The sequence below is a fragment of the Sceloporus occidentalis genome, unplaced genomic scaffold (genome assembly GCF_023333645.1).
Source record: "Sceloporus occidentalis isolate IW3139 unplaced genomic scaffold, rSceOcc1.0.p SCAF_18, whole genome shotgun sequence".
Classification (NCBI taxonomy): domain Eukaryota; kingdom Metazoa; phylum Chordata; class Lepidosauria; order Squamata; family Phrynosomatidae; genus Sceloporus; species Sceloporus occidentalis.
In genome coordinates, this window is record NW_028316998.1 from 582,666 (window position 1) to 726,844 (window position 144,179).

The 144,179-nt window shown below is 39.3% G+C and overlaps 3 protein-coding genes across 3 annotated transcripts in view; 2 read left to right on the forward strand and 1 right to left on the reverse strand.

Moving 5' to 3' along the window:
- KDSR (3-ketodihydrosphingosine reductase) overlaps positions 1 to 2,784 on the forward strand; it is an 11,332-nt gene extending 8,548 nt beyond the window's left edge. The window contains exons 7-10 of the mRNA XM_089482346.1: positions 767 to 850; positions 1,126 to 1,209; positions 1,631 to 1,732; positions 2,665 to 2,784. Of these exons, the coding sequence (XP_089338472.1) occupies positions 767 to 850; positions 1,126 to 1,209; positions 1,631 to 1,732; positions 2,665 to 2,784 (390 nt within the window). The remainder of the gene's footprint in view (positions 1 to 766; positions 851 to 1,125; positions 1,210 to 1,630; positions 1,733 to 2,664) is intronic.
- Positions 2,785 to 16,536: 13,752 nt separating this feature from the next.
- Positions 16,537 to 92,370, forward strand: LOC149302522 (apoptosis regulator Bcl-2-like). Its single transcript, XM_089482345.1, has 2 exons — positions 16,537 to 17,295; positions 92,236 to 92,370. Exons 1-2 carry the CDS (start codon positions 16,537 to 16,539, stop codon positions 92,368 to 92,370), a joined length of 894 nt encoding a protein of 297 aa, XP_089338471.1.
- A 21,397-nt stretch (positions 92,371 to 113,767) lies between these two features.
- LOC149302523 (cytochrome c oxidase subunit 4 isoform 1, mitochondrial-like) lies at positions 113,768 to 129,808 on the reverse strand. Its single transcript, XM_089482218.1, has 3 exons — positions 129,616 to 129,808; positions 128,773 to 128,907; positions 113,768 to 113,901 (listed from the first exon to the last, which is right to left on the reverse strand). Exons 1-3 carry the CDS (start codon positions 129,806 to 129,808, stop codon positions 113,768 to 113,770), a joined length of 462 nt encoding a protein of 153 aa, XP_089338344.1.
- Between the last annotated feature and the right edge of the window lie 14,371 nt (positions 129,809 to 144,179).

A 144,179-nucleotide genomic window follows, 5' to 3' on the forward strand; every position in this document is an offset into this window, starting at 1 on the left:
TTTAACCCCTTAAGGACAATGGGCGGTCCCAACACCCATTGAAAACCATGCATTTTGATCCCGGGCTTTATCATTAAGGGGTTAAAACATGATACAAGAAAGCCAAGGCTGGTCCTAGACCAAATTGCTTCCCAGGCAAGAATGCTCCAACCCCAAATGCAGGTTCCACATGAGTTAGTCAGTGGGCATCCTTTTTTACCTGTTTTATGCACACATTGTGATTTCTAGAACACTGTGAGAGCCTTTAAAAGAATGGACATTAGGAGAGGAAAGAGGACCATAGGAATTTAGGGCCAAAAAATCATTGGCTTTATTGAGTAGTAGAGTGCCAGGGAAGTTGTGACTTCATCTGCATCAGTTTAACATATATTCCAAGGTTCTGCAACAGCTTGACATAGATAACTTGCAGTGTATCAGTCAGATTTACAAATGCCATGGCGCACTGTTATCCTCTAAGTGCACAAACAATTTTAATCCTTTAAATTCTCTGGTATCCACAGTTTAGATAAATGTGGAGCCAGTAAATGGATCTGATCGGTGTTCTGTATGAGTCTGTCTTGTTAGCTCCCTACTGGAACCACACATTTTATCCTGCTAACAGGAGCCTCACTAGAAATGGTAGGTTTGGCCAGAGAAGCTGATATCCAGCATACGGCTTTACTATAAACTTTATTTACACAGGTTTTGATATAAAGGTACATGTATGATGTCTCGCCTTTTTTATATAATGTTTAGTATGTATTTTTCTCTATATAAATTTGTACAGGTGAAGCCTTATAACATTTACGTGACGGTTGCTTATCCTCCTGATACGGACACACCAGGATTTGCTGAAGAGAACAAATCAAAGGTAATGTTTTTGTGTATGGATGGTTGGAAGTTCAGTTTTAGAAAGATTACGTTTCAGGTAGCACTGTGACATCCATGAAGAAATGGCAAACAAGCAGTTGGTAATATGGGACATGAGAGATCAGGCATTAAAAAAAAAAAACAACAAACCTAGTTGCTATACTACTGGTGTACACAGTTCTGTATTTGGTGAGCAGATGGAGCACCACACGTATGTCTATCTTATACAGTTTTCTTTTATGAATCATTTTTTGTTGGTCTGTTTTTATTTTGAAGCCTTTGGAGACCAAGCTGATTTCAGAATCGTCAAGCCTTTGCCAAGCAGATCAGGTGGCCACAGCGATAGTTAAAGATGCCATAGTAAGTATTTGTGTATTTTACAGAAAACTAACCCAGTTTACCGTTATTATAATTTTATCCTATTGTTACAATTCTTTACTGGGTTGTTACATGGGTTGACATGGCTATTTGTCCTTCCAGGGTTCAGTAAAGTGAAAGTAAAATTCGGGATAGTTTTATGCCTATCCATGCATGTTTAATTCCCCTTACACTATTAACCTTTACCACTTGATGAGACGATTGTTTGTCTACTACCCTATCTGCAATGTAAAAAAACAACAAAAAAGCAGTGTCTGACTTGAAAGCAGCATTTGTTTACTTCCCTGGTGGAATTGTGACTTAAGTCAAAGTTTTCTGCTCATGCGTGCGCACCTATAGACTGTTATTTTTTCTCTTTAGTATTGCATTGTTGTATTTTAATATTGTTGTGGCTTTTTTATAGCAAGGTAATTTCAACAGCTCAATTGGCTCTGATGGTTATATGCTGTCATCTCTGACATGCGGTATGTCTCCGGTCACCACCATCACAGAGGGGCTTCAACAGGTAGGGCACCTTAATGACAAACCACATTATGATTATATGCATGGGCACTGGTTACTGAAAACTCCTGTCCTAAAGGGCAATCGGCTGTCACAATGCTACTTAAAATAGACTCTGTGTCCTTCTGTAGAGGTCATCGCTGACTGAATAGAGGATAATGATATCTCTCTCCAGACAGCAGTCTTGTCACAGATTTGTAACTCTGCCATACGTGTCCAACATTCTATCTATATTGAGAGAAGACTTTTATGGTTGTCACTAGTTAACTGATGTGAATGAAGGGTCAGGTAGAGAGGGTAAATTGTTTTATTTCTCCCTGCTACTGGATTCTGCAATCCATGGGGCCCTGAAACACAAATAACACAATTTCCTTCAAGATATTAGAGGAAAATATGATGTATTGGCTTTGTGCATACAACCTGCATTTTCATTAATCCAAATCACACTGGTTATGCAATAAAGTACACATGTAATGTGAAATAATGTAGAATCAGGCATTTTCTTGCATAGTGAAAAGGGGACAACTCATTCTGTCCATTGCCACTAATACAGGTTTAATTAGGCTTAACTATGTCCACCTTTGTAAGAATAGGGGAAGTGGAATACTTTCTGTATGCCTGGATGTATGCCCATAAAGGCCTCTGTCTCCAGAGGGGTGCATTGTCTTACTCTTGCATGGGTGCTGGTTGGTCTGATTTGCCCCATACATGTAAGAATTCAATGTATTTCCTTAGGCAGCCTAGGTTTCAACCTTTTTTTATGGCGTAAAATTGACAAATTAATTTTAAGGGCCCTTATTTGTGTATGGCTTGTACTTAAAAATACACATTTTGTTATATTAGTTAAATTTAGGTAGAAGCTATATCTTTTGTGTTAGTCTTGTTGTATAAAAACAAACTTAATTGACCCCAGCAAGTATTATATTTTTTTTTCAGGTTGTCACCATGGGCCTTTTCCGCACCATTGCTTTGTTCTACCTAGGAAGTTTTGATAGTATTGTTCGTCGATGCATGATGCAGAAACAAAACTGCCTAAAAGTGGAAAAAACAGACTGATAGCCTTGGGTGCTGAGAACTATTTAAACTGCTTGCAGCTCTGAAAACAAATAACCTAAATGTATAATTTTCCCATCGCCCAGTTACTCTACACTTTCAACATAGCTCTGCATCTGTGAAAAAAAAATGAAGTGAGTGTTTCTATGCAAACTGTACTGATAGCACTTTAAAGTATGATTTTGCGTTGATAAGACAGTAAGTATGGGATAAAAAGATGGATTTGTATACTTTTTTTTTTGTAAATTGTCATTAAAATGCCAATATAAAATTTAAAATACACACTTTAATTGTTTATTTTGAGGTAAACACACGATTTGCATATAAACAAAATATTTTGAGGAGGTGCTCCTCACCTGTGTACTCGCCACTAGTCACTCCGCAGCCCAGTCCATTACCGCTGCCACAAGTACATTATGACAGGGTCCTGTATTATGCAAACATTTCAAGATCTTCCCCATCAGGGAAGGCTTCTTTTTTGTGTGTATTTCCCCCTATTCTGAAAGGGTAATGTTGTCCAAAGATTATAACCAAGGAGAGCTTGAGTCTGATCGAAGTTCCGTATGTAGATGTTATATAGGTATCTTTCAGACAAAGTGGGACTAGCTGGAGACCAAGTCCCCAGCCTGTTCTCTTGTATACCATTAATCCCTCGTCTGATTTCCATTACCAAGGTAAAAAATATGGGTGCTTAAAACTGATTCTTGAAGTAGTAAAGTAGCATCCACAGCATTTTACAAATTGAGTAAATTTATGGTCACATTTCAAGTTCATATCATGTAGTTACCTTTAAAAACTGTGTTCTGGGTATTGATGACTGCTCAGTGCCTGTGCCTATTTCTAAATGTTTTGTATGCTACATTTACACCATAAAAGTAGTTCTGAATTCTTCAGTAACAGAAGAGGTAAACACGATGAAATGTGGAGCATAATTACAGCTCTACACTGAATGAGAGAAAATGTTTTGGAAGGATGCCCAGTAATGCCAAAGGGGCATTCATGCGACAATGTTAAAGCCTTAAAATTTGCGTGCATGTCTTACAGCTGAAGAGGACTATAAATTGTATTCCTAGTTTTATTTATCCAACTGGCATTAAGGGTGTAGTAGTTTAATATTTTGCGTGTGGCATTATAGCGAGTGTTGCATGTAAATCCTGTTAGCTGAACATGCACTCAACTAAATAAAAACTAAGAGTTTATACACTAACTTGCCGTTTTCTAAATTAACTATTTCAGCGCTGTCTGAATGTATTGTGAAAGGCAAAACTAACATGGCTGTGCAATACTTACAGTATAGTAAAGGAATGCTTTAATGTATAAACCAATTTTGATTTGCCTGCTGAATGCTGTTAATGTACTGGATTTGTTTTGAGTCACAAGACCCTCGACACACAACCTTGTCTGTCTAGTTAGTGCATCGGTGGAAGATATAAATTATACCTGTTATATGCTCTTATTTAAAGCAAATTATATACTACAATAACATTTTAAGTTGGAGTTTTTACTAGGGTCAGAACGAATACAGAAAATTGGAAATGGCTATAGCTGGCCAAAAAAAATTATATATTTAAAAAATTAAGTTTTAAAATGGTCATGAAGCCCAGAATGTTCCTTATAGTACTCTAGTGTCTATAAGAACACTTGAATTCTTAGTTAAAAATATAAGAGTATGTAGTGATGTGTTTTTAGAATGTTCAATGCATTATTTTTTTTTATATAAGATATTCGTGGATAATATTTTTTTGTAAAAGGTGTAATAAGAGATGTTTCTGTGGATGGAGCTGCCAACAAATAAATGCATGCCAGTCTAGGATAAAGGTAAATCTTATATGCAGTATTGACTCCAGGGAATTTCCCTCCACTTTGTTTTAATTGGAAACAGTATTTTTATATTGCATTCTTAATATAATGTGCAAGCATATAGATATACTTCTATTAGAAGTGTTGGTTTCAAATTAGAAGAAAAGTCCCTGGTGCCATGCCTGAGCTACACAAGGACTTTGTGGTGAAGTGAAGATGATCAGGTTGACCCAATATTATATCGTGTCTCCTGTTTCATTGACTGTCCGAGATATGTAGGAATTTCAACTGCTATAATATGAAGGCTGTAATTAAAAGAAACATGCCCTCTATAACAAGTAAATGTCTTGCACTGCTAACATACTATCTGTCACTATACCATGTGTATAGGTCAAAGGGCCACTTTCAATACCCAACTCTTAATACATTTTTGTACTTTAACTGCTACATAATTTTTCCTAGTAAACTTCGTCCTTGGCTTCTGTGCATTTAGTACTCTTGTGCACCCTTGGTAATTTTCATATACCAAAGAATATTTAAAATAGAGGCAGTATAGAACTATATGAGGAGACTGGTTTATATATTATATCGTAAACATGGTAAAGTCATAAAATCAGTTATAGTATGAAAACATACATTTTTATTTTTCTCCAAATCTTGTATGACCTATCAGGCTCAATCAGGAACCATTTGCCATCCTTAGAATTAAGATGTAGAACACATTCTTTGTTTGCAAAAGTCTCTACTCACTAAATTTTGAATAGCATAGGAGAGGATTTAATCATATGCTCAAGATGCTGACACCTTTTATTTGCAACTTTCAATGTTCATCATATTGTGAAATATTCAATATAGCATCTTCATTAGTTAAGCCAGTAACAAGTTTTGCCTGTTATTGTCAACCAAGTATCAGGTGTATGTTTTCTTTGCTTTTCTTCTGATGTGATATTTTTATACAGGTCTGCATCTAGAATGTGTTTCTGCTTTGCTTCTGTGTCAAACATATTTCAAGAGAACCTTATTTTTTAATTCTGGAAAATAAAGTCATATATGACGTGCCTACTTTTTGTTCTGTTTGTTTTTTGGGGGATTTTATATGACATAAATTGGATATGTTATTTACTTGAGGAGCAAATTAACTTCTAAACAGAAATTGGCGCTTTGGAACAACTTGAAATAATATCATTCGTGTTTGTCAATGCCCCCTTACTGTGGGAGATTACCTTTTTGATTTGCTTGATCTAATGACAATTTTGAATATAATGAAAATAGCAGAGATTCTTTTGTAAATGTCTTAATCCTTGGGAATCTCAAATGAAATATTGTGTGTGCAAATACAATCTACAAAATAGATTTTCACTTGGGCTGTATGGGCTGTATTAGCTGTGTAGGAAGTGAAATGGGCAGAATGTCATGAGAGTAAGGTATTGCCTTACACCATGACAAACTAACCAAGAGAAAATGAAGGCGCATAAAACATTCATAGTTTAAATGATGTATACTTCAGAGAACCAGAATTACTTGTATAACCTAGGGTTTCCAACTACACTCTGTCACCACTATACTATGTGTACAGGTCAAAGGGCCACTTTGAATACCTGATGTCTAATAGATTTGTGTATCTTGAAATTTCTTGTATAAAATTAAACTAACTGCTTCCAAATGGAAAAAGTGCATTGAGTTTCACCAAAACCTAAAGGAGAGGAAATACAACTCGTATGAATAGACCAAACCCTAAACAAAATGTTTTTAGCCCATGTGTACAGGTTTACTTTGTCTTCCAAAACAAATAATGCCTCCTGTATCATGTAGGGAGAAACTCTGACATTGCCATCTCTCTTTTTAGCATAGCTATAAGTTATTTACAAATAAAAAAAATAAATCTATGCATGTCTAACGTCTATCATGTACAATGATTTGATTAAACATTTTATTGTTCGTGACAAGATGACATTTCCCAGTAGATAAAACACAGGGGATTGGTCAAGTGGGCCATGAAGTGTCTGATCTCCTTAGAGTAGCGTACCTGAAGGCAGTCCACCCCGGGTGCCACTCATCTCTGGGTCAATGCAGCCCTTCATCTTTTTGAGGTTGATAAATGAGTACTGTTCATTGTGTAATAATAACTTATTATTACAACACGGGGGGGGGGGAGAGTAGTACCTATGAATAAGTCCAGACAGAGGCTTTTGGATTGTGCCCTGTGTCATCTTGAGTTGAATATTGTCATGGCCCTTACCTCCACTCCTATAGGTCGGTCCTCGGGAGTCCCTCTGCCTCGCCAGGCCCAGGATCCGTCTGGGCACCTCCTCGTATAAGCAGGGCAGATGGGGTGGAGCCACTCACCCCACCTCTGTTCCCTCTGCAACAGGGGCGGTCCCAAGCAGCTGGTGCTATAAATCCCCACAATGTTTGCAGCTCGCTGACAGACTATTCTGAAGCCAAGCCTTCAGTAGAACAGTAGTTCTCCCTGTGGTCCTGTACCCCTGTGTTGATTCCTAGTTTATTGACTTGGCTTACTCTCTGGACCTGTGATATTGTGTGCCTGACCACGGCTTTGTCTCTTCCCTTATTGGACTTTTTGCATTTGTTGGACTTGCAACTTATTGCTGCTCCTTGCCATTGGGTTTCAGATCAACCTAGTGGGACTTGCCCTTTCACAGATGTGTCCCGTGGCAAATACCTTTGATGTTTAATCTTATTACAAATAAAAGTTATTTATTATACCGATGGCTGGGCTAGCTTGTTGTCTCTTTTTTTACATCTGGTATAGTGATTTTCATGCCTGGTTGGGATTTCTTTATTTCTCTTTGTCAAAAATATTCTTTTAACAACCCCAATGTATTTATATGTTTCAGATATATCAACATTTTGCACAAAAAGTAAAAAATTAAAGAGAACATAAAGGATAGTATATACATAATTGCAAAGTGTTCAGAGTGGCGTCAAGGGGGCATTTAATAGAGCACTCTGCCTCCTGAAATGCCTTATACCTCCCTATATGCCACTCTGCCCCATAATATGCCTTTTAACCCCCTAAATGCCAGAGTGGCATATAGGGGTATAAGGCATTTCTGGAGGCAGAGTGCTCTATACAATGGCTTTTAACTCCCTTAATGCCACTCTGCCTCCTGGAATGCCTTATACCCCCCTATATGCCACTCTGCCCCATAATATGCATTTTAATCAGCTAAATGCCAGAATGGGATATAGGGGTATAAGGCATTTCTGGCGGCAGAGTGGCACATAGGGGGTCAAAAGGCATACCATGGGGCACAGTGGCATATAGAGAGTTAAAAGGCATATCATGGGCCACAGTGCCATATTGGTGTGGCTAGCCTGGGGGCAGATGTGCGTAACTGGGGGACAGGTTGGAAAATACAAGGAAATTAAAAAAAAAAAATAGTTTACATGAATTAACATTTACTGGTAAAACTTTTTTCCTTTAGGGTCGTCTTATATTCAGACTTTCTTTTTTTCCTAAGTTAATATTCAGATTTTGGGGGGTCGTCTTATAATCAGGGTCGTCTTATAATCGAGCAAATACGGTATTTGTATTTTAGTGATTAAAAAAAAATAAAATAAGAATTTTAAATCGCTTTCGTGCCGGAAGCTGTTACATCAGATCGGGCAGCAGAAAGCCGGCGATGCTGGCTTCTGCTGTCAGGAGGGAGTCCAGGCTGTCGAACGACAAATGGGCCTTAAGTAAATGGGGAAAATGTCTATCACGCATACTTTATTATTATTATTATTATTATTTATTGTTTTATATAGCGCCATCAAATTCCGTAGCGCTGTACAATGGGTAGACAGGACAAAAGAAGTAGTATGTAACGTAACAAATTGACTAACAGAGACAACAGATGAGGAGGGCCCTGCTCAAACGAGCTTACAGTCTAGAGGGAGTTGGGTGTATTACCAATAGACCAGCCACGCTAGTAAAAGTATTGCAGGAGAGGGACTAGGAAGGGTAAGCTAAAAGAATATGGAAGTATGGGAGGGCGTTAGTGTGCTATATTGTAAGCATCCTTAAAGAAGTGGGTCTTGAGGGATTTTTTGAAGGAATAAAGGCAGGGGGAGAGACGGATATACCGGGGAGGGCATTCCAGAGGATAGGGGCAGCCCTTGAGAAATCTTGTAAGCGGGCATGAGAGCTAGAAATCAGAGGAGAGGATAGAAGGAGATCATTGGATGAGCAGAGAGACCGGTCAGGAGTGTATATAGAGATGAGTGAGGAGATGTAGGGAGGGGAACCGCTGTGAAGGGCTTTGAAAGTAAGAGTGAGGATTTTTAAATGAATCCTGAAGCGCACAGGCAGCCAGTGAAGAGACTGATAGAGGGGAGAAACGTTAGTAAAGCGATGTGAGAGGAAGATAAGTCTGGCAGCAGCATTCATGGTGGATTGTAGAGGAGGGAGAATGGCTAAGATAGAGTTACAATAGTCAAGATGGGAGATAATCAGGGCATGGACAAGAGCCTTAGTGGCATGCTGTGTTAGGAAGGGACGGATGCGGGCAATGTTTTTAAGATGAAGGCGACAGTTTTTAGAGACAGACTGAATATGGGGTGTGAATGAAAGGTCGGAGTCAAGGGTGACACCAAGACAGCCTGCATGAGTAGATGGGGAGATGATGGCACCATTAACATTGAGGGAGATAGATGGGGGAATCTTAGCATTGGAGGGAGGGAAGATGAGTTCAGTTTTGGAGAGGTTGAGTTTCAAGAAACGTTCAGATATCCAGGTAGAGACAGATGCAAGGCAGTTAGTTACACGATCTAAGACAGAGGGAGAGAGAGATCAGGAGAGGATAGATAGATCTGGGTGTCATCAACGTACAGGTGGTATTGAAAGCCAAAGCATGAGATCAGTTTGCCAAGGGAGGACGTGTAAAGAGAGAACAGAAGGGGTCCTAAAACTGAGCCTTGGGGTACCCCAACTGAGAGAGTTTAATATATATATATTGAGATAATCTGCACATTCTGTTTTGGTTTTTCATGCATTTACATTGATTAAGTGACTCGTATGTTGTCAAGAATGTTTGAAAATTCACTGTGTGAGAAATGTTGCTGAGTTTGCTGCACCTTTATGGTTGATCTAGATCACAAATTCAATATTTGTTTACACTTAAGTACGCACTTTCCTTTTTGTATACACTTATATACAGTAACTAACGCTTGTCTCTTCCTCTGTAAATGTTGATTGGCCAGAGTGAAAAAAACCCACAAGTTATTGGAACCATCAATCATAGCCATAATCAGCAGTAAGATGCATGAAACAGGGAATTTTCGTAAAAAAAAAGTTTGTACAAATCCAGTCTAGTACTTAATACACATGAATATAAGTATGTGTGTTTAAATGGACTATGACCTTGAGAAATGATCTTTGGTGGCCAGATGCATCAGCCTCTTTCATCCTGAAACCTGATGTTCCTCCTCCAGACACACTTGCTGCGTGGGGAGGTTTTAGAATGGCTTGGCAACAAATTCAACCACCCATGTATTTCCTTCTCAGTTTACACCAAGATCAATACGTTTACACATTATCCTTCTCTTTTAACCTAGAGCGTTGGTATCATATAAATGATTACACATTCACACTGATCTCCCCTGCATATAACTCAATATGGACTCAGGAAAAAAGATCAGGTATGGAATGCAGGCAGTCATTTAGGGGAGCTCCCCTTATGCTGCGAACACCCACGTGAGACCTGCGGGTGCTGTGAAATCCAAGTAGTCACACAACCCCTGTGGTGTTCAGTTACAAACTGCCTTTTCCTCCCTCATTGACATGCTTCAAGCTGCCCGTGCTTGATTCTGAAATTGGAAACACATGTAAGAGTGAATACTAGCCTTGGAATGGATGTTATGACATTTACAGTGTGTGGGATATGTACAAAGAATAGCTTTGGTCCAAAAAGTAGCGATCAGTAGGATCATTCTACTGGTGGCTATAGCACTTACCCCAATTAGAACTAGGATATCCCCTTTACGTACAGTAAATTATTTTTGGATATTTACATGAAAGTCAAATGTCATTTCTAATTTTAAATACTAATCAGTTAGTAATGACAGATGTAACAGGTATTGAGCTGGACTGATCCTTGAAAAAATGGACGAAAATGATGAAGTATTTTGATTACATAAATAACTACAATTTAGTACAGTCAGACCACTACATCTTTCCTGTTCGAAGACATGACAATATTGCTTGTATGCATTGTAATTGCTTTTGTAAACATCAACAATTCCCAGTGATTTGTGCGCAAACATTGCTTTGTAATGCAATACACTGTAGGATGGGTATAGATGTGGAGTGTAGTACATTTTTTAGATCTATACTAATGCTGTTTTGTTAGCATAAAGTGAAAATCTTTGTTTAATATATACTAAGAGTCCTTGTCTTCGGTGACAAAAAAATGATGCACTTTCAAAAAAAACTTTCCCAATTATTAAAATTTTGTTCTAACATGGTTTTGGATTCCATTGATACCTAATTTTTTTTAAAGATGGAAATAGTTGTCATGCGTTTATTTATTAAAATATTTTGAGATTAGCCTGTAATTTTTATTCTGCAAGTTATGAGAAGAAATTAGATGGGATATTACAGCGTAGATGTTCTTGAGTATAGTTAATGAAAGCAGTAATGGAAGAAGTTTTAATGCATTGTGCAGGAGCTTCTTTCCTGCTCAGCCCCCTTTTGACCAGAATTGAAGTGCTAGACAGTGGAGGTAGAAAAAGAAGAAAAATAATGGGTCTGAAAACAAATTTTCTAAAACTCCGGTAAAAATGCAGTCAATCTCCATTACAATTTTATGTTCTACATAAATTAAAGTATGATCAGTTAGAACCTTGATTTCAAGAAATATTGTTATATGGTCAGGCCTCAGAGATCATGGTGGCCCAGGAGAACTTCAGCTCTTCTCCAACTGCCTTCATAACGGGAAACCACAAATAAATTCCCTCTATGTATTATTCTCTGCGACTTCTCCGGAAAGACAGCTCCGCTTATCTACCGCCTCCCAGTAAAAAGTATAGTAAATATACTAACATTACAAAGGGATAAATATAATTTACCATTTATATGTAATGGAAAAGTTATGTGACAAATTGTTTGTATGTACAATACTCTGCCTCTCAGCATCCTAGCCTGACGGGATAAATAGAAGCGGATGAAAAGTGGAACATGTTACTATGGGAGCTACAATTTGCCCCGTTCTATAATAATGCCCGCTGGAACACAGGGGCAGCTTCCTGAAATTGCACGTGCATAATTATTTACTTTAACAAAAAAATGCTCAAAAAATACAATAATAACACAACCTTATTTATTAACAAATTATAACGATAACAATAATATACTTATTTACCAACAATATAAAGAAAAGCTGTAAATGCTCAGTACTCGTTAAACTCATCCGCCAAAATGAAAGCATTATGTGAGCTATAAATTATAAACATTTGTGTAAGTGCCTCAGGCAAACTTCAAATAGAAATTGGACTAGGCCAAATGTGGATGGCAGATTTAATTTTCAAGGGATTATAAAATAGTTTGAGCAAGGCCTTCCAAATGTTTATTATTATTATTATTTCATGCACTGGTATGTGCTGCTGAGCTGCACGGTGGAATATGACGGTGCTATTTAAATCAATAAATAATAAATTGTTACTTTATGGGAAGCTTTTGAGCAGGGCCTTCTTTTAAGTAATGAGTTGCTTTGTCAGTTTTGTCAAACCCTTTGAATTTGCTGCAGCGTTTAATTTACTGTTGAGTGGATTGTTGGCGATATATAAATAAAAGATAATACAAATAATAATAATTATAATAATAATTATACTGTATTCCAAGTATTTTTTGTTAACTCCTTCAATCCCCTATAGACGTACCGGGACGTCCAAAAAACGCCCACTAAGAAACCCCTATGGACGTACCGGTACGCCTAGCCCTTCGTGCAGCGTCAGGGACACATCCCTGCCGCTGCACGGGAGACCAGGCTTTCGTTTGACAGCCTGGACTCCCCCCTGGCAGCAGAAGCCAGCGTCGCCCCAAATGAAACATAGGTCTACTAAAGCAAAATGTGAAAATTTCACGTTTGGAATCTATAATGCGCATGGTCCTGTTTGTGCCCTGTAATGTCCAGAAAACCACAAAAAAACTAGGCACGTGGGGTATTTCCGTAATCAGGAGAGGCGGCTGAACAATTTAGGATAGATTTCCCTGCCGTAACACATACCCTGTACATATTAGTACAGGAACTAATTTCTGTGGCCACCTTTGACAGTGATTGGTGACCAAATACCTGCATGTAGAATGCCCAAATACCCCTGATAGGATAGCCTGGATTGTCTGCTTTACAGAAATATATACCTTTGTGGGTGTTTTTGTTTTATTTGTTTAAAATTAGAGTTGCAGTCCCATCATACCTAATGTAAACATTTAACTGCTTTGTATAAAGTAATGTACACCTTTTAGTATGTTGCCTATATGCAGTAGCGTACCTAGCGGGGGCGGGGGGGCGGTCCGCACCGGGTGCCGCTTATCAGGGGGGTGCCAACTTGCCGGCACCCCTCCAGAGACGGACAGTAATGTCCGCCGCTGGAGGAGAAGGCTCGCAAGGGAGCGGTATCGGAGGTCTTTAACAGACCTCCGGCTCCCTTGAGTGATTTTAAGCCGGTTCCGTTGAACCGGCTTAAAATCACTCAAGGGAGCCGGAGGTCTGTTAAAGACCTCCGATACCGCTCCCTCGCGATCCATGCGGCAACTGCTGCTGTGCGCCGGGGATTGTTGTCAGATCCCGGCGCACAACACTGAAGCCGCGCCAACCGCCGTCCGTGCCCTCTGAACCAGAAGAAGACAGAAGAGGAGCGAAGAAGACAGAAGAAGAGGAAGAAAAGGAGCTTACTGCTGTAAGAAGAAAAGAGGAAAGGTAGGAAATCATTCAGTGAGAGTGACAGTGAGAGTGGATTGGTATGTGTGGAATCTGTGGATTGGTATGTGTGGAATCTGTGGATTGGTATGTGTGGAATCTGTGGATTGGTAAATGTGGATTGGTATGTGTGGAATCTGTGGATTGGTATGTGTGGATTGGTATGCGTGGAATCTGTGGATTGGTAACTGGATTGGTAAATGTGGATTGGTAAATGTGGAATCTGTGGATTGGTATGTGTGGAATCTGTGAATTGGTATGTGTGGAATCTGTGGATTGGTATGTGTGGATTGGTATGTGTGGAATCTGTGGATTGGTAAGTGTGGATTGGTAAATGTGTGAGAGTGATGGGTGTTATGCTGTACCATTTCCAGTGTCTTTTTCATTATATAATTATGCTCTAAAGTACATCATAACTCCCATCACTCTATACTGTTCCATACAGTGGCAGAGATGGGAGACAGAGGCCTTGCACCCCCACCGCAGGACTCCTGAAAGGTAAGTGAACTTCAAAGGGGGTAGAGGGTAGATAGGGAGAAGGGAGTGAGATGGGGGGATAGGGGGTAGATAGGGAGAAGGGAGTGAGAAGGGGTAGATAGGGCAGAAGGGGGTGAAATAAAGAGTCAGAATGAGAGAGTAAAAATGAATGGATTAATGTGTGGATGAATTGTTTGAATGAGTGAGAGAATTAATGAATTTGTGAGAATGCATCAGTGAATATGTGTAAATAATTTGTGTGAAAGAATAAATGATTGTGTGAATGAATTGTGTGAATGAAAGTGAATTAGTGAGTGACTGTAAAAGTGTTTGTGTTAATCATAGGTGTATAGTTGATTTGTCAAAAAGGCAAAGATGGTATAAGCAGGGTGTTTATGGGACAAAAATGGCACATGCAGGCTGTTTATGGGACAAAGATGGCACAGGTAGCGTGTTTATGGGACAAAGATGGCGTACACTCGGCTGTTTGGGAACAATGCTGACTCATGCTGGGCTGTTTGGGGGCAAAGATGGCACGTCCTATGTGTGTGTAATTTGGGTGCTGGTCAGGTTCTATGTGGGCAATGTGGACGCTGTTTTTTTGGAGGGTTATTAAAGAAAGCACTATTATATGTTCAGTAAATGTTATTTGAACGTATTTATTTTACTTATAAGTTATTAATTTATTTTTTCAGATTTCTTGTTGTTTACAGTTGACATACAGTTTACAAATTGGTGCAATAAATATTCTTAACATAATTTTGTAGATGTCTTTACATTTGGGGGGGAGGGTGCCACTTACAGGATCCGCCCCGGGTGCCATATACTCTAGGTACGCCCCTGCCTATATGTGCTGGGAAAATATGGAAAATCTATATACATTAGGTATTTCTGAAATCAGGACACCTGAATTGATAAATCTGGATGGAATTTTCTCTTTACCTAATTTTGTGAGGATTCAGAGGGAAAATGTTTTCAAATTTTTGCTAGTTTTTACTAAATTTCTAATTCTAAATTTTCAGCTAATCATCCAACTATGGTATTAAAAGAAAGCTCTATCTCTCCTTGAAAAAACAATATATAGTTTATATGGGTACACTATTCACAGGAAAAGAGAATCATCGCTGAACCGACATAGCGCAAAAATGGCAAAATTGCTCCGGGCTTTGAGGTACCAAAAACCCCGGGGATTGAAGGGGTTAAAAAAGAAGTTTGTGTATACATTCATGTGACCTGTAGAGGGCACTGTTTATTTAAATTTCAAACGGCATGCGCACTTCCAGTGCAAGAGAAGGAAATAATTTGGAGTCAGTCCGCCCCAGGAGAAGCAGAAGGCATTCCTGGCTTCACACAGGACAGCAAACAACGGATAGAGCAGCGTCCCGCCTCCTGCCAGCCGCTCTGTTCTACATGGACGTGAGACGAAGCCAGGAGCGGCAATAAAATGAAACTAAATGACACACACCCCCCTCGGCTTCCTTGCCCTTTTGTTTTACAACCTACTTGGTTATAGGTTACTGTGCAGAAATCATTCCTGTCTTGGAGGGTCAGTTGTTTTGTTTTGGTTTTCTTTTCGCCATCACTGATCAGCATATGTGTAGGTGTAGTGTGTGTGTAGGTGTAGTGTGTGACCCAGAATTGATGGCAGTGCACACACTGCTGCAGGATCTCAGATCAGAGCACAAGGATTGCAGTTTAGGTTCTCATGCTGTTTCTGGGTGGCCTCAAAAGCATTTGCTTTGCAGGGATGCTTGTGTGATGTCTGGACCCTCTTCCCCATGCATCTCATCCCCAGCAAGGATTTAAAGCCGTGGAAAACCAGCTTTCGTGGAAGTTTCATGGATTCAAATGAACAGGGAAGTTCAATGCCAGAGCCTTATTTGGGGAAGCAAGTGAGTATGTGCATGTCAACATGTATGCCTATCTAGTTTGTGTTTCTTCCTTAAAAAAATCCAACAATATCTATGAATGTATCAAAATATATGTTCATATGTTATCTACACGTTTGTGTGTATATATAGATGTTTATACTTGAGCGTATCCATATAAATGCGTTGTATAATATATTAAATATATACTGGAATATATATATATATATATATGCACACGTATGTGTATTTTTAAGGTTGTTGTGCTTCATTTGTATGAGTAATGCTCTTCATTTGTGTTCTGCCCGTCTGCATTCATAAAGTTGCGAGTGACACCCGTGGAAAGCCGACATGGGTGCGAAGTTTAAATCAACTGTGTTTTATTTATATTGCAGCATCAAGAAGGGAATGTCCCTGAAAATCTAATAGCGAGAACACCTTTCCGAGGGAAATTACAGTAAAGCTTGTGTGCTCCAGTGGAAGGAAGAGGAGGAGGAGGAATGCAGATAACGTAGAATGAAAGAGCATCAGTGAACCAGTGCACACAACAACTGAAGTATAACGGTTGTGCTCGTATTTTGGGGGTTCTTTTTCTTGTTATATTTCGGGTCAAGGTGAGCTGGGATTTTTTTCGTTTTGATATAATTTTTTTTTTACCAGTTTCCTACCAACCATAGCTGGAAACTATGGCTCATCCCAGGAGAGGAGGGTACGACCACCGGGACATAGTTGTTAAATACATTCATTATAAACTGTCACAGAGGGGCTATGAATGGGAAGATGGAAGTCAGCAGGTTACTGTTGATCTCCAGGATGTTTCTGCTGCTAATAATAACCATTCTAATGGTGAAGAGATGTCTGCCGTCCCTGGTGATTCGCATGGACAACCTCACGTTTCACCCCTGTCTGCTGCTGCTGCTTCTTCCTTAAATAATGTATCCCCAAACTCTTCAACCACACCTGTAGACAATACACCTGCTGCTGAAAGACACTCTGCATCTGCTGCTTCTACAGTTTCTCCAGCTCAGGGTGAATGGAACGGTCCCCAGAGAAATCGTAATGGTGATTCTGGCCGTATTCAAGCAGAGGATGATAATGATGAGGAAGATGCCCTTTTGCGTCCAGTTCCCCCAGCATTGCTTCAGACATTGAGCCGAGCAGGTGATGAGTTCTCTCGCCTGTACCAGCAAGATTTTAGACAGATATCAGGGCTTCTTCATCTTACTCCGTCAACAGTTCGCCTCCGCTTTGCTGCTGTGGTAGAGGAGCTCTTCCATGATGGCATCAACTGGGGTCGAATTGTGGCCTTCTTTGAATTTGGAGGTGTCATGTGTGTAGAGAGTGTGAACAGAGAAATGTCACCGCTTGTGGATTCTATAGTTGGTTGGATGACAGAGTACCTAAACAGACACCTGCAAAACTGGATTCAGGAACAGGGAGGATGGGTATGTGCAATTCGTCCTTATTTTTTATATTTATACGATTAAAGTGACATTATCTGTGGATACTGGTATCTACAAGCAATGAGTGACTGTCATTTTCAAAATGTTAAGGGATCTTAAATTTGGCAGAGTTCAAATGCTGTTACTATAGTAACTAAAGCCTGCACACACTAGCTTTGGAAAATTGGAAACTGAGTAGGTATCAAACTGATATTCAGTGTTATGGTAGAGAAGCTTCTCACAGCATCACCGTGAGACATTATTAATTATTGTTTTATATCTTTGAATGAAAACACAGTTCTTCTTCTATAAGTGTTTGGGGATTTATTTACGTAATAGTAAATGAAGTTAAATATTGCCCCGGACTACGTTGACTATTTACTATAAAGGGTCAATGCTGGTGAGTTTCTCCCACACAGGTGGTCCTGCGTTGTGCATCGTTACCGCTGCAAGGTAGAATTCTCAACCCAACTCCCCTATAAATCAATTGCTTGTTAAAAATATTGCCCGTGTCGTCCATTCATAGTTGTATTTATACATAAAAAGTGAATCATATTTGGGTATAATACTCAAAGCTTAACTCAGAACCGATGTGCTGGGTAACGTTACATCGATGTCATGTTGTTTTCCACCTGTGTCTAATAGGCACCCCTAAGTGTCATAAAATAAGTGCAAAAGTGAGCATTATCGGTGAGATTCTGCGGTATGTTGGGCTGAAACTTCTGCCAAACAATCCTTCGTTGTTTATTACACCTCTGATGTGAAGCATTTTTGAAAGATTGGGCTACAAACATGATTGAGCTGCAGAATTTGGGCTAAATATTAGTTTACAAAAATTTTCTTTTCCTGGTCGCATTTTGCCTTTTTTCCACTAGAAGCAAAGATTTTGATACTGTGTGGGTTTAAACATTTTTTGCATTGCTTTCATGTTAATGATCTGTATCTAGATTAGACCGATTTGCATATGTGGATCTCGGCACATGCTAGAAGCGTGAGAAATGCAGAGGGTTAAAAGGGTTAGGCAAATTATTGAAACAGATGTGTTTCAATAATTGTACGAGATGATAAACGGACTTTAAAATGCAAAGTCTTTTGCTAGATGGTTTGCTAGATGGTGTTAAAGCAATTTCACTTGCATCGGAAAAGACAAGGCTCCAAACGAATACATGCTAATGCATATGTAATTATGTAAATTAATGAATATATGTCTATAGAATTGTTTTATATGAATATATAATCTGGTGATTTGGGCTTTTTTACACCATCTGCATCTATGCATTTACAAACTTCTATTCTGTCTCATCATTTTATTATACTTCAGACTTTGTTGACGCATTCTGAATAAACTCTGATTGTAATAACTATCATCTAGAAATGTATGCATTTGTTAAGATACATGGGTATATGCACATCAAAAGCCTGTTTCCTGAATTAGAGCTATGTTAAAGTCTATAATTAAATCCTATACAGAATCCTTATTGCAATTCAAGCAGTGTGTACACGTTCATACATACAGCTGTTGTGATATGGCTAACAAAATGTTAACGCCTTTTGACTAATTAAAGTTCAATCCGGTGTCCCTGCGGTCTAATAGTTAATCGCAATCCAGCTCCCCGATTTAACTATACAATTTTTTTATAGCAAATCTGTAAGCGGTGTTTTGTATTCCTAGTTGGAGCCAAATACGTAAAGTGTGTCTCGCACAATAAAGTAAATGATTTGACTCAATGTTATGGTATTCAGTGGCTCTTGAAAATCACATGTTTTTCTTTTCCTTTTTGATAAGACTGTATATAGTAGATGCAAACACGATTTATCCCTTTGTCACAACTTAACTGAGATGATTGTTTTGCAGTAGTGTACACACCTGTACATATGAAGTTGGTAACACGTTTGGTTTTTGGTAGCGTAGATTAGATATCTGAAGCAAGGCTCATTTGCAATTCTTTCTGTTGATTTATGCATTGTTACCATCTAGAGTCAGATTAAAGCGATATCTGGCGCTAGGGTATGTAGCTCTTTTACCAAAATTCTAAATATCATATTTATTGAATTAAGTATGATAGTTGACCGTCATACTTCCGTGAGCTTGTAGTGCCTGTCGTAACGAAACGTCCACTGAGTTGGTGCTTAAGAGATGTTCATCTGCATCACGCACAGAGTTACATGAGACATCTACATCTTATTGTAACTGTTGTATACTTAGATTTTCAATGTTGTTCTTGCTATATTGTATCCTGACTATGTGTTACCTGCTTCAAGGGGAACTCCCACCCGATTACAATCTGGGAGGATTGGTAGCTGCCTTGAATGTTTGTCACTTAATCTTTCTCACTGTAGAATCAAGGGCTTGTTTTAGAAATGGGTTTATAACCCTTCCCAAATTATGGGGGTCGAAACAACAACAGGAACAACCCCCCCCCCCCCATGCAACCGACAATTTTATGTTGTTTTTCTGTTTAATGAAAAGCCTAAACCAGAAAAGCGGAAACATCCTTTATTTACCTGGTAGACCTAAGAGCAATGTTACTGATGCTATTATATGCGGACAACAAATAAGACATTCCAAGATACTGAGGGCATTTACAGTATGTAATGTATGTAGATTATTATTTTGTTTACTTTATTGTTATTTCTTTATTTTGTTTAAAAACCAGATGATGATTCAGAAGCCTAACTACATTGAGAAACAAAGTTTATTTACCATTACATATTATAGTTCTACAGTTTGTGAAAAACTTCAATATTTACTATGTATTTTGTCATCTTCCTGATTCCAAACTGATTGTATACCACAGGAAGAACCTCATTAGCACATTTCTAAAAACATCTTCTCTTTAACACTAGTTCAGTAGCAATGTAAGTCTGTATCATGAAATGTGGTTTGCAAACTGCAGCTTGCTTGCACCTAATTGTAAAATGAGAAATATATAGAAGAGCAAGTGGAAATACTTATTGTTAATTAAACCAAAAATCCTGGAAAATATGCATGCTTGCCAGTAAAGGCTGCCTGAAGTGCTCCCTCCTAATAGAAGGCAGAAAAGAGTTGGGCTAGCCCCACTAAGCCTATAAGAGCAAGAGAGTGACAAGGACCAAAAAATGCTCTCCTACCTGGAGATTGAAGCCTTTAACCCAGAGTCCCCAAGAATTGTCACTTTGCCTGGAAGACTCTGGGTGAAACCCTGCAAGTTCCCAGGTGTGAGAATATGCTATCGGGAGAGGTGTTACTCTCTTTACACAGCCCTTAGTGAACAACATTAGGATCAAAGGTAGATGCTCTCCACCATATGAAACCTCATTGTGTCTCTGGATACATGTTGGTGCAAATGTCAATTCTGGGATGAAAGGCCAAACCAGGATCAAACTTCTCAAAAATAGGACATTTTGCTTATGTCCCCAAAGTTGGGACTTTGCACAAGCAGTGTGCCACTCAAGTATTAAAATATTCAGTAGTTTATTACAAGAGAAGGGCTTGTGACATCTCTCAGCTGTAACACGTGGAATTCTGTCAGCTGCTATGTTCTTTCCCCTCAGGTCAAACCGGTAAATATGTACCTAACATATGGAAAGTGAGAAGGTTGCATTTGTTGTTTTCAGAGAATACTAAAACGTTAGGTCTAATACCACTGCATTACAAGGGAAAAAACCATGGATTTCCTATATTCTGGGTAATTCTTTGTTAGCTTTCTCTGTAGCCTTGTCATTGGCAGAAAATGAGTCAAATTGATTAAAAGTGCTGTTTTCAAAATGATAAACAGATGTGAAAGTGGCTGCCGTTAATGGGCTAGATAACATGATCAGCGCTCATTTGATTGAACACGATTCCACAGTTGAGTCAATATTACCTGATAGACCAAAACCAGATTATTGTAGAATACAATAAAAAAGCAGACACAATTTGATAGCTCAAGGCTTTTATCTTGAAATCAACAACATGAAACCTCATCAACACTGAACCACGAGCTAAAAGCAATGAGCTTTTCAACATGAAACAGAATTGCTTTGTGTTTTAAGCCTGCATTATAACTTTTATGGAACTAAGAGCTGGTTTCTTTTAGGTAAAATAAGGTTTGGGGAGTATAGAAGAGTCTACATTATTTTCAAGAAGACAGGCAAGTGCACCCCTAGCATAAATTACAGTTTTTGTCTGCATTAGCCGGATCAACGGTGTTCTGGTTTGAATTCACCAAGCTATTCTCTAGAGTGTTCAAATATGAATTTCATTGTTTGTTCAAATGTGCTATCTTATGCTCATTAAATATATCTTGCCTGGAAAGCACCACCACCTGTTTAATTTTGAAAGATAATTGTACATCTCTTCTGTTTAACCCTTTCAATCAGGAGAGCTAAAACAGGACCATGAGACTGCAGCTTCTCCTACACGTAGTTGCTTTTGTTTTTTGTGGGACTCTTTACTATGAGAGAGGCCTTACATAATTGCTAAAGACATAGAGCAGAACTAAGCTGGGCCTATAAAGCAGTCCACCTTTATCTTCTCTTTGTTGGTTCCTTCTATGTGAACCAGATTCCAAATCCCTAGACAAAGGGGATGCAATGATTTTAACTTTCTTAGTCAACAGAATAGGTAGCAATGATGATGGATATTCAGGAAAAGCCCATCGTCCTAATGGTAATTTGTTACAGAAGTAGTTTGGAAGCACAGCCCAGGCATTAACTGTCTCAAGGCAAGAACTTTGGGGTGGGGGGCATGAACTACAGTATGAAACCAGTGCTTTAAAAATAAAGTAACTTACCTTGTTTTCAAATTAGTTTCACCTATTTTCTGTAATGAAATAAGGTGTTAGTATGGAAAATCACCTTTTATGTTGGAAATTCTATTATTATTATTTGTTTTATATAGCGCGATCACATTCCTGATGTATGAACTATGTTTCTGCAAGTCTATATGTTTTGTTTATCTATTATACAGCTTTTGTAATATGATGGTGCCATAGATAATATTTCATGCATGCTTTTACCTGTGTACATTTTAAACTAATTTGGGGGGAAAAAATTAAATTATTATTTTTTTTTAATTATGTATGTGCAGCCTAGCTTTGAATTGCTAATGGCGATTAAAGTGCATATGATGCCTGGAGTGTCCCTTTAAAAATAGCTGCTGATTGTAGAGAATATTTGATGTTACTGTGAAAATTCAATGATTCCCAGAAATGTTGTAGGTGCATATTAATCCCTGGAGAATTGGTGAGATGCCAGGCTCAGATCATGTGTGGATTATGTATTTTTTTTTTTTTTACTGCTAGCATGATTGTGGAACCAAATCTTATGGCTGCAATGTTCTAGGTAGGATCACTTGATTCTAAAAAAAATGTTATAAAGAAAAATGGATCTCGCAGTACTAGACCAAGAAAAAATAGAATCTTTAGTCGATGTTGATACTTTTTTAGTGGTCTAACATAGAAAAACATTTAAAGTTATGTGAGCTTTTTCTATATAAAGGATTCTACGACATATGAAGCTGAACATTGTAAAGCTTCTTTTCTTATAGTATATGTATATGTGTGAATGTATGTGTATATACAAACCTGGGAACTCTCTGGGGTTTCACATTTTTGATTGAGGATGTTTATGTAGTATAATGAAAAAAAAGCTAAATGGCTTTGAAAATTAAAGTCTATTTACTACATGCCTCAGTGATTACTATCCTATCATCTTGTACTATTGTAATAGATTGATACTTTTAACTGGAATCATTCTCGTCTAACCTAACGGAGGGTTTGGGAAGCATAGTATTTGACCATATCTACCAAGCTCCTAATGTAGCTACCAGTTAAGAATGTGTTAATATCCGCCTGTCTCTCAGTCTTCACCACATGGTATCTTCTGATAAAACACCTCCTCAGTCACTATCAGCAGTAAATCTCTAGAAATACAGTATATTGCCAATACAAAGTCAGCAAGATATTGTCAACCAATGTACATTTCAGTTTTCTGCCTGACCAAAATGTACAGGTTCCACTTGAATTCATCAAAATCCATATATGACCATTTTATTTATAAATAATATATTTAGATGTATTTATTGATATCTGTAGGCATCCCCAGTAAAGCTGATAATAAGGCCAATCTGGCAAATATTTACTTTTAGTTAATCAAGTGTGTGATCACTTGGCCATCCTTGGCTCGTGTAGATTTTAATGGTGGATTCCATTGTGTTTTTAGATCTGTTTCAAAGCATTCTATCCCTTTATTTCATGAAAGCATCAATATCAATGTAATAGGAGAATAAGATATGAGTCGTGCGACTAAACATGGTGATGAGCAATAGAATGATTGTGAAGAGAAAGAAAACACAGACTCAATATTAATGACTCAGTTACTCCTGTGTTGAGGGCTGCTGTCACTCAATTACTTTCTGGTTTTTCTTTTGCTGCCAGTTGAATTATGTTAGAAAGCACAACTTGGCCACAAAGGGCAAGTTTTAGTCATATCTGATTCACTGAGCTGAGGTCACTGAACCATAGCAAGTCAATTGGTTTAACCTTTTGCTTCTGACACAATGAAGAGTGTGGCTATGTCATATCCAGTAAACTGTATGGAGGGTATTTAACCATTTTACGTGGTTATGTACGCCTCAGTAAAATATCTCAGACCTGTGTCTGAGTTTAGAAATTTTCAATCTGTGCATGTTACACCATTACTATTTTATATCTCTATCAAATCTTATTCGTTCATGTGATATATAGGACAGATTTCCATTGGTTATTCATTTATTACAAATGCACAGTATAAACACATGTTGTTGCAAAGAAAAGGGCCAATGGGAATCACAGAATGGCTGCACATAAGGAAGTAAGCAATGGGATTCATTGTGAGCATTCTTGGCAGTGTGGACTTCATATAAAAAGTTCATACAATGAGTGGATGTGTAGAAAGTGGTAATGATGATGTCACAGGGATACAGTAATTGCTTGTAACACATCTAAAGTCTGTGCCTGGACTGCTTTTCGTTCATCTGGGACAACAAATATATTTGTGTTGTTTGCAGGTGACTTCCTGTGTCTCAAAATTACACAGACAAATAATAGGTATACGATTAGCTACCAATAATCATGTGTATGATGTTAATATGGTCCCTGTAAGTCACCCTTACAGACTGCTAAGGTACGGGGGAGTGAATGTTTTTCTGGAAAGGATAGACAAATCTTATCATCATTTACTGTTTTGCTGGTCTTGCCTGGCTTCACATACATGAAATATTTATTGTTTTTTTTCTTTTAATCTACAAAACATGTTATCGAAGTCAGTTCTGCCTGCTCTGTTAGAGAGCATTAGGTAACAGATGGATACTTTTTTTTCCACTAAACCATTCCTATTAATGTTTGTTTTCCATGGTGAAATTTTGGTCAGAGGACTATCTAGTTTTACAGAGCACTGGGCATGCAATGTTCCTGAGTATTTATCATCTAAGAAGCTTAAGTTCCTTATGAATTTAATATACTTTAATAATCTAGGGATTGGAGGAAAACCAAGTGATGATTGTAGATCAAGATATGTCACATGAAAGGCGAGCAAGAAACATTAATTAAAATAAAAGCAAAGCATGTGGCTGTTTAGATCTTCCTCATTAAAAGCTAAATGCAAAGTACGGCCAAAACTTCAACGTGAGTATTTAGGATTAGACAAATGCTGGAACAACATCTTGAGCCTGGGAAGATTTCCACTGTGGACCATATGAGACAGGAAAACTATAGATAAAAAAAAGATCTGTTGCTGAGATTTAAATTTAGGAAAGGTGGCCAAGAACAAGAAGATTGTACAACATGATATGGATGTTATTTTGGATTTTTACTGCTGCTGGTTTGCATGACAATATGCCATCACATCTACACTAAATATTTTCCTTTACCTTTCAGAAGTGTATTTTAGTTAATATTTCTCAGCAAAAACTATGCCCAGGAATAGAGGTCTGAATCGGGTGAGATACAGGGGAATGTGGCATAGTAATGCATTTGTTGTCAGAGCCTCACAATCCTCATTCTACCCTTAAAATATATGTTCCATTATTAAGAGAGCAATAACTTAAAAGGGAGAATTAATGTGAACCAGAAGTTGATGGTGGCTCCCTGATGCACTGCTGCTCTTTGGGCAATTGCAAGGAAGATCTCTGATCTCCCAATCAGCCCATTTACGATGGCTTAGCCAGGACAGGCTCCATATTACCTTGTACCTGGCACTGCATGTCTTCTGAGGCAGGGTGCTGTGAAGTGAAGACCAGAATGGAGAAAAGGTCTGGAGGTTATTCTGGGAGACAGCTTGGGGCCCTGGGTCCAGCTGCCCCCAAACTAAACACACACTGCATCTAGACATAGAATACCAACACCTATTCAGTGTACTGTTTATTTTAATCATTAAACATGTTATTTTTGATGGACTTAATTTGGAAGTATTGGATTTGAAATAGTGAAAGATCTGCGTTGAACCATAAAATACGTACCATGACAATTGTTTATGAAAGTAACTTTCCACCTCATTTAAATCCCCTTATTTGCATTTGGCCCCACTAGCATGTTTTGGAAAATATTTAACGCTTACTATTGTTTACAGTGTCTCATCAGGTAACAAGGCATTTCCTTTAGAGCATTTTGCAGTGCAGCAGGATAACATATGTGACACCACAGTCTTCGCATACGGTTTTGTTCTAAGCCAGTAAGGGCACCTGGAAGATGCTAAAGCATTCACAGTACAAACTGCTCTGGTAAGCCGTACCACCTATGTGGATTGCTGCCATGTTTCCATGGATATGACTTTCACACTAGAAGAACATTAAGTCAAACTCTTGATTTGTTGAGGCACAGAGGAGAAAGTATATTGAGAAACACAATACCCCATGCTGTGCTCTGATGATTCTAGAGCTCTGCAGAGGAGTTTGTCTTAATATCAAAAGAAAAAGGGAAACCTGTAAGACAAAAACATGAATTATTGTTTTGCAGATGAAATATGTTTGCCAATCCCCAGTCATCAAGACTAGTTTGATTAATGTGAAATTGGTGTACTGAGCTTAGCAATGCCAGAGCTGGCCTTAGAGTCTCTGCCTCCAAGGCAAACTATGTCTTTATTGTCCCTTTCCTGCATGCATTTGCTTTCCGACATGGTGGCAGCTCGGTAGTCTTATTACAAAACATATAAGAACATGTACTATCCTGCAGTAGATAAAAGATGTTAGTTATGGTGCTTTCAGTAAGACATGATCCTTTCAGTTTGGGAGAACCACTTAGAGCTTTTTGTGCCAAATAGAAACTGAGTCCATTTCCTCAAGTACAGCTCTCTGTCCATCTGAAAACCCTGAATATTTCACCTGCAGAGGCATAAATCACTGAAGATCTGTAAGATACTAAGTATTCTGCTTTACAGAAAGTCTTTTGCACGTAATAAAATATGACATTTCCCAGCATTATCATGCATTCATAACTATGACTATAATGCAAGTTGGTGTTTCTAATGTACCATATGGAACTTTGAAGGATAATTGACTGGTCCGTAGTCAGGGGTTGTAGAGCCAAACATTTTAAAAGGTTGCATATGGACATAAGGGGCACTTTTGTTGTAGAAAGTGTGATTGTAACTGAGCTCTAGCTGCAAGAAAGAGATTTAGAGAGAGAATAATAAATTTTATTCAGACAAGTTCACTTATAGACACACTTTGTGTTGTCTCTATACATGTTATTGTGACCTTAATGGATGGAGAACATTGGAGAGAGAAGCACCGGTAAATTGGGGGGGGGGGCATTTCTGGTGGCAGAGTGCTCTGTGAAATGCCTTTTAACCCCCTTAATGCCCTTAATGTTGGTAACGTCTTGGTGAATCCCCCTTGTTGTGCAGATTTCGTTTTTACAGAGACATAATGTTGCCTATATATTGTTTGTGTTCTGTGGGGAACCAGCAATGTATATGCCAGTGTACTAACTGCTTACTGAAGCTAGCAGAGAAACCAGATAAATGTTTAGTTGAAGTCATTAAAAAGTAACAAAAAAAAAACTGCAAGACGTGAAAGTTATTTTGTTACTTTGGTACAGTTAAGTGTAATTTTCCACTGCTTATATATGTGTATAAACACACATTTTAAAACAAAACCCTTTCAGCCAAGTTCTAAATGTCACTTTTCAGGATCTTGAGTACAGTCCTTTTGGACAATGAGGCACAGGAACACCAATTGTGCAGCAAACTGTTTTATTACTAGTGCATATGAGAAACCCCAAAACAAAATCATAGAAATAAAGCCTAGCTCCCAACTCAAGCTCTCTCTCTGGCTGTATCTTGCTAGCCCATATGGATCAGCTTAAACACCCACTACTTTCAACCATCCTGCCAGAACCAGCTAAGCCAGGCTCTGGAAAACCTCTCCTAGGCAAAACACCCAGGTCCGGGCAGGTATACCACACTTGGCTCAGGGATCTACAGAGCCTCTTCTTGCCTTTGTAGCACAGGGGAACTTCTGGACCTCTCTTCTCCAACAGTCTCCCTGATTGTGAGGCTTCCAGGGGTTTAAATGTCAAGCACCTGTACCTCATGCAGGCTTTATAGGAATTTCGGACTGGATCCTACAATCATCGAGTCCCTTGACAAATCTGGCATGGTTTTCTGGGGATGGAAATAGGTTCATAGATAAGTACCGTATTTGCTCCATTATAAGACAAGGTTTTTTTCAGAGCAAATGCTCTAAAGAATACCCCTCGTCTTATAATCGGGGTTGTCTTATAATCAGACCTCAAATAGGTCTGACTATGAAACGACTAAGATCCAGATCCCCCGCAGCTGCAGAGGACCTGGATCCTCCTGTCTCCGACCCCCCCCCCCCACTTACCGGTACTTCTGAGTCCCCGGTGTGTAGCTGGGGCAGCGTGTAGATGTCTACGCGTGTGGGGAACTCTGATCTCTGACAGTCGGGGAAGGTCTGCGCGATGGACACAGACAACCCCCGCCACTAGCCATGCCTCCTTCCGGCTGCAGCATAAGTGCGTGGGATCTACACGCTGCCCCGGCTACATGACAGGGAAGACAGAAGCACCGGTAAGTTGGGGGGGGGCATTTCTGGAGGCAGAGTGCTCTGTGAAATGCCTTTTAACCCCCTTAATGCCACTCTGCCTCCAGAAATGCCTTTTTAACCCTCTATACACCACTCTGCCTCCTGAATGCCTTAAACCTCCCTATATGCCGCTCTTCCCCATAATATGCCTTTTAACCCTCTAAATGCCAGAGTGGCATATAGGGGTATAAGGCATTTCTGGAGGCAGAGTGGCACCTAGGGGGTCAAAAGTCATATCATGGGGCACAGTGGCATATAGGGTTAAGAGGCATATCATGGGGCACAGTGGCATTTAGAGGGTTAAAAGGCATATCAAGGGGCACAGTGGCATATAGGGGGTATAAGGCATTTCTGGGGCATATGTGCATAACTGGGGGGCAGGCTGGAAAATAGAAGAAAATAAAACCAAAATATTTTTCTCAATCATAGCTTTTATAAAAAAAAATAGTTTAGATGAATTAACATTTACTGGTAAAAGTTTTTTCCTATAGGGTCGTCTTATATTCAGGCTTTCTTTTTTTCCTAAATTAATATTCAGATTTGGGGGGTCGTCTTATAATCAGGGTCATCTTATAATCGAGCAAATACGGTATATCAAATTACTAAAATATGGTACAATTTTACACAGACTATTATGAAACTATTAAAATTATTCAACTAGATAATGCTGCTAATTATGATGCTGTAACATTTTTTTCTTTATTTAGGTTACTGTACATCATATGAATGAATTACACCTTATTGTGAAATCCCTAAGTAATATCTGTCTCATGAAATATGTCAGAATGGCAAGCTTGCTAAAAAGTGTGTCTAAGATGAGCTACATTTCTATAAATGTCATTTCCAAAAATGATTGTGTTTCCAGTATCTTTGCTATGTCCTGTGTTTTGGAATAACCCTAATATTTACAGTGGTTAACTAGTTGCAGTTTTATATTTAGGTTTTTTTCCAAACCAGCCTGTCATTTTTGCTTATATTTCGTATGAAACACATAGAAGAATTTTAATCAAAAGTAGCACATTGTTTGAGTCTGGGGTTAAATATTTACTTACTGATTTAAAAAAAAAAAGTGTTACTATTCTATTATTATATAACACAATCAAACCATTTATTGAAATGTGTATATTCTACAATTATTTTAACCCATTTGTGTGCATACATATATATCATCTATCTATCAATCTATCTGTCCCTTACCATTCAAACATTTAGAGTCACTTAACTGTTTTCATGGTAAACAAGAACATTTCTAGCTTTACTAACATAATTACAATTTTTTATGATTTGTCTTTTAAACTTAAATTTAGATTACCTAATACAATGTACCATTCGAACCAGGGCCACCTTTAATATTGATTGGACACTGGACAAGCTTTTGCCTGAACTCCCCCCCGACTCGCTTCCTGTCATGCAGTCACTCTGACACAAACCCCCACCACAAAAAAAGCAAAATTACTTGCTTCTGCAGATTATGAGGACACTGTCACGATCAGTGACGTCTTCATCGTGCCACATGTGCAAGACAGGAGAGGCGCATAATACTATGCCGAATGCATAGCAAATTATACATGCGGGTCCGGGGACTGGCCAAAAATGGACATGCAAGTCATGTAGTCCAGGCATAGATCAAAGAAACACAGCATTGCAGATATAGATCAGGTAAATAACCCTCAAACCCACCGGTGCAGGTATAGATCACCTGAAAATCACATGTAAACCTCAGCATTAAAGGTATAGATCAAATAATGCATGGAAACTCTAAATTGCAGACATAGATCACAGGTCACACACACCCCAAAACCCAGCCATGGCACCCCCTGGAACCCATTTCAGACATAGCACTTCTCCCAGCACCCAGATTGGACATAAAGGACTTGCCATGTTTTTCCCAAACAGCATGTCTGTTCAGTCTGTGTCCCCAAACGGCTTGTTAATTTATGCCATCTTTGCCCCAAACAGCCTGTATGTGCTATCTTTGCACTCAACCGACATTCCTGTGCCTCTTTGCCCCCCCCCTTACAGATCCACATCCTTGCGATCACACATATACATAAATACTTAGTCCTTCACGCATACTCATTAATTCACTCATTCACACATACTCATTCATACTCTCTCCCGCACACTGTTACCTTAATTGCAGATTTCACTGTGGTGCTCTCACACAGTGCAAGCAACTTCTCTTTTACTGCCCAATGGAAGCAAGAATGCAACAAGGTCATGTAACGTGACCCTGCCGCGTTCCTGCTTCCCCTGAACAACACAGAAGTAAGCTGTGGGTACTTGCAAAAGTGTCAGGCTCAGTTGCAGGTGAGACCCATGCGACTGTGATTGTGACAGGCTTAAGAGGCAGCTGCCATATCCCCCCAGGAATGACAGCCTTGATTGGAACAGTAGTGATGATTGTTGGTTAAAATTCCTCTGCATGCCTATGAAGATGTTCCATTAAATATAAGTCATTTCCAGTACAATAGTAATTTACACCATTAAAAAATGTCTACACCGTATTTCTGATCATTTAATATTAATGGACACAAATTCTAAATGACCCCAACAAGACTGTTTTATGATAGATATTGGTATGTCTCTGGATAGCTACCATATTTGTTTGAATATAAGATGACCCTGATTTTAAGAACCCACAAAATTTGAATATTAATTTAGGATAAAAAGCCTGAATATAAGACTACCCTGTAAGAAAAACGTTTTACTAATTAACATGTAAACAATTTTTTCATATTTAATAAAAACTATGATTGAGAAAAATGCATTTTGTTTGTATTTCCTTTTATTTGCCAACCTGCCCCCAGTTATGTTCATCTGCCCCCCAGAAATGCCTTATACCCCCCTATATGCCACTCTGCCTCCCAGATATGCCTCTTGACCCCCTATATGCCACTCTGCCTCCCAGATATGCCTTCTACCCCCTATATGTCACTCTGCCTCCCAGATATGCCTTTTATGCCCCTATAAGCCACTCTGCCTCCCAGATATGCCTTATACCCCCTATATGGCCACTCTGCCTCCCTGATTTTCTTTTTAACCCCTATATGCCACTCTGCCTCCGATATTACGTTTAACCCCCTATATGCCACTCTGCCTCCCTGATATTGTTTTTAACCCCTATATTCCACTCTGCCTCCAGAAAGCCCTCATACCCCCCATATGCCACTCTTACCCTCCCCGACTTACCAGTGCTTCCCCGGTGGCAGCCGGTGAAGACTAAGATCCACATCCCCCACAGCGCTGCAGTAGACCCTCCTCTCCGGCAGCCAGTGGAGGGAGGTGTGTGCAATGCACGCAGAAAACCCCGCTGCTTCTGCCGGTACTTCCGCCGGGGCTTCTATGAATGAGCACTGAAAGGTCATTTGACGCAGGATCTCCGTCATAGAAGCCCCGGCAGAAGTGCCGGCAGCAGCAGAGGTTGTCTGCGCGCATTGCACACACCTCCACTGGCTGCCGGAGAGGAGGGTCCCCTGCAGCGCTGTGGAGGATGTGGATCTTAGTCTTTTAGTCAGACCTCTATTTGAGGTCTGATTAGAAGACGACATCTTATATAAGACAATGTTTATTTTTCAGAGCATTTGCTCTTAAAAAAACCTTGTCTTTTAATCGAGCAACTGCGGTAATTAAAATATTTTACCTAAAATGACAACAATGTTTTTTTTGCAGCATGTGGTAATACCTTTTGTATTGGATTAACATTTAATGTCTTAAAATTTCAAGAGGATCAAGCTTCCATTAAGTAAAAAGCAATACAAAACAAAAAGTAATAATACAAATAATTGACTTTTTCATGGTTTCTGGTGTTTACCCTCTTTATAACAAAAGGTTTTTCATACTGTAAGTACAGGTGTTAGGCCCAACCGTCTCCATTTCTTTAATTAATGTTCTTAAACCAGTTGTGTAGTGTTTTTTTTTTTAAGGACAAATAGAAATTTCTTTTCAAACCATATTTATTCATATGATTCAATATTTATTAGCTCATAAAGAGCTGCAAAAATTGAAGATGTCTGAGGAGAGTCTAGAAGTTCCGGCCCTTCTGGGAGGGAAGGAAGGGCTCCAGATCCCCTTAGGGGGAGTGCATTAGAGGACTGCATTGGGAAACTTGCGGGCGGTCTTTCGGGTGTGACACTGTACCTGCGGGTCCCGATAATCCTGCGCACTACCGCAAGGCTGCCTTTGTGTTGCTCCCTCACGTGATTTTATGTCACTTCCCGTGACTTTGCTGCATTCCTGGGTGGAGCAAGAGAAGAGACACTGTGAGCGAGTGACATGAAGGCAGCCTTGAGAGAGTGCGTGGGAAATCTGCAGTTCAGGTAAGGGGGTGGACGGGATTGGACACATGGCGGGAGCGGGCGGGATTGGACACATGGCGGGAGCGGGCGGGATTGGACACGTGGCGGGAGCAGGCGGGAGTGGAATACACACATTGCGGGAGCGGGCGGTAATGGTCACAAAATCAGCGGGAGTGGGATTAAAAAAACAAAACAGTCCCGCGCATGGCTCTAGAGTGCAGCCTCAGAAGAAGATTGGGACCCTTGTCTGTGGCCGTAAACCCACTGGAGCATTTTGTCACTTTTTTTCTTTTTTCACAGTGGAAGACGAGCATGGTATCCTAAGCTTTAAAACAAAATCTTTGGTGGACCTTGATAGATCTAGCAACCTTAATGTAAAGTAGTTGGTTGCTTTACCTCTAGTTAATCGCATACATACATGTATATACATACAAACACATCTTGACTAATTTAATAAATTAATCGCATACATACATATCTTGATTAATTTAATAAATAGCAAACAAAGAAAAATTGAATAAGTAATGCAGTCTACCAAGAACAATTGTCCAAATGATATGGTGCATCAATGGATAACAATAGCAGCTTTTAAATTCAAATTAAACCAGCAACTGTCCATATCAGATTAGTACATTTCACTTCATGTTCTGTTAAAAATCAACTGTACAGACCATAAATCAGCAACATGTCAAACAATAGGTCTTTCTTAAGGCCCACTTCAACTCTTATTGACTAGCATCACATTTATGTCAATGACTGTCACAAAGTGTAATATGTTCCTAGAACAGAACTGTACAGTAAGCAGTGCCTAAAAAAATCATTCTAGCATTACACAGAAAGAGCGGGCTTGAAAAGATCTTTACAAGGCTTGGTTTGACTTAACCATTCGTTAGTGTGCAGAGACCAATATACAGTATCTCATATAGGCAAGACAGTTAAGGATTAAATGAATACATGTGAAAATTAATTATATATAAACATACATATATTAGTGTACTGTAGTGTTAGGGTGTGTGTATGTGTAGTGCTAGTGTGAGTGTATGTGTGTGTACATTTGTGTAGTGTATAGCAATTCATATTTAACAATTAACTTGATTTCATGTATTTAGCAGCTTATTGAATGGATTAATGTTTTCACTAATTTATTTAAATAATTTTTTATAAAATTATTGATTTACACTTTATTTTAAATGTTTTCTATTTATTACATATAGTCTGTGAAATGTTTTCATTATCCTTATATTAGGACATATTTGTTATTTTTGATATATATGTTATGGTGGAGACAAGTATGGGGTCTGTACATCACTTACAGCCACCCTGTACCAGCATGTACTGGCTGACTTTGCATGATAGGAGTGTGATTGCTAACAGCAAACACAGCAAGCACAGTCCCATCATGCCTAGGTTCCAGCATTTACTGGTTGGATGTGTAAGTGCTGGAACCTATGCATGATGGGAATTTGATTGCTCCTAGCAATCACACTCCTATGATGCCAAGTCAGCAGTGGCGGATCTACCGGGGTCGCAGGGGTCGCGACTGCGACCGGGCCCCGGCGGCAGGGGGGCCCAAGCCAAGGGGCCGCCCGAAATCTTTTTTACGTTTTTTTTTTTAAAATAAGGCAGGGGCGTCCAACATGCGGCCCGCGGGCCAAATGAGGCCCGCGAGACCTCGAGGTGCGGCCCGCGTAAGATCGGCAGCCAGGGCAACCGATCTTACACGAGCCGCACCTCAAGCCCTGCTACTTACTTGTGGGAGGGTCTTCTGGACAGCACAGAGGAAGTGGGGTTCACGTGACTTCCTACTTCCTCTGTGCTTTAGCAGAGAAGGCAGAGGGAGGCCGCGCCCCCTGCTGAAGTCTGCGAGCGGCATCGAGGGAGCTGCAGTACAGGTAAGGGGGTGGGGAGGGTGTTTGAATGAGTGTGTGTGATTGAGGGAATGAATCTGTGAATGAATGATTATATGAATAAATGTGTGTGTGTGTGTGTTAGCATGGATGTGTAAGTGCTGGAACCTAGGCATGATGGGACTGTGATTGCTGTTAGCAATCACACTCCTATCATGCCAAGTCAGCCAGTACATGCTGAAACCTGGCCAGCTGCCCCCCTTGTGTAGTGATAATGCCAGCAGTATGGGGTCTGCACTTACAGCCACCCTGTACCAGCATGTACTGGCTGACTTGGCATGATAGGAGTGTGATTGCTAACAGCAATCACAGTCCCATAATGCCTAGGTTCCAGCATTTACTGGATGGATGTGTAAGTGCTGGAACCTAGGCATGATGGGACTGTGATTGCTGTCAGCAATCACACTCCTATCATGCCAAGTCAGCCAGTACATGCTGAAACCTGGCTAGCTGCCCCCCTTGTGTATTGATGCTGCCAGCAGTATGGGGTCTGCACATCACTTACAGCCATCCTGTACCAGCGTGTATTGACTGACTTGGCATGATAGGAGTGTGATTGCTAACAGCAATCAGAGTCCCATCATGCCTAGGTTCCAGCATTTACTGGATGGATGTGTAAGTGCTGGAACCTAGGCATGATGGGACTGTGACTACTGTTAGCAATCACACTCCTATCATGCCAAGTCAGCCAGTACATGCTGAAACCTAGCTAGCTGCCCCCCTTGTGTAGTGATGCTGCCAGCAGTATGGGGTCTGCACATCACTTACAGCCACCCTGTACCAGCATGTACTGGCTGACTTGGCATGATAGGAGTGTGATTGCTAACAGCAATCACAGCGAGCACAGTCCCATCATGCCTAGGTACCAGCATTTACTGGTTGCCTAGGCTAACAGCAATCACACTCCTATCATGCCAAGTCATATTGCTAATTTTGTCCAATTGCGTGTTACCTACTTTTATTAAACATGTGAGTTTTTATTATTTTTAAAGGTGGGGGTCATTTTCAGTTTTGGCTAAGTGAACCCTGAATGTTTTGGTCCAGAATTTTCATTTTAGTTCATCCCTAGAATAAATCTAGGGAATCCTGAATTTGTAGTCGCAAAACTTTCAAGGCCCAGAAATCAGTGAGAGAAAGAGTAAAGGTTTTGTGTCATTTTACTTTATTTTAATCTGCATATTTTATTAAAGGCCATATTTTTTGTCACAGTGAAAAATGAGTGCGGCCCGCGCACGTATACAATTCTGATGAAGTGGCCCACTGCAGAAAAAACTTAGACACCCCTGGATTATGCCCTTTGTACATGCGCCCCTTTTTCTTTGATTATGATTCAATATGTAAATTGAATTTGTTGAATTAGTTGAAAAAAAATTGTTGGGTAAAAATCATGTTTTTTGGGGGGGGGTGAGGGGGTGAGGGGGTGGGGGGCCCTTAACAGATTCTCGCACCCGGGCCCTGAGGCATCTAGTTACGCCCCTGCAAGTCAGCCAGTACATGCTGAAACCTAGCTAGCTGCCCCCCTTGTGTATTGATGCTGCCAGCAGTATGGGGTCTACACATCACTTACAGCCACCCTGTACCAGCATGTACTTGCTTACCTGGCATGATAGGAGTGTGATTGCTGTGTGGGCAGTGTGGATGCCAGGGCTGGCTTTGGGGTGTGCAACCTGTGATCTATGCCTGTAATTTAGGGGGTTTTAAATATACCGTATTTGCTCGATTATAAGACAACCCCCCAAATCTGAATATTAATTTTAGGAAAAAAAAGAAAAAGACGAATATAAGACGACCCTATAGGAAAAAAGTTTTACCAGTAAATGTTAATTCATGTAAACAATTTTTTTTTAATAAAAGCTATGATTGAGAAAAATATTTTGGTTTTATTTCCTTCTATTTTCCAACCTGCCCCCCAGTTATGCACATCTGCCCCAGAAATGCCTTATACCCCCTATATGCCACTGTGCCCCATGATATGCCTGGCATTTAGAGAGTTAAAAGGCATATTATGGGGAAGAGTGGCATCTAGGGAGGTTTAAGGCATTCAGGAGGCAGAGTGGCATATAGAGGGTTAAGAAAGCATTTCTGGAGGCAGAGTGGCATTAAGGGGGTTAAAAGGCATTTCACAGAGCACTCTGCCTCCAGAAATGCCTTATGCCCCCCATTTAACACTCCCCCGCCCCCCCCCCCAAACTTACCGGTGCTTCTATCTTCCCTGTCATGTAGCCGGGCAGCGTGTAGATCCCACGCACTTACGCTGCAGCCGGAAGGAGGCGTGGCTAGCAGCGGGGGTTGTCTGCATCCATCGCGCAGACCTTCCCCGACTGTCAGAGATCAGAGTTCCCCGCACCGGTGCGGCACCTACATCTACACGCTGCCCCAGCTACACACTGGTAAGTGGGGCGGGGTGGGGGGGGGAGACAGGAGGATCCAGGTCCCCTGCAGCTGCGGGATCTTAGTCGTCTCATAGTCAGACCTATTTGAGGTCTTACTAAAAGACGACCGCGATTATAAGACGAGGGGTATTTTTCAGAGCATTTGCTCTAGAAAAAAACCTCGTCTTATAATCGAGCAAATACGGTACCTTTTTAATGACGTGTTTTTATGTGAATTCCAATTGATCCATACCTGCAAAGCTGGGTTTTTTGCGTTATTCTGTAGATCCATATCTATATATTTCCATACATTATTTATGTATACCTGCAAATACAGTGTTTGTATGTCTTATTCAGTTGATTAATACCTGCAATGCTGTTTCTATGTATTTATTTGATCTATACCTGCAATGCTATGTTTCATATACTATTGTATACCTGCAAATACAGGATTTGTATGTCTGATTCTGTTTATTTGATATATACCTTCAGTGCTGAGATCACAAGTGAATTTCAGTTGATCTATACATGCAAAGCTTGGTTTGTGTGTTAATGTGTTCATCTATACCTGCTATCGCCAACTGGGGCTAATATTAATATATATGGGCAGCAGGGGCATCAATACACAAGGGGCAAAAACACTAAGGGGAGTATAAACGTCAATGCAGTGTGAAAAATCCATCCTGATGTAGACGTCTGTGACGTAGATTGTGTCCTGCTGTTTGTGTGTTTTTGGTTATCTTTGTAGCAGAGCCTGTCCTCGGGTGTGTGTGTATAGGTGTTGGTGTGGCAGAGCCTGTCCTGGTGTGTGTTTGGGTGTCAGTGTGGCAGAGCCTGTCCTGGTGTGTGTGTGTGTGTTTGGATGTGGGTGTGGCAGAGCCTGTCCTGATGTATGTGGGTGTCTGTATGGCAGAGCCTGTCCTGGTGTGTGTGTGGTTGTCGGTGTGGCAGAGCCTGTCCAGGTGTGTGTCTGGGTGTCGGTGTGACAGAGCCTGTGTTGGTGTGTGTGTTTGGTCATCTGTTTCCTGGCACTTAACTTACAGTAGGAATTATTTAATTTATATTTATCCAGAGATAAAATGCCCTCCTGAAGTTGTAGTGACTTCAGGGGACAAGACATTCAAGGCTCTGAAATCATTTAGTGGAAAAGTTATTTATTGTGTTATAATATTTATTTCAAGGATTAGTCGCACTCAATTGTGGCTTCAGGCTTCCCATGTTGAATGATCAAGTATTATTTTAGCCCAATAACTAAAGTAGAATTCCATAGCACATTACTTTTGGAAATTATGAATGCCCCCCCAGTTTGACTGTGGTATCTTGTGTGCCCCCCATATATGTTGTTTCTAGAGTCGCCACTGCTTCTACCTCCGTCCCGGTGCCGCCATTTCATGCTGAGCGCCGTAATATGACTTTATATTTCGGCGCTCAGCAGTGAAGCAGCGGGCACCAGAGAGCGGCTTTTAAACACTGTCGTTTTTTTTTTTTGATGCGGAGGAGAGAGAGGGACGCCTAGCAATGGCTCGGCGCCCCTCGTTCTCCCCACATAAAAAAAAAAAAAAAAAGACAGCGTTTAAAAGCCGCTCGCTGGTGCCCGCTGCTTCACTGCTGAGCACCAAAATATGACGTCATATTACGGCGCTCAGCAGTGAAGCAGCGGGCACCGCAGTAGTGCAGGAAGACAGAAGACTCCCGTCGCTGGACCTCAAGGTAAGAGAACTACAAAGGGGGAGAGGAAGAGGGTAGTAGGGAAAGGGGTTAGAAAGTGACAAGGGAGGGAGAGGGGGTAGTAAAGAGTATGAATTAATGTGTGGAAGTTTGGACAGGGGCACAATTTCAGTGTGCTTGCCATAGGCGCTATTTTCACTAGATACGCCTCTGGTATATGCAAATCAGTTTAACAAACAACACTCCTAGATCCAAATCAAACCGTGTCAAGTGCAAGTGATCAAAATGGGTAACTATACATAAGCAAAGGAATATCTTTTTTATGATCACAAGTTTGCTCATGAACACAATATATTCCAATTATTATTGCCTTAAACCTTCCATTAGTTCCCTGAGACCAATGGGTCCCAAAGCAGCTGCTAAAGTTTTCAATATGGTAGCACCATCCCTGGTTTAGAATTATTCTTTTCTTATATCCTAGCAATATTTCATCCTTGCTCCTGGTCTGGCATTGTATAACCTTAGTGCTTTATCTATACCAGGCTGAAGTCATTCCCCCTAGAGTCATATGTGTAAGAGCCGGTGATGATGCAATTAAATCCCAGCGCAAGTCTAAAAACTATTCAAGTCCACAGATTAAAAAAAGGAAGACTTTTATAAGCTATAGTAATATCAGTAGTCAGCGACTGTAATAAGGTGATAGATTCAGGTAAGGTGCTGATGCAGTTCTGAATGCCTGTTTCCTTGTTTGAGAATGTTTAACCCTTGTAATTACAGGCAAGTTAATTGGAACTGATTTGTTTAATCCTTTTATGTACAATAATGAGTGGAGTGGGTTTTATGATATATATGGAGAATTGAATCATCAGTCAACGTGGGTACCTGCTTTAGGACTGACACATACGAGGGTCTCATAAGCTGCTGGGCTTATGGAAAAGCTTATTTGACGCTAATGTAAAATTTATGAATTTTGACTAAAGATTCCAAACTTTTTTTGGACCAATACAACAATATCCACCTTCCTTATTTACACATATAATGTTTCAAAATAATTAAGGTGGTTTTATAAGTTGACTTTTGCCAACAAAGCATTCCTACACATTTGTCAAAGATTCCTCTCTTTACTTTCTTGTTCTTTATATCAGCCCGGTACAATAAACTTATTGAAGGTTATTTTGAGCCAAGTCCATTCTGCCAAGTATCAAAAGTCGATTAAGGAGACCATCCCATAAAAGAATAAACACAAGCCGTATAATTATAAGTAACACGTAAAATGGTTCCATAGATGTCATGATTGATATCTGCAAATTTGAGATATTATGTACGCTACAAAAATATTATCAAAGGGTATCGAATGTCTTTTTATCCTAACATTATAAACATTATTAATTTTGTGTAGACATCTGTGCTTAGAAATACATGCATGTAACTGCTCAAGTTAAATGTCTTGATGGCAACGACAATGTATCATCCAAACAAAATTTACATTAATTAGTAGATATTAAAACTGTCTAAACACTGTTAACACTTAATTCCCATATTTTTATGATTTGTTTAGTAACATGTATGTCCTTGCATTATCAATCTTGTGCTCCAAATGTAAAATTTACCAGCCTGCAACAGACATCCTGTTCTTGATTGGCTGTGGATTTTGCATCACGGTAAATGTTTTAGATCGAGTGCAGAAGTCGAGAGAGGACGGCTGTTCTATATGCATCTAAAAGAATGAAAATTAAAAATAAATTATAAGACTTACATTTTAAATGCTGGGCAGTTTGCTGCTGATTTATTCACTACTATATATATATATATATATATATATATATTATATACACAATATGAGAACGGGATAACAAGTTTCACGGTATCCCTAAATGCCTTGGTTATTTTGGCAGCTTGCATATGCTGCATTTTGAAAACCTGCAATGAGTAAACAGAAACAGGTTATATACCAACACAGTTTGTATAACATGTAAGAGTTTAGAAAATTAAGCCTTGGGTTGGTTTAGGATCATGGCATTAAAGCTAGAAAAAGTTGGATTTCGTCAAATTGGCTAATGCTGGCCTACTTTTTGCTGATATTGTTAGCAACATGAGAAGGAAGTGTCATGGTTGAATTGCGGCAAAAAAGGTTTTAAGAATGTTATGCTTCATTTGTGCTTATTTTTGTGTATTTTCTACTTTATTTCCTGGGAGAAAAGGCGCTCCTCTAGAGAACAATCCGTACCACCGGTCATGACACGATACACCAGTCAGGGACTGGGCATAGTTTATAGAGCCACTAATCTACTCACAGATTCACAGAGGTTATGGATTAGGGAAGTAAAATTTAAACTACACTAGACAGTGAGTCAAGCTGAATACACATAGAAATGGAAACTAGGGTGAAAATACAAAATATCACAATATTTTAATATGAAATTGCATTCCCAATTATTTTTCCTAAAATAGGGGTCCAGCTATCCTAAGGTCCTCCTTTTCAGATCTGCCAATAATAAATGCTAAACTTGGTAAGGGCCACCACTTTGTGTAATGATATGAATATAAAAGTCTGATTCACAATTATTACAGTGTTCTCCAACTTAAAATATCAAGGGCTTTTCTAGGGAAAAGCTTGGATGGACAGAGACAAGTGAATTATATACTTCAGAAGGCCTTTTTAATGGGTTGGAGCCAATAGTTGGCCAACATTAATGATGACGATGTATCAGAAGTTGTTTTTTCCTGAGATTGGCTGGGATGCTTGCTTGTTGTAAAATACATAATTATGAAACACATAAACGTAAAATTTGACAGGAGATAAGAACCATTCGTCCTACCTTGCCTATTTTTTGTACTGGATAGACTTATACCTTAAGCAGTCCTTTTGTTGGGCTGCTGTCTCAGTTAAATTAAAGTTTCCTTACATATGTCCTCTCATCCACTACTTTTAGATTAGGAACCCTTGTGTTGTAACATTTTTCTTCCTTTGAAATAAGGTTCCCTCCTGTACTTTGATAAATCCCTCTATGTATTCAAATCTTTCTGTCACGAATCCTCTGACTTCTTGCCTCCATGCTATACATATTGAGATCCTTTAGTCTTTCATGATAATTTTTTTACCCTGAAAACCATTCATTTTAGTAGCCCTTCTCTGAACACTCTTCAAAAAGTCAATATCTTTCTGGCGATGGGGTCTCCAGAGTTGTACACAATACTTTGTGAGGTCAGACCAGAGATTTGTAAAGTAGCAGAAGCACCTCCTGTTACTAATGCCTCTCGTTATACAACCCAGCACCCTGCTTGCTTTTTCCGAAGCTTTATTGCATTACGTCAGGAAAAGTGGCATCGGTGAGAATCAGTTGCACGGGTTATATTTTTATTGCATCACTTTGGGAACTTCTTGGAACATTAAAAAAAAAAGTGCTTAAATAGTGATGTAATTATTGTTGCTAAGTGTGCAGCTTTTCCATGGGGACTGCCAGCTCTGACTTGTGAAAATCATTTCATTCTCTCAGTCTCTTTCATTGGCTTTACATAGCAAACGTTACCTTGGCATAGATTATTTCATATAAATGAATTAATATGGAGACTTTTTCATCACATTATACTTTATTTTTGTTCATCTGTAAGGAGCAGTCATTTGGGATTCTGAAACTATAATACAAGATTATAAATTCCATTCCTGCCTCTTGTTCTCTTTAGGGAAATACAGAGTGCTATTGAGAGAATGAAAGAGGAAAAAGTCGGGGACAATGGTGTACAAAAGAGACACACACAGACATGGAAGGCACATAGACAGCTGAAAGTACAATAAGTCAGTGTCTAGCTATCTATCAGAATTCCAGATGCTTGTGTGAGTTTCACTCCCTGAAAACGGTGTGTGATATCATAAAGAATTATATTCCTTACCTTTCCATCTCAAGACTTCTAACTGAATGTGTAATGCTTGGAACCATTAAGGGCTTTATCCATCAATAGCACGGAGACTAGTATGCTCCAGTAGGTCAATATTCTTATATATAACATGGTGCGCTTGTACATATACTCAACTGTCTTTTTCAAATGTAACACTATAGTTCCTGCAGGGAATGGAGCTGCTCATTATTTTAACATGTAATTTTAGAGCAGGTTCTGCATTCAGTGATCCAGACTGCCTGTCTGTGTAATAAATGTAAAATATGTTACTCAAGACAGTGTTTTCAGATTTTAGTTATGTTGCTTAGAAACTATAGCTAGAAACTGAAGCCGGAGGGATGAGACCGACAAAGTCTGTCAATCTGTCTTTCACAAACTATAATAAAACTGCTGACCCACGCATACTAATTATGAAGATCCATAACATATGTTAATATCAAGGATAAAGATAGCTACGCGTACACATCCTCACTGTACACATTCAGGAAAAATAATTGGTGGCAATAGTGTCATGAAGCATGATCTTTATGAATGAGTTGGAACTGACTTTTATACCTTAAACATACTACGGTGTGATACTCACTTGTACTTATTTATATATCATATATATATATATATATATGATATATAAATAAGATGTGCATCGGAAGTAGGAAATTGGCACTGTGGATTTGAGAGTTAACATTGGTATATTTGTTCGCGGAAAAGGATTCATTAAATGGGAAAATGGGCAGATTACTGTAAATATATTTTGTACCTGACTTCATAAAAAAATTAAACTGAAACAAGGAAGGCTTGTAGTATAGTGAAGGGACCTGAATGCTAACCCCACAAAGCTGCAGCCCCCTCCGTTAATGCGCCTTACAGATTTTATCACTAAAGACATATATGGAAAATTACACAGAGTTTAGACGGTGCTTCCATATAAATGTTTGCAATAGCAGCATCGGTTTTAGCCTCTGCACTCTGTGGCTGGGATAATGAATTGTTTGTGGATCTTTCCCTCACCTGGCATCCTGTTTGTTTTCTTTTCCCATATATTTTAAAGCGGAAAGTTTAAGAAGGGACTAAATGTGCAAGACTATCTTAACCAATAAGGATGCAGTTGTGTGGGGAGGCAGCGTCGCTGTAACCTGATCCGGACTCAGTCTGTAATTAAATTAAATGGCCAATAACTTTCTGTAAGCTCTTACAGAACAACCTCAGAAATAGCTCATTTGGAATAGGTTTCAAAACCAAGCTAAAAGCAGACACTGTACCTTACCAAGTAACTTTGTGGCGCACAGTTATTTATCCACGTGTATCAAAAACTTTGTGCCAGAACCCAGCATTCTGCATAGATTGACTCACGTAATACAACTCACATTTATATATTTGTTGAAATTGTTCGTTGTTTCATGAGTGTGTAATTTTTGTAGTCCTCTTAAATATAGCAGTGCTGCTTTTGGATTTTTGTTTTGGATTAGAACCCTTGCCAACATCTTCTCTGCCTCCTCTCACCTGCAATTTTTGGTTTTGTAAATGATTTTACTAGACTTGTGCATTTGTTTTCTTTATTTTTAACCAAAATTGCCTGTTTTGTGGGTTTGTACAAATCAACGATAACGAGGGTGATCTCCGATGAAACTGAGGAAAACAAACTACAAAAGTGTTGAAAACTTGTTGTGATTCGTTCATTCATCTCCATCTGTAGCTGCCGCCATTACAAGTTGTCTTGGCACTTGATGAGGCAAAGTGGGAGATACTGTGATGGCTGATGCTGAGATTAATGCTCACTACTCACCTACCATACTGCAAGTAAATAGTGTATTTTAGTGCTGAAAATGTACTGTTGTAGGGTGGATTAGAGAAGCTGTAGTGACTACTGTAGTGTATTACAGGGACTGCAGCAAACATTTATTTTTTAAAGAGTTAAGATAATTATCACAGCTGCTATTTACGCTAGTACCAGCCAACATGTAATCTGTTGACAAGTCACTTTTTTTTATTTTTATTTTTTTTTATTATATTTCAACCATACCATCTATTATTCTTCTTTGATAAAAAATAAATATTGGTGACAAAACCAGGCATTCTACTGGGGCTGCACATGCAAACAGTGTGGCTATCTTTCAGTTGTTTAAAATTGAAAACCTGAGTACTAGTTTAAGACAGTTGCCTATTTATGCTACCAGCCAAACCTCTAATTTGTGGACACCACACATGTTTTTTTTTTAATTGAATATCTTTAATTAATTGATGAATAATAAATATTGGTGACCAAATCTACCATTTGACTATGTAAAATTCCTGAGTAGGGGGTATACATTTTTTTTTTTTTTCCATTTTTACCAGTAAGTATATCAAACATTTGGAAATCGTCTGTGTTCATGGGTTGGGCAGAGCTGGCGGCAGGCGTGTACTAAAAAGTAGTAGTCCGGTGACCACGATATACCAGTCTCAAGTAGTCAGAAGTTGAACTACGAGTCACATGCAGCAGCCAAGGACTCGGTGAGGGGTCAGATTCCAGGGTGAAGGTAGCTTTAAAGCTATTGTATTGTGAAACACGGAATAAAACTACCAATGCAAACCACAAGCACCCTTAGGGCTACCACCTCTAGTGCTACCAGTGGCCGCACTCGAGAAAAGACGAACAGCAAGCAGTACCACTGTCAGATGATAGCTGTAGATCTATTTTTGCCCCAGAAGAAAGTGAGGAACAAGAGGGAAGGTCTACTCTTGCAGCAGGAATGGACCATACGCCGCCTTCTGCCCAGGTAGAAAATAATATGGTCACCTTTGATGACAGTGTTGATGACGTCAATAACATCAATGACTTGAATTTAGAATATGAGCCACATTTGGAGGAGTCAAGCAACACATACCTGTGCCATGGGTTCTCCTTCATGCACTGGCAGTACCACAACCACCACCATTTGTGGATTTGCATTGGGCAACACATATACTACACCTGGTGGTAAGGGGTTGGCACTTCCATTGGTTATGGTGGACATTTACTGAGGTCTGTGGTGGTCAATTTAATGATGCTCTATGCACCTTCACAAACCTTCCCATTGACATTGGTGTCCTTGTATGGACACGGCCTATTACTGTAAAGGCAGCTATTCCAACTGATGGGCAGTGTAGGCTTTCAAAACTAATTAAAATGTGGGTGAAGCAGCATGAAGGCAAGCAAGGAGCTGAAGGAGGAGCAGGAGAAGGTAGGCCTATCCTACCACCGCCTAGTCACCTGCTGGAGCTCCACCCTGGATGATAGAGTGGATCCTAGAGCAGCAACGGGCTCTTTACTCCATGAGAAGTGCATTGGGATGTCCATACCATTGGACAGAGAGGAATGGGCATTAATGGGGCCGGTAGTGACAGTCCTCAAACCATTCAGGGTGGTGACCGAGGACTTAAGCCAGAGCACTGCCACTTTGGACCAGGCCATCCCCTTACTTACCTACCTTGTACAACATATGCACGACTTGCTGGAACAAAACGAATAGAAGTGGGGATTGCGAAGATGATCAGTAGGCTGATAGAGAAGCTGAAAGGTTGCAGGGATACCACAGAGTTGGCCCTTAAAATAATTTTAAAAGTTGGAGAGACATGCTTGTCTATAGGGTTTGTGAGATGCAGCACAACAGGGGCATGCTAAGCGGAGAAATGCAGTAGTAGTAAATGGAAATTTCCAGCAGCAGTGGCAGTAGTGCCAGCCACATATCCCATTCCCAATCCCTTGTACCGATGCATAGAAGCTGCACTAGAGGATCACACATTTAGGCAGCAGCCCTTGCCCGGCTAGACCTTTCATTAGTGACCCAGCAGTTGCTTTCATACTCACCCACCAGTGTTCAAAGTATGAGTATTTTCTCTGTGACAGGCAATATACTCAACTGGTTGAGCAGATAGCTTTCTTGAAAGTCTATCTTCTCAATTTAGTCAGTGAGGTCTAGTGCTGTTGCTCTGTCTCCTTCCCAACTCTGAGTGCCCTACTACTATTGCACCTCTTTGACCATCCATACTCTGGGGGAACCTTTTTAAAATTTCTATAATGAAAGGTGACTCCAGAAGGTGTCGGGGATCTCCCCCTTTTGCAACGCCCCCCAAATGTTGTTCCGCATGGAAAAAGGAAAAGCAACCAAGAAACAAAATTTGTTGCCCGAAAACTAACCCGCCATAAACTAATCAAAAATTAAATCCAAAGCGATTTTGCTTGCCGTGTTTGTCTATGTCAGTAGCTAAAGGAAACCAATTGAAGGAAGATAATTATTAAAATGACTGTGATGTGGTGGAGGAATAGAACCAATACTACTCTTGCTGTGGATAAATGATTCTAGAAATCAAGATTAATAAAACACTTAAGTTGAATAATATTATCATTTTGGTGAGCTGACAGTACCTTTAAAGGAACAGCACAGCATTTTAGGAAAGGTTCTGTTTAAGAGATGACACTTTTGGAATCTCACAATTCTGAAGATCCTTGTTCACATGCCCTTTAACCAAGATAATTGGGCTAATCAGCATTTCTCCATACCAAACAGATTATATTTTCCTTGAATAAGGAGGCATAACAATCACATTCTTAAGTTCTCACTGCATTGTTGGCAGAAGATGTGGTTGTTGCTGAACGCTTCCATGGCTTGAAAGGCTTGTTCAGAACAAAGATACGCTCTGTCTGCTGATGGATACAGATAATGGGTAATCTGATGTGTGTCCAAACTTTTGTTTGTCAATAGCATATAGTTGAGGGAAATTAACAAAAAAGTTCCAGTTTTCCCACTGTGGTTTTAATAAGAAAACAAATTATTGTTTTCTTAATGAAATTTGATTAAATGTAGGACTAAACTTGCAAGAAAATCTTACATAAAGCAATGCTAGTAATGCTGGTTTCTATATGTGCATATTACTATTTTGTGTGTGCATGTGTACTATATGCAACCATTAATTACCTAAAATAAAGAATGCACAGCATATAATAAGCCATATAATAGTAAGTGCACTGTTTGTTTCGTTTCTTCAAGCTTAACCATTACGCTTGTAATCGAATATATCTTGCTCTTGGTTTCAGACCTCTTTTTCAATTTCACCACTATAAAAATAGGAAAGGCTAAGACATACCAAAAAAAAAACAAACATTCCCCCTATGAACAGAAGCCCACAACCATTATTTGACTATTATTTGAACACTAAACAAGAACTGTGAGTCTCTATCAAGGGAATTACCCCCTAAGCAAAGTTTCAGAACATGGTAAAGATTCTTTGTACAGATGGCTCATGACTGAGATCCTTACTTAGCCTCTGTTACAATAGCTTTAAGTGAATTCTCGGTTCATATGCTTTGCACGATGGGTAATGATTAAGGATGTACATGCAGAGGAACTGCAGACTAATTATGATGCATATATATATATATATGTCTCCATCTAAATCACACAGAGTAGTAGGCAAAAGTGCCTCATTATAAATAAACTATTAGGTGCACAACATTGTTTTCTTATTAAGTTTTATTGGACATTGAGATGTAGGAAGCTTATTTAATATTATTAAAGTCACAGAACATATTTCCCACTGGAAATATTGTAGACATCTATGATATATCCTATGGAAACTTTTATATTCATATTTGTAAATGCTGCAACATACATTGTCTATAGGAAATTTTTTTATTTTAGCTGTGGTTTCTCTTTAAAACCAGAGTTGTTGCAGAGTTTATATAAAGGCTACATAAGACACGTACAGTGTTATGCTTTATTTACTAGTGTCACATGTTTTTTATTATGATCAGTGACTGACTGGAAGGCATAACAAAATATTATTATTATTATTATTTCTAAGCATTATAACATGTACTCTTTCCTTTTGTTTTAGCTAGCTTCACCTCTTTATCCCAAGGCCATTTCGGCCACCTCTGCATTGTTAAGAACCCCTGCGTCATGGCAACTTCCAGGGAAGAGGGTCTATGTTACCAATGGGTTTCACAACTAGAGCCAGGCATGGCACCATTTTCTAGTTTTATTTTCATGGAAAAAGAATATCAAATGCATTGAGACCATATTAAATTAACTGCTACGGTCACTGGTTTCATCTTAGATTCCTGTAGTCCACCAATAGTATCCTCACTAAAAGATGCAACCTTTACTTACTCTTATCTTTTTTAGGAGTCTCCTCTTAACTCCTAAGCTTGCAAGGCATTTGTTCGGTAGAACACGCCTTCTGCTTGGTAAAGTGTATGCGCGCTATACTTACTGCCAGCTAGCTCAGGAACTGGCTTGTGGAAGAGTTTTAAGGGATATAATGATACTATGTGCAGAAAAAAAATAATTGGCTGCTTCTAGCAACGTAACAGTGGCATGAAAAACAAGACCCATGAAGGAGACAGTGCGAGTATAACAATGTTGCATATATATGCTATAAAACATAGTAATTAGCTGACTAAATATAATGTACTAATTGTCAGTGAGTTATTTAATATTACATTTTGCTACATTAGGGAATACTTAATTCCTAGCTTTAGTCAGGTGACCTAAGATAAAGTCCTTGATAAGTTGTAGGCATTTGTTTCCATAGTAGTGGACAAAAACGTCTTAATGTTTTTAACCCCTTAATGACAATTGCCGGTTCTGGCACAAGTCGTTTACGACAAATGACGTGCCAGAACCGGCACGTCTTTAAACGGCTGCAGAAAGCGATCTACGTTCGCTTTCTGCACCCAAACGGCGTTGCTGTAATGCCTCGACCTCGAGGCATTCAGCAACGCCACGATCGGCACCAGGGGCCATCTCTGGCCCCTCCCCGGGGCGTCAACAACTGCCATACATTGTATGGCGGCGGATGCCCGTTTTAAAAGCGTTTAGGAGGCGATCAACGATCACCTCCTAAACTTAAATGGTGTCGCTGGAATGCCTCGATCAGGAGGCATCCAGCGACACCAAACACTTACCTCTAGATGGACTGTGACCTCTCCGGAGAGCGGTCACAGCCGCAGCTGCCAGTGATCTTCGCCATCAGCAAGATGGCGGCCGCCCGGGAAAAAAATAATAAAGATGAAAAAGTTCGCTAGACGGTCTCCAGACCCTCTAGAGAACTCTGGCTCCACTTGCAGGTTGATTACAGGTACTGCATTCAACCATGCAAGTCAATGGAGCCCAGCTTTCTAATCACAGTGTGATTAGTAAAAATAAATTAAAAAATAAAATAAAATTAATAATAATTAGAAAAAAATAGTAAAAAAAACAGTAAAATGTAAAAATAATTTCCCACTGATGTCACTATCAGGGGAACCTTCAAGTTGAAAAGGCAAAAAAAATAAAATATATATATAAAAAATATATTTTTGTGAGCAAGTCCTAAAATTAGCACATTAGCTTAAAACAATTCTCGCATGGAAAGAGTTATTATTATTATTGGCATATTAAATGCCCATGGGGTGTCTACTTAATTTCCAATTAGAAAAATGCACACGTACCAAATGTGGCCTTTTAGTTCCTCCAAAAAATGACAAACCCATGCATGTGGGGTATCACTGTACTCAGGAGATGTTGCTGAACACATATTGGGGTGTCGTGTGACAGCGGCATATACCAGGAGCTGTAAATTCATACATTACATAGGTGTGTGGGGGAAAAATACACACAAAAGAATACTACTGCAAACTTTGAAAAAATTCTGGTGGTAAAATGTGTGCATGCAAAGAGTTAAAATACCAGCATTTAAAATACCCTGGGGTGTCTAGTTTTCAAAAATATATGGTTTTGTTGGGCACACTGAAATGGCCCGGCTCAAAGATGTACCAAATAGGGCATGGGCAGTGGATCCCCATATGCCAAAGTTCAACATTGAAAAATGTGCATGTCCCAAATGTGGCCCTTTTGCCCCCAAACAGCCAGGCAAAATCATTCATGTGAGGTATCTCTGTACTCAGGAGATGTTGCCGAACACATATTGGGGTGTTTTGTGATAGTGACATATATGAGAACCTTTTAATTCATACCTAAAGTAAAATGTGTGTGACAAAACAAATGCAAAAAAATGACTACCACAAAGTTTGACAAAGACTGGTGGTAGATATGGTGCATGGAAAGAGTTAAAATACTAGCATTTTAAATACCCTGGGGTGTCTAGTTTTCAAAAATATATGGCTTTATTGGGCATACTGAAATGGCCCGGCTCAAAGATGTACCAAATAGGGCATGGGCAGTTGATCGCCAAACGCCAAAGTTCAACATTGAAAATGCGCATGCCCCAAATGTGACCCTTTTGCCCCCAAACAGCCAGGCAAAATCATTCATATGAGGTATCGCTGTACTCAGGAGATGTTGCTAAACACATATTGGGGTGTTTTATGATAGTGACATATACCAGAACCTGTTTATTCATACCTGAAGTAAAATGTGTGTGAAAAAACAAATGCAAAAAAAATTACTACCATAAAGTTTGACAAAGGCTGATGGTGGAATTAGTGCTTGGAAAGGGTTAAAATACTAGCATTTGGAATACCCTGGGCTGTCTAGTTTTCAAAAATATATGAATTGATGGGGTAAATTGCATTGGCCGGCTTCAAATATACCCGAAATGGCACATGAGGGGAAGAATTACCAGATTTGGAAAAAATGGCTTTGAAATAGCAAAACGCTACCTGTACTTATTGCCCCATAATGTGTAGAAAAAAGCAAAAAAACATAAAAACATTGGGTATTTCTAAACTCAGGACAAATAGTAAAATCTATTTAGCAGGTTTTTTCATTACCTTTTATAGATGAGTAAAAGATTTTTCAACTGAAATTTAGAAACTTTCACCATATTTTATACTTTTTTTAATAGTAAATAATATGATACAATCAAAACAATGTAATCTAAAGAAAGCCCTTCTTGTCCTGAAAAAAACAATATATAATGTGTGGGTTCAGTAAACGGGAAAGAAGAAAATTACAGCTAAACACGAGCAGCGCAGAAATGTTAAAACGGCCATTGTCACGAAGGGTACAAAAAGTAAAGTCAGCCTTTGTCACGAAGGGGTTAAAGGTTTTGAGGAATCGGTAACATAACAGACCTGTGTTTGATTTCATGTTCAACATGCTATTGAGGTTACGTGTAGGTGCTAAATTTAATTTGCTTTGATCTTAATTTACAGTAAGCCCAATTAAAAAGTGTATTCATGTGTATTAGGAAGTATTCATATGTTGCTATTGTCTAGCATTAAATAGGCTCATCATAAGGCAGCTGCGGTTAGCCATATAGTTACAACTCCTCCATGTGGCTCTGGTAGGGAATGAAAACATGCATGGGATAAACATGAAGCTATCCTGAATCAAGACCGAGAACTGATCTAGGCCTGAGTCTCTACATCAGGAAAAAGAGGTATCAGCAAAAATAGTTATTATCTGCAGTCAAAGTTTCTATGGCACAAAGATTCTATGGCACAGCAAGTGAGACCATGGACCAATGCCTAGGAATTAACATCTATCTATTTATAACGAGGAGAAATGCCTCAGAAGGAAAATAGCCATGTAGTAGTATAATGGAATTTGTTAGTCCTGGCATGTGCCTCTTTATTGCAAAGGTATATTTCTTAATAAGGCAAACCTTTGTGTATTATAGAATATTATGTAATAGAAGACCATGTGACTTACATTCCTGACAATAGATTAAAGTCCTGACAAAACAAATTAAATCACCCCCCTTTCATTTAGATGTCTGGAATCTCATAATTTTGTAAACAGTTATCTTTATTTCCATTCTCCCCCCCCCCCCCCCCCACTGTATCCCCCCCACTGTATCACCTAAAAATGCTTATGTCCTTATGCACTAATAAAACGCAGTTAGAGAAATGCCGATATGCATTTTTTTCTGGAGGGTACTAGAAGGATCGGTGGAGTTTATAAACAAAACAGTCATGGTAATTGTTAAAATAATAATAATAAAAATGTTAATAAATTTGTCAGGGTGCTTCTGTGTGTTGCTACATTAACATTCTTCCCACAATTAATGTATATTTACTATATTTTTAACATTTTTGCCCTACTGCTCTGCATGTTTTGTTTTGTTAAACACATATATTGATGCTCTATATCTAATTATGGTGGTAATAATTTTAAGTCTGGTTCGATGTGAGGTTAAACAGATTAAGCCCTGTACAAGGCCAGAGGAAAAGAAATACAGCTGTTGCCATGTCAACAGACAGCAGACGGGTAATGGCATGGGCAAAAAAATAAGTAGGTTTAGCGCTTGGTTGCCATTAAAATGAAAATAAAGGGTGATTTTAACCTTACATGTAATTGTTTGAAAGGTCACCTGTGAATTGCGTGTACTCGATCTGAACACAAAAGATATTTGTTTACCTATATAATCAAAATTGTTCTACTTTACATTGTGATCATTGGCTGTAGGTATGTCACATATTGTAGGTTGTCATGCGCACAGTTCTGCACACGCATGAGCACAGCTCTGCGCATGCAAAGTTACATTCTCCTGTGTCACAGACATCAGAGAATTAAATCTGCTGACCCACCGGACTCTACCTCTGTCCCAAAAAGTATGACAGACGTTGATCTCAGATGGAAGGTGTTGCGAAATCTGAACTGTCCCGCGCAAAGTGCTCTTTCTGGGGGTGCCCGGAGGTCGGTTTACAGTTTCATGAAAGATTGTGGTAGGCAAAGTGGGGGGAAATGCATTGTGGATGCAAAATAACAGAAGCTGTTAGGAAAAACAGGGTTAACGCATGAAAATAAACAAACAGCTTAAAAATAAATGTGCTCCATTCAGCTGCAAAATTAGCAGGAGACATGTTTACCTCATCCAATCACATGCCAATCCCCTCTAGTATTTATGAATTTTTTCGGAGGGAAGCATGTGGGTTGAAAAGATCACCTTTCGGTGACTAATGGAATGCCGAGGTGAGGTTAACCATCTCGGTGCCAGCTCGCTGCGGCACAAGAGTTAAATGGTTACATTTTGTCTGGGGTGATGGCTGGGTTTGTTCTGCTCCATGCACTTTGTGGCATTGTTGATTCCCACACCACTGCATTCCAGACATTCTTTTCACAGGCCTCCTTCTAATCATTTGACAGCAGCCTATGAGGCTAATGCACTCAGCCAGGCATTTGAAGGCTTTTTACAGAGAGCAAAGCAAATTAAGTATTTAACAAGAGCTGAAGAGAAGGCAAGTTCCGGAAAGCATCCTGGACGTTCAATTAAAAAAACTACGCAATGAAAAATGTGTTTCTCCCCCCCCCCCCCGTTTGACTTAGTTCCGAACAGGGTATGAATCTGAACGCAGCCTTTACGGGGGCCCCACATTGCAGTCACCACCCACACTGTTTGTTCAGACTCGGAGCTCTGCCATTCAGGAATTGGGCCAAGAAAGAAGAAAAAAAAAAGTGAGAGACCTCTTTTGAAAAGGCCTGCAGCGTTTAGGATGGTTTTTTATTGTAATACGATGATTTATCCATCTTGAAACAACTTTGTTTTTGCTCTGTGGGAAGTATCTTTGTATTTGATGTTGGGAGAACAATTTCTGAAGCTCCTTTTAAGTGATCATGTGCTGTATTTCCCTTATGTTGTTTGTGGCTGTTAAATGTAGTGGCAGTCATGTCTCATCCTGCCTCGGCAATTAGCAGAAAAGCATATGTTTGGTTAAAGGCCCTTTCTTTGCTGTAGGATAAGCTTTCCTACACTCCGCACCTGACCACTCTACGTTGCTGCATTTGCCTCTTGCCACTTCAGAGACCCTGTATTATTTTATGCAAATACACATGTTTATTCAACCTGACCTATTAAGTATTAAGCAAATTAAAGCCCCAAGGAGTTCCTGCAATTCTGAAGAGACAATGATTTTGTTAAAAATTCCACTAGTTTTCTTTGTATTTCCTTCTTGTTCATATTTGATACCACTTTATATTTATTATGCTCCTTTTTCTGGATGGGCATATGGTAGAACCATTTCAGGATCCAGCAGATGAACATGTGAAGAAACTAACTGATAAGGCCCATGGCCCCTGTAATATAACCACAAACATTTAGGGTCACAGTGTCCATCATATATTACCTACCCAGCAATGATATTACTTAATATGTAGACAAGTAAAAATATGTCAGACATCTATCCCTTCACTCTCTTTTGTGATGGGATGATCTGCCATGCTGTTTGCATTATCTGTACATCAAATGATCAGACCTGCCGTTAAATCCTGTATTTTTTAGTCCTGCATACCAAATAAAAGTATTTTAGCCTTTTTACTCCCGTATTTAGATTATTCCACTCCATTAAGTGACCTATTGTTAAGCTGTGGATTTTTATTGATTTGGGTCAGGCAGCCTTTGAAAGGGAGGTTGAGGAGAATTAGAGAGCAGGAAATTGATTAGATAATGTTGTCTCTACCATCTTAATTTTAAAATTAATTATCTCCAGAAACACAGTCATTGACATCAAAGAACAAGATGAGGGTAATTTCAATAAATTAGTTTACTTATGCCAAGGTCCATGCCCAAACCAATTAGGCCCTTTAAGGGTTGATTTTGTCCCCAAGTAGACAGATTGGTTTGTCATTTCTATATTTATTCATAACAGATTTGAAAATATATTACGAAATTGGTCAAGAAACCATGAAATATCTCTGGCATTGAAGAAAAAGGATGTTATTTTGGATGTTTCTTTAAGTGTAACATGTATTAACCAAACCCATTCTCCTATATGACATTTGCACGTTTGAGAAGTTGTCAAAATTATCATTATGTATACTACTGCTGTATTGTACAAACCATAGGCCAGGGCATTCCCTAGGATAATGTGCATGTCAAATGTTTCAATCAATGCTGTTTATCAAGACAAGGAAGAGAGAGTACGAAAACATCAGTCAGGTTATACACTATATCACCAAAAGTTTGTGGACACCTGACCTTCTCACCTATATGAGCTTGTTGGCAATCCCATTTCAAAATCATGGGCATTAATATACCTCCTTGTTACTATAACAGCCTTCGCTTTTCTGGGAAGGTGTTTTACAAGATTTCAGAATTTCTGCCCATTCAGCCAGAAGAGCATTTGTAAAGGTGGACACTGATGTGAAGACGCAGCCCACAATCGGTGTTCCAGTTCATCCTAAATGTGTTCTATGGGGTTAAGTTTAGGTCTCTGTGCAGGCCATTAAAGCTCCGTTACACCAAATTCATCAAACTATGTTTTTATTAACCTTGCTTTGTGCACAGTCATGCTGGAACAGAAGAGGGCCTTCTCCAAACTGGTCCTGCAAAGTAGGAAGCATACAATTGTCTAAAATGTCTGTGTGCTGTAGCATTAACATTATCGTTCACTGGAACTAAGTAGCCTAGCTCAAGCCCTGAAAAAAAAACCAGACTATTATCTCTCCTCTTCCAAACTTTACAGTAGGCACTATGGATTCCGGGTAGCATTCTTCTGGCATCTACCAAACCCAAATTCATCCATTAGACTTTGAGATAGAGAAGCATGATTCATCGCTCCAGAGAACACATTCCCACTGCTCTAGAGAGCAGTGGCAGTGTGCTTTACACCACTCCAGCTGAAACTTGGAATTGCAAAAAGTGAGCTTGGGGTTGTGTACAGCTATTCGGCCATGGAAACCCATGAATCTTCCAATGCACAGAGAACTTACAGAGGACCGGGGCAGAAATAGCAGGGCCGAAATTTAACAACCTGACTTGTGGCTTGTTCAAAGTCACTGAGCTCTTTAGTATGACCCATTCTGCTGTGAGTGTTTATGGAGATAGCATGACTATGTACTTGATTTTATACATCTGCCACATCTGGCTGAAAAACCTAAACTCAATAATTAGGAGTGCATAGCAAGACAAAAAATATGTACTACTAAAGTACATACTACTGCAATGCCCAAATGATATTGTCAACATCATCAGTGTAGCCATAACCTTATACTTCACCTACAAAGTTTCAGACAATTCCCCCTCTAGTGTTGATGCATTGGTCCATAATGATATAGGGCCACATTGTAGTTGCTGCTTGAAATCCTATTGAAATGTTCCAGGAAGGGTTAAAATGACTTGGCTGATAGATCCCTGGTTTTAAACCAGAGCATTACTCAGTAGATATAAGGTACAGTGTACGAAAAGAGAGCAGGCAACAGGAAACTAGCCCTTTATCATCCTTACAAGTGATCTGTGGTTTGAACTGCTAAGAATTACTGGTTTTATATTTCTAAGAAACACTCTTCCTTGTAAATGTGAAAGCCAAACCTTTGTAAATGTATAAACAGTAGGATCTACAGTTGTAACCAAACATAGAAAAGCCCACAAAAACCAAAACATCAGTTCCTGACTGGGGCAACAAACTTGGTAATAGTGAAAGTTTGTACATAGATAGGGCCTAGGAAGCAGTTCACCAAACACAACTAAAAGAACAGGAAAATATGAGAATCTATGCTGTCTACTTGCAGTCATAAAGTAGATTTAGGTCAATATTATCTTGTTAGTGAACTAAAAATAATATCAGCTCCCCCTTATATATCTCCCATACTCCCAATGCTCTCTCCTGTTTAATTCCCAATAACATAGTATAGGAATATGTTCCCCAGGTACAGTAAAATTTATTTTTATTTCATCAAGGAGTTGTGGGAGATATGTCATTTGAATGTACGGTGAATATCGTTCAAAGTGAATTGCATTCATTTTTGCAATAGTTATTACATGTGTCACCACACTTTTCTCAATCCTTTCTTTGCTGGGACATACTTAACGTCAATCAGCTCCAGCATAAACACTTTGGTTGCATACGTAGTAAGCACTTCTATTGATTTTAGAGTAATACAACAGATCACATAGGGGGTGTTCTTCTGCAGCTGTGGAGCTGCAGCTTCTTCATAAAGCAAGTGTTTTTGGTTTTTTTGCAGGTTCAATGAATGTGTATGGCACTACAAAGTACTTTCATATGTATTAATTGTTCAGGAGGCTCCTGGCACACTGGATTATCCCCTTAAGAGTTACAAACATTGCTTTATTTAATCACCCCTTCTTTCCTGCTACCTACAAATAATATTACTTATACTAATAATCAATCAATTCGCTCTATGAAGCCGATTATTATTGCTGGCATTCTCAAACTCACTGATTTGTTTTCAAAACAAGTGATGGACTGCCTGTGACCAAGGAAAATGCCTGACGTTAGCATCAGTAGTCACATACCAGCTAAATTCAGGATTTTATGATCGCCTTAAGAGAAAGGATAAGATATAATGGACAACAGGCATTAAAAAGTACGGTAAAATAACTAGAAGAAGAGATTCTGAAGGTAAACAGGTGCTGATGAGTGGATCTGTAGCTGCCACTCTGGTTTGGGGACATATAATGTACTATCAGTATATCTCTGGAAAAAATAAACAATGGATTTCTGTTCTAGGGACCCCAGAGTATACAGAACAAGCGGAAGATGAATTGGGGTTATCACTTCCAGAGCACCAAGACCATACAGATCTGGGAGATAAAGTATTAAACAACTATAGTATGTTTTTGTGCTGTGAGACAAGACTGAAATTACAAAGGGTACTGTAGACATTTTCCAGTTAGAAGCCATGAGCTACAAGTCCTATTATTTAAGGTTATAATATCAGGCTGTTGTGACTTTTACATATTATGCTGCCTTTGGAGGTCACAGCAGGACCCTAGCAATAACTAACAGTTTAATTTGATTTCATTCACCTCCCAGCTGTCTTTATCTCACAAATACAAGTATTTCACAAAAATAAAGATTTAGAATTAACTAATTATGGATTTTGTGATAGTGCTTCAGATTTCTTTCATCATTAAAATTTAGGCTGCCATAGAGGATTATTTTATAGTAACAAAACATAGAATTAGATAGCAGATAAGGACCATGGACCATGGAACATGCACCAAGACCTCTTTGGCATGAAAATGAACTTAATCCCCAAAAAACATTTCCATTGGATTTCAGTCCTGCCCCAAAAGGACCAGCTGACATCATATCAGTGATTCCCTCATTAACACAGGTGAGAGTGTTGACGAAGACAAGGCTGGAGATCACTCTGTTATGCTGATTGAGTTAGAATAACAGACTGGAAGCTTTAAAAGGAGGGCGGTGTTTGACATCATTGTAACATCTCTGTTAACCATGGCAAACGTGCTGTCATCATTGCTTTGCACAAAAAGGGCTTCACAGACAATGATATTGCTGCTAGTAGTATTGCACCTAAATCAACCATTTATCGGATCATCAAGAACTTCAAGGAGAGAGGTTTGATTGTTGTGAAGAATGTGTCAGGGCGTCCAAGAAAGTCCACCAAGCACCAGGACTGTCTCCTAAAGTTGCTTCAGCTGTGGGATCGGGGCACCACCAGTGCAGAGCTTGTTTAGGAATGGCAGCAGGCAGGTGTGAGTGCATCTGCATGCACAATAAGGCGAAGACTTTTTGAGGATGGCCTGGTATCAAGAAAAACACCAAGGACAGACTAATATTCTGCAAAAGGTACAGGGATTGGACTGCTGAGGACTGGGGTAGAATAATTTTCTCTGATGAATCTCCTTTCTGATTTGGGGTACCTGGAAAAAAGCTTATCCAGAGAAGACAAGGTGAGCGCTACCATCAGTCCTGTGTCATGCCAACAGCAAAGCATCCTGAGAACATTCATGTGTGGGGTTGCTTTTCAGCCAAGAGAGTGGGCTCACTCACAATTTTCCCTAAGTACACAGCCATGAATAAAGAATGGTACCAACACATCCTTCAAGAGCAACTTCTCCGAACCATTCAAGAACAATGCTTTTTCCAGCATGATGGAGCACCTTGCCATAAGGCAAAATTGATAACTAAGTCTTGGAACAAAACTTCGATATTTTTGGTCCATGGCCCGGAAACTCCCCAGACCTTAATCCCATTGAGAACGTGTGGTCAATCCTCAAGAGGCGGGTGGACAAACAAAAACCCACAAATTCTGACAAACTCCAAGCATTAATTATGCAAGAATGGGCTGCCATCAGTCAGGATGTGGCCCAGAAGTTCATTGACAGCATGCCAGGGTAGATTGCAGAGGTCTTGAAAAAGCGGGCTCAACATTGGAAATATTGACTGTTTGCATAAACTTAATGTATTTGTCAATAAAAGCCTTTGACACTTATGAAATGCTTTTAATTATCCTTCAGTATACCATAGTAACATCTGACAAAAATATCTAAGAACACTGAAGCAGCAAGCTTTCTGTAGACCAATACTTAATTTTCAAAACCTTTGGCCACGACTGTATTACTTGTGCTTCACCCTTTAAGTCAGCAAATAATTATTTGAGTGGGTTAGAACAGAAACTCTTACAGCCTATCATTTGTATTGTGGTACCTTAATCTTTTTTCCATAAACTGTTTTGTGTCCCTTTAAAAAAGGTGTGAAACTTTAGTTGTTTGTTTTTTTTTAAATCAAAACAAATTTTATTTTTAGCCTTAGTAAATGATCATAATAAAACATCTTGTTTAGAATTCTGTTTAAGAGTATATGTGTTGCCATAACTCTGAGAATACCGGTTGTGGTATATATTCTAAGAAATTTGAAGTTGAAGCAGACTATAATTCATCAGTCCGTATCAGGCTTCCTGCAGGGGAGTATGTGTTCAAAACAAACACATTTTAGGTATTGTTTAGAATTTAATTGTATTCATTTTTTCATCCTCTTCCTTTTTTTGCCTCCACATAACAGAGCTAGGTGTTACAAATTTAGATGCTATTGCAATCACTTTGCTGCATGCTGTACCTTTTTTTTCACTGCCGTGTCCTATCTCAGGAGGGTGAGTATAACAAGGGGGTTCTATAGCTCACTAGGCAGGATGCCTACTTAGAAAATCATCTCATGCAGCAGAAATCCCAGAGGAGCCCCTACAAAGTACTTTAATATGTATTCTTCATTAGTGGTGCCCACATTAGTGAATATACTGTGTAGTGACAATGCTGTTCTAGTTTATGGAACATTACCAGCTATATTTGGATCGCTGAGTTCAAAGCTAAATTGTTGCATTCTTCAATTTGTAACAGTAGAGAAAAAAAAGGCAACTGCTTATACGCCAAACACCCTCAGGTTTATAGCTGCCCCTTTCCTGATTGTCTTTCAATAAACTGGTTGACCCCTGTGTGTCATGATGAGCTTAGAGTCAGGGGAGCTGCAGGGAAAGGTAGGTAAAACTGATGAGGAAAAACTCCACCCACTGCCTGCCGCATATGGCTTGTTTCATGGGCACTTCCTCTCTGGTGAAAGCAGGAAGTGGTTCCTGTACCAGGATGTGTGTCTCAAAAGCACATGAGAGACCACCTGCTTTATAAGCTCCTTTGTATTTTTTAAATCAGGTGACCAAGATAAGGTAGTATATGTACTCCGGGTGATTGAGTAACAGTAGTATACCTGTATGATTGATAAATTCCTGAGTTGGATTTGTCATAAATAAAATTGCCATTGATGCAACATAATAATACATAATTTTATTATTTAAAAACACCATGGGTGATTGAAAATATAATTGGTATACAGACACACAAATTAACAATGTATATGATGCTTATGATAAGTTAGATTGTGGTTCACCTACAGTGCCTTGCAAAAGTATTCACCCTCCTTGGCATTTTTCCTATTTTGTTGCATTACAGCCTGGAATTAAAATGCATATATTGGGGGTTTGTATCATTTGATTTATACAACATGACTACCATTTGAAGATGCAAAATATTTTTATTATTGTGAAACAAACAAGAAGAAAAAAAAACCTGAGCGTGCATAACTATTCAACCTCCCAAAGTCAATAGAGCCACCTTTTGGGGTACGTCTCTATAAGCTTGGTACATGTAGCCACTGGGATTTTTGCCCATTCTTCGAGGCAAAACTGCTCCAGTCCTTTTAAGTTGGATGGGTTCCTCTGGTGTACAGCAATCTTTAAGTCATACCGCACATTCTCAATTGGATTAAGGTCTGGGCTTTGATTAGGCCATTCTAAGACATTTAAATGTTTCACCTTAAACCACTCGAGTGTTGCTTTAGCAGTATGCTTAGGACCATTGTCCTGCTGGAATGTCAACCTCCGTCTCAGTCTCAATGACATGCACATGTGCATGGAAGACTGAAAAAGGTTTCATTCAAGAATTTCCCTGAGCGCTATCCGTTATTCCTTCAATCCTGACTAGTCTCCAAGTCCCTGCTGATGAAAAACCAAAGTATGATGCTGCCACCATGCTTTACTGTGGGGATGGTGTTCTCGGGGTGATGAGAGGTGTTAGATTTGCACCTGACAAAGCATTTTCTTTCATAGCCAAAAGGCAAAATTTTAGTGTCATCGGACTAAAGTACCTTCTCCATATGTTTGGAGAGTCTCCCACATGCCTATTGGCAAACAGCAAATGTGTTTGCATATTTTTTTCTGGCCGGCTTAAAGTGGTCCTATGGACAGACACTCCAATCTCCGCTTTTGAGCTTTGCAGCTCCTTCAGAGTTATCTTTGGTCTCTGTTGGCTCTCTGATTAATGCCCTCGATGGCTTGTCTGTATGTTTTGGTGGGCGGCCCTCCATTGGCAGGTATGTTGCGGTGCCATATTCTTTTTATTTCTTAATAATGGTGCTCAGTGGGATGTTCAGATTTTTGGATATTTTTTACATGTACATTACATGAAATAAAAATAAAAATCAATTGTAATTCCTGGTTGTAATGCACTAAAATAGGAAAAATGCCAAGGAGGGTGATTATATTTGCAAGGCACTGTACATACCCATACCTGGGAACTGTTCGGGTTTGACCTGGAGAACTCTGGGAGAATCTCTGGTTCTCCGGGTCAACACCTGAATCCTCCAGGTCACGGGAGCGGGGTCTTGATACGCCTGTCCCCTGCCCATTTCCCCTTTAAATGGGAGTGTTTCCCCCGATTTCAGCGGAAACGCCCACTGATATCAGCGGGACAGCCCTGACGTCATTGGGACAGCCCACTGACGGGAGTGGGACCGCCCACCAATGTCATCGGGACAGCCCACTGACAGCAGTGGGACCGCGTGCTGAAGTCCCGCAAGAGAAGGCTGCCGGAGCTCAGAAGTTCCCAGGTATGGTCCACACCTGGGAACTCTCTGTGCTTGATCCAGAATCTCTTGATGAGTTTCTTCTTTCTCTGAGTAGGGAAGCGATGTGTAGCCATTCCTGCACCCCACCCATGTTATACCTGCCTTCTCCTGCTCTCCCCCCAATTCTCACCCATTGAAGGTGGTCTGGGACTTGCCCCATGCTAAGTGAACCTAGCCCCGCCACTACGTAAGCAGATTCCAGGTAGTCTTCGCAAGAAAGTTTCCAGTTCTGGATATGTATTGTTTACCTAAATTCAAAAAATCTATATTTTAAGAAGCTCAAGTTCAGAGGTTTGCCCAGTGCCCCATTAGAGAGAATTAGAGAGGGGTGTTCTCTGTGCTCTGTGTTCTCTGTTTGTTTTTAGCATTTACTATATCTTTTTAACGGTACTTCTTATCTGATTAACTGTTGTGTGTTTTTTAATTTTCTATTCCTCATTCTGTGTATTTTTTTGTAAAATGTAATGTCAAATACTTAACTGTTTGTTGTAACTAATCTTCTATGTGAGACCATTATTAGATAGGCCTTGTAACTAGTACTGTCAAACCTTGAATGCAAGGATATCTTTAAATTTATCCTGAAAAAGCACTGATTCTATCCTTATGTGTAAGTTTAAGGACAAACCATATCAAATGGTAGATGATAGGCCTTATTTAGCTAGTCAAATCTGAATGACTTATGGGGCCACATTTTGTTGGTTTCTGGAAACATTTTTCCAAATGGACTTCTCCGTATCTCTTGACTTATTACTGTTTAGGAAACACAAATATTTTGGCATTTATGTTTTGGACCATTGCTGTTAGAAGTAAAATAACTTCAAATTATCTTTATGTATTTTATCTGATCTTAATAACATACTCGCCAACATTTCCATACTGGATCCTGGGATAAACGAAGTGGGACTTAAAGGGGGTGGGGTCATGCACTTGTATGATCCTGCAGCAGTGAGGTCTAGACTACCCTCAATGCTGCTGGAACAGACCCGAACTTGACAGGACGGGACCCCAAAAATGGGACTGTTCCGGGGAATTCAGAGCTGTTGGCAAGTATGCAATAACAATGTGTTTTAGGGGATAGAGGTTATCTTTTCACATTGAAAATGTTACCTTTGTAAAGGATGAAGTATTAAATAGTTCACTGATAAAGTGTGGTTAGAAAAATCCCTTTGTTACACTTAGGTGCTCATGTGTGGAATGATATAGAGCTCTTGGGTCAGATTGTGCAAAAAACAGCAGCTCTATATCACAAGCACAATGTTATGTTTTCTGCAGGACGATCGATATAAGGCAAAACTAAAATATATCTTAAAATCTTTTTTAGATCAGGGATACACGGTAGGTGACTTGCTGTAATGGTAACATGCATTATAGATTATAACCTTACCTTCAAGCATTTCAAATTAAGTTGTGTGGTTAAAGGCATGGTTTTGATATCTACAAAATGTTCTGCTGTTCCTCTACACATTACTGTATTTTCTTGGGCTTTAGTACACTATCATACACTCATTCTTAAAGAGCATTTGTCCCTACTAAAGAGGACAAATACAGAAGTCTGTATGAGTATTGCTGGTTTACCTGAACTTTTATAATTTGTATTATTAAAGATTGCATTTTAAAATAAAATATGGGTTTTAGGTAGTAATATGATTGGCTAGTGTACCAACTGTTTATACTCAAATAAGCACAGGTAGTACTTTTAGATGGTACGTGTCTGAAAAAAGACCAACCAGTGCACTTAATTATAGATTGCAAAAACATGCACTCAGCTAAGCAGCCAATGGGGCCAGTCCATTGTCTTTTTATGATTATGACATTGTCAGAAATTAGTGTTATTTGTGCAGTGAATTGAATGATCTATAGGTTTTCCTGTAGTGAGGAGCCTAGCTGGTCCTGGAAACACCCCATAGTGATTATGACAAAGGTTTACGGCAGGGCTGAACTGAAAATGACAAACGGTCCTGGTACTTAAAGGACAGTAGCCATAAAATGACATACATGTTGCTTAAGTTACGTTTTTATACTCTCCCAGAATTGGTTGCTTGTATCCAGCTGAACACTGCAGGACCCGATCTATTGCATTTTCCAGGTGTTTAGATGGCCAGTCCAGGCTTGATCCACAGTCTTTTTATCTATGATTATTAAATCAGTATAAAGGGATGGTGCTTGTACACCATAGAAACATAGAAAGTGACGGCAGATAAGAACCATTTGGCCCATCCAGTCTGCCCAAACTTCTGAATACTTTCCTTAGTCCACTAAGCGGACTTTTCTATGAAGCACACAATTAAAGCTATGGGGACCCTGTTACTTGGGGTTCTGGCATTTAGAATTTAATGTTCTTGTCTCTCTCTGCACATATCCAAGGCATGTGAATGTGACTTTATACTTATCACATTGTGCATATTTATGACCATTCATTAAAGAGTATTTATTGTCTGGTTTTCGCAATAATGAAGAATTGCAAGACTGTTTCCTAGCTACTGTTTTGGTGTTTTAATGTTCCATGGTGTTTCTGGTGAACTCAAATTCAAACTTAGCAGAATGTTTCTAAGTTGTTATAATTTTAAAGGACTTTGGAAATTTAGAAATAAATGGATTTAATAGTGTTTATTATGGACTTTCTCTTTTACAATTATAATAAGAAAATCAGAACTGGATTCTGATTCATTTCAGTTTCCAGCAGAAGATAACTGAAAACCCTACATCATCTCTGGCCCTACTTCCTTCCTTGATGCCAGAATTTGAGCCTGTTTAAAAACATAGTATGCGTTCTCATTAACCTGTACACCGTTGGGACCAAATGTCCTGATCCTTTTTATAAAAGAATGTTTACGTGTTGGAAAAGGTATTGAGTAATAGCAATCATCAAATAAATGTTTTGGTTAGCTGAAACGTATACTCAAGTAACACAGCAGGTCCTTGTAAATGCCTTATCTGAGAACATTACGTTACTGAGCCACCTCAGTTGAGCCACAAAATTCATAAGTATAAATTCACCATTAAATAACAATTCACCAATTTGAATGTGAAAAAATGGCAAAACTGGCTCATATATATTTACCCCAAATTCAACAGTTTATCTATCTATCTATTTTCTGAATTTGGGAGGAAAGTATTGCTTTAATCCATTCGAGGATGCACTTTGTTGCTTTTGGCATACGTTTGGGGAAGTGCGTATTGGTTACTTAAAAAAATGGGTTTCTCCAGCCACCAACATTTCAGGTTGTCCAACTTTTGGGCAGTGTGCCAAGAAGTTTGGGGAGATCCACCTTGTTGCGCTTAGCCGCAGAGCTAAATTGAAAAATAATCTTGCATTATATGTGGTCAGTCTTCAGGCCAGTATGTCCCAGTAGCCTCCAGTCATTTGTTACAACCACCTGCTATCCCACTATGTTTTCCCTGAAATACTGTTCCAGAACCTCCATAGATGTTACAAAAAATTTAATCATTGGCTTGCTTATCACAACAATTTAGATACTTTATATCACTTAAGAAAACTTAAGCTGATATCTATCTTTGAACAATGTGTTCACTAAAGTCATGTGCCCATTAACCAGGAAAATGCAAAGTGTCGATGCAAGGACACCAGTGTCTGGGGCCAGGTTTGTGAAGGCCCACATCATTAAATTTGCCACGGCAGAGCCCAGTAAATGTCCACCATGAGCAATGTAGGTGCCTACCCGTGTCATTAACCTGTGTTACATTACCTGTGTTTACACCCTTTAGAATAAGTAAACTAATTTATGAAACTTCCTGTAGCTTTTTTGCTTTTGTTTTCAAAGCCATGTAATTGTTTTGGCGATATCTACATTAAAGTTGATCTTGTGGAACCTGAGATCAGCAGCAGCCTGTGGCAGAGCCAGTATTATTTAACCCCTTCAGGACCAGGACGTACCTGGTACTTCCTGGTTAACAGTCACCGGTGGACCGGGACGTACCAGGTACGTCTTCTCCAAAAACCACCCCCACATCGCCGCTATCGTGGGGGCGCTGCTGCTGCTGTCTGCCCAGGAGTCTGGGCAGACCAGCAGAGCCGCTCAGAGCCCGCCCCCAAGCCCACGATCACTCCCACGGAGTGATTCTCTAGGCAGAAACCGCGATTGCAGAAAAATCTGCAATCGGGGTTTCAGCTGCCACAGGCAGCTTCAGGGAAGGGAGTGGTGTGTTGAATGGGTCCCCACACAAGTGTGGGGACCTGACCCAACACCCCCCTGCTGCCTGATCGCTCCATGAGAGCGTCAGTGCAGCGTGATCGCGGCATTGAAGGGGTTAATTCCCGTTTTGTAGGTGGCTCTGCTGCTGGTGGTCTGCCTGGAAGCCCAGGCAGACCAGCAACAGCAAAAACGAGCCCCCAGAAGTCCTTTGATCAGTCCTGTAGGACTGATCAAAGAGACTCCTCCCCTACAATCTCCAGTCTATTGGAGATTGTGTCCCAGCTGCCAGAGGCAGCTTCAGGGACAGGGAGACAGGGTTCTTTGGTCTCCACATGAGTGTGGAGACCAGCCCCCCCACCCCCACCCCCACCCTTCCTCAGTTAACCCCTACCCCCCCTCTTCCTCAATTAACCCCTTCAATGCTGCGATTGTGTATGACCCCCATCGCAGCATTGCAGGGGTTAATATTAGTCCCCACAAGCTTGGGGACTAAATATCAGTCAATGCTGTGCTTCAATGGAGCATCAGCATTGAAAGAGTTAAAAAAAAAATAAAAAAATAATAATATAAAAAAAAAAACCAGCACTGACCTGAAAGTCCAGGGTGCTTCCAGGTCAAATGCTGGGCTGGGCTGGGCTGATCAGATCGCTCCTGGCCAATAGGAGTGATCGGATCATTATGGCAGCCCACGGATGACCCTGCTCTACAAAGAGAGAGGGGTCATCTAGGGTAATTATGAAAAAACACATTATTAATAAATGAAAAAATCATAATTATTACCTGATGACATGTCGGTGACATTTTAAGTCGCTGATTATTGATCGGTCTCCCTGATTGATGTCAGCGGCCTAAACCTGTCACTTACAAGTATAAAAAAAAATATTTAAAAAAATGTAAATGCACATGTTCCAGTTTTGCCCTCATAGCTTCCTCAAAAAATGCATGAACCATGCATGTGAGGCCTTGTTGGAACCGGGGGATGTTGGTGAACAAAATGTGGTGTTTTCTTCCAATGTTGCACATATGCTGTGCAAGAAATAAATTGCAACATTGAAATGTATGCGTTAAAAACGCAATAAAATAATTTCCCTGTGAAGTTTGGCAGACATCAGTGAAGAAATGGCTGGATGAAAACTGTCAAAACTACCCTAGTTGAACACCTTGACTCGTCTACCGTTCATAAATATGTACTTTTATGGGGTAATTTACAGTGGGGGGCTTCCAAAATGTCCCAAATGGGATATGGGCCCAGGAAACCAATTTCTGAAAATACCAAATTTGAAAAGTAAAATGCGCATGTTCCAGTTTTGCACTCATAGCTTCCTCAAAAAATGCATGAACCATGCATGTGAGGCCTTGTTGGAACCGGGGGATGTTGGTGAACACAATTTGGTGTTTTCTTCTGCAGTTGCACATATTCTATACAAAATATAATATAAAATCTAAAGCAACATTGCAACATATGCAAAAAAAACCAAAAAAATATAAAAATACCTCAAAATTTGGCAGCAATTGGTGATAAACTCCCTGTTTGAAAAGTGTCAAAATGACCCTAGTTGTACACCTTGACTTATCTACTGTTCATAAACATATAATTTTGGGGGGATAATCTGTATCTGTGACAACTATTGCAGTTATTAGACTACCATGCCAAATTTGAAAAAAATTACATTTCAAAAACGTGATGCATGCCTTGCAATATTTTCCCTATACTGGTCAAAATAGATAAAAATCCTGGCCATGCTGGGTGGTTTCCAAATCAGGACAACTTAATGAATATATTAGGGATAATTTTTTCCCATTGGTTCAATGTGTGTACAATTTGTATGTATACAAAACTGTAAAAAAAAATTTTTTTTTCATTTTTTCCCCACTTTTTCCAGTTTATTTCAAACAAAACAATGTACTACCCAGCTTAATAATGAAAGCCCTACTTGTGCTGAACAAAACAATATATGATTTGTGTGGGTGCACCAATTGATAAGACAGAAATTACAGTTGAAGAAAGACATGGCAAAAACACAAAAACGGCTCCGGTCCTTTAGCGACACGTTAGTATCAAAATCCCGGTCCTGAAGGGGTTAATTGATTTCCTGTTCTAAACATAACTTCCTTCTCTTCTGATCTGTATGATTATTCCTGTCAGTTGAGTTCCACCTGCCATTTTGTTAAGATATCTATGCATAAAGTATACATATGAAGTTGGTTTTTAATACATTTATTTTAATTTGTTAATTCTATTACCTAGATTTTCCTAAAGTATAGATCTGTAAAATATAATATTTGGGAAAAGAGACCGATCTACTTTACATGTGTTACATCTGGTATGCTGTGCTTGGTGTACCACTCGGTTAAAGTTTCAGTATCCTGTAGCTTTATTTAATTGCCATATCAAAGGTGGCTAAAATCCAAACAGTTAAAGGGAATGTGTTTACATCAGAATACAAACTTAAACGCAGCCTTCAGTAGTATAGCTTAGGCGTCTCTTTGATGTGATGAATCAAAAAATGTTTGCTTTGGCTACTATAGAAAGCTGTCATTACATCTTTCTTTTTTCTAGAGTCTCACCTTGGGCAACAGGGTGGTGGTATTACAAGCCCGGCTAGTACAAATGTGGACCCAGGGGCTAATTTTTTTTTTTTTTTTACTGCGTTCTGTCAGAAAACAGAGACAAAGGCAGTGCTTACAAGTACTGCCTTTGTTGTTTAATTATAAATCTGTGCATGTCATACAGATGTACATACATGTAACAGAAATTACAATTAGCAATTTACAGAGCTGCATGGGATCTGCTGTAGGTTGACCAGCTACAGAGGTGACCCCACAATCATGGCAACACATGATTATTTTTTTTTACCAGTAGTGTACCAGGTGCCATTTGTTCTCTAAGGACGTATTTTCATGACATATCTGGTACATCATTGATCACAAAAGGGGTCAAATCATTGCTGCAAGATTTCTAACAAGTTTACCTAGGACACAGGTGTTAGTTCGTTGGTAAAACAATTTGAAAGTCTGTGGATTATTATATTATTTATCGATTTATATACCGCCATCATATTCCACTGTAATGTACAGTGGATCTCAGTCTAATTCAGTTTTTTTTAAGCAAGCCTCTGTACATTTACTTGCAATATTGGAACTCCAGCCCTTGTATGGATCTTAATGCAGCTCTGTTAATGCGATTACCCGATTTCCGCAGGGAATCTTAAGTTGGCAACCCCATCCCTGTATGTCTGCTAGCAGACTTCTAAATATAATTGCATCCCAGTGGTTGACATGCGATAGCACAATACACTGTATACCATTGTTTTGAAATATAAAACCTATCAAGTTTTTGTGTGTATATTAAGCTGTAACTTAATAGTAAAAAAAAAGTACTTGCATTTTAGATCAACTGTCATCAATCTTCTGAAATTGGAGCTGTCAAGCATTGGATATCGTTAAACCTTTAAGCATCAGAGGCTTGTGAAGTAGCCGTGGGGGTAATTAAAATGTACACAATATCATTGGAGGAAATAGTAACAATATGACTCAAGGTAGCTTTATGTATAAATAACACGGCAGATTTGAATCTATTGTTTTAATTATATTGTAAATTATCTTCTGGAACATTGGCCCCCATTGTTTGCTAAAAGTATATTTTGGTATTTGTCCCGTTTTTGGAAACACCTCATATGCCTGGTATTTTCATTTATTTTGGCACTTACAGGGTTAAATATGAATGATGCGCATCGCTGTTTCTAAAGAAGATTTTTTTGTATGTGGTATGCTGGGAGTTGCACCCCAATAGTGTCCAGAAAAAGAAAAACTGCTAAACAAAGGTGTAATTTTTTTTTTAAAGATGACATCCCAAAGTATTTTCCTAAGGGCATTTTAAAACTTTTGATTTTAGTGCCAGTCTGTCCTAAACATTGCAGTAATTTTTTTTTTTCATTTTTAACAAACCCATTCTATCTAAACACAGTACTTGTATTTAGAAACACCCCCCAAGTACAGGAATACCCCACATGTATAGATAATTCATGTTTCTCAGATATTGTGGAGCCAAAACTGGAACTTACGCATTTCAATTTTAAACTTTTTAAAAATATTTTCTTATCAGATAATGTGTAAGTGACACGTTTAGGCCACTGACATCGATCAGGGAGACCGATCAATAATCAGTAAAATGACACCGACAAGTGATCAGGTAATAATTATGTATTTTTTATTAAAAATGTGTGGGTTTTTCATAATTACCCTAGGCGACCCCTTTCTCTTTCTAGGGCAGGGTCATCCAGGGGCTGCCATAATGATCAGATCACTCCTATTGGCCAGGAGTGATCTGATCATCATCAGCCCACTTTTGATTGGTTCTGCAGCAGTTTTCAAAAATATATGATTTATTGGGGTAAATTGAATTGACCTGCTTCAAAGATGTCCTAAATAGGACATGGAGGCAGAATTTTTAACATGTCAAAATTCCAATTGTGCATGTCCCAAATGTGATCTATAACCCCCCACCCCCCCCAACAACTTAGCAAACCAATGCATGGGTGGTATCACTAATCAGAAGATGTTGCTGAACACATATTAGGATGTTGTTTGTGACATACACTTGGAGCTATAAATGCACACCTGAAGTACAATGTGTGTAAAAAAAAAAAGTACCACAAAGTTTGACAAAGGCTGGTTGAGACAACCTCTTATCTGTTTGTTAATAGTGACGTAGAGTCTACCAAACCGCCTCTATGTCGTCGTATCAAATATTGCAAATAAACACTGAACAATACTAAATCCTAAAATATACCCTGTCCTTTAACAGTGTTAATTGTGGGAGCTAGAGTGGATTGTTTCATTTTGACCTTTTGAATCTATTGAAGCAATTCTTATTTAACCCCATTGTTTTACCATGATCGGTCATGTGTTTAAATATAGCATTACAATACAACCTTTCCTGGGAAATTTTAAATGATCCTAACAGCAATCATTGCAGTTATAAAGTCACTATAGAGCAAGCACTGGGCAATAATTATTGTTAAGAAGTCCTTGGACTGATAGAAACAGATGCAGGTGTGTCAAATGTTGTTAATTAGCAGCATTTATTTAAAGTAACTTTTATGCGCCAGAATGTGTTTCAGTGTACGGAATATACTAATTTTTTCATTTTGCAAACTAAGGTTACTGGGTTTTAGTTACTCCGTAGCCAAATACTGTTAAAAATGTAGTAATAATAATGTCCAGCATTTCTCCACACTTGGTTAGCACATCAAAAGTATTTGCTTATTGTGAAAACTGATAAACAAAATAACATATTATATATATATATATATATATATATATATACTCACATTTTGGTAAATATTTTATTATATCTTTTCATGCTACAATGTAAAGTAGTGAGTTTACAGCTGAGGGTAAAGGTGATGGACTGGCCAAGCATGTCTCCAGACCTAAAACCTATTGAGCATCTGTGGGGTATCCTCAAATGGAAGGTGGGGGAGCGCAAGGTCTCTAAGGCTAGGTTTCCACTTGTTTTTTTTTGTTGCTAAAAACGCCCATAAAAACGCCAATTCAGCCACACGGCGTTTTTTTAGTGAAAAAACGCCGCGGCCAGATGTTAGCTGTTCTTCAATAGAAAATCGCACAATGCCATATCCTTGGCGTTTTTCTGTTCGGCGTTTTTTCAGTCCTCTTTGGCGTTTTTCTGCTTTTTGGGCTCTGTGGCAGTTTTTCAAAATCGCAGTATGTTGACACTGGCGTTTTTTGCAAGGAAATCTTGGCGTTTTTCTCCAATAGAAGTCTATGGGAGAGAAAAAACGCCATGAAAAAGCCATGTGGGTTTATTGCCTTGGCGTTTTTTATGGCGTTTTTTTCCACAGTTACAATGCAGAGGATGGACCCAGTATCTGTGTGTCCTACGAGAAATAGACTGGAAACAAACAGTTTCACACAAAACAAAGTTCATATTGAATTTTACACCATTTGGAACAAACATGCCTTTACAAACAAACATACCCAACTGGATCCTGCGTGCCATTAGCAACAGCAAACAATTTGCACCATCATTTGGGGCCAATCTTCCTAGAGGAGCAGACATTCGGAATAAAGCATGCCTTACAAACCACAGGAAAGAGACAAACTCTACCAAGTAAATGACATCAGGAGGGGGCAGATACTTGCCAGTTATGCTAATCCCTTTTAGTTGGGTGACAATTCTAACGTGTAAAGGCTGGAAAAACTGCCTAAGGTCAAAAAAAGCAATTTATACAGAAAGGCAAAAACGCAGGTAAATGCAGTGGCAGTTTTCTTGGCGTTTTTCATCAAGAAAAAAACACAGGACAAAAACCCAAGTGGAAACCTAGCCTTACATCCACCAGCTCCGTGATTTTTTCCACTTAAGGAGTGGAAGAGGACTCCAATGGCAAATTGTGAAGCTCTGGTGAACTCCATGACCAAGAGGGTTAAGGCAGTGCTGGAAAATAATGGTGGCCACACAAAATATTGGCACTTTGGGCCCAATTTGGACATTTCCACTTAGGGGTGTACTCACTTTTGTTGCCAAGGTTTAGACATGAATGGCTGTGTGTTGAGTTATTTTGAGGGTACAGCAAATTTACACTGTTATACAGGCTGTACACTCACTACTTTACATTGTAGCAGAGTGTCATTTCTTCAGTGTTGTCACATGAAAAAATATACCGTATTTGCTCGATGATAAGACAAGCAAATGCTCTGAAAAATACCCCTCGTCTTATAATCAGGGTCGTCTTATAATCAGACCTCAAATAGGTCTGATTATGAGACTAAGATCCAGATCCCCCGCAGTGATGCAGGGGACCTGGATCCTCCTGTGTTATGCTCCCCCAACTTAGTCCAGGCTGCGTGTAGAGCTCTACGCGATTGAGCATAAGTTGTGTACGCGAATCGCATAGGGCTCTACACGCTGGCCGGACTAAGCACCGGGGACTCAGAAGCACCGGTAAGTTTGGAGGAGGGAGGGAGGGGGAGTGTTAAATGGGGGGCATTAGGCATTTCTGGAGGCAGAGTGCTCTGTGAAATGCCTTTTAACCCCTTTAATGGCTCTCTGCCTCCAGAAATGCCTTTTAACCCTCTATACGCCACTCTGTCTCCTAAAATGCCTTATACCTCCCTATATGCCACTCTGCCCCATAATATGCCTTTTAACCCCCTAAATGCCAGAGTGGCATATAGGGGTATAAGGCAATTCTGGAGGCAGAGTGGCACATAGGGGGTCAAAAGGCATATCATGGGGCACAGTGGCATTTAGAGGGTTAAAGGGCGTATCATGGGGCACAGTGGCATTTAGAGGCTTAAAATGCATATCATGGGGCACAGTGGCATATATGGGGTATAAGGCATTTCTGGGGCAGAGTGGCAAGCCTGGGGGCAAATGTGCGTAACTGGGGGGGCAGGTTGAAAAAAAAAAAGAAAAGAAAAACAAAATATTTTTCTCAATTATAGCTTTTATTAACAAACAATTGTTCACATAGTTTACATGAAGTAACATTTACTGGTAAAACTTTTTTCCTATAGGGTCGTCTTATATTCAGGCTTTTTCTTTTTTTCATAAGTTAATATTCAAACCTATAATAAACGAATTAAGATTCGAGCTCTTTAGTATGTGTGGGTGAGGTATGATTGTCATATTTTTGTTATGTTATGCTAGGTCATGAGATATGTGAAGTATCTCGACCTAGCTAAATTTTGTATTGTTAAATGTTAAGATGCTTAACTATATTATAGATAGAATATAGATATATCTTTATGTTATTTAACCCCTTGATGACAATTGCCGGTCCGGGCACGTCACGGAAAAACATGTCGTTAACGACAAATGACGTGCCAGGACCGTCATTTGTTAAAACGGGTAAAAAAAATCGATCCGTGATCGATTTATTTTTTTTACCCAAACGGCGTTGCTGTAATGCCTCGACCTCGAGGCATTCAGCAACGCCATGATCGGAATCAGGGGCCCCTCCCCGGGGCGTCAACATCCGCCATACAATGTATGGTGGCGGACCCCCGTTTTAAAAGCGTTTAGGAGGCGATCAACGATCACCTCCTAAACTTAAATGGTGTCGCTGGAATGCCTCGATCAGGAGGCATCCAGCGACACCAAACACTTACCTCTGCCGGTGATCTTCGCCATCAGCAAGATGGCGGCGGCCCGGGAAAAAAAATAATAAAGATGAAAAGGTTCGCTAGACGGTCTCCTGACCCTCTAGAGAACTCTGGCTCCACTTGCAGGTTGATTACAGGTACTGCATTCAACCATGCAAGTCAAAGGAGCCCAGCTTTCTAATCAGTGTGATTAGAAAAAATAAATTTAAAATAAAATTAATAATTAGAAAAAAAATAGTAAAAAAACTGTAAAATGTAAAAATAATTTCCCTCTGATGTCACTATCAGGGGAACCTTCAAGTGGAAAAAAAATGTTAAAAATGTTTTAAAAAAGGAAAAAAAAAATTAAAATATATATATAAAAAATATATTTTTGTGAGCAAGTCCTAAAATTAGTACATTAGCTTAAAACAATTCTCGCATGGAAAGAGTTAAAATACTGGCATATTAAATGCCCATGGGGTGTCTACTGTATGTACTAAAAAATGTATGATTTGATGGGGTAAATTGAATTGGCCGGATTCAACAATGTCCCAATTAACACGAGGGGGAAGGATGGCCACACATCTAATTTCCAATTAGAAAAATGCACACGTACCAAATGTGGCCTTTTAGTTCCCCCCAAAAATGACAAACCCATGCATGTGGGGTATCACTGTACTCAGGAGATGTTGCTGAACACATATTGGGGTGTCGTGTGACAGCGGCATATACCCGGAGCTGTAAATTCATACATAAAGTAGGTGTGTGTGGGAAAAATTACACACACAAAAATACTACTGCAAACTTTGAAAAAATGCTGGTGGTAAAATGTGTGCATGCAAAGAGTTAAAATACCAGCATTTAAAATACCCTGGGGTGTCTAGTTTTCAAAAATATATGGTTTTGTTGGGCACAGTGAAATGGCCCGGCTCAAAGATGTACCAAATAGGGCATGGGCAGTGGATCCCCAAATGCCAAAGTTCAACATTGAAAATGCGCATGCCCCAAATGTGGCCCTTTTGCCCCAAAACAGCCAGGCAAAATCATTCATGTGGGGTATCACTGCACTCATGAGATGTTGCTGAACACATATTGGGGTGTTTTGTGATAGTGACATATACGAGAACTTTTCTAATTCATACCTGAAGTAAAATGTGTGTGAAAAAACAAACGCAAAAAAATGACTACCACAAAGTTTGACAAAGACTGGTGGTAGATATGGTGCATGGAAAGAGTTAAAATACTAGCATTTGAAATACCCTGGGGTGTCTAGTTTTCAAAAATATATGGCTTTATTGGCCACACTGAAATGGCCCGGCTCAAAGATGTACCAAATAGGGCATGGGCAGTGGATCCCCAAATGCCAAAGTTCAACATTGAAAATGCGCATGCCCCAAATGTGGCCCTTTTGCCCCAAAACAGCCAGGCAAAATCATTCATGTGGGGTATCACTGCACTCAGGATATGTTGCTAAACACATATTGGGGTGTTTTATGATAGTGACATATACCAGAACCTGTTTATTCATACCTAAAGTAAAATGTGTGTGAAAAAACAAATGCAAAAAAAATGACTACCATAAAGTTTGACAAAGGCTGATGGTAGAATTAGTGCTTGGAAAGGGTTAAACTTATACTAGCATTTGGAATACCCTGGGCTGTCTAGTTTTCAAATATATATGACTTGATGGGGTAAATTGCATTGGCCGGCTTCAAAGATACCTGAAATGGCACATGGGGGGAAGAATTACCAGATTTGGAAAAAATGGCTTTGAAATAGCAAAACGCTACCTGTACTTTTTGCCCCATAATGTGTAGAAAAAAGCAAAAAAACATAAAAACATTGGGTATTTCTAAACTCAGGACAAATAGTAGAATCTATTTAGCAGGTTTTTTCATTACCTTTTATAGATGAGTAAAAGATTTTTCAACTAAAAGTTAGAAACAGTCATTTTTTTCTAAATTTTTCACCATATTTTATACTTCTTTTTAATAGTAATAGTAATAATATGATACAATCAAAACAATGTCATCTAAAGAAAGCCCTTCTTGTCCTGAAAAAAACAATATCTAATGTGTGTGGGTTCAGTAAACGGGAAAGAAGAAAATTACAGCTAAACACGAGCAGCGCAGAAATGTTAAAACGGCCATTGTCACGAAGGGTACAAAAAGTAAAATCAGCCTTTGTCCCGAAGGGGTTAAAGAATCTTTATTATTTGTATTATTGTTTTGTATTCATGTTTTATTACTTAATAAAAAAAATAAAAAATAAAGTACAGGTAATAAAAAGAATAATTATGCCTACACTGAGGAACTCTATGGCCCCAAATCTTACTTTATAAGAAGAATACATCTGTTCCATGTCTCTGTCTTTCAATCAATGTGTAAGGGGCCTTTTAGATCACTGGGGGCTTATAAGGCAGCACAACTTTGTATATATTAATATTTTATTGCGCAGCTAAACCATCACTTTATGTTTAGCCTTCAGACATTGGGCCAGCTGTAACTTTATAATGATGGCAGAGTAAAGGCGGGTAAAAGTTTTTTTTTGTGTGTGATTCATTTTCCAGGGTATACCTGCCTTTATCTAATGAGAGCTGCAGGTGTTTTTTTGTCTGATAGGAACCAATGAGTGTACCGCTACAGTTCTCCTGTACACATTAACCGTGATGAACTGGAATTCCCCTATAGCAAGTCCTTGCACATTTTCGTAAATTTGTTTAGGCAGTTTTTTTCTGATAAATCAGCTTTTTATTTTAATCATGTCATTTTGAAACTAGAAAGAAGGCAATAAATGAACTGATTGGAAAGTCCCTTGAATATTTGTTTATTAGGCCGCGTCTTATTCGTGGATTTGATATGACTAAATAAGACTGTTACATCAAATGCCAGTAAATTGTTAATTCCTGCAAAATGTATATAAAATAAAGTTTGCTATTAAGGCAGGTGTAATGTGACAAGACTTTGGCTATCTGTCCACTAGTTTGAATGAACTTGTTTTATACACAGTATATCCTTAAAAACAAAATGTATTGAAGACTCGCTAAGATGCCCTTCTATAAATCATAATCAGCTCTTGTGAAGCTTATAGATGCTCTTTAAGGCTAACCATTTCCGCTTACAAAATATATTGATGATCCCAAAGTGCTTGAGAACAAAAGCCATTAAAAGCATTAATCCTAACTGCGGTCTCTGAATGCTAAACTAGTGTCTAATTTCTTGACTGTGCAATTTCCTAAAAGTACTTTCACCTTCATCTGGGTCAACTTCAATGTCATTACTTCACTTAGTGTTTATGGCATAGAGGATAACTGACACCTGAATATTCTATGGCATAGAGCATCGAATCTACAATGAAGAGTAGAATGTACATTGACAATGCCTGATTTGGATTCTTAAAAAACATAAACATGGTTCACAGTTGCCTTTTACAACAAACAAAAGCCTCTACCATGTTAAGAATCATGTTGCAAGTCAAAGAATTATGTTTAAAACTATAGAACAGTTGAGCTTTAAATAAAGAGTGTTGTCACAGCTAGTTATTGGATAACAACCGGACACATAGGGTGTGGGTGTGCAAGGGTTAACGACATCAGCCCTCTGGTCACTTACTTCACCCTTAAACACACCACAAAAACCCACACCAGACTGGTAATACCCTGCCACCACCAAGTTATGTTTTAATCTGACTACAGTGTATGGATGCTTTGGTAATGCCCAGTACCACACTGAACCTTTCAAAAATGTATAAAACCCAATTTAAGTAAAACAATTAAGTAACGTGGTTTATTCTGGCTTTCTCGAAAAGTAGAGTTCGGTTAGGGCACAGAGATGGAAACTGGATTATTATATAGTTTAATCTGATGAATGTTATGTGCCTATGTACAAAAATATGAACAAAGGTGATAACAATTTAGACACACAGTATATAATACAGTTTTTGTAAAAACAAAACAAGGAGAAACACAGAAAAACCTAATTATACAAAACCCATATAGGTCATCTGTGAGAACCTCAATGTCCTTGTTGAATTTGAGGGTTTTCAGTGATGTTCCAAATCCAAAAAAGTTCCAGAAGAGGTTCTCAGAGAGGTTCTTGGAGAGGTTCACTGGTTTTCCGTAAAAGTAAATTTTATCCCCTGCGTTAGCCCAACACAGGTTCTGCATGACAAGTGGGTTGAGAGACTGTGAAATGCATGTTTTGCTGAAATATCTTCAGGCTGCTGTTTCTGAGATTTTTCTCATTTTTGGTATAGTGTTCTTGCCTTCTATTCCTAGGTCTAGTTTGAATGTTTAAATTATATGAACTAGTTAGGCAGGCCTTTTTCCCCCAGAGGTTAGGTCTATATATATATAAACATGTCTTAATGTTGTGGGTTGCAATGTGTAACAAAAGAGCCAACTGCTCTAAGGGATGGTTGAATGGGAGATCACTGATCTCATCATATCACTGATCTCATCTTTTATCATGCAAGCAGTTTTTAGTAGCTGTGTCATGAGATTGGTAATCTAGTATAAATAACTTGATCAGGTTGCTAAAACCTAAACAGAAATCATTACTTTTCTGAATATTACTTGTATTGCTTATGTACTATCAATTCATTAGATCAAGTGCATTGTATTAATGTGTACAACAATAGTTACATAGAGAACAGAGATGCAAAGGAAGCATAACAATAGAGCTTCTTGTTCAGAACATTCCAGTTAGATCGGAAGTACCAGGAAGTTCTCTTCCATGTTACTTAACATTTGATTTCAGCCATGGTTAAAACCGATCTCCTGTAGACAACGAAAAACTATGATGGGGAACAAAAAATGTACATTAAATTTAACACATTTTACTAGATATTACTACTATCACTACGGTAAGGCATACTTGGCAACACTGAAGTTCTGTTTTCTAGAACATACAACAGTGCCTAACACCATGCCCTAGTCTGCCATCACTACACTTTGTGATGTTATAGCATGTTCAGCAAATAAAACACTACTTTCCCCACTTGCAGTGAGCTATTTCAGCATTGTGAAGCTGCTGATATTCAGAACCAACGGAACAAAAGCCTGGTTGTCAGGACTGTGCCAGCACATTTTGGACAGATGTCAGTTATGTCAAAAACTTTGGCTTTCCAGTTATGCCTGGTGGTTTAGTTGAAGTAGCAGGTAAATCCGTGTACCTGATGCCCCGTAAACGATAAACATTTTAGATCCTAACCCTAATCATCCCCAATGTGTACATATGTGTAACACATGGGAAGTGGATGCAGAGAGAGCTGTGCCATCAGAAGCACTGATGTGCCATTTCTTGTGTTAGATATCGCTCCTTCTGAGTGGGTTAGTGTGGCAATTGCTGATGTGGCCTTCTAAAATTGCTAGTACACTGGGCCAACATATTCCTTAGAAACTACTTTGTGGTATGAGAAGTATTTAGCACAACCAATAGGCAGCTTCTTTGCATCATTTTATAATATCTACTTCTGTTTCTGTGACAAAGCTTTGAAGGGACCATTCATTGACCCACAAACAATGAATGCATATTAAAGTATATTGTAAGTAATATGCTTCTTGCCTGGATGAAGAACAAAAAGATAAATATGGCCATGGGTTAAACGCTGCAGCATACCACCCTCTTTTGCTCACGATGGATTAAAATCAATGATGGCTGGCATGTACCTTTAATTAAAAAAGAAGATTCAGTTGAAGCTACCACAATATTTTGGATATAAAATTTAGAGATACATTTTCATTATGATCATTTATTTATGAAACCCCAGCATATTTGATAAAAAGGAGTTTGGTGACCTACATGTTGCTTGTGGTTCTGTAAATGGATATATTAAGCACGACCTTTGGATACTATTAATCATGCTGAGCCTTTGGAGATGAGAGAAGACTAAATTGAAATGTGGGTTTATCTTAATCCATTTGATCATTAGTGCTTTTCTTTGGATCCTGTATCAGCTTTAAATTTACATTTTTTTCGGCCTGCGGTTACTATGGCTTTAGCTAAGCAGAGAGAACTTCACTTGAGTTTATTCAACATAAACATATAATGAAGTACAATTATACAGTGCTAAAGCTTTCATAATGGCAAACTTATGGGAAAGGTAAGATAAGGAAGGAAGGGTGTTAAGGTGTTAGAAATCAGAGGAGAGAACAAACAGAGATCATTGGATGAATGGGGAGGCCAGTTAGGTGTGTGTTTAGAGATGAGCGAGGGGACATACTGTAAGTATGAGAACCACTATGAAGAGCTTTAAAAATAAAGTGTCAGGATTTTGAAATGAATCCTGAAGCGCATAGGCAACCAGTGAAGAGACTGACAGAGAGGAGAGATGTTAGTAAAGTGATAGGAGAAGAAGGAGCATTTATGGTGGATTGTAGAAGCTCTACACGGGTTTGGGGGAGACCAGCTAAGACAAGGTGGGAGATAATGAGAATGTGGGCAATGTTTTTTAGATGGAGACAGTAATTTGAGACAGACTGGTCATCGGGGGGGGGGGGGGTGAATGAGAGGTCAAGGGTGACACCAAGGCAGGGAGCATGAGGGCACGAGAATGAGACATTGAGATAGACTGATGAGGGAAGGTTACTGTTGTAGGGAGGGAACATAAGAAGTTCCGTTTGGAGAGAGTACATTTTAGAAAATGTACAGACATCCAGTTACAGACAGAGACGAGGCAGTTATATAAAGAAGACCGTTGAGTATTATAATATGCTGTAAAGTTAAGCATTTTGCTTTATTGAGGTCACCTTTGTGAGGCATATAGAGCTCACTGAACTCTTATGTTGAATTCAGTTTCTTTAATTGCTTGTGGCAAGCAAACAATTTAAAAAAAAAATAAAAAATAGATTTTAGAAAAAACATGCTTTCCAAATTGATTCTTCATAGCGCAGGAAAAGAAAAAAAAAACTAATTTTAAATTAAGAATACTATTAAAAGTAACACAATTCTATAGATGTCATACCTCACAACCGTCCGGTTTTCGAAGGGACGGTCCTGATTTTCAAACACTGTCCTGCATTTAACCCCCACTGGGTCATGGGGCAGTTGAGGAGCACAGACCTCTGTCACAGCTCCCACATGGCCATCTTGTGAAGCTGAGAGGCGTCAGGTGTCTCTTCAGGTAAGAAGGCAGGTAGTGCTGGACCTGACCTGACCTACAGCCCTTACCCACCGCTTATGACCATGCTTTCAGTCCTGCCCTTCCCTGCCTCCAGCCACACACCCTAACAAAGATGTCTGGTTATGGACACCTGAAATGTTGGGTGTATGAATTATTGACATCATGTTCAGAGTAGATCTGTTCTAGTAAAGTGGGCATAAAAGAGCGTCACATATAATTGTAATCCCAGAAAATCTGAGTTTTGGTAGGTTCAGAAGGCTATAGTACATTTCTTTTTTTTTGTTGCTCATATCAATGCATGATTGATATCTGACACTAGAATTTTTTACTCAGAAACACAACTCTACATTCTGGTAGGCCAAGTATGCACACACAGGTATTTGGAGCACACATTCACCCCCCAGATCCATCCCCCCTAGTGGCAGGGTGCCACATTATATTACTGCAAATAAAATATACTATTTTATTCACCGTAGATATGAAACATTCCAGGGCTGTGTTTTAGAATGGGATTGATTGTGTGAAAGCAAAGGTAGGCAGCGTGATTCCCCTATAAATCTTCAAAAGGGAAAAAAATAACACTTTGCTTCACCCAGAGTTTCTCCTTTCTGTGGTACTTGAACAACTTCCTTTTTTGGTGTGGGGTGTGGATGGGTCAGCGTCTAGCCGGACATTAATTTAGTCTGGTATAGAGAATATACTCATCTCTCAAACCCATCTACCTATTGAAGTATAGATACATGCTAAGGTCATTGGCGCTAAGAAACACTGAGACAATTAGGGTTTATATGACTTTGTTCTAGCTGTAAGCATTACATCTAAATAAATTGTTTAGTTTAGCATTTATTTTTAAATAATACCCCAGAATACCTTTTAAATCTATAGGTTGCATGCTTGTTTCTAATGGTTTATTCAGAAGCACATGTAATGTTGATTAATGTTCATTTCATTTTAGTGTCTAAACAAAAACATGCAGGGTTGCCAGTGGTTAACCGAGAGTATTCAGCGTTCTGAATGTCTGACCTCATGTTCTCAGACAGAAAAAAACATGAATTAAGAGTACGTTTTTAGGAAGTGAACCCGTATCCTGAGTCTGTTATCTGAGTAGATGTATTCTGACTCTCAATGGGGAGTGTCTCACACTGTAAGAAGAGTATAGATTTTTTAAATTTTTACTGAATTTGTCCAAAGACCATGTAGGACAGTTTACATTAAGGTAAAAGAAAATAATGTAATGACTGGAGAGTCGAAGAGGTTTGGACACCTCTTGACCACCGTAACATAGAAGTTAGAGGCTGAAAAGGCAGATCATTGTTATGATTTCTTTTCAAGGTTTCTAACTTAAGCAAGAAATTGGTCTGTCACATGTCAAGAACTGTGTGCATAATAGGAGAAAATAGTCAGGAGAAAGCATGACTTAAACCTTGTGCTTCTCAGCTGACCTGACCAAACAGAAACTCACTTCTGCTGGTTACATGACCACTTTAAGCAGGTTCTTCTGAGAAATAAATGCCAGCCTTTGAGGTAACCAGTGTAAGAATGTCTTGTAGCAAGACAAAGATTGTTTAGCACTTTATCTTTGTACATTGATATGGGTGTTTTTGTTAGATCAAGCCTTTTTGTGTTTTAATATATACCGTATTTGCTCGATTATAAGACGAGGTTTTTTTCTTATAATCGGGGTCGTCTTATAATCAGACCTCAAATAGGTCTGACTATGAGACGACTAAGATCCAGGTCCCCCGCAGGGGACCTGAATCCTCCTGCCTCCCCCCCCCCCCCCCACTTACCGGTACTTCTGAGTCCCCGGTGTGTAGCTGGGGCAACGTGTAGATGACTACGCAATTCACGTAGACAACTTCCGCTGCAGCCGGAAGGAGGCGTGGCTAACAGCGGGGGTTGTCTGCGTCCATCGCGCAGACCTTCCCCGGCTGTCAGAGATCAGAGTTCCCCGCACCGGTGGGATGGACGCAGACAACCCCCGCTGCTAGCCACGCCTCCTTCCGGCTGCAGCGTAAGTGCGTGGGATCTACACGCTGCCCCGGCTACATGACAGGGAAGTCAGAAGCACCGGTAAGTTTGGGGTGGGGCGGGGGAGTGTTAAATGCATAAGGCATTTCTGGAGGCAGAGTGCTCTGTGAAATGCCTTTTAACCCCCTTAATGCCACTCTGCCTCCAGAAATGCCTTTTAACCCTCTATACGCCACTCTGCCTCCTGAAATGCCTTAAACCTCCCTATGTGCCACTCTGCCCCATAATATGCCTTTGAACCCTCTAAATGCCAGAGTGGCATATAGGGGGTCAAAAGGCATATCATGGGGCACAGTGGCATTTAGAGGGTTAAAAGGCATATCATGGGGCACAGTGGCATATAGGGGGTATAAGGCATTTCTGGGGCACATGTGCATAACTGGGGGGCAGGTTGGAAAATAGAAGGAAATAAAACCAAAATATTTCTCAATCATAGCTTTTATTAAAAAAAAATAGTTTAGATGAATTAACATTTACTGGTAAAACTTTTTTCCTTTTTTCATCTTATATTCAGGCTTTTTCTTTTTTTCCTAAATTAATATTCAGATTTGGGGGGTCGTCTTATAATCAGGGTCGTCTTATAATCGAGCAAATACGGTGTGTGTGTGTATATATATATATATATATATATATATATATATATATATACCGTATTGGCTCGGATATAGGCAGCACCCTAAAAGTTAGGTGCTTTTTTAAAGAAAAAAATTTCTTAGTAAAAAAAAAACATATTTAGTGGAACAGATATGCTGCCACTCTGCCCTCCCCAGACATGCTGCCACTCTGCCCCCCCTGAGATATGCTGCCACTCTGCCGCCAAGAGGTCCCCCCTCCCCCTAGACTTACTGGTGCAGACTCCCCTGGGTCTTGCAGGGCCGGCGGGGGACAGCTACGCAGTACGTGCATTCAACTTCCCGTGCTGGCCCTTCTGCCATGGGAAGTGCCGGCAAGGAAGATTGTTAGCGTACATCGTGCACCGGCTGCGGCGATGCAAGCGTTAACAACCTCTCGCTGCTGGCACGTCTGCACGATGTGCTTTAACAATCTCCCTTGCCGGGACTGCCCCCGTGGGAATTCCCAGGAAGGGAGATTGTTAAAGCACATCGTGCAGATGTGCTGGCAGCGGGGGCTGTTTACGCTCGCATCGCCGCTGCCGGTGAACGTCTGTGCGATGCGCTTAGACAACCTCCCGTGCCGGCACTCCCCCCCCCATTGAAAGTGCTGGCAGGAGAGGCTGTCTGAGCGTATCGGAGAGTAGGATGCAGGTCCCCTGCACCGCTGCGGGGGATCTGTATCCTAACCCTGCTGCCTGCCCGGCGCCCGGAACTGCATGTCCCGGGCGTCGGGCACTAGACCCCGAAAATAAAGACTTAAAGTGGGGGGGGGGGGAGTGCGGCCTATATTCGAGCCAATACAGTATATTTGTTTTCTTAGCTTTTAGAATTCTTTTTTTCACCTAATCCTAAATATGTTTGATCATCCTGGTTTTATACAAAGAAGGATTAAATTCGGATTAATGCAGTATATTTGTAGTGACCTCTTTTTTCAGATGCTGTTTATCACATCTGCATGAATATGAATGTTTGTTTTTTTTCATTAAGAATATGTAACAGATAATGCAATTTTGCCAAGACAGAATATCTTTCTATTCAAAGCATAGGAAGCTTAATGAAGGACAGAACGGGTGGAATTTCCTTTGATCCAAGAATATCCGTGAATATCGCCCTGCCTTTTATTGTCTACTCCTTTTGAATTGCTTGTCTTTGGCAAGGCTATCATGCTACTCTGCATTTTTTTTGTTAAATAAAGCACCGTTTTATGTGACCTCTAAAAGACCGAAGTGGATAAACCATGAAAAAAATCAATCTAATACTTTACTATTTGCATGAGTGCTGTGTATAGCATTTGCATAGGGTTCCGCTTAGAGATTGTAGGAAGGGTGTGCTTCATTTTACACTGCGTACTTTATTCTGAATCTGTGACTTTTTCCCCGGTGACAAAATAGGATATATGCCAACATCTCTAAACTGTAATCTATTGAGCAGGGCCCTCTTTAGCTAATGTGTAGGTTTGTCTTAGTCTGTCTATTCTTCCTTTAGTAGGGGCAGATTCTCCTTAGGACTTAAATCCTTATGTCTCCAGATGTCTGGCAACTTCAGGCCAAGTACCGCTGCCTTTTCCCTTAACAAATACACACACACTTATCTGGAGCCTATCCTCATAGCTGTCTGCAAACTGCGAGCAGCCACACTATCACAATGGGGTCATGTAACATTGTGTTATGGGACTCAACAAAGATTCTGCCTCTGGAAGTGAGTCAGTCGTGTTTGTGGAGAATTGTGGATTAAAAGTAGATAGAGACCCGAGCCAGACACAGGGAGTATGGATACAAGGGGGGGGGCAGGGACACCGGGGGACAGAAATATGGAAATAAGAGACTGAGAAAGAGCAGCATTCTCAGAGATCATGGCGAGTTGTTGTGACGCTGATGGGGGCCCAGTTACATACATTGATACTGTGCCCCAAAATTCCTGATGGCGGTCCTGGTAATGAGGATTTATTGTTGCTTCAAGAAAACATACTTATGAAAAATACCAATAGTTCTTTGAGTACACATGCAGACCATCACATGTTGAATAAATGCTTTGAGAAACATGCAGTCATTAAAGCGAAAAATGAATAATAAAATATATTTCTCTCTATTGGATTTGTGTTTTCTTGTACAATATTGATGAGACGAATATAACGTGATAGAATAGAGTGTTAACTTCAAATTTAGACTAACAAACAAAATATGTTTAGCCTTTTCAGTTATTCCTCATGGATAATCTGGTAGATTAAGTATTAAGTATGAGTATAAAGTTTGAGTTTAGTTTGTATATTTAGTGTGTGCTTTTTGGTGAAGTAGTTTGACCAGCATATAGTCTGTATAATATGTAATCCAGCAATATGTCTGAGTGTCCATCTATATAATACAGACCAGTTTAATCAGGGAATTCCCATTGAGCAGGTGGAATCCTCACAGCTTTGCAGTCAGCACATTCTTTTTGCATGGGGATATCCTGTCCAGTGACCGTGGAGGAAGTAATGATTCTTCCTCCCCAGCTGTATTACCCAGGTATAGAAAGGAAGTCCTTACTTCCTCACCCCAGCCCACTCTACCACCCACACACAACTTTCAGATGCTCAGGAAGACACATTTCCCCTTTTCTAACCATCAATGAGGACCATTCTCCTCACTAACTCTACATAGTACTAACCACAGCTTTGTCAACTTTGAATTTCAACACATTGAATGTTAACCCCAATGGCAAAAAGGTAAATAAACTCATGGTTACCAAATCAGTCATTGCTTTTTAGCACAGGTTCTGAAATGTCCCAACTGAGTTCCTGTAGCTGGTAGGCTTTGTAGATGGTTTCATTAATTTTGGCATTCTTTGTATTTTATCATACTTTCCATTTTCCCAGGATGTCAAAGTGGGACCTCCCTTCCTTTCCCCCCTGCAGGTATATGTTCTCAATGCACCCACACCCTCAACATTCACGCTCAATCAGCACACGGTCTTCACACATGCTTACCCTCATCATGCGTAGTATGCCCTGTGGATCCTTCCCAGTCTCTCTGGTTCTATGTACTGGGTCTCTGGATGTGACATCATCAAAAGTTAATTGTCTATTAAGCTTTGCTGTACTTACTTGCAGCAGTGTTGCCTTTGACTCACTATACTAACCAGATTAGTAAATAGAACGAGTTTGTCTTCTCCCTCATCTAATCAATTTCAAGGTAATATCAATTTTAATGGCAGCTTTGTAACATGCAAGCATAAAATGTTCTCCTAATATGTAAGAGAACAGACGCCATACCAAAAACTGGAAAATTTATGCTTAAGGTCAAAATTCCATTGCATTGTTGTGTACCTCCTTGTACAGTATTTTATTCAGTAAGGTGGTTAACCATTTAGTCATTAATATACCCTTGCAAGCATTTTGCCTAGGAGGCTGCCTCTCCATTCAACCTGTCTCTGATATGCATGTGTAAACTCAGAAAAGATAAAGCATTACAGCATCTGGTCTTATGACACCAGCTATCTTGATTTCTTTGGAGCTGGTAGAACAGCGAACATGCTCATGTATTCATACACATGCACTGTTGTGACTGCCCAGGAAAGACAATGCTTGCACACTACTTGGAACAACATATGCATACACTTGCTGTGATTGAGGCTTAGGGGTGTACTAGGCAATGGGGTGCCAATTCCACTGGCACTGAACGTGTTAACTATATACCTATCGGTGTCTGAAATATGGGAGTTTGTTTTATGATTTGCCAGAAGCTACTAGACTTAATATAGGTTGACAGCTGCCAAATATGCAGGTACTCAAGCATGCTAAAGGTCAGAAGCCTTTAAAGATGCTGTTCCATCTTTTCTGCTGAATTTAGCTAAATCCAACATTGGAAACATAATTCCTAGTAATCCTTTTGCTCAGAAATAATTGTAATATGACACAAAAACACAGCAAATGAAAATGTTTCATGCTGTATCTTATTTGTTAGGAGAAGGAATAAAATGACAAATCTGCTATTTGTTTAACATAGTGTTCATAGTGGCACTGTATAACTTGGGCTGTGTAAATTGGGACCATCCTACAAAAACTTGGACTGTTGAAAGGTATGCTAGAGTGAACCTGTAAATGCAATTGTACAATACAGGGCTCAGGATAGTGAGGACAGTGTGAGAGCCCACTCATCAACTCATGAGCACTCAACCCCAAGTTTGAAGAACCTATGCTTAAGAGACATCTAAGTATTGCTTTATCCGTACTGTCCGGGTATTCCACAGGTAATGGCACAGCTTTGTTTTCATACAATAAAATAAAAATCCTCAACATTGAAGCCTGTATCAAAACCTCATATGATAAAAAATATATTGTATCAAATTTATGGTGAAAAGGTTAATTAGCAAGTTTTAAATATATAGTCTTTTAACATAATCCAGATATGACAGACGTGCCAAGGCCAATCACAAGTGATTATGCAAACCAAAGCAGGCTAAATGCCACGGTCAGTGTTTATGCTGGGGTGAAAGTCACATTTTTGTAAGGATCCTTATGCAATCCTGGCCATTCTCAAGCATATATTAGCTCAGACTTGGTGTTCTGGAATCTCTGTGTTACTTCATGTCTCGGTTTTCATCTTGGCTAGCACAGATCAATATACCATTCTCTATATATCCATATGCTCTAAACGTTTCACAGATTAAATCATCCATGAACACATTTACTTCGCAGATTTGAACAGCAGTAAAAACTGCATACTTTAGGGGAAACGTTTAGGAACTTTTTTTTATCTTTTATACAGTGTATAATAATATATTTATATATTTGTCATTTATATATACACATACTGTGTACACACACACACACACACATGTATATATATTTATATACGCTCTATGGACAAAAGTATTGGGACACCTAACCATTACACCAATGGGGACTTTTATGACAATGCATTCTAAAAACATTGACATTGATATGCAGTTGGTCCCCCCCCTTAGCAGCTATAACAGCTTCCACTCGTCTGGGAAGGATTTCCACAAGATGGGATGTTTCTGTGGGAATTTTCACCCATTCATCCAGTAGAGCATTTGTAAGTTCTGGCACTGATGTTGGACGAGAAGGCCTGGCTCGCATTCTCTGCTCAAAGGTTTTCGATGGGGTCAAGCTCTTCCACTTCAGTACTGAAGTGAGAAAATCATTGAGAGCATGTGAATGAACATGCACCCCTAAACAGTGATGCATTCTAGTGTAGCAGGTCCATGGGAACGGCAGTCCCGCCGTTGCAAAACCAAAGGTCATACAAATCATTGCCCTAGTGTGCTGCTGCTCAATAGAGCAGTTACTTGGACATCTCTCCAACCTGGCCATTTACACTATAGAGGACTGTATGAAGGCTGTGCCAGCTGGGCAGACTGTATTGAAAGCCGTTGCACACCATTGACGCCATATCCCGGCACTCTATAGTGAGGATGGCAGATGCGGATAGATTGAGCAGAGGTAAATATGTCTCTTCCCCTTAAGTGCATGCACAGAGAGCTGGACATGCATCGAGGGAAATGGGGTATAGCAAAGCTAACATAATTTCCTTCCTTCGAAAAGAGAGTGAGTTTGCCTTTAAACTAAATGTTTCATTTCAGTTCATACAAGGAAAAAAAATAATCATTGAATTGTTTCATACCAGTGAGTTTATGGAATAGGTATGTGTTTATTTAAAGCTGCTTTTAAGATAAATAGTAGCAGTCTGTTCAAACAAGACTCGGAAGTTGACCTAACCAGGATGTCTGAGAAAGTAAAAGTAAATGCAAAGTGACAATGCAAGTGAAAGTGAGTTTCAGCTGTTACTATTTTGTGGCTGTAGCATGGTATCCTAGAAAAAAACCATATCAGGGCTGAATCTAATTATGATTATGGGACACCATGCACAAAACATTTGAATGTAAAAAAAAACATCAATCCATTTATACCAATGTACTCAGCCTCTAATTTCACCATTACCAGCCATTAGCAGGTTCAGCAATACATCTTTATTAGTTATTATTATTTCTGAGTGGGGACAGGAGCAGATTGCTGTGTTTTGTGTGTATGCTGCTGGTTTTAGCTACTGGTGTGCCTATGGCTACTCATAAGTCTCTCAGGGCCATATGGCTGTCTGGTGCTGTCTATTGATAGGGTTAAAGTGGCACTTCGCATATTGTGTGTGTTCCTTTTTAATGTGCCAGCTGTACTCATTCTGAAGGATAGTCTTTAGTTTGTGCTGTGTTTCTCTGCAGCCTTTGTCAGAATTCTGACTACATGAAGATACTGCCCAGGGCAATCCATCTGATGTCATAAGGAAGCACATGCACACATTAATATACAAGATCTTCTATATTGCTTTTTGCCTCAGAGCTATAATCGTAGTGTTTACTCTTTACTTTAATCACATGTAAAGTATTGCTGCTGTCAGTGAAGAGAACTTTCCATTGGCTTGTCACAAAAAGTCTAAAACAAAACTCTAGAGTCATACCTCATCATGTCCCACTTAGAATGTTGTATCCCCCTTTTCCATGATATCAGGGTATTTTCTCAGTGAGCTTGGGCTAAAAAGATCCTAGGGTTTAGACACAATAGGGTCTATTTACTAAAATGTGAGTACGCGTGAATTGGCATTATATGTCAGCAGCACATTCATGAAAGCTGGCCTAAAGACTAATGCGCATATTTACTACTACAATGCCTGGGAACATCCCAAGGTAGGTTACATTGAGTTATATCTCTTTGTAGCAGTGGCTTTGGTTAGCCCCAGAAATACTTTAGACTTAGTAGACTGTTGTCCAAGTCCCCTGACCAGAGTAAAAAAAAAAACATTGACTATGCTATAAAAAGTCCCACTATGCCACAGAAAAGTGATCACTTTGTATGGGGAAGCCCACTTCGCCTGCTGGATATCACCTATATGGCTTGTGTTTTAGGGGTTAAAGTTGCTTCTACTCGTATATTAATTCATATGAAGTGAATTGGTATATCTAGTTGGTTGGTGGCATAAGCTACTCAGTGGCAACTAGTTGATGAAGACCCCTGGCCTATACAATAAAAATAATTTCAATATTAACATTACTCTATTCCTACCAGTTTGGGTGAATGTATCAATAGGGAATGAGTATTGACTGGAAAAAATAGTTTTAATATTATTATGTATTGTTTGATACAGCACCATCATATTCCACAGTGATGTACAATGGATAAGCATGGCATAACGAATAATATATAGCCTAACAACAATTTGACTTACAGAAGCAACAGGTGAGGAGGGCCCTGCTTACACAAGGGCCCCCCAGAAATTTCTTTGAAAACTAGGGAAACCCTTGTGATGTTATGATGACACACTAGTGTATTTAGTGCAGTCAGTGTTTTGGAACGGCACCATTAAATGTAACCCTGGCTGAAATTGCATTATAGCATATTTAATTAAAGTCACATTATGAAAAAAGGTGATGTGTGTGTAAAATGAATTTGGTAATTTTCACATTCACTATAATTGAAATAAACTTCTGGAGAACATAAATGATGCTAGATGCCTTTTATGACTTTACTTTAGAAATATATATTCTTTAAGGTTTAACTTCTTTCCCTTAATTATTACCAGTTACAGAAGTTTGGACACCCAACTGGAAATAAAAAATACAAAAGAAATGGAAACACATTTAATAATGCATTTTCTTTCTTTGTCTTTGCAGGAGACTTTTGTGGAATTGTACGGAAGCAACGTTAGACCTCCGTTTGACCCCTCCTGGCTCTCCATCAAGACGATATTGAGTCTTGCCGTTGTTGGAGCTTGCATCACCCTAGGAGCATATTTTGGACACAAGTGAACATGTTTCAGGGAATGCGGTGGATTCATTCATAAAGCAGGGGACAGTTAAAGGTGTAAGACTAGTGGACCAATGGAAGCTATTACTGCCAAAGGAGGTTAATTTCCTCTAGAAATATTTTCTTTTATTGAAGTTTTATTTATTAGTTGTTTGCATTTATTATTTCATTATAAGACTCACCAACCTAACAATTTACATGCAGCACTTGTAATTTGTAGCTACTTGCTTTACGCATACATTAAAACTAACAATACTATTGGATTTAACCATTGTTTATTAGGTGAACCGCTATTACCAGAGTGTTAATGCCAAGTATTTACAATGCAATTTAAAGGTTTTAAGCTCTTTGTTTATACTCTACATGTGTGGCCAACAGTTTCTTTGTGAATTCTTTTCCTATCCTATGCTTATATGACAGCTGCATTGGGTCCAGGAATGGACTAGCAGTGAAAATCAGCCCTGGCACTTTAAGGCCTGTGGCCAATAAATCACCAGCACGTGCGGCCATCTGCTGGATACACAGACACAAGCTCCATTTTTATATCAGCTGTGAATAATTTTGTAGTGTGCAGCCACTAAAGGAGTACACTGGCCACCTGAGTAGATGAACCAGTGAGTTGAAGGTCTTGTTAAGCAGCAGCCCAACAGACATGTGCCTGGTGTGGCCGATGGGCAACTCAGACCTGATTGGATACTTAAAAGTACAGTGTGGTAAATATGATGGAAGCTATGTATTTCAGGTGAGCCGTCCTTAGAAGACCCTTAAGGCTCCTTAACATACCCCTGCTAACCTAATATTGTTAACAACCAAATTGAGAAATTTGTAAAATAATTTTTGTGCAATAGCAGTGATTCTCATAATTAAACAATTACATTTAAGATAATTAAACTAGTGAGTTTAAGCGGAAAATGTGCCCAAGAAAAATCTCTGCAAAAAAAGCCTTTTGGGAGCTATTTTAGGCCATGCGTTACAATTTGATCTCTATCATAGCTGAAGTAAAAATAATTACTACCAAAGTATTTTTATTTTTTTTTTGTCTTAGAGGGCAGCAGACCCTAATATTTGTATCACACAGTTAAAACATTAGGGATGACTTACATCCAGCAAACAGTCTATAAATGTTTTATATAAATCATTTTGATCCTTTAGATGTTTAACCAATCCTGCTTGATCACTTGATCACATTTTCTAGTAATGGCCACCCAAAACAGTATTATCTTGATACATCTGGCCAAAACTGTAAAAAAAAAAAACTTTACATATATCATTATAATTTTTCAGTTTCTTTTATCTTTATCTCACTGTAAAATATACATCTTGTCCGAAAACCTTAATTACCTTATTTCTTTGCCTCCTTCATATTTATGTATTTTATTTGCTAGTCTTTTTGTACCATACAGAATACATAATCTGTAGAGATAGTAAAGCTTGCATTGTGGTTAACTGGTTATAAATGTCAATTTTGTTTTCCCTACTGTATGGTAGACAAGATATACATCCTCCTGGTTTGTTACCCTTTTTTAATTATTTTGCCAATATTAGCCCTTGCAGGGATTTATTGCTTGATATTGCAACATATTTTTGTTGCTATGATTGCAACACAAATATTTTTTTAAAAAAATTTAAAAAAATATAAAAAAATACATTTGTCTAGCATAAAAAGGTCAAACTAGCTTTTAAGGTTTCTAGTACTGCAGTCTGTAACAGTGCTCCAAAAAACACCTTTGTGGGGTAACTTAATTTACTAAGACTGTCAGAGCAGGAATCAGCATGGTGATGGCAGAACCCAAATCATTTTTGAATTTTGGGTTTCATAATTCAAAAGAAATGACCGATATGCTGACTGCTTACAGTAAACATTATGCTTTTTAATTAGAGAAGAAACGTATCTGTACATTTCTGTTACATTACTGGTCATAACCGTTATGTTAATATCATACTACACATAACTCTTAGCAAGTCTGCCACATAAGCAGCTCACAGACCAGGTCACCTACATTTTTCTTTTGGAAAATGTCCTAGCTTTGTACAGTATGCTTCTCCTGGGCAAGGCAGGCAGATACGAATACAACTCAAAGTTTGTGATGTTATATTTGAATTTACATTATGCTTATAATTACCCTTGTAGGTAAGAAAAGAGATGTTTGATAGTATAAACATGCATGCATTCTGTACACTATGTAGTGACCAGAATCTGGAATATATTGTAGCCGGAAGCATAAGCAAAACAATTTAGAAGACTTGCTCAGAACTGACTGCATGCAACACAGTAGTAAGGAGAGCACTATACTTATATGTAAAATATACATTAATACAGTAATTAGCATGTAGTAATGATGTAACGGTGTTGGCAATGTAAGTGTAAGCAACTAGAAACTTGGCGGACCTTGTTTTAGCTCTGTGGACGAAATGCTGCATCATATGAGTAGACATCTCATTATTTTATGTTGCTTCACATTGTGATAATATTTCATTAAGCTTAATACATTTGTATTTGTAAGTAATTTTAAAAATACGTGTGCATTCTGGAAAACTCATAATGAGGGGCTTTGTATAAAAAAAACCAACTAATTTGAGTGCAAACTTGAACATTGGTCTTCTCACCATAGCAACCAACCAAAGGATTGAACCATTCGATTGGTTGCTATGGTGATGAGACCTCTTTTCAAACTTTGCCACGGACATCATTTTGTACATAACCCCTTTGTTTCTTAACACTCGGAGTGGAACTGATTGGTAGAGTTATAGAATATTAGTCAAGGTTGCTGGAAACTGTTTTTTTTATTTCTTCTCCCATCTGTGGGATTTAAACATATGTAGCATGAGATGTTATCACAGGCAATGCTTAAACAGACTAGGATTTTATGTAATCTGACATAAAACTCTGACCAATAGGCCACTTTCTCTCGCTACTCAATTACCCTATGGCAATGCCTTTTGCTGCAGTGTACATTTACAGCATCAGATTGTTAACTGTCGCGTAATTGGCTGGTCCTTCCCGATGTAGCCCATTTTTTATTATGACATGCTGCAAGGACTGGAATCTTGGCAGCTTCCTTACATCAGTGGCAAATAACTTAAAGAGTTATTTATCATTTAAAATATATCAATCTAAAAAGTATTCTTTATTTTGTTACTTTTATATGGCAGAAAATTTGTACAACATGCTGCTAAATGACCAATAAAATTTATGTTTATATTGATGAATATACTTTAGAGTCATCTGAGAAATGCTGCTTACAGTCATTAATATGAAGAACTTTACATTGCTGATCCACAGGAAACCATCTTATTAAATAGAGAATAATTAAAACGAAGGGCAGGATTGCATCCAAGAGCCCATAGGCACAGAGAGTACAGGCAGAAACACACATATTCACTTTGAATGAAAGTAAAAGGCTTTGGGGAAATTGTGTAGAAGGACAGGGCAAAGTTTTCACGCGTTACGAAAACTAGGTGGGACATGAGTATGTCTGGATCGAGTTGTCATTAAAATGTGACCAGTAAATTTGAATGCCCAGTCTCTTTTACAGGAACTCCAGTCCTTATTACAACATCCATGTTGAAGGCAATTTTTTTTCTCAATTACAAGTCACTGAATTGATATTGTTTTATAGCTAATGCTGTAACTTAATATGTCACTTTCAGTGAAACATTTTTTTATTAAGTCTATGATTGAAAATCAACTAAAATACTGTAGACCAAAACCATTCATTGACCTCCAGGCTCAGCTTTTCCTAATTTAAACAAAAGTAGGGCAATAGGCAATGTTTTAATTTAGAATGCACCCCCACACACACCTAATAAAAATGGCTGTCCATTTCAAGAGGTCATAAAACTGCTGGGTTATTGTAACTTGTGTCATGTCAAATAATTTAGTCCTAAATTCAAAGACTAGATGGCTTTCCAACTTGCATAGATTTGCAGTGGAACACCTACTGATATATAAATAATATCATGATGTGACCCTTAGTAATATATACTAACTTTCAGTTATTTACATTATAATAACAAATTGATTCTTATAATGTAGAATTACACGTTGAAAGTTAATGTGGTCACTCCTTATCTAGGTTGTCTTTAATTCGGGATCGGGCATTGAATACACTATCACAGATGGAAGATGGTATATATACAATTGTGAGGCCTTTGCTCTTGTTGGAGTATAACTCCACTATGCTAATATTTAAAGTGTATGGGAATGGTTAAAATCATACTTGTATAACAAGTATGCCCCCTATGTGTGTGTTTAAGCCTGGACTTAAGATGGTTATCCTGCAATATCCAGCCCTGCATTGATAATATAGATATATGAAGTTTGGCACAATATTTAAATCCATGCGTATGCTTCAATCTGTAGGGCAATACATCGAGAATTGTGTATGGTGATATTATTCCAGCCCAACTAAATCAAAATCACATCCATTTATAATTGTATACTAACTGCTTGTTTGGTTTTTTGTTTGTTAAATGGTACATTCATGTATTTACGTGTGGTTTTTTTTCCCCTGTAATATATAATACCTTAATGTATCACAATGTTAATATCCTCATTGAATTTGTTAGATAAGCCTTTGTTTTATGATTTATATTGTTTGACTTTCAGTTTATCTTTGTTTGCAACATGACAATGTATACCTGCTTCCTGCATTTTTGTAGCGCGTTATAGTCCAAATTTTAACTGACATATTTCTTCTTTTAACTATGCATTCTGCATCAAACCCATGACAAGTATCAGAGTCTCTGATGGTTAACAGCTTTCTCACAAGCTTAGTATCCAATGCCAAAGCTGGCTCTTAGTGCAGAATGTTAAGTTGTTTCATTATTAATTTATTGAGACAGAAATGTATAAAACCCATTTCCAAATGGTGATGAAAAACAACTAATAATTTTGGAGTAGAACAATATTTGGGTCAAAGACTTGAGATTAGAGCAGGATAAAATTTGGATATATGGATTCTAGGCTATATATAGTAAGAGAAAAATATTCAACACTGAGACTATACAGAATAATACCATGTGATAAAAATAATCACCTTAATGGAATATATCATTGAAGGTGTTGTCCAGGTAGACCGGAAAGGGTGATATTGACTCCCCATGCTACACAGTCCAATATCTCTAGTATTGGGGTATACAGTAGAGCCAAGCCATGTTTAGATCTTATTCTAGTAGCTAGTTGCCTGGCACTTCAAAGAAGGTGACTTCTTTACATAATATGAAGTCTGCCTTAAAATTGGTTAGCTATTATTAACTTATCTTTATAACAGAGTTTCATTCCAAGGCCAAATTAGCCATCTAATAGAGTGAATAGCTTTTTTTATGTTGTACTGTTTTAACCTGATTAGCAAATGGTACAAAGCTATCTTAATCATTTCATTTAGGATTAATGGGTTTAATTTACATTTCCGCCTTAATATGTTCTTTTGTAATGCAGAAAGCCTTAAAGTGGACCTGTCACTTAAAACAATTTTATATTAATAAATATGGATTACAACGTTTTAAAGATAACGTATTTTGCTTTTCTTTTTCATTGGTTTTCTATATGTTCTATTTAACATTCTATATTGCAAATATTAGCACATTCCCATAGTGTTTGCCAGCATGCACCTGATACAGTCTTCCTGAATGGTCACCTTTTTTCTTTTTTTTGATCTTGCAGTATAACGGGAATGGGGCACTGGAGACAGGAGGAGATACAACCGATTTTGTGCAATAAATGTCATGGTCGTACTGAGTCAATTAATTTAAAGCTGTTTGTAAATGACAGGTCCATTTTAATATATCTTGATGTCCTGAAATATTTACTCAAATGTTGAACTAGTAATAAAGAGGCATCACATTGCAGTTCAGCCATGACAGTGACCGTAGGTTATCGCTTAAAAAAAATATTAACACTGAAAGGTTCAGGTCAATTAAAAAAAATAGTATAATAAATATCCCACTCAGATTTAAAAGTCAGTGCCTTTACAAGGTTGTGTGCCTTATGTCAAGTCTTAAATCTTTCAGTGGCAAAGGGGTGTGCAACACATTGCAGCAATGATTACCCTTCTGGCATTCAAAAGGTTTAAGTATATGTATGACCTTCTTAAACTTTACAGGGAAAAGAATGAAAGATTATGCAGGTTCAAGTGTACGCAAAGTATACAGACCAGTAGTAGCTGTAAATGTGTTCTCTTCATTCACCTTAGGGTTTATTAAAGTGTGGGCTAGCAGGAGAGTTCTGGTTTATACTACCTGGATTCACCATGCATTATAAAGGGATAGTTTATCTGAAAGAAAGGCTAAAGCTGTCCTTGAACAGTGTTGGCTCTTCATAAAGGCTAGTGAAGTCAGTGTGATGAGACCTGCCGACTCCCTCTTTATTGAATAACCCTGTAGTCTTCTATGTCATTAAATTTCTTTCTGTGCTTATGTGTTTATATACTTATTCTATTTTTTTGTATTGTATGTATAATGTAGCAATGTTTTGCATTTTACATGTAAAGGGAGATCTCAAGTTTCTCACATTTATGCGCTTTGTGATTTATTTTTATAGTAATGTGTAGTTTTGTGGGGTTTTTCTTTTTTGTGCTTGATACATTTTAAATAAGCAAATGTTACATTAAAATTGTGTTTGTTATTTCTCATGTTTTTGTATTATATGCCAAAGCAAGACAACAGGAGCTTTGAGGTACAATATATGTTAGAACTGCTTAGTCTCATTGTTAATGAGTGGCTGCAAAAATAAATAAAAAAACTAAATTGCATTTAACAAACAAAAAAATACTAGTTCTTCAGACCTACAGAATGACATAAATATGATGTTTTAGTACTATGTTTTGCCCAAAGCTTGCAAGCTGAGCCTATTACAAGTGAAAATTGTTGTTGCTCACACATAACATCACAACTGGTTATTTTTAACAAGAACAGAAATTGCAAGATTTATCCACCTCACCTTGTTTGGTCTGTCGGGTTGTGCGTTAAACATTCTTGATTCCAAAAATAATTTATGCTAACATTTCCCCTGGTAGGGATCACCTCATCTTGTGGATTTTAGAAAGGTTGATTTCACATACATTGTAACATATATCAGGATTGTACCATGAAATTTACTGGAATGAATGCACATGCCTGGAAATTCTCTGGGATTGCCCCTGGGGTCTCCAGCCAGGTTCCTTCTTTCTACAGGTAGGGAAGTGTTGTTTGGCCATACCTTCTCCCAACACACTAAAGGCTGGTTGGGAGTAGCCACACAGCTAGTCCTGCCCTTTCACAGTCACTCCCTTAGAAGAAAGCTTCAGGTAGCCTACCCTGGGAAGTTTCCATGTATAGTAAGTCACCAGAATCAGGAATCAGCACTCACTCCCCACAGGAACTCAGGTGCTTAGCTGTGCCGGGAAGGGCCAGCTCCCCAGTAAATCAAAATAGAAAAAGGCTCCAGGCACTCAAGGGTTCCATCAGACAGATTTATTGAAGGAAATGGACAACAACGTTTCGACCTCACAATGAGGTCTTTATCAAGTTGACCACACAAGTAAAAAGTAAAAGTTTAAATAGCACATATCAATAAATGAATAGCCAATCAAAAGACCAATCTAATCTAACACCATGTGTAGTATAATTGATAATCATATATTAACATAAGTAAATATTCAAAAGTATACATCGCATAATAAATAAATGATACTTGCAGATATTAAAAGAAACCAGTGAAAAATAAAGAAATATACCGTATTTGCTCGAAATAATGCTCTGAAAAATACCCCTCGTCTTCTAATCGGGGTCGTCTTCTAATCAGACCTCAAATAGAGTCTGATTAGGAGACTAAGATCCAGATCCCCCGCACCGCTGCAGGGGACCTGGATCCTCCTGTCTCACCCCCCCCCCCCATCATACACACTTACCGGTGCTTCCTGCTGTATTGCCGGGGCAGCGGGTTGACGTCTACGCGATCCGCGTAGACAACGTCCGCTGCAGCCGGAAGGAGGTGTGGCTAGCAGCGGGGGTTGTCTGCGTCCGTCGCGTAGACCTTCCCCGACTGTCAGAGATCTCTGATCTCTGACAGCCGGGGAAAGTATACGCGACGGACGCATACAAACCCCCGCTGCCAACTCCACCTCCTTCCGGCTGCAGCAGAAGGCGACGTCAACCCGCTGCCCCGGCTGGAAGCACCGGTAAGAGAGGGGAGAGGAGAGGAGAGGGGAGGGGAGGGGGGGGGAGAGAGTGTGTGTGTGTGTTAGTTAAATGGGGGCATAGGGCATTTCTGGAGTGGCGTTAAGGGGGCATTTAATAGAGCACTCTGCCTCCTGAAATGCCTTATACCTCCCTATATGCCACTCTGCCCCATAATATGCCTTTTAACCCCCTAAATGCCAGAGTGGCATATAGGGGTATAAGGCATTTCTGGAGGCAGAGTGCTCTATACAATGCCTTTTAACTCCCTTAATGCCACTCTGCCTCCTGAAATGCCTTATACCTCCCTATATGCCACTCTGCCCCATAATATGCATTTTAACCCCCTAAATGCCAGAATGGGATATAGGGGTATAAGGCATTTCTGGAGGCAGAGTGGCATATAGGGGGTCAAAAGGCATACCATGGGGCACAGTGGCATATAGAGGGTTAAAAGGCATATCATGGGCCACAGTGCCATATTGGTGTGGCAAGCCTGGGGGCAGATGTGCGTAACTGGGGGACAGGCTGGAAAATACAAGAAATAAAAACAAAAAAAATATTTTTCTCAATCATAGCTTTTATTAAAAAAAATAGTTTACATGAATTAACATTTACTGGTAAAACTTTTTTCCTTTAGGGTCGTCTTATATTCAGGCTTTTTCTTTTTTCCTAAGTTAATATTCAGATTTTGGGGGGTCGTCTTATAATCAGGGTCGTCTTATAATCGAGCAAATACGGTATTAAGATCCATATGTATTAAATAACCAAAGGGAATATATTAAGAAAATACCCATAGAGTATGTGTAATCAGTGTCTGTAATAGACACTTACAGAGATTTAACTAGTGCAGTTCCATGTAAACACAATCAGTGTTAATACTCCAAAAAAAAGTGTGAATCAAACCAAACAACCAAATCGACAAAAGCAAATATGCTGATTAAAATAAGAAAAAAGGGCAAGCATTTGTCAGCACTAAAGCGTGGTGACGCTCTGCGCATGCGCAAGCTTACTCCATGCATACGCAAGAGCATTATCTCTGATAAAATGGTGCAGGTGTATTCATAAGGTGCAATAGCATTACCAAGTGCATGTATCATCAGATCGCCATCTGTTATCATAAAGACCAGACAAATAGTAAAAACGATCTATTGTGAAGGAATAAATAGTTATATGACACATATTGTGAATAAAACAAAAAAAATCACTGGTTCTTATAATATAGATAAAAAACTTGAATATTTGCAAAAAATATTTGCATGAGTAACTAAAACATAATTCTGAAGCCGCAACATATTTGGTCAAAGCATATCAGGAAAAGGAATAGGAAGCCAATCTGGTTCAAATAATAGCATTATAGGAAAGACAGCATTAAAAAAAATCTGATGTTTGTGAGTTTGGGGGTCCCTTCTTGTTTTTGGAGATTCGTAAGAATTGACAAAATTGGTAAATTCTTACAAATTTGAATGCACACGTGTAGTATTTAGCAGGCTTGCTAAATAGTTATTTCTGTTCCATTTTACATCCAGTTTTGGAAAGAATTAACCATTGAAAGGAACAATTACACATAATAAACTTTATTCTAAATTTATATTCACATTAAGCATGAGTGAAATATGAGTTCTAGGAACATGTATTTTAATTACATGACCTACTAGATGGTCTCTCTGGTACTCTTGCATGATGTAGTAGGTACATGAGATCTATAGATTTATCCTTGTAGAGATCAAGAAAAGGAAACATATTACCCTAAATGTTATTGTAACAAGGTATAAAGCTTCATGGCTAGGAAGGCAAGGTCACCTCTAAACTATCTTTCTCCACCATTGTTTCAAAAACTAAGCACCTAAATTTCTGTCACCCTGTTACCGTCATCTGCCATCGATTGGTGCTGTATGTAGGTATAATTTTTTTATAAGAAATAACCCTATAACCTAATTTTGGTTATGCACACATGTAGTTATTTATTCAAATTAAACATCTATTTTTTAGTGGGAATGACATTTTAGAGGTTTTTCAAATATAAAAATGTGCAACTCCTTTGGTCCTAAAGAGTTACATCCACGGATATTAAAAGTAGTTAGGCATGTGCTTGCAGGGACACTCACCAAACTGTTTAATCAATTATCAGGAGAAGTTCCGGTTGACTGAAAAATTGCTCATGTAGTAAAAGGGTATGAGAATTAAAGGGCTGCAAGGCTTACTTCAGAAGTGGGAAAATTAATGAAATCCTTATTGAAATAAAAAACAAGGTTATCTAAACTGCAGCATGGGAGATTATTTTCTTCAACATTGTAACTAAAATAATAGATGAGGGTTAAGCAGTACATGTATATATTGGGTCTATATTTAAATATACTTGAGCGGACAAGATGTGGAAGTCAAGCTGCAGGAAATGTCATGAGGATGCTAGATGAGAGAATTCAAGGGAGGGCAACTGAAATTTATGTGGTCTTACTAAAAGAGCATACTGCTGCTAGGACACTGGCGTAACTAGAGGTAAGCAGGGAAGGAAGGGAGGTGGGATGTATGTATATGTTTTTGCATATATATGTATGTATGTGTCCCTGACCTTATCTTATATCTAGTTTAGCCTAATGCCTATCCTATACTTGTTTAACTGCCTTCCACTTCTGCTGGAAGACTATTCGATACATCCACTACCCTATCAGTAAAGTGATATTTCTTGATGTTACCTTTGCCCCTCTAGCTTAAGACTGTGTCCTCTTGTTGCGGTAGTATTTCTCCTTTTAAATAAACTCTCCTACTTTATCATGTTGACTCCCTTTAAGTATTTAAATGTTTCTGTGTGTGTGAGCATGGATGTGTACGTGGGGTGAGATGGAGTGTGTGTTAGTGGGTATGTGTGTGTTTACATTTGGTGCAAAAATTTGTTACGCCTCTGTATCAGGATAAGGGCAAAGTGAAAGAGACAAGACATAAACATTCAAATATATGAAGGGATTAAATAAAGTACACGAGACAAGCATTTTCAATGAAAAAAGAGTGTTAGAACTTTAGCTTTAGAAGATTGAAGACCGAGGGGTAACGTGAACATTTTACTTAACTGATAGGGTAGATACTTACATAAACTTCCACTGAAAATTGCACAGCCAACATAGTAAAATAATTATAGAAAGCTGAGGTGTAAAGCTATCCCAGAGAACTAATAAGCAAAAATAGATTTAAAATGGACAGACTAGATAATGCCGCAACAAAATAAACTATGTATAATTAGAGGTTGCAGCTTCTGACCTCCACTTAGAATTATGGACACTTTGGAAATGCAAAACATCCTTTTATTAGTACTGAACATAATATCACACACAAGTTCCCAGAGATAATTAGTCATTTGTTTTTGTTTATAGAGGACACACTTCCCGGTTTGCAACTGGGAAATGTATTTTTATGTAATCTCCAAGAGATTATTCATTCACCCCAACAGAACTGGTTTGTTTAGAAATGCCTTGTATTTGCTATGGTGGCTCTCTGAAGGAAGCCTTACCCACTTATTATTATCTTTTATTTAAATAGCGCCAACAATTTATGCAGCACTTAATACAATACATAACTTCAAGGGGTATGACAAGATGAGAATTGACGCACTAAGACAAACCGATACATTAGGTGGAGAGAGCCCTGCTCGCAAGCTTACAATCTTGAGGGAATGGGGTGACAAACATAAGGCACAGAGAAGGGTGAGAGGTAGTGTGGTGGTTTCATCAATGACACAGAAGTTCTAGCAGCTAAGATGGTATGCTTCTCTGAAGAAGCGAGAATAAATAAACAAATATTTAATGAAATTATAATAATAATAGGTTTCATTTCGTTTATCAGTATTGTCAGTTTCAAAATGAAAATATATTTACATAAAATGTGTCTACTTTGCTATGTTTTCAAATCCAGCATAAAAACTGTTTCATCTAGCTATCTCGTAGGTTCAGTGGCGTCGCTACAGGGGGGCAAGGGGGGGCAATTGCCCCCCCCCCTAGGTTAATCCTTGCCCCCCCTGTTGCCCCCCTGCCGAATTTGGAATAAAGTCGCAATGCGACTTTAAATCCCGTCTTTTTTTAATATTTATTTATTTATTTTTAATGCGCAGGAGAGAGAGGGTGCGGCCCACGTAAGATCGGCAGCCAGGGCAACTGATCTTACGCGGGCCGCACCTCGAGCCCTGCTACTTACCTGTGGGAGGGTCTTCTGTATTGCATGGAGGAAGCGGAACCTAGCAGAGTTCACGTGACATCACATGACTCTGCTCCAGTCCTGCTTTCTCTGTGCAGTATCAGAGAACGCAGAGGGAGGCCGCGCCCTCTGCTGAAGTCTGTGAGCGGCATCGAGGAGCTGCAGTGCAGGTAAGGGGGTGGGGAGGGTGTTTGAATGAGTATGCGTGATTGAGGGAATGAATCTGAATGAATGAGTATATGAATGAATGAGTGTGTGTGTGTGTGATAGCATGGATGTGTAAGTGCTGGAACCTAGGCATGATGGGACTGTGATTCCTGTTAGCAATCACACTCCTATCATGCCAAGTCAGCCAGTACATGCTGAAACCTAGCTAGCTGCCCCCCTTGTGTACTGATGCTGCCAGCAGTATGGGGTCTGCACATCACTTACAGCCACCCTGTACCAGCATGTACTGGCTGACTTGGCATGATAGGAGTGTGATTGCTAACAGCAAGCACAGTCCCATCATGCCTAGGTACCAGCATTTACTGGTTGCCTGGGTATGATAGGAGTGTGATTGCTGTGTGGGCAGTGTGGACACCAGGGCTGGCTTTGGGGTGTGCAACCTGTGATCTATGCCTGTAATTTAGGGGGTCTTAAATATACCTTTTAGTGATGTGTTTTTATGTGAATTCCAATTGATCTATACCTGCAAAGCTGGGGTTTTGCGTTATTCTGTAGATCCATACATCATTTATGTATACCTGCAAATACAGTGTTTGTATGTCTTATTCAGTTGATTAATACCTGCAATGCTGTTTCCATGTATTTATTTGATCTATACCTGCAATGCTACGTTTCATATACTATTGTACACCTGCAAATACAGGATTTGTATGTCTGATTCTGTTTATTTGATATATACCTTCAGTGCTGAGATCACAAGTGAATTTCAGTTGATCTATACATGCAAAGCTTGGTTTGTGTGTTAATGTGTTGATCTATACCTGCTATATTAATATATAGGCAGCAGGGGCATCAATACACAAGGGGCAAAAACACTAAGGGGGGTATAAACGACAATGCAGTGTGAAAAATCCATCCTGATGTAGACGTCTGTGACGTAGATTGTGTCCTGCTGTTTGTGTGTTTTTGGTTATCAGTGCAGCAGAGCCTGTCCTCGGGTGTGTGTATAGGTGTTGGTGTGGCAGAGCCTGTCCTGGTGTGTGTTTGGGTGTTGGTGTGGCAGAGCCTGTCCTGGTGTGTGTGTTCAGTTGTCAGTGTGGCAGAGCCTGTCCTAGGGTGTGTGTTTGGGTGTCAGTGTGTCAGAGCCTGTCCTGGTGTGTGTGTGTGTTTGGATGTGGCAGAGCCTGTCCTGGTGTGTGTGTGTGTGTGTGTGTGTTTGGTTGTCGGTGTGGCAGAGCCTGTCCTGGTGTGTGTGTCTGGGTGTTGGTGTGACAGAGCCTGTGTTGGTGTGTGTGTTTGGTCATCTGTTTCCTGGCACTTAACTTACAGTAGGAATTATTTAATTTTATATTTATCCAGAGATAAAATGCCCTCCTGAAGTTGTAGTGACTTCAGGGGACAAAACGTTCAAGGCCCTGAAATCATTTAGTGGAAAAGTTATTTATTGTGTTATAATATTTATTTCAAGGATTAGTCGCACTCAAATGTGGCTTCAGGCTTCCCATGTTGAATGATCAAGTATTATTTTAGCCCAATAACAAAAGTATAATTCCATAACACATTACTTTTGGAAATTATGAATGCCCCCCCCCCAGTTTGACTGTGGTATCTTGTGTGCCCCCCCTATATATTGTTTCTAGAGTCGCCACTGCGTGGGTTATTTCCATACCTAGCTGCTTCTCTTGGTCAGTACTGGGAAACTCTGGGGTCGCAGGAGCATTGTTGCAGCACTCCCCAATTAACAATAGCATCAACGGGACTGCCCACCGATGTCAGTGAGACCTCCTACCTGCATCCCACAAAGGGGAAGCCCCAGGCAGCCGGAGCCAGAAGGTTCCCAGGTATGGTTATTTCATATGATTGTACATTTTCGCAATTTGTAATACAGCCTGTTTTTCAGTGAGAAAGTAGTGATGTATTTAAATAGGGTTGACCCCCAGAACCTACAATGTCAATAAGTGTATTATATACCTACCACAGTAGACCTATTTGGCCTAGGCCAGAAAACACCACTGTTGACAACGTTATGACACTCTCATAATCTGACAATTTATTATCTCCCCATTTTCACTATGAGGCAGGAGGGTTGATGGCTCTGCTCCTTTGTAATATCTAAATATCTCTGATGCCTGCTACCTTGTTTGTTTTGCCAGTAGCTGCACATACCTCTCTGATTCACAAAGTGAGCACAGTGGGACTAAAGCACTAAAAAAATAACTAAAGCACTAAAAATCAAGCAATATTATTCCATCTGACCCAGAGGCACAAAGTAAGGTGTAAATGCTGTGCTGTCCTGCCCTAAAAACTCAGGAAAAAATAGCAACATACAGGCACATGCATAAAGTAGATATTTAGTAAACAGACTGAATACACAAAAATAATTACACATTATCCATTATAAAGTGAAATGAAACAGGCAAGAGTATACCAGTTGTTTTTGTTCTGTTTTTTTAAAGGCACACTGGTGCCTAAAATAAAAGGTATATAGCCTATACTCTTTATTCTTCATATGCATTTGTGTTTATTTGCACCCATTGACTTGCTGTAGTGTATAACAAATGCAGTCACAAAAAGTACACTGGGAATACAAGCATTTTGCCATTCTGACGTAATGGAGAAGACTTGCAGCTGCACTGCATCATTATGTTTATGCAACAATATGGTTTGTGTTTATGAAAAATACAAGAATCCCATCCAAACTGAGTGTATTACAACACATCCAGTACATGCACGTGTTAAATACGTTAAATTAGACATTTACCGGAAACCTCTCCTGATGTTTGGTATAATTAGAGCCACGCAGAGAATTATTTGTGCATATTTGTTAAATATTTAGGTAAGCTTAAGTAAATTGTAGCTGATACAAAAAGCTATGGGTAATAATTATACAATATCATCTATTGTTTAAAGAAATATTTCAGGATTTTACATTTTCCATCCATCCAACCAATAAAAATAAAATGAATAAACCCATTTTCATTCCCATCAACAAGGAACACGTTCGTTCTGTTGGTAGGTTGTGGTAAGTAGACTTAACACCTCTTACTATACTGACACAGAGATGACTTAAGTACTTTAACATATTCCCTTTGTCTCTGATTTGGTTTGATCTTGACGATTCTGCTCAATTATACAATCACCCCCATTGTGCTTTATATTGTGCTGATTCTGGTAACCATTAAACTAAATGAACTCAATGCAATCCTAGGGATTTTAGATATAGCATATGGTAGTGACAAGATTATCGCCCCAACCATATAACTAAATTACTGATCAACCCCCTGACTAAATCCCTTTTACGCATACTTACACTTAAGTTATTCAGTAGACGTTTGTTTTCAGTAAAATATGAATAAAATGAAGGCTGAAATCTGCACTAAACAGTCTCTTAAGATCTGTACAAAGAAGAAAGGTTCCCCAATAGCCAATGTGTTATAAGTGGTGTTTCTATGATGACCAGTATGAATCTAAACTAACTGACTAGTCTGATAAGTTTTTGTTTATGCGCTCCAATCTGTCAAGCACATCCTGTCAGTTCCCTGGATTTCAAGGACAAACGCTTCACGGGTATTTTAGAAGATTAATATTTATTCTTTTTGTTAATGATCATTAGTATGTAGGAGGTATTTTAGTCCTTAATAGTGCAAATGCATGTTTTCAAATTTGTGAAGGGGTGGAGGTGATATATCATGGTCCATTAATGTCAAACTGGTTGCTCCAGCCATAATTTTCCTCTAGATGGATGGGATATGTAGCCAGTGTTAGCACTAATGGAAATCAATGGATCCCTCTTATAGACAAGTTAAAAATTGAGACTGTCAGGGTTGATGTTTAATGCAATACAATATGTGACAATAAACAACTGTGATAGATTTTTACAGTTATATATGTTTACACCCTTGTATAAATAGTATATAAATTGATTGATTTAATTAAAATGGGCCATCTTATTCAATGTTTTTGTATGAAATATATGGTTCATCGTCTGTATGAACACAAATTATGTATATTGAATTTATAGACACAGAGGCTCATATTATACATAACTTTTTAATTCCCTCAGCAGCAAGATTTTGTAAACCAATAACACTCTCCAGTAAACTCTTCTCCCAATATCCATAACACTGACTGTAACAATACACTCCTCCTCTTTCTTGCTGCTTCCCTCAGTTAAGTACCGCATCATTTTTGTATCTTACTATCCCATTATATTTACTTGGTCTATTGATTTATGATTATTCTATTTACATGACCTTTACTGTTTTTAACTCTCAGACTATATTACGGTATTTCTTTTCATTTTCGTTGTGACTCACCCTTTTTGGTCTATCCTTGCCTTCTGGGGTTGGTTGTATCCCCTTCTAGGCATCCGTTCTTATGTTTATTGTTCCTTTTTGGATTGTTTCTAATCATATTTAAGCCCCCTGTTCACTTGCTGCCCTTTTGTGCTGGGTTTTTCGGCCATCACGCATGTACAGTATCACCGAATAGCATTCCCTTTGCCTGAGGGCCAGACTCAGAGGTAGCCATCTCTACCAGCTTGGGCTCGATCTTGAAGAGGATGGCTTTAAGTCTCTCCGTAGCCTATTAGGCAGATAGCCCTTTGGATCTAACCCCGAACTGACATAAGGTCCACTGGGGTGTCGCAGTTGATGGAGTCCTTAGGCTTCACAATAGACTCGGTCCAGGGTTCTTTACACCTTCCTGCAACCAAATGAAGACGATAAAGAAAGAAGTCAGACAGGTGTTGAATCGACCACAGATTACTGTCCACCATCTCACTCGGGTGATAGGCTTACTGTCTGTTTCTATCCGATTTTCTCCGGTCCACACCATTATCAGGTGCTTCATCGGTTAAAGACACGCTATCTACATCAGGGTCTTAAGATCATGTTGTTCCGATAGATTGTGAGGCATCAGAGGAACTCAACTGGTGACTCTATCACATCGATGGGTGGAATGGCAGTGCACTCTTTGGCACTGCTCCAGGCTTGGTCATAGATTTGGATGACAGCCTGTTCGGTTGGGGAGCACAATGCAGGAACCTCTCCACCGGAGGGAGATGGTCAATACAGGAACAAAGGTTACACATAAACTGCGTGGAGCTACTGGCAGGTGCTTTTATTATTCACAGTCTCTCTCAGAATTCATCCAAATGTTCTGTAATTTTGCACATGGACAACATCTCTGCAGTGAGGTATATAAATCACACCCCTGAATACCCAGCTTCCCCGTTTCTTCAGCTGAAGACCAGACCTGGACCTGATAGCGACAGATGCATTCCTTTATCCGTGGCCCCCGTCCAGACATTGCACGTTTCCGCCATTTTTGCCTCATCCCTCGCACGCTACTCCATCAGTGTCGGGTTCAGTTGGAATTGGTGCTTCTCACATCATGGTGGGACACACAATTCTGGTTCCCTACGCTATTTTTTTACCCACTGGGATTAAAATGAATGTCATATACATTATTTAATTACCATACTGATTTGTGTGTATCTGTTAGTTTGTTGGAAAACAGTGTGTCTATACCTGTATTACCATATTTATTTTGTCTCCTCTCAGTATGAAGACATGTTTCCTGATCTGTGTTTGCAATGTTCTCACATCATCATGTGGATATCTGAATACAAGTTTTGTTTTTCCCGCTGTTTGTGAGGAATTCCATTCTGTATTTTTACCTTTTTAATATCTGGCCTTACACTTGTTGGACTTTTATACATTGTTCTTACCAAGAAAGAGGAGGAGTGTAACGTTACAGTCAGTTATTGATATTGGGAGGAGTGTTTACTGAGGAGTGTGTTGTGATTGGTTTACAAAATGTTTCTTTCTTGCTGCTGTGTCTTTATAAATTAAGATTTTACATCATGTTATTAGCAATTTTGTTATATTAATAATACATTTGTGTCCAGGTGAATATAAAGGTTAGATTACATGTCTGCTGTTATAGATGTCCCATTTTAATTACTTCATATTCAGGTGTTTCTTTTATTGACTTGGACCCTTACTCATTTCCAGATCCCTCAGTATTCTGAAAACAATCAGACCTTTGTCTCTGATGCCTAGTTACAGGGTCTCCTGTCCTGTAATGAGTGTATTGTATTAGCTAGAAGGCTGTAGTAGTTTTGATGATCTAGAAATCTGGGGATATAATTGCAATGAAGGTTGCTCAGCAACTGGAGTTCAAGATAAGTTTACCCAGTTAAATCTTTGTCCGATACATTTTGCACGTCAGAGCGGTACATGGTTAACATAAAATCAACCTGATCTGACAAGCTTTTTTTTTTTTTGGAGATACTGTGCATCATCACAGAACAAATTTGAACAGGAGAGAGGGCTACATACAAAAATATACTTGGAAAAAGATACGGCATTGTACTTCACAAGCGAAGGCGGACATTTCATTGCCAAATGCATACCATATACACAGCTAGTGCAGCTTAAAGATAACTTCAAATTCGTTGTTCTAAACATAATTAAATAGCATTGATTGGAATTATTTTAGTCTTTTAACATTCTGGATTTCAAAGAAACCACGCAAAATTCTTATTATAAAGTGACCTGTTATTGCAAGGCCCTATGTAAGTCTACCACACACTGCATATACCCTATAAGGAAGAATACTAATGAAAGAAGTCATGAAAATCCTCTATGATAACCCTGCTATTGGCCAATTCATTAAGTAGCTTCTAAGCGTGTTTAACCTCTTAAGTACAACGCATTGTGCTTAAACCCATTAATGACAATGCATTATGAGCCCGTACATGTACGGGCTTTGTCGTGGAGGGGTTAAAAAACCACACACATATACAAACAACAAAATCTAATCTTGGGTAAAGATATTGCCTGATGACTGCTCTGCTTAAATGCTGAAGCCCTTACAGTTAGTTTATCTTTGTGACATTCCACTGCCTACCAGTTGCATTCAACTCCTGAAGCAGATGGAACTGCACCTTGCAGCAGGAGGCAGAAGGGTAGGTAGTAGAGGGCTGCATTGGGACCCGGCAAAAAACTTGCGGGCACGGGCGGTCTTGCTGGAGTTGCGGGCGGTCAGGCACTCTACCTGCAGGTCCCGGTAATCCCGCGCAGTCCCGTAAGGCTGCCTTCTCGCTGCTCCCTTACAGTGTCTCCACTCTTGCTCCGTCCAGGAACAAAACGGAGTCACGTGATGTGACGTCACTTCCCGTGACTCCGCCTTGTTCCTGGGCGGAGCAAGAGAAGAGACGCTGTGAGGGAGCAACTCGACGGCAGCCTTGCAGGACTGAGCGGGAAATCTGCAGTTCAAGTAAGGAGGTGGGCGTGATTGGCCACAAATGTGGCGGGAGCGGGCAGGAGTGGAACACCCACATTGTGGGAGCGGACGGGATTGGGCAAAAAATCAGTGGGAGCGGGATTAATAAAGCAGTCCCGCGCAGGGCCCTAGTAGGTAGTAATAAAACACTGGAGACAACTGTATCAAAGATAACTGAATAACTATCCTCCTATGGACTGCAATGATCAAAAAATCTGATAAAATAGACGTACCGTATTGGCTCGAATATAGGCCGCACTTTTTTCCCACACTTTAAGTTTTTAAAGTGGGGGTGCGGCCTATATTCGGGGTCTAGCGCCCGGGCAGGGTTAGGATACAGATCCCCCGCAGCGTTGCAGGGGACCTGCATCCTACTCCCCGATACGCTTAGACAGCCTCCCCTGCCAGCACTTTCCACAAGGGGGGTGCCAGCATGGGAGGTTGTCTAAGCGCATCGTGCGGATGGTGACCGGCTGCAGAGGTTGTTTACCCGCATCGCCGCAGCCGGTGACTGTCCGCACGATGCGTTTTACCTCTGTCCCCAAGACTTACCAGAGGAGAGTCCCGGGTGTCTTGCGGGGCCGGCGGGGGACATCTACGCAATACGCGTATACAACTTCCGGTGCCGGCACATCAGCTGAGTCTCCTCTGGTAAGTCGGGGGGGGGGCAGAGTGGCAGCCTATCTCGGGGTGGGAGGAGGGGGACAGTGGCAGCATATCTCAAGGGGGGAAGAGGACAGTGGCAGTATATCTCGGGGGGGGGAGAGACAGAGTGGCAGCATATCTCGGGGGTGGGGAGACAGAGTGGCAGCATGTTTTTTTGGTGCTTTTTTAAAGAAAAAAACTTTTAAAAAAGCACCAAACTTTTAGGGTGCGGCCTATATACGGGGGCGGCCTATATCCGAGCCAATACGGCATATTGACAGAGTTTCATTCTCATTATTTCCCACAACAAACATGTCTTTGTTTGCTAGTATCCTTACACAGTACTATAAATCAACCACTTAAAGGAAGACTCCTTTTTTTTTTTTTTTTACCAATATCGCACTTTAACAAAAAAATTGTTTATATTATATTATAAGGTAGCTGCATATTAGCCATTTGTAGCTGTTTTTTCCTAGCCCAATGTTCTAGATAAACACCCTGACTCCATATCATATTGTCTCTGGTTTAGTCTTAATCCCCCAGCTGGACAGCAAGGAATTGAGTGGCATTTCTATTAAGTATCAGCTCAATTTGCTGTCTGAGCAGGAAAAGTCAACCAAAACATCATGATTGACAACAATGGCAACCTCCAGATCCACAGATAAGAGATGTTTATTGGCACAAAATGACACTTTGCTTTCAGTGTTAACTTACACTACTGCATACAGCACGGTCAAGGAGAAAAATTTGTTGTTTTCCCCCCATGTTGATTAATGATTTGAACACTGTCAAGAGTTGATAATGCCTAAAATAATAATGCTTACTTGTAAAGGTAGTTATGCTTCTTTTTTTGATCGGCACATTGATGAATATCACATATTTTCAATAACAAATTCAAATATGACTTACAGAAATATCATTTTTATTGAATATAGAAAGATTATACACAAAGTGCTATTTCCAACACTTGTTCTCATAGTCCCATTTAGATGAGAAGCCAGTGACAGGATTCACTCTCATGTCAATCATTCTCTTGGACTGCACTTCTATCCATTCCTTGGAGAGGGTTATAGGAACAGGGCCATACACTGAGAAGAAAAACACAAAAAAGTTATATTCTGAAGAATAAAGGCGACCCAATTCCAACATATTCATATAATCTCAGTGCTGCTACACGCAGAACCATACATATGGGTCCCTGGGGTGGAGCATTGGCCCACCCTGCTCTCCAATCGCTCCACCCCAGGGACCCATATGTATGATCTGCATAGCACCTGTACCCAAATGCCATGCTAATCATCTGTCTGGGGTTAACAGCCTCACACTAGGAATTACATTTCTGCACACTCTCATCTTCAAGCTTCTTGAACATCTTGACAATATCCAGCTATTTCTCGATTCCAAGTTCTAACTTGATTCTACTGTCGACACTGAAAGTACTTTTAATAAAGCAACTAATAATAATTGACTCACTGCAAAATGGATGACTAACAAATCTGTGCTACTCCTTTTGGACCTTTCTGCCACCTTCGACACTGTGGACCATCTACTTCTTTTTCAAACCCTTCACAATCTTGGTCTCTGTGACACTGTTCTTTCTTGGTTGTCAATCTAACTGCACTTTCAGTGTCCTCTTTTCAGGTAACTCATCCCCTCTCATTTGGCTTAACCCAAGGCTGAATTATAAACACCTTCTGTTCTCACTTTACACTGTCTCACTTGGCAAACTACTTTTGCCCTTTGCCAACCTGGATGTTGAAGACACTCAGATCTACCTTTCTTCCTCTGACCTCTATCACTAACTTTTCGATTATTTCACTAATTGCCTTAGCTCTTTTTCTAACTGAATATCAACACTATTCCCAAGATCCAACCTCTCTTAAACTCTCATTTCCATCCCTCATCACTAACATTAATTTGACAGCCTCAATGCGAATTGTGTGAAGACAAGAGGAGAGTTGGATAACTCAGGGTAGGGAATTCTAAGGGATACATACTCCAAGTTATCAATGTCTACAGCTCTTCAAAACATACTTCTTTAGGGTAAACTATCAACTGGCAAGTTAGTTCCCCTCTTCCCATGTACAACAGCCTCACCTTTCCAAGCCTCACTTCTGCTGTCTGGTAACTTCTATCATGCCATCTTACTCTTCAGTCCCTTTTTACATATGTCTTGTGATATTATTTATTAAGTAAAATTTGTGTGGATGATCAAACACTTGCACTTTCACTCCTTGTGTAATTTACCCCCACCTCCTTCTAGACAGTAACCTCTTTTGGGCAAGGCCCTCCTCCACCTTTTGCTTCCAAATTGTTATGTGGAGCTTGATGGTGTTACAAAAATCAATACTTCACATTAACCCCATAAGGACAATGGGCTGCCCCTAAACCCATTGAAAGCAATGCATTTTGAGTCTCTTCCGTATAACTACACTATATTAGCAACAATGAGAATATAATAAGGATAAAAAAACTTCACAATTTCTCTTCAATTTGTTGTCTGTAGCAGAAAATAAACTAAAATTGCCACCAAACTACAGCATAATTACATCTAAACATTCTGTGTGATTTGGTTGCTTTCAAACTAGTGAGTACAAGTGAGGAACTATACAAATTATGAACGAATGTAAAATTAAGGTAATTCTGTAGTAAAGTGGTTTCTGAAAAGGGAAGAACAACAGAGCTGCATTCCCAAAAAGATTTATCTATAGTTGTCACTAAAGTAGACCCATGCAGACTAAAGGACATTTTTGTTTAATACAAAATAAGTGCACCAACATGGATATTTAGTTCTTTGTGTACTGCTTAGTAGAATAAAGGCCACATCGAAAAGCAGATTATTACAGTTTAAAAGAGATTTACATTATACTACGGTTTCCCATACTGCCTTTTTTGAGTAACATTCACTGTATATCCACACACTTAATCGACTTTGTCACATCTGTCTTGCATAGAATTATTAATTATCAAGGTTTTCAACAATTTAAAAACAGTTACAATCCCTTGAAACAAGTACAATTCAAATGAATCTGTTAAATGTTTGGGACAAGCGTGTAAAGCATTAAAATGAATGTATTCAAGCGGAAGGTGGCTTTATGTTTGATGGATTCACTTTCTCAACAAGTGACCTAATATGTAAATTAATGAATACAATAAAGAATCACTGATTTGCATGCAAAACAGCAAAGGAAAAGTTGCCTAAAACTGAAGTAACAAAAAGATAAAACGGCCCTAATAGATTTTTGTAGTTACACCAAAATAGTTTGATAGGTTACTTTAGGTTCTGATACTTCTACTCGCCAATGAACAGATTCTGCTGGGAGCCAGGTTATGAAATTACAAGAAATCTTGTTAAACCTAGGACAGTTGGCAGGTTTGGGTATATAATCAACCGTTGAAGTTTACATTTATTGCATATTTTATCTCAACATTTAAATGACTGGAAATCACACTTAGCTAGCCCCCAAGGCAGGGGGCAGTCAAAGCCTGGGCCAGGCCACTCTAAGAGGCGGAACTTAGAGTGGCCTGGCCCAGGCAGAACCCGCTAAGTTCCACCTCTTAGAGTGGCCTGGCCCAGGCAGAACCCGCTAAGAGGCGGAAGGTAGGAATGGAATGTGTGAGAGAGTGAAGTTTGATTGATAGAGTGCGGTATGCCGGAGTGGGTATGTTTTAGTGTAAGTATGTGTGTCAGAGGGGATGTGTGAATTACAGTAAGTGTATATGTGTTTGTGAGTGTATAGGATAGCTACTGGGAGGCAGTAAATGCTTCCGGGCCAGAAGGTGAGAGCCCTTCCCTGCTGCTCAGCCTCACAAAGAGTCAGAGCAGGTTGTCACATCCAAGTTACAGCCACCACCATTTCCAGAATGGGTATAATCCGGTATGGAATTTTATTATCATAAGTAAGTTACATGTCGCAGCCAAGATATATTTCATATCATTTGTGTATAGGATTTTAATGACCACAGGGTTTGCAGTTTTCAGGCTCATGTACCTGAGTCTAATGTTGTTAATGAAGCTTACAAAGCAAAAGATAACATTCCTCTGCAAGGATCAAATAATAAAGCACGCATTCCAGAAAACAACCTGAGAGCTATTTAGCTATAAAACTAGATTTGTAGTCTAAAGTGCCAAATTTTTCCACATAGTTCATTTTTTTCTTCATTAACAGTTAATTCTATTGTCTTTGTTTTTTAGCTCTTTGCAGTATTTTTTTATTATTATTATTACATTTATTCAATTTTTTTGGTATATTATAGTGGTTCTTTAAGAAATGCCGAGATAGTTTTCATTGAGACAACAAACCAGATGGTGTTTTCAGCTGCACTAATGGAACAGATGAGTTTTTTTTCCAGTGCTTAACTCGTTGGCATTATGGTGCATTAATGATTAAGGAGTTTATCTGCATATCATCTTTTGGGTTTATTTAGGAAACCAACAGCTTTATCCAGAGGCACTGTAACATCATGGTTAGTTTTTAATTGAATGATAAATCTCTATTTAAAAATACATTTTTTCTAGAAAATTCTGTTTTTTTTCTGATATGAATTACAAATTAGGGGTTTGCAGGAGATCTGAATGAGTATTTACACTTTGTAAACTATAAACAAGTCTCCTTTCTGAGGGTAATAAATAAATTACAGATAATAAAGAATTCATAATTACAAGAGCTGTATGTAGTTTGGCAGGTTAAGCACATTCCTATATTCCTTTCAATATGATTTCTTTTCAGTCAAATTCAAACAATAGACAGGGTTAAAACACAGAAGAGATCACTTCCTTCCAATAATTACCAGACTGATTTAAACTATTTAGTGATGAACTTACATTTACTTTGTTAACTTAATAAATAAAATTTTTGCCAAGTTATGCTAAAACAAAAAATTACTTTATATTCCTTGTAGGATGTGGTCAGGATTGCCCATTGATGTCAATGGGCGGTCCTGCTGATGTCAGTGGAGCGGTCCTGCTGATGTTGGGGACATTCCCGCTGATGTCAACTGTAAGTGGTTTTATTGTGAGTCAGTAACAACAGCACGCCCACAAAGCGGTAGACCACGCACACTCACTCACAGAGTGCGTAAGCACTCGGCGCATAAAAATCACCTGTCCTGTATGGCATCGCTAACTACAGAGTTCCTCCAAAATTGCCTTTTGGCCACATCAGCACAAGTGCTGTAAATCGTGAGTTTTATGAAATGGGTTTCCATGGCTGTGCTGCCAGCTGGAAGTCTGAAGGACAAATCTGAGTTTGGAGGATGACAGGGGAACACTACCTACCTTAATGCATAGTACCTAGTATAACGTTTGGTGGCAGAGGGATAATGGTCCAGAGCTGTTTTGGGGGGTTTGAGCTAGGCCTCTTAGTACAAGTGAAGGTTAATGTTAATGCTACATTTTAGACAATTGAATGCTTCCAACTTTGTGGAAAATGTCCAAAGACACACTCCCAGATATTGTGGAAAACATTCCCAACTAGAGCGGAGGCTGTTTTAGCCGCAAAGGGGGGTAACGCCATATTAATGACCATGGTTTTAGATTGGGATGTCCAAAAATCTTATATAGGAGTGATGGTCAAGTGTCCACATACGTTTGGTCATTTCATAAATTGACGCTCATTTGTTTTCTTCTTGCTAAATCTACAGTGTTCATCAGCATTTTCTTTGATATTTATGTTCAGTTATATAGTATGTATACTATGTTCTACCTTTGCATTTATTCCTTTATTTTTTTAACCAGTTTATAAATGCTTTCCCGTCATTATCCCTCCAAAGTGTGTATAGTTTGTGTTGCCTGCCCACACTTTCATATAACTGAGAGTTAAAACCTCTGGAACAGCCAGATGTCACTTTAAAGAGGCCAGAATGTATGGGACAGAAATGAACAGGAAGAACAAAAAGATGGGAATAATATGTAATTTTGGCAGTTATAAAGGAAATTTGTTGAAAAAAATTAAGTTGTTGGCAGGTGTTCATTGGTGACAAGGGTGGTTTCTTGTGCAACGCAGACACTAACACCAGCCCTTTTTTTTATCTCTGCTGTCAGTTTAACTGACAAAAAGCGGCTTGCTTTAACAAGGGAAAGTAATTCATAGAAACAGCAGCCTTAAATCAGTTTCCCAGGGAAGCAGCGGGGACATACAAGACACATTTTATGGAACACCTCAGCTGACCTCTCCTTACTGACTTCCTTGTACAGTTCACTGTGTTTTGTTATTTTAATGTCAGTAACAAAAATATAATAATTCCCCTTGCTGTATGTTTAAAATTTTGGTGAATTTTGATGACTACAAAAGAGAGTCACACAACAGTTAAATGTCTTCTTTCTTCCTTTCTATAATATATATTTTTATGTTTTATAAGATGCTGAACAATAGATTTAAGGATTTATTTCATGCAAACATTTAGAACAATTGTAGATAAGCAAATGAGAAATGCTCAAGCAACTGTAGAAATGCTCAGTCCAACAGGCATGCCATTGAAATGGGCAAGGTCCTGGGTCTCCTGTTTCCAGCACTAATGCTTTATTCCAAAGAACACTCAGCTTGTCTCAGACTTTGAGCAGTGTAAGGATGTGTGAAATCACACACTGCTTTTGCTCACAAGCTATCATGAATTGTAGTTAACTTGCCAGGACAATGGAACATAATGAGCAGAATCTTTAGGTGCTTGTGATTTGTTCAATGGTGTAAGTACTTCTCATTCCCTGGTCACCCTACCTGACTTCACCAAGCTAGTCAGTGCCAGCTTTGTATCCAAACAGCTTGTCTATGCCATCCAAGCCGCAGACAAGCTTCCCTGTATCCCGCTCCCTCCATGCAGACTACATAAGCATGCTAGAAATGGATGTGATGCCACTTCCTGCATGCTGCATCAGACAGCATGCAGGGAAAGAGTGTGAGAGATCATCCAATTGTATAGGGGCAGTCATAGGGATAGCATGGGCCTACTAGAGGTGCGAGCCCAGTCGCAGCTGCAACCCCTGTGACCATGATTGTTACTCTCCTGCTCCCTGACAATTAGTTAGCTTCAGCAAGGTGTAGATGTGGTTAAAATTGTTTTAGCAGCCCCACTGCTCTGTTTTAACTGTCCCTGCTGCACCCATAACCATACATTGTTCAAGGTTTACAGTGGGCCAAAAAAAGTATTTAGTTAGCCACCAATTGTGCAAGTTCTCCCACTTAAAAAGATGAGAGAGGCCTGTAATTTTCACCATAGGTACACTTCAACTATGAGAGACAGAATGGGGGGAAAAATACAGGAAATCACATTGTAGGATTTCTAATGAATTCATTGGTAAATTCCTCGGTAAAATAAGTATTTGGGCACCTACAAAACAAGCAAGATATCTGGCTCTCACAGACCTGTAACATCTTCTTTAAGAGTCTCTTCTGTCCTCCACTCGTTACCTGTATTAATGGCACCTGTTTGAACTTGTTATCAGTATAAAAGACACCTGTCCACAACCTAAAACAGTCACACTCCGAACCCCACTATGGCCAAGACCAAAGAGCTGTCGAAGGACACCAGAAACAAAATTATAGACCTGCACCAGGCTGGGAAGACTGAATCTGCAATAGGCAAGCAGCTTGGTGTGAAGCAATCAACTGTGGGAGCAATTATTCAAAAATGGAAGACATACAGGCCCAATAATAATCTCCCTCAATCTGGGGCTCCATGCAAGATCTCACCCCGTGGTGTCAAAATGATCACAAAAACGGTGAGTAAAAATCCCAGAACCACACGGGGGGACCTAGTGAATGACCTGCAGACAGATGGGACCAAAGTAACAAAGGCTACCATCAGTAACACACTACGCCGCCAGGGACTCAAATTATGCAGTGTCAGACGTGTCCCCCTGCTTAAGCCAGTACATTTCCGGGCCCGTCTGAAGTATGCTAGAGAGCATTTGGATGATCCAGAAGAGGATTGGGTCATATGGTCAGATGAAACCAAGGTAAAACGTTTTGGTAGAAGTTCAACTCGTCGTGTTTGGAGGAGAAAGAATGGTGAGTTGCATCCAAAGAACACCATACCTACGTTGAAGCATGGAGGTGGAAACATCATGCTTTGGGGCTGTTTTTCTGCAAAAGGATCAGGACGACTGATCCGTGTAAAGGAAAGAATGAATGGGGCCATGTATCGTGAGATTTTGAGTGAAAACCTCCTTCCATCAGCAAGGGCATTGAAGATGAAACGTGGCTGGGTCTTTCAGCATGACAATGATCCCAAACACCCCGCCCGGGCAACGAAGGAGTGGCTTCGTAAGACGCATTTCAAGGACCTGAAGTGGCCTAGCCAGTCTCCAGATCTCAACTCCATAGAAAACCTTTGGAGGGAGTTGAAAGTCCGTGTTTCCCAGCGACAGCCCCAAAACATCACTGCTCTAGAGGAGATCTGCATGGAGGAATGGTCCAAAATACCAACAGTGTGTGAAAACCATGCGAAGACTTACAGAAAACGTTTGACCTCTGTCATTGCCAACAAAGGGTATATAACAAAGTATTGATATGAACATTTGTTATTGACCAAATACTTATTTTCCACCATAATTTGCAAATAAATTCTTTAAAAATCAGACAATGTGATTTATGGACTTTGTTGTCTCATTCTGTCTCTCATAGTTGAAGTGTACCTATGGTGAAAATTATAGGTCTCTCGCATCTTTGTAAGTGGGAGAACTTGCACAAATGGTGGCTGACTAAATACTTTTTTGCCCCACTGTATATATTACATCTTCTGTTATCTGCCTTCAACTGCACCTTATGAACTTTGGGATCTGTTTAGTGTAACACCAATCTGGGACCAAAGTTTCCTTATGTTTCTTATAGGTTTGTTGGGTGTCCTTAAGGGAGAGATGTCAATGGTTGGAAGACGGAGCGTGGCAACACCTTTATTTATACAATTAAAATATTAAGCCCTTCTGGGAAGGGGTATGACATAATATAATATAATAAATAATAAAAACAGTCAACAGCCTACAGCACAGTGTTATTGCAGCATATTCTTACGCTAATGATTGCTGATTACGGCAAGTGGTAATCACTGCTGAAAGTCATCATGTGTAGCCTTAACAAATCCTGTTACATATACGGTGAAAATATTTCTGTTCTCAGCTACAAGTGCATAATTGTGTGATCCCAACATAATACTACATATACAACGAGACAGCACTATGAGTTGAATTCCTTTTTGACATCATACACTATATTATTACTTATTATTAGCCGTATGTTTTAAAGCAATTGAGTAATCATTCCCTGTCACATAAATTGAAAAGTATAATATAAAGCATTTGAGTGCAGTTGTTTAAAGCCTGACTTCTGCATACAAATTTGGAATATGTGGTAGAATTAGCTAAAGATTTTGAGATTTTTCACAGCAAAAGAAGTTTTTCATGTTATTCTATGGAACCTATGTTCATAACTGTCATTGCATGGTACATGCTACAGAAAAGAAAAAATATATATATTTCACTTGATTCATCACAATTTAGTACACCTCATTTTAGCTGGTTTTATCCATATGGGATAAAACCAGAGAGGTTATGCCTTGCATGGCTTGAATTTTATTTACTAACAATATCTGGGCACATTCTGTAAGTTTGAATGGAATTGTAATATTGTTTTAACATGTATGTGTTGTATTAGCTTAACCATAAACATGGCAATGTTTTCATGGCGGTGTGTGCCAAGGTATTTGCTTTGTGAACAAAACAATAATGTTCTTTGTTGCTGAGTAGTTGTAGATTTCAGTTTAAAACCCTAATATAAAGGAATTTCTTATTTTAGCCTTCATTTATGTAATAATAAGCATACTTCCCTATTTTGCAGTGCTCAAAATATACCACTATTAGGTAGAAGTGGGATTAATGAGTTGGACATATTTTCAATATTTGTGAAGAAATCCGATTGTCCACCCATGTTTCAGCCAAGTCAGTACTGCTCCAATCATCCTGTATTTTCCATGTCCTATACATAACACACTCACCTTGTTTTGTTAGCTTTAACCAAAAACATGGCAATGTTTTATGACACTATGTGCCAAGGTATTTGCTTCGTTGACCAATCACATTCTTTATTTTTTGTCTTTCTGTGTATCACCTGACCTAACCATACATAGCACGTCTATGCAGAACAATCTAACTCTCCTGTTTCACTTCCCTGTCAACTGACTAGACTGTAAGCTCGCAGGAGCAGCGCCCTCTTCTCCTTATGTACCAGTTTGTTATTGTGTGTGATTTATCCTACCAACTCTAATTGTAAAGCACTACGGAATCTGTTGGCACTATATACGTAAATGTAATTACATAGCCATTACACATAATTTAAGGCATTGTTTAAACATTGTATAGAACCTGACATTTATTTTCGCCTTGGAATGTGCATGTTATTTAGACGTGTGCAGATACTACCTTGGTGATAAGATTAGCATACCTCATTTACAAGAATAAAAACAGAATACAGCAATAAAAAAGAAGCAATTGTCCCACGCAATTTGAACTGTAATAACTACATAAAGGTTGATACCTGTTTATTTTTTTGTAAAGTCTTCTGCATATTTTGCTAGTTTCTTTAGCTACTTACAATTCTGAAAGAGGCATTAATTTCAGGTAGGTTATGAGTGGTCTGGTATCATGCAAGGTTTTTTTAATTCTGATTTACATTTCCAACAGTTCCCATATCTGCTGTGGAAAAGAGTAGGAAATTATGCAAACATTTCCTTGTCCTTGTGACTCCTTGGTAGCAGTGAGCAAATGTGCTGCAATATGATGTCATACCACGGTTTCCTTAGTCACTGCTCTTGCAGACAGAAAGGGGAGGCACACATCTCGGTATGCCCTTTATCTAGACAGACTGCAGGAAGAGTGTAGTATTTGATGTGTTCCAGAGAAACTATTATTGAAAATAATATCCGCTGTATAAGGCAAAAGGTGACAATTTTTTACCTTATTTGCATGTGCCTACCCAGAATCCCTTGTGGTTGTGGCAGCACCATGAGATTTCTGAGGGAAAAACAAGCCTTCTGGCTCGTCTGGTGTCTGTAGATGAGTGTTTAATAATGCTTCTACTACCCCCTTAATTTTAGTGGAAGGGTTTTCCATCACCCTTACCCACCATAACTTACTCAAAAGGTTAATGTAATAATATCTCTTTCTCTCCCTATATATTTTGTGATAAGGTGCATCCACCCTAGGTTTTGGAGGGTTTGGTATGATATGTAGCCCCAGAGGGTAGTATGTGTTGTGCCACATACCGCTAAGAGTATACATGGGCCCCTGGGGTGGAACATACGGAGAGTAGGGTGGGCCGGTGCTCTACCCCACAGTTTACATACACCTGGAGTGTAAGAGAATCCAGGCCAGGAGTTCAGGCTCACTCCAAAGCACTGGTCAGTTGTAAGTGATTAGCTGCAGTGACTGCAATAAAGCCTTGCCTGATTAACAGAAAGGAGAGTTTTTGTTTGAGGCCTGGAAGCAGCAAGGCTTGCTATGCACTAAAGAGGCAATCTAAAAGGTTGGTGAACCTACATTTTGTTTAGTTTAGACCCTGCTTAGTAAGAGACATATATGTTTGTTAGTAAGAGCTTAGATGAGCTAGGCTTTTGTTTGTAGGGTTTTTGTTTTGGATGTATGATTCTGTTAACAACTGTGGATGTGGAGCGATAATAAACTGTGGCTGATTAATTCACCAAGACTGTGGCTTTAATACCCTAGAGCAGGGGTGTCCAAGTTTTTTCTGCAGTGGGCCACTTCATCAGAATTGTATACGTGCGCGGGCCGCACTCATTTTTCACTGTGACAAAAAATATGGCCTTTAATAAAATATGCAGATTAAAATAAAGTAAAATGACACAAAACCTTTACTCTTCCTCTCACTGATTTCTGGGCCTTGAAAGTTTTGCGACTACAAATTCAGGATTCCCTAGATTTATTCTAGGGATGAACTAAAATGAAAATTCTGGACCAAAACATTCAGGGTTCACTTAGCCAAAACCGAAAATGACCCCCACCTTTAAAAATAATAATAAAAACTCACATGTTTAATAAAAGTAGGTAACACACAATTGGACAAAATTAGCAATATGACTTGGCATGATAGGAGTGTGATTGCTAACAGCAATCACACTCCTATCATACCCAGGCAACCAGTAAATGCTGGTACCTAGGCATGATGGGACTGTGCTCGCTGTGATTGCTGTTAGCAATCACACTCCTATCATGCCAAGTCAGCCAGTACATGCTGGTACAGGGTGGCTGTAAGTGATGTGCAGACCCCATACTGCTGGCAGCATCACTACACAAGGGGGGCAGCTAGCTAGGTTTCAGCATGTACTGGCTGACTTGGCATGATAGGAGTGTGATTGCTAACAGTAGTCACAGTCCCATCATGCCTAGGTTCCAGCACTTATACATCCATCCAGTAAATGCTGGAACCTAGGCATGATGGGACTGTGATTGCTGTTAGCAATCACACTCCTATCATGCCAAGTCAGCCAATACACGCTGGTACAGGGTGGCTGTAAGTGATGTGCAGACCCCATACTGCTGGCAGCATCAATACACAAGGGGGGCAGCTAGCCAGGTTTCAGCATGTACTGGCTGACTTGGCATGATAGGAGTGTGATTGCTAACAGCAATCACAGTCCCATCATGCCTAGGTTCCAGCACTTACACATCCATCCAGTAAATGCTGGAGCCTAGGCATTATGGGACTGTGATTGCTGTTAGCAATCACACTCCTATCATGCCAAGTCAGCCAGTACATGCTGGTACAGGGTGGCTGTAAGTGCAGACCCCATACTGCTGTTAGCAATCACACTCCTATCATGCCAAGTCAGCCAGTACATGCTGGTACAGGGTGGCTGTAAGTGCAGACCCCATACTGCTGGCAGCATCACTACACAAGGGGGGCAGCTGGCCAGGTTTCAGCATGTACTGGCTGACTTGGCATGATAGGAGTGTGATTCCTACCAGCAATCACGGTCCCATCATGCCTAGGTTCCAGCACTTACACATCCATGCTATCACACACACACACTCATTTATTCATATAATCATTCATTCACAGATTAATTCCCTCAATCACACACACTCATTCAAACACCCTCCCCACCCCCTTACCTGCACTGCAGCTCCTCGATGCCGCTCACAGACTTCAGCAGGGGGCGCGGCCTCCCTCTGCCTTCTCTGCTAAAGCACAGAGGAAGTAGGATGTCACGTGAACTCCGCTTCCTCTGTGCAGTCCAGAAGACCCTCCCACAAGTAAGTAGCAGGGCTTGAGGTGAGGCTCGCGTAAGATCGGTTGCCCTGGCTGCCGATCTTACGCGGGCCGCACCTCGAGGTCTCGCAGGCCGCATTTGACTTGGTACCCTGTGTGGGTGCAGGATCACAATATATTGAGAAGAATCAAATCCAAAAACTCCCCAGCTGCAATGGATTTTTCCCCGTTTTCCCACCAATTTGAAAAATAAACTTTGATCCATCAGACCATCTTTCAGAGGGGTCAATGCCACCTTGCCCTTGACTGTAGGTCAGTTATGTATTCATGTAGGTTGTTGCCCTAGACCGGACACAGGGCACTGTCCCTAGAACTTACCTCAAGCATGTAATATTCAAATGGTCCACCTCAGAAGGACATGCTTGGGCAAATATAGTACGTAAGGTGTGCCAACAAGACATATAACTCTATAGTATAAACAGGACAGCTACAAAGGAGATCTCCCAAACCAGACTAATGAGCAGTGACATACTGGGGAGCCTGATCACCCAATAAGGCTATCTCCATCTGTAATGTGGCACAGAGAGTACCACTTCCAGTTATAGCCAGAGTACAGATGCCTGCGATGAAAAGTGTAGAAACTATTTTTCCAGTCCATCAAAGAGTGCCCGCATAATATGCTTAAAAAATAAGTATTTTAGAGAAGTGAAGATTTTAATCACTTGTCTATGCAAGTCATGTGGACATAGCATCATCAAATCCAGAAATAAAAAAGTGGCAAAACACAGATCATTTTAAGGTCATCACAAAACAAGTTCCCCATCTGGAGATCTGACCTTGTTTGGAATCAGACACCCACACTATTTGACCAAATGTATGTGGATACCCCTCCTAATTATATGGTTTAGAAGTTTCAGCCACACTGAATGGCTCAGCCACGAACAGTTATAAAATGTTATCATAAAAAGTAGGTCTTGATTATTACAGCATGTAGTAACGAGACGAGCCAGATAAGAGTATGTATCGTAACTTTATCAATCTATATTTTTCATTAGCAAGGTCATAGCGTTAGAAAATATACCCTGAGAAGAATGTGAGCAGCATATTAAACACAATGTATAATCCCTTCTTATAATAATTAGGAAAATGGAGCACTTTGATAATGGATTCTCTAAATCTGAGCGCCGCCTTGGAAAAGTCAAGATGTAATCTTTGTTGCCCTCTAGTGTCCAAACACACATCAGCAAACTAGCTTAATAAATTAAACATCTACACTAGAGGTTTGACGTTTCAGTTACATAACTTAATGTAGGTCACAGTGGGGAAGAATATCATCATTTATGCTGTTAAAGGGACATTTGTAGGTGTGTGATAAGTGTTAAATAACTAATAAATATTCAAAACGATGTAATCTAACATCACACTTGCAAAATGGAAAACATCTTCACACATTTTGCAACTTGTTAAGAACATTTCAAAATATAAGTAACCACATATTCTAGGTACATTCTACGTGATAATGAAAAGGGGTATTTCTTGGAACAGATCTAGTAGGGAACGTGTCTTTGAAATATTATTTAATATTCTACAGGACAGTGAGTACTAAACAAAATGAATCTCATACTTTCTGATCTATTGATATGTTGTAGACGATTAACCATTTAAACCCTACTAGTGAGCGTATCATACCGGGACACTAATCAGGCTGTAGAAGAACCACAAAATTTAGGACCACTGGTTGCTAAAGCATATTTGTGCATTTTTAACTTGAGGAAGATCTTTTCTTCCATTTATTTTAGACTGTGAAGACCCTGTCTCTAGCTCTGCTCTTCAAACAGTAACAACGTGGGGCAGTCTTACGAGAACACTGCTTATGTACTTGGTGTCATATGCACATCACATTATATCAGACACAATAGCACTGCATATTAGAAATAAAGATCTCTGCCTGCATCAGGGCCTGTGTGAAGTAAACATGACAATGAGCTGTTCTGACCATTTCATACTTTTTAACTGGTAAAATTATTGTTTCCAGCAATAATGTATAATGTATGCTTACCTATTCTACACCATACTGTTTTTAATATCTGATACTATATGATTACATATATGAAGAACATGTCAACCTTCCAGTAATAACCACAGTTCTAAATATCACATGTGGACAGAAGTTTTTCTGGTTAAAAAGATATCAGAAAGAGCTGTAAACCGAACCCAAGGAGAGAAAAAAACCAACCAGACATACAAAATTATCAACTCATACTGGAAAATGTGGAAAAATAATACACAAGGTGGGGGCGACCTCATACACTCCTTACCAGATCTCACTTGAGCAATCCCTATCTTTTTTTCTTTCTAAAGGAAGGCTAATAATGAAAATAAAAATTGATACCATCCTTTTAATCAGGGCTGGATTTCAGCAAGGTTAAACCAACTTGACAATCTTATTCCTTTTTAGGGGCACCTGAAAAGGGTTGTAATTGGGAAACATCCATATCTTTCCCCACAATCAACTAGATAATTTAGTGTTCTCCTTGGCTCCCATCAATACTCAGTGCTGCTCGGACATCACCAGTGGTGCAAGCAAGGAATCTTTATCTATGCAATGGCGAGTGATGGCCCCAAATTATTTGCCCAGATACCTTTTGCTTTGAAAGTCAACCCTACTTTCAACCGCTACAATCATAGAGTTTTCACATTTCTTCCCTAATGTAAGCAAAGGAAATATCGGTCACAACTAACCATATGTGCGGTGCCACCAGAGGTACAATCCACTGAATGCCAGGAAGTACATCACACCCCCTACAATCGTTTTCCACTCTGCTCCTGATCCGGCGTTCATCTCCTCGTAAGACTGACAGAAGCTCACCCGATATACTGCAAAATGCAATGGCATTAGAAGATAACAAAACTTCTCATCTATGTTGAAATATGTTCATATGTATGCTAAGGGCGACTGGTGGTAACTGATACAGCATATTTCATATACTGTTTGATATCTGTTTGCCATTACCTTTTGAAAATTATGTTAGTGTAAAATCTCCACTAGTGGGCGCTAACCTTTCATGAATATTGCAAAAAAGAATACAACATAAATAATACAGTAATGGAGCATGCCACACCAGTATAGTTCCAGACCATAAGATCGTTTTATAACCAGAACATATCATTTTAATTGTATTTCTGTAAAATATGTTATATGGCAGCAGTGAAATGTTCATGGAATCACTCATAATGTCACCTATTTGAATAAAGTATGGCATATAAAATGTGTCTAGTTAATGTTAAATGAATATTTAAAAGTGGGAATTCTAAAGTTGTTTCTTTGATTTACATGAATGTTAAGGTGAGCGAGAACATTTGCAGGGTCACTACACTTCACACACTACTATAATTATTAATTATTAATTATCTGATAATCACAACTGGGGATTTTCTTTTTAGTATTGTATTTAGTATTGTTACAAAAGCCACTTGGTTGCCACCATTAGCACATCAGTACAATGTAAAGAGTCTCAGCGTCAGCTCTCAGGTGCGTTGGAAAGTACTTGGCATGAAAGTAATAGCAGATCTTGCTTTACTTACATGCCAGTTTCTCTTCTTTGGTTAGCTGGTTCCAGGGCCCAGATTCCTTCACCTTCAGTGCTTTCTGCTCCGGGGTCAGTTCAGTTATAAATGGCACGTCGGGTAGTGGGTACTCACGGCGGTCACAATACATAGGTTTGGTAAAATCAACAGGAGTGTTACTGGGAACACCTGAGGGTAACATACAAGTCATTAGGGGCGATAGACGAAAACGGTTTCTTTGTGAGAATATTAGTACGAGGAATCTGGTGAGTATCCTATACTTTATACACAGTGGAAGAGACTTGTCATCATATTTTCCTCAACATGTAATGAAACCTGAAAATAGGGTAGAAAAAAAGGGAAATGCTATGGGACACCATGCTTTACTTAGTATCTGGGACCCATAGTCTTCCAAAGAATGTACATCAATCTAGTAATGGATATGACAACTGTTCTGGCTATTTTTTATACCAAAGGTGCAGCTGTAAAATTTGTAACCTTTGTCTTGTTTTTAACAATTAACTTTTACATTTGCAATAACTGTGGCAGTTGCGTGTAGACAACTAGGTTTATGATAATTCCTTGAGTTTATTACTCTTTATATGGATAATAAACACAACTTGTAAAAAAAACCCCCATACCTTTACACAGAATTTTGTCTCATCCTTAATTTTTACCAACAATTGCAAAGCCCAACATTGAAAATGAATGAGTCCTTGAAATGTATTTAATATTAACTTTATGTTCTCTGAATTCAAATGATTATTCCTTCATTCTCCATTTTTTATTCTGGTAGCCTTTTGCAAAGATCTCGTAGTAGAGAGGAGTAGAGTTTGGGAGAGGAGGGTATTTTTCTCAAAAGCTATACTGAATGAACAGTTATGGTTAAATATCTATGGGTGACAGTTGCCATTTAAGTTAGCATCCTCTGATAAGCTCCCTATGAATAAAATAATTTAATATTACTAGAAATCCCTGTGACTCAGCCACTGCCCTTATCCTTACTGTGGGCAAAAAAAGATATTTGTTTTCATAAAATCAACTTAAGAGACTTAAAAATGTCACCACTTCTTGGAAACAAACCTGTACCTTTCAACGACTGAGTTTTTTTTTTTATAGAACTACTTTAAAGGACCATTATTAATTATGCATATCATTCACTACAGCAGATGGAAATAATGCTCATTTTGGTAGAATGAGGAGACAATGGTTGAATGCTTAGTGAATTTTAAAAAGGAATGTCTGCAAGCCATGCAGTCAAAACTAGGATCACAAATATATATTTATATGTTTTATACACTACATATAGTGTTATTTAGTGTTGTGTTATATTTCTTTTAAATAAACTGTTCCAAAGGTCTTACTCTATCATCAAGTGACCTTGGAATATATCCAGCATTCAGTCCACCAGTGCCAGAAGGTAAGTTTCATGAATTGCTTGAATGTAAAATTACATTAATTTTCCTCAAATTATCCATAATTATGGTGATTTAGTTAAATGGGCTCTTCGGTGTTCAAAAAAGGTTCATTCTTTTAATTCCCAGTCTATTACTAAAGAAAATATATAAGCAAAGCTAAATGAGTGATCTTGTGAAGATGTTGGGCCATCAAAATGCACAGAAAGCGTCTCAAAGCTCTTCAATTTAATGTGCTTCCTATGATTAGTTTTTTGTGAACCAAATATATCCAATTAGCTAAGGTAATGATGATAATAATATACAGGCTCCATAAACTATGATCCTCGCTGGCATGAGTGCAACAACTGATCGTTTCATAAGAGGAAGCATTATGGTACAGTCTGGGATTCAATGGACAATTAGACTCGATTGATTGAAATTATCCTTTATTTTGTAAACAAGAGAAACAATTCTTGTAATGTTTTTTTGTTATTTTTAATTTATATTTTTAAAGCCTATGATCCCATTGTATGGAGATTGGGAAAAAAAAAGATTAGAAAAAAAAATACAGTATAAACTGTTTGCTTTGGGGTATTTTAAGGTGATGTTACACACAACTGCACTTTATATAAGTCAATAATTTATAGGAAAAATATTCCTAACACTCTGACCCACTATCACACCTGGCAAATGCTAGTCGACATTTTTCTTGGATGCTGGATTCTGGAATGAGCGGCCGCTGGCTGGATATGCCCCACCGCACGCTGCATGACTATAAAAGTGTATCATGAAGTGCCATTACCAGGGAGCCTCCTCACCCCAAGTCCAGCATTGTTTAAAGTTGACAATTTTGTTAAATTAAAAAACATTTTTTTACTTTTTATATTGTTTCCACAAAACAAAATATATATATAACACATAACACAGAGCAGCAAAAAAGTCCTGCCTCATCTTTAATTGTGCCCCCTCTCTGCCTCTAACCATGCCTTCAAACAAAGGTGTACTGCTTTGGGCACATATGCATTTAGGTTAGCAAATTACTGAGTAGCTCTCACATTCTCTCAGAACCATTAGCTTCTTATATATAATTACGGTATATAAGAGATAAGGCTAAAATCTGAAGCTACTGTAATTATTACAACTTTATCTCACTAAACTAGAAATTGATTTTGGGCTACCTTGGGACTATTCATTTTTTTGTTTTTCTTCTTCAAGGCAGCAATGATTGTCAGAAGACAGCAGGGGACATGAAAACAACGCAGCTTTTATGGTTTCGTCTTGCAATGTTAGCTGTGGTGTTTCTGAAATACAACACACTAGATTGGTGATGCAAAGGTTCTTATGGCATGGTACTATAGATCAAAGATTTCATATCCTGCTGTGAAGGATGCTAACTAAACAATTGTTTAGTGCAAACCATGTCAGAGCCCAATGGTGCTGCTCACTCATCTTTACTGCTGGTCTCTTAGCGTGCTATACAAAAAACAGCCAGACAAGTGGCATAATTATATTTGGTTTAGGCCTACGGCAGCACCACCAGCTGTCCCCTACATGCTGCCATCTTTACTACGGGGTGTCAGGATACAATGTCATATACTGGTGCTACACTTTTTAAGGAGGTGTGGTGCCTTTTAGAAGGAAATTATGGAGGAGTGTTGCTACATGGAGCCTGATCATCTTAATAGGGTGCCCTGGACTTTTCCCCTAGGCGAGAATACCACTGGTCAAGAATGTAAATTTAGCAATCTGCCACATGAATCCATTGGGTAGCTACAGGCGCGTGGTTTATTGGATATTGGCCTTAAAGTCTCTAGGCTGATTTTAATCCTGAGTCTGGCACTGCCTGTATGTATTTACTGTATGTATAGCTCTGTAGAGTGGTCTCCATAGTATCACTCTATAGAGCATGGCAGCGCAGCCAAGTCAGCCAGTATTTCATTATAAGTGACCGATACGTCAAAAGAAAATTACTTATCTGTTCCATTAAATATAACTGCAAGGAACATTCATGAACAACGGGATGGAAATATTATAGAACAACAGTGTGTGAAATAATACAAAAACAAGAGTAAAAGCTTTAGATGTGATTTAAGATGTTTAGATGAGATACATTCAGAAGGCAGATACCCCATGAACCTCTTGGCAGTCCTGTCAACAATCAGAATAATCAAGGGGATGTGCAGTTGCAGATACCGAAAGCTTGAATAATGGTACTAGACCTAGAAAGTGTTCTACAAGAGCTGGAATACACATAGAACATTCTCACTATTCTCACCCCTTCCCAAATCGATGGATTGCCTGACATCCACAAGCTGAAATGTCTGTCCTCTCACGTACTGTGTTGGTAGGGACTGCTGTCAAGGAGTAGGATTTCTTACTGGGCTTCCATGATCCCCAACACAGATATATCCCAGTAATATGACAAATATATATTTTTGCATGCAAATGTTTTAAATAGAGTAATTCTAGTAAGTAAGGTCTTAAAAAGTATTTTTGTGTTTTATTTCGGTTTACTACAGCAGCTTAGTCAGATATAGTTATGTAATAATGTATTGTTATAATGTTATGACTAATATTTAATTTCAGTTTAATTTATTTGCATAATTTTTGTAAGAATAATACATTTTTTAATAATACCTTTTAAGAGGAAAAAACCACAGAACACTTTAATTCCTATAGGCACTGTATCATCATAGTATGAGATGTAGACAGGTAGAATTTTCCCGTTCGAGGCGGACTCATTAAATGATTAAACTTAGTAAATTTGTCACATCTTACCATATCCTTTAGTAGCAGGCAGGGTGCTAGTGGTAGACAAGCTTCTCCAGGCAATGGACCTGCTTCCTTTTACGGAACGTGCAACAGTGGATAACATCTGGAAAAATTTAAATCCATCAATATATATTGTTAGTCGGTGCCATATAAATTGGTAAACGTACACTAATACAGCATGTGTCTCTGTGTGTGAAAGAATGGCAATTTATTGGTTACCCTGTTTTGTTTTATAGACGTGATACATTCCAATGGACACATTAAAGGGACACTCTGGTGTCCCAGGCAGCCCCCTAAACAAATGATGCATATGAAAGTATTTTGTAAGAACTTTCATATGCATTATTAAAAGATGGAAAAAGGCATGTATTTTACTCAATGGGAGTGTTTTCTGCGCACATGAATGGGGTTTCAATAGACCCCAGCACATAGTGCTTGTTTCAACCAGTGCTGGAGCTGGCGGGTGGTAAAGATATCAAGTGCCAGAACACATCTCCTGCACGTAAAAGAGCTGGATGGCAGAATGACATCATGCACATTTAAAGGTATTATATGCATTAACGCGCATTCGTGTTTCCTTTTAAATATCCACCTGTTTAATTTACAGTTAAACCGTACTTGTAACTGCCCTTTCTGAATTAACTTACAATAGGAGTTGGTCTTCTACTGTGGAACCACAATAGATGAAAGCATGTCAGAGATTTCAAACACAGGTGAGAAGAGACCTTAATAGTCTTGAAAGCTTGCAATCCATTATATATCAGTAAGCCAATAAAGGTATCAACTTTATCAAATAGATGTCATAATATGGTAGACATGACTGGATTTATTAGGCATATCATGAACTTGCCAACATTATAATTTTAAATGTATTTATTGTTATTTTTTATTTATATAGCTCCAACAATGTACACAGTTCTACTTACACAACATATATTCAAGGGGAATGAAAAAACTAGAATTGACAGACTAGGACAAACCTGATACATTAGGTGAAGAGGGCCCTGCTCGCAAGCTTACACTCTAGAGAGAATGGGGTGAAGAAAAACCTAAGGTATGGATAGTGTGGGGGTTGTATTAGTGGCAAGTAAGATCTAACTACAGAAGTGGGTTTTGAGTATTGAGAGAGAGGGTGAAAGCTTGAGGTTTGGTGGAAGTGAGTCCCAGGGGGTATAGGGCAGACCAAATTAAGTCTTGTAAGCGGCAAAAGGAAGATGTCATAATTAAGGAGGAAACCCTTGATGCTAGGAATGTACAGATTAAGTAGGGGAGTATTTTGTTATGAGGACAGAAATGTATGGGAAAGCATTATAAGATCACAGAGGAAGAGATGCAGAATTGTCAAACTGTTAGCCCTGATGCAAATAACCACATTTTGACTAATGTCTAATTTGAGGTTCAATAAACTGGCTTTGTTTTCATTAAATTCCCTGTTTTAAGTGAGTAATCTCAAAAAAACACAATGGTTTATAGAAGCAGTCGGAAATAAAAGTTATTATGGGGACCTTGTAGAGGCTGGGATTTACATGTGAAAAATATGATTGTAGTGCCATGCTTGCTCCATGGAGATTATGGCCCAGTGTGGCATACTGGAGAACACTTTTGTGGTCACACTGGTCGTAGTTATAAAAGGACAAGTCGTATACACCGCAGTTTGATGACAGAACAACTACACAGAATACCAGCATACAGATCAAATCCTGCAAATAAGTTCATTAATAAAATATGGGAGTTTAGTACTGTTTTTTTGCCAAAGCACATAAACTCAACTACCACATCAAAGCACCCCATGGGAGTTACAAAAGTATTGTTCTTAAACTACCATTTAATGGCTAGACTTCCACACCAAGTGAATATCTCTTATAAGAAAGAGATAATTGGTTGAGGTATATTTAGTAATTTTGTATTAGCTAAATTAAACTGTTAATTCCTTTTTAATCACGAGTAATCAGGGTGTCCTGCCATTTCATGTTAGTTCTTAGTGGTAAACAACTAAAATGTACTATACTGGTTACATAACTAGTCAATAACACACTGAGATTTATATTGACAGACGTGTATGAATAATGAGTGTTTGATCGGAGCTAAATATTATCTAGAAGTTGTTTTCTGCAAATACAGATTTGGAGTGAGGCTCTTCTGGACATTTACTAATAACTTAGGGAGTGTCAGGAAACTTCTGCCTATGAATTCTTAAAGCCGAACTAATAAGTTTGGCCAATGTATTGTACTGGATCAGTTTGGAGCCTACTGGTAGAGACAGGGTGTGTGCTCACATCAGACTTAAGAGTGGCGGGATATGGCCGGGGAGTGGGTGGACCAAATGCCAAGCCAGATTACCCAGTTAGCTCCCTTATGGACATATTGATAGGTCCAATGAAACAGGCCTGGACTTCCCCCTGTCAGCAGAAGCCAGCATCACTGGTGAGTGCTGGTATACCCTTACGGTTTCAATGGCCAGTCATGCAATCTGGCATTTGTTTTGGGCAATTGTCAGTGCTGACACCCACCTGAAAAACAGAGAAACATAGAGACCCAGAAGGGTCTATCCAAAGTGATGAGATCTCTGATCACTTTCTCTGATGCTGATCACAGGAAAAAAAGAAACACATCCCCCTATATCTTTCACCCCTACAACTAGATGTTAGACAATTACTTTAAAAAACACATTCACTACCCCTCAAACCTCAAATGCCACAAAAGACAAAACAATATAGGAATGTATGGGATGGATGTGGCTTTTAGAACATAAAAGCAATGAGGGAATGTTGCTGAACATTATTTGGGTTAATGTTTAGCAGTGGCACCTACTCTGTAGAAGAAATACCGTAATAAGTGAGATGTGTTTTTACTATTTTAATAGAGGTTTTTTTTCTGACTGTCCTGGTTGTCATTGGAGGCAGTGAATACGTGACCGGACCGTACCGTTTATGGATTTCCATGGATTAAATAAAAGGGTTGGGAAAAAACAGAGTTAAATGGAAAAAAGGGGAGGCAAACCCCTAACAAGCATATAAATACAGATTTTGGACTGCTGCTGAAATAAGTACATAAAACTAAACTCGTAAACAAGTTATAGCATTTGCGGCATGTATTTGCAGGGCAGGGCTAGGCTGAAGAAACAAGAGTCAAAATTAATTTTATGTGATTGTGACACAAAATCATCGTGTAAGGCAAGTTCTGGGTAGATATACAGGAAATGTCCAAATTGGGGAAAGCGAAGACGGTATTATTCTCTTCTAAATGATATACAGCACAGCCCCGGAGGGAGAGAAATGGACGCAGGGGCCCATGACTGGGGGGGCCTGGGCTGCCCTTCCTCTCCTCCCCCACTTTCACCTTTTGCACTTTATAGTTAGCTATACTAATCTGCCTAGCTATATGTAAATCGTCTGATTAGGGGGTCACTCGGGGTTGGTCAGCAGCCCCTGGTGACACCCCCCCCATAATATGGGCTATAAATTTGTCTCCCTACAGGGTAGGGCATTACTCTTTAATTGCCTTTTGTCAAGAAATATTCCCTCCCACCCTTCCCTTTTGTGTTTGTTTCTATTGTGTAGGTTTTATGCTGGCATGGTGCTAGAGCTACTCACCTTTAGGGGTGGTTGGCTCGTGGTGCACAAGCCTTCGGGCTTAAGTGCAAGACACTCCTTGGGCTAAGGGCCCTTGAGATTCCTATTGGTGCCACGGGCTGACGGGCAAGGGACGCCGTCAATCACAAACCCAATTTGTGTGTGTCTTTATTGTGATTATGGGAGGAGGGGAAAAAGGGGACTGCCAGGTAGGCCCTCCTCCAGTCAAGGCATGTAGTATTTCAGTGCCAATGTAATATGTCGGTGGCAATACCTGCTTATCCCTATCACTCTTAAAGATATGAGTGACCTATGTGTAGGTTGAGACGACATGCACATAAGGTATCATAAGATCATAAAAGTTAATATGCATTGATAAATTGCAGTCTGTATATGTGGTGTTGATCATTAACATGCAGTTGACAGTTTATATTGACAGAGCTGGTTTGCTTTACTATTCTAATTGTGCTCTTAGTTACAAGTAAAAGGTTGGGACATCTGTCATTGTATTTGCTTTTTGCAACCGTCTATTGCATAGTACTGTAAAATATATAGGTATATATATATATATATATATAATAAGTACTGGCATATGTTTATTAAAAATACATTTTGAGTTGGGAGAGATGTATGATCTATTTTCCTGCAGCGTAAGTAGCGTAATGAAATTGTAATTTATGTACATTTGTATAAAACCATATTAGGATAAAGAAGCAGCATATTTCGTGAAAAACAGAAATTGAGTTCCTGATCCCTATAGACACTACCAGACTTCCCTACCTCTTTTCATTATGAACAAAAAAAGTAGAAATGTAATCATAATGCCATATAGAAATCTCTTATAAACGGTGTACATGCAAAATAAGGATAAAGATAGTAAAGGATAAGTTATATACTGATAAGAGAGTAAGATAGTTTATAGTGGTAAAATATTATGGTGTTTAAAGAGGATTTTTGTGATAAATTTTAACCTTCCTGCCATGGTATTTATTACACTCTTAAAATTTTGTAAGAGGTTTCTAGACCTGTGCCACTAATAAATCAAGGGTTGTAGCCAAACTACATTTCTGGTAGCCCCCATGCCCTTGACATGCTAAAAGAGGAGGAACCTGGTGGCAATGTCAAGCAAGTACCCTAGACAGCCATTTAGGCTCACCCTGGCTAGCAGCTAGTCAGGAGGCCAGATAGAGTTTATGGAAGATATTTTGTTCTAATTACCGAAGACACACCTTCCTTTACCTCAACCTCGCCTCAATGAAAGTTTAGAGACAGGCTTCCTACCAAGCTTATAAATCATTTTCCTCTGCTGACCTACAGTAATGCAGAGGACTTTGCTGTATGTTCCCCAAGGTTACTGATGTGCTCAGTGCCACCACAGGGTCATGTTGAAGTCACATGATACAGCTAAGTGCTAAGTCACTTGGGGCCACTTAGCTGTTTTGATGGAAAACAAAGGGATTTCTAGCTTTGCTAACATAATTCCAAAAGTGTTTTCCAACGATCAATTAGCCTTTTAAACTTAAGTGATGGCTGCTGATAAATGGCCTCTGTACACCTCTGAAGATATTCCATTAAAATCAGCTGTTTCCAACTACAATAGTCATTTACAACATTAACAACATCTGCACTGTAATTCTGATCCATTTCATGTTATTTTAATGGACAAAGATTGCTTTTCTTTCAAAAACAAGGAAGTTTCTGAGTGAACTTTTGAACGGTATTGTGTATCAGGAGGTTGCAGTGCATCTTAATGGATCAACCTATATTGTGCTATTCCCTAGCAGAGACAGACACTGTATACAGTAGGTCACAGCCCTGAAGATCAGAACATATGTCATATAGATTGTAAGGCTTTTTGCTTATGTGACGCTGTAAATCCCGGGGAGATGCTTATTTTGGCATTTTGGTACAGATGCTATCCAGATCATAAATATGGGTCCCTGGGGTGGAGCAATTGGAGAGAAGGGTGGGCCAATGCTCCGTTTTTCCCATTCTGTGGAAAATCCATGCCAGCTTTTCCAGGAGGCTAGAAGTCAGGCTGCATCAGGCACAGGTGCTGGGCATTAAAAACCCCTGGAGCAGGATGAGCAGAGAGAGACTTTTGGGGGAAGAGGAAATTTCCTTGTGCTCCTCAGGGCGAGAGGCCCTGAAGAAGACCATCCCTGAGCCAAGTGAGGCAATACCATAGATCATTTGTGTGCTCTCTGGGGAAGGTTTTCCAGAGCCTGGCTTAGCTGGGGTCTGGCGGGGAGGTCAAGTTAGCGGGTGATAAGGCTGGTCAATCTGGGCCAGCATAGTTTAGTCAGAGAGGGCTCCAATTGGGAGCTAAATGTTTCTTTTTATGATTTTGTTTTGGGCTGTTGCGTTTAAACAGTTAAAAATAAAGTGCTGTTTTGCTACAAGCTGGTGTTCCTGACTGTTTGCCTTAAAGGACTGTGCTTAAGACCCCTAACTGTGACATTTATGGCCCTCGTGCTACAGGGTTTGTCGCACTTATAAATGATAAAGCTAAAAATGCTGTTTTCAAAATAAGTGTAGACAGATGACTGAAACAAGGCAGATTCTCTAGTTTGGATTCATCTGATCAAGGCTGAACTGGACACAGAAGCCATCCACTGCCACTAATAATACTGCCCTTCAATATGCAGCGACAGGGTTTACAGCAGTTACAGGCTCCTCTAGGGCCTTGAGTTCAAGGGGCTTTGCAACCACCTTTATCTTTGTTCCTGGTTGTCTTATACGAGTGGTAGACGATATATCACATGTTTTGTGGAGCACCAGACACAAATGGTAAAAAATATCTCCCTGCCCTAGCACTGTACAATTTACTGTTATGGAATTACACCTTCAATAGAGATTTAAAATACTTTCACAAAAAAGAATCAATGTAAACATCTATTTTAAATTAAATTATCTTGACATAAATATTATCTAAACACATCTATAATAGTAATAATAAAAGAATACATGCATTGCATATTTCCTTTATTACATGAAAAAACACAGCTATGAATGAAGAAATAGTGCAAGATGCCTTGAGGCTTCAGTCTGATACACCTCAAAGAGAAACTTTGCATACTAGGAAGTTTTGCTTTTAAGTTAACCTCATTGCTGCTGTGCGTATGGTCACGTATTCACTGCCTCCCATGACAACCAGGAACGGTCATAAAATAAGTCTAATCAGACTCAGTACACATAGAAATATTTACAAAGGTTAGAAATACCAGGGCTGTGTATTGTATCTAAAAAAAACAGTTCAATGAAATATGAGAGATATGACAGCAAATCTCTTATGACCAGACCAGCAGTCATAATACAATATTATGTGTGATGCAAAATAGTTTATGGAATCTGGGAGATAAAAAATAAAGAAAATACTGAGATCAAATTCTCCCTTACAATAGTGTTCAGATGTCTCTACGATATACTTTTATATAACAATATAACCTCTGAGGGAATAACCAATCCATTACAGATTAACGTGGAATACCGTGTAAATTAAAGGGACACTTCTGCCATCATATCTGCAGAATCCTCTTATATGCATTTTCCCCTTTCCTTGCCCACCAGCTATTTGCCATACAGACAGATATCTGACACGTGATATCGGGGTCCTATCAGGATCTAATGGGACCCTCATGGGCATGCATGAAAAGTGATCCTATTAATTTCAATGGGAGTGCTTTCCTGCCACAGTACTTTAATGTGCATTCTTAATTAGTGATACTGCCAGAGAGATTTCACCCTCATGAGTGGATTATCTCCTTATTTCATCACTTGGTACATTTTCAATTCAGCAAATATATAGCAAAATAATTTCAGAAATAATTGCCCGACTCTACATTTAACCCCTAAACACATCGAAAACAATGCATTTTGAGCCCGTACATGTACGGACTTTGTCATTAAGAGGTTAAAAATGCATTTGCTATAACAAATATAAATGCAAATATCATGGGTTATGTATAAAAAGAAAATCTTATGCAAAATGGTGATACCCCTATACCAACCAAGTGAATGATGCCTTCAATTGCAAACTAGTACCACTTTGCAAAGATCTTGAACTTAATAGTTTAACGCATTAACAAGTGTAAATTACATGAAGCCACATAAAAAAAAAAAAACATTTTACATTACTTATCATATAAGTTACAATGTACCATACATTGCTAATAACATACATAACATATAAAAGTATAACTGTTAGATATTTGTTTTGTGTACATATCTAAACATTAACAATCCATTATATTACACATTGCCTGTATGGCAATCCGTACTGTGTTTTTAATTACAATGCCGCAGAAAACATTTAATATTTTTCACCAAACATGTAATATGAAATAACCTTATATTGCAGAACTAATAAAGCCCCTTATTATATATTACATATTCCCCATTGCCTGAGGAAATTTGGGGGTATTTCTTTATTGATCACTATCAAACCAGGAAGACTGTAATTGATGTAGTGTTGTCTTACCTTTGCTTCTGCTATGAACAAAGTAGTGCTATGTTGTATGCTCTGAAGTATATGCTAGTCCTTATTTATAACAGCCTGAACACAAAGTAGGTGTTGTTGGCTCTCAGCCAAACCGCCCTCTTCTACAATAGGAAATGACACTGAAAGGATGATACTGAGGCACACAAGATGCATAGTGACCATACAGACATAGATATTTGCATGCATCGTATTTATCTGCTTAACCCTTGGAGTCGCAGGGGGATGTGAAATGTGGGGCTCATGTTACCACTTATTATGAATATTTAATATTTGCAAAATGCGACCAAAAATCCCACATACTACAATCCAGTTGAATTTATTTATTATTTTGCAGAAATAACATTTTATTTTAATTATTATTAATAATTATTATTATTTATTTTAATTTTTAAAGTTTTTCTGGTCAATCCGTATTACTGCTAAGTATTGTTTACAACAACAACGTTCTGTAACAGTGTAGATTGGGTTGTTTTAAGTAAACGTATGAACTTTTTTGTTAGTAGCACTTGGGGAGAGAATTGTTTATGAGTGCTTTCTGCATAGGCTAGAGAGATACCTGCTTATCAACTTAGCTGGTTGATTCACTCATACCTTGCTGGATAAAATCCCAGAACATGCAGTGAACGTAATAAGAAAGCTGTGAGGCAAACTGGTACTGTCTCCAGGGCCGGCGCCATCTAGGGCGCCTACTTGGAGGGGGTGCAGACAGCCACGAACCGCCGGCCGTGGACCTGCGGTCATTCGTTAGAAGCGTAGCCGCGGCTCGCAGTCACTATGGGGAGGAGTGGGAGCGAGCAGCGGAGGGCTGGCAGGCCAAGGCCTGGGGGGCAAGTCTAGTCAACTGGCCCATTGCGCCACCAAAGCGGCTGCGAGCGACATTGAAAGCGGCTGTCGTGCGGCAGTCACTCCACCGGCACTTAATGAAATCAAAGCGGCCGGCGTGCACGCACCGCACCACCCAATGGCTGTGCCTCAGCTCTTCATCCCACCCCTTTTAAGATGTGGGACAAAGAGCTGAGGCACAGCCATTGGGTCTGACTGCTGCATGTTGCAGGGGCGTACCGAGAGTATTTGGCACCTGTGGCATATACTGTATGTGGCACCCCCCCACACACACTTTAAAACTGCATAGTTTCTATGGTTAGGCAAACATTGACAGGGGTACAGCATAACCATTATATACTGAGGCACACATTGACGACAATGCGTGCCTATCACTATACATTGAGCCAGACACTGACAATACTGCACTACAACCCCTATCACTATATACTAAGCCAAACATTGATGTGGTGTAGGCCTACCACGTCAGTGACTGGCTTAGTATATAGTAGGGATGCACCGAAATGAAAATTCTGTACCTAAACTGAAAATTCAGCATTCACTTGGCCAAAACCAAAAAAACCCCCCAAAAAACTTTAAAATACTTTATTAAAAGTAACTCACCAAAAGTAGACTAAAAAAAAATCAACAACAATATTAATTAATTTATATATATATATATATATATAGATATATATATATATAATTAACAGCAATCACAATCCTATCATGCCCAGGTTCTAGCATGTGCTGGCTGACTTAGCATGATAGGAGTGTGATTGCTGTTTTCAATATATATATATATATAATTATTCTGTCCAATAAAAGTGTTGTTAACACACCAAAGTTGGACCAAAAAAATAATTGATAACAGCAATCACACTCCTATCATGCCTAGGTAGCCAGTATATGCTGGAATCTGGGCATGAAAGGAATGTGATTACAGCCTACTTATGCCATGCTATCACCCAACACTTACACATCCATGCTATCTGAAACCCTCATTCACAAACATTCAGCATAACACCCATCACTCTCACACACTATCCACTCTCCCTGAATCTTGTCCTACCTTTCTTCTGTCACTGTCACTTTTCCTCCTCCTCTTCGTTCTTCCTTTCTTCTGTGTCCTGTCCTTCCGGTGAGGAAGATGGTGGGCGTGGCTTCAAATCTCGGCGCACAGCCACAGTTGCCACGCCGGCACCCCTCAGATGAGCCCCCCGCCAGGTACGCTACCGGCACGAGGGGCGCATTCAATCCAGCTGCAAACTAAGCGGCTGCGTTGAATATCCGTCTGCCGGCCATCCGGCTGGCCCACCGGCCCGGATTCAGGGCGGCCTGGGGGGCAATTGCGCCCCTGCCCCCCGGCCCAGCCCGCCCCTGGGAGCGAGTCAGCCAGTTAGGAGGACCTTATGGGAGCGCCGGGACACGCTTGCGCGGAGCCCCTATTGTAATTACGCTCCTGCGCATAGATGTTGGTGGGAGGGGGGAGGCTCATGCTGAGCTGCTGTCTGCTGA

Bases quoted from the DNA above. Each gene is read 5' to 3' on its own strand.
- LOC149302522 (XM_089482345.1), top strand. From the start codon at position 16,537: ATGGCTCATCCCAGGAGAGGAGGGTACGACCACCGGGACATAGTTGTT. The intron at 17,296-92,235 runs GTATGTGCAATT...TTGTCTTTGCAG, and splicing joins TTCAGGAACAGGGAGGATGG to GAGACTTTTGTGGAATTGTA.
- LOC149302523 (XM_089482218.1), bottom strand. From the start codon at position 129,808: ATGACTTGTATGTTACCCTCAGGTGTTCCCAGTAACACTCCTGTTGAT. The intron at 128,908-129,615 runs GTAAGTAAAGCA...TGCATTTTGCAG, and splicing joins CAAAGAAGAGAAACTGGCAT to TATATCGGGTGAGCTTCTGT. The intron at 113,902-128,772 runs GTTAGTTGTGAC...TTTTCTTCTCAG, and splicing joins CTGGTGGCACCGCACATATG to TGTATGGCCCTGTTCCTATA.